The sequence below is a fragment of the Mugil cephalus genome, chromosome 1, assembly GCF_022458985.1.
Source record: "Mugil cephalus isolate CIBA_MC_2020 chromosome 1, CIBA_Mcephalus_1.1, whole genome shotgun sequence".
NCBI classification, from domain to species: domain Eukaryota; kingdom Metazoa; phylum Chordata; class Actinopteri; order Mugiliformes; family Mugilidae; genus Mugil; species Mugil cephalus.
This window is the reverse complement of record NC_061770.1, coordinates 8,221,053-8,362,378: the sequence shown is the minus strand read 5'-3', so window position 1 is coordinate 8,362,378 and position 141,326 is coordinate 8,221,053. Positions and strand designations below refer to the sequence as shown.

Genomic DNA, 141,326 nt, shown 5'->3' with positions numbered 1-141,326 from the left:
CCCCCGCTGTAAAGGTAAGTTGTCTCTGATGTGTTTCCTGTGTAAAAACACCTATAATTACCTGCGTAATGGAAGAAAGCACCCTTCATCATCTGATCATTCCTCAACAAGATAAATATGGTGGTCAAGGCATTTAGAGACAAATGCTATCCTCTTGGTGACAAGGGTTTTGAGTGGTGTATTTATCATGGTTTGAAGTGGTGTCTGAGCCGAACCAAAGTACTGATTATTCAGAGTGAAGAGGAGCTGCCAGCCCATTACCTCCCAGAAAATAACAATGTGAACACCCGCCTGCCCGGCCTTTCCCAATGTAGTCTGTCAGAGCTTGTCAGCTGCAGCACCATTCATTCAATCTCAACAAGCGCCGTGCTGCAGGATTCATTCCTCGCCCTGCTCTATCTCTCCCTCCTTTCAGCCCCACTCTCCCTTACGCTGCCTCGCATTACCTCCCAGTGTCTTGCAGGTTCACTCCTCCCCTTCAGTCCCACCCCTCCCGCTCACTTCCTCCCATTCTGCGAGCCTCCGCTGCCCCACCCCTCCACCCTACTTGGTCCTGATGAGCCATTGTGAGATTCAAGCAGATGGATGGGGAACAAAGGGGTGAGAGGGGGGCCCCCTCTGCCTGTCCCCCTTGTATCACTGCCAACCAGGCTCTGGGTAATCTTCTCAAGCTTTCACGGCAAAGCAATGAATAACCTCAGCCTCCACTCTGAGACCCAGGCTTCGCCGCAGCCTCCCCCCTCTTATCTCACCCTCTGCAGACTCGCCAGGGCCGGCTGCTCCCCGGATAGCATCTCTCACCCTCGCTTTCTACTCACTGTCTCTGCCCTCCACACCCAATCAGGTTTTTTTTGTTTCTAGGGGCGTGTTACAAGGCCCAGAGATTAATTGGGGCTGTGGCTGGATGACATCTGGTCTCAGCTTCATAAAAGTGTGGGTCCTTGAGGTCTGCCGGGTTTATAATGAAGTGTATATAAGTTAATTTTCCCATCAACAGAGCGTTAATCAGAGCTTCTTCAATGGCCATTTCAACGCTTATTCGGGGATAGTTCAGAAAACTATTCGGTAAATTTGATTATCACAACTTGCTAATGGAACAGAAAAAGAGCTGCTGGGGTAAGTTGTGCTTTCAATAAAAATATTTCAATCAAACCGGTTAAAATATCCTGTCGCATCTCTTCTTGGACTTTAAAATATTTGACTGGAGATGCTGAATCGCCGTCCTGCTTCTATGATAAGACCAGAAGTGACAATAACATGATAAACTGACATCGTTTTTACCTGTGTGCCACAAAGCTTCATCGTTGTCCCAAAACTACAACAACACATCAGTAAGCTGCACTGTTGCACTGAAGTCCCTTCATGAAAAGACACACTGTTGTTTCTCAAGCTTCAGTCCCACATACACTGTCCTAAACACACACAATTTATTCGAATCAATTTAAAACCAAACGTGCCAAATTGGTACGACATTATTAAATAAATGAAAATGAACAGAGGGCCGACAAAGTGCTGCAGTGTTTAGCGCTGATACCACTGACGTCCTGGGTTTGAATAGGTGGAGTTTGCATGTTGTCTCTGTGACTGCATGGGTCCTCTCCAAGTACTCCCACCATCCAAAGACATGCTTGTTAGGTCACACCTAGGCCAAAGGTGTGAGTGTGAGTGTGAATGGTTGTTTGTCTCTGTGTTAGCCCTGCGATAGACTGGAGACCAGTGTACCCCACCTCTCGCCTGATGACAGCTGGGACAGGCTCCAGAAACCCCGTGACCCTCCAGAGGACAAGTGGTGATAGAAGATGAGAATGAGAGAATGAGAAAATGAACAGACTGATAAATTTGGTAAAGTATTGGAAGCTGTTGCAGTTAATTTTTCATTGAAATCGTCAATGAAAACCACTACATCAGAGTTGGGAGTTCAATAGGTTAATTTAGCCAAGACCAACTACAGTATATTACAATAGTCTGTCAATAAATATCCTATATTCACCTGTTGTAAATGTGTTGGTTTGTGGCAGATTTGAACTTTACTGTATTAAACGGATTGGTGTGAATAAAGTTGCCACCTGGATTTAACAAAGCAAATAGGCACAAGCCTCCTATTGGATAATTACTTTATCTTTCTGCTGGCAAGTTATTTAACCCCAATGACCAGTTTCTCATTTCTTAAACCACCATGTCCACGGACACTGGTCGTGGAAAAGATGTTGGCCAATGGATTTTGTTCTTGCCTGACGGTACAGGTATATTTCAAGATGAGAATGCCAGGATTTATGGGGCTCAAATAATGAAAGGGTGGTTCAGGGAGCATGAGATATCATTTTCATACATGGATTGGCCACCACAGAGTCCAGACCTGAACCTCACTGAGATCTTTGGGATAATCTGGAGAAGGTTTTGTTCAGTGGTCAGACTCTTCCATCATCAATACAAGATCTTAGAGAAAAATTGGACGGAAATAAATCTGGTGACACTCCAGAAGTTTCTTATTAAAACAATGCCACAGTAAATGCTGCTGTAATCAAAGCTAATGGTGGTCCAATGAAACATTGGTCAGGCAGTGTATTTCGTCCATTTATGTCTAGTTACATTTAATGGACAATATTTCTTCAACTACATTGAAATCATCAGACACCAAATAAAAAGATCCCATTACACATACCTAGATGTGTTTACAAAAACACGGAAATATGACACATTTTCCCTAACTTTGACAACACATTCAGCCGAGGAACAAGATGACTAAGATGGACCTATGTTTTCACAGCTCATTATTTAATACCTCCATGTTTCCGTCTCTCCTAGAATCTCGTCACATCAGCTGATTTTTAGCCCACATGGGAAAATCAGAAGCAGAAAGAATATATTTATTCCAACCATAGAAAATGTATTGGATCAAGTGTTACATGGTTAATATGAGGTAATATTTTAATATCAGAACATTTACACCACTCCTCTATAATGTTAAATCCTCCTAATTGAAGGTATTACATGGTGCATTTCTCTTTAGATTATCAGTGGAATATTCCTGTGGATGTAAATGCAGCAATTGAGGGCAGGTGAAGCAACAGAAAGCAAACTATGAATAATGGAGAACCGTACATAAAACGACATCCTATAAAATGACCATGAAGTTAAATCAACACTTCCTGTTGACAGCGACGACAAAAACTGAACAGCGAAACCTTCATGAAGGTAGAACTGATTACAGATTTCTTCTCACATTCATATTCCTTAAAATAATGAATTATAATAATGGTTTCCTTATGTAATTATATCACAGCACCTCTGAGTAGATCATTAGACCTGAGCGGAGAAGCTCTTCAGTCACTAATAAGAGCTTCAAGCTTGTGCTCTCGCACTAAAAAACAATCCACCTGTTCTGCTTTACAGGAACAACTCAACCACTCCACAGCTTCCTTGCACGGCCCTGTTAAAATATTGAGCATGTACTTAAGTGCTATTTGGCCAAGTGTCATTTAGGCTGAGGGGCCCTCCATCCACAAAAGATGTCTTGAAGTGACTGGATCAGAGCTGGAAGTGAACCACAGAGGAATACACAGGTGTTGAATTATTTACTCGCAATGAAATATTCATACTTTTGTCCCACAAACTACTAACTACAACTATGAAGCAGGGGTGCAGTCACTGCCAGAGCCAAAGCTATGTTTTTTATGTGACATGTGTTTCACAAATAAACAGTTTAAGATCATTAAACGTGAATTTACTATAAACTGTTAACATGAATGGAACAAGTTTTTATTGTGTTTCTGCTAAACATGTAAACTTAATGTGACATTTATTAATATAAAATGACTTTCATTCATCTCATTAAATAAAAAAGTGTTACGTGGTAAAAAACAACTTACTGTAGTATTTTATGAAGCATGGTACATCATACCACCCACACAGTTTAATTTATGTCTAAACACAATATCTGTTACAGCCTGAGTTGCATCTATTGTGCATTTATTTCACTATAAAAATACGATGCGACTGACTCTGGGCACAGAGGTGATATCAGCTGAGGGCAAATTGTCTGTAAATCCTCCATTTTGCTCCTTAAACTGTGATGACATTCTCTGATTAAATTATGGCTGTATTGACTTTCGGAGACCATTTGCCTAAATCTACAAGATTAGCCCACGATTAATGTGGGACACTTAATCCTTTAGTCAAATTGAACCGTTCAAAAAGACTGTAGCAGGAGAAGGCTTTCACCTTCCGTCTGTCTGCAGCACCTGCCTTCATGTATAACAGGGTCACGGAGTGGAAAGACAGCCTGTTACTACAAATAACCACACCAGACGCGTTTGCATCTATTGTCCTTTCAGAAATGCCACATAGTGCAGGGGTATCACTTTCATACAGATGAAATCCTGACATCTTACAGTACCAGCCTGTCAGAGACCTTTATGTGATGTGGAAGGCCGAGTACACTCAGAGCACTCAAGGCTTAGCATACGGGAGGGAAAACAAGATCAACTGTTGGGAAATTTATGGATGCAACAAGAAAGTGAGTCAGTTCAAATACTGGAAGTGGAGGTCTTTATGGAGGTCCTGATCCAGCGCACAAGTCACACCGTGTCCAGGTTGTACTCAGTCTAAATGGGTTGTGTAGTGTGTTGTTTTACTGCCACAATTCTTCCCTCTGTGTGTTTTCACGCACGCCTGATGGGACAGGTACGCTTCTACTTCTACTAATCAATCTAGTCATCTACACCAGTGGCGTTTTATTTGATGCCCGTGACTCAAGTGATTGTATGTTTAGACTGAGTGCTCCCAGATGTAAGTAACCTACAACTCCATACTGTGCTTGAGCGGCTCCTGTGTGACACAGATGGTGCACCGGTGCTGCTGCCGCCGCCGCTCGGCTAACGTGTGTTCACGCTGCGCCTTCTGCGTGGCTTAATACCGGGATGGATCAGAGGAAACGTGACGATCGCGCAGTTAGTTACGGTGGGATGTAAGGCTGGTGTAGGAGAATATAGGAACAAAGTCCTCTTTGAAAACGTGAATCATTTGTGGAATTAGTATTAGTATTGGTCCTGTCTCAGCATTATCTGGCACACATGTAATATGTATGTAGCACACATTCATGCTCCAGATTTCATCTTTAGGCTGGACTTCCTGTTTCATGTCTAAATAACAACAAACCCTAAATTCCTACTGTTTTTTCACATCTTAATTTTGATGCAACACTAACAAATGTCTGTGTTTTTGATTCCAGTCTTCATTTTGAGATGGATACATATTAGGAAGGTCTTGCAGTATTTCTTTTTTCTTATTATAAAAGTTACAGTGTCAGGATTTGCTCGTTTCTGAGCTTCAGCGACCAGAATCCATCGCACATGTTTTCAGCTCCTCACATTTAGATTACGGAGAGGTCACCAAGCAGGATGCAATTCACACTGAGTAAAATATGGCAGGTGGACCAGAAACAAGAGGTTATACTGATCTTTAAATGACTTTACAATCTACAAGTTACAGAAGCAATTTTAAATGTTTTACTCTTTACCTTCAAAGGTCTTTAAGTGCTGCTCTACGAAACAACCTAACTTTGTTCTTAGTTATATTAAATTCACCGTCACACTAGTTTGGGAAGTTTGTTTGAATTTATAATCAGGTTTATAATGTTTGCATACGATACTAAAGGCGTCACGTTTACTGTTACACTGTTTCTTATTTGGCTTTTTCATTAAATGAAATCTCTGGTTTTGACTAAGCGCAGCACAAATATTAGTTTATCTTGTTGCATTATAAAAGTAAAGCTGTTCCACTATGCTCTCCTGCGAGACAACGTACCACCACAACACTGAGGTAACCGTGTTAGATTAACAAATCTGCTAGAAATGCTTTTCTTTTATAAATATGTCATGAAATAGTTCAACATAGGCTTTTCACAGGCGAGCTATTTTTGTTACAGTCCGCGGTACCTGTCAGACGAGAGCATATTCATGTGTCACATAAAGAGAGCTACCATCTGAGGTTTATGGATATTTATGAAAGACAATGAAGAACACAGAACAGCAGCCTTATTTAGACAAAAAGGGTTTGCTGGGACATCAGGCATCATCGCGTGACACTTTAGTCACAGACTGAGCAGTTGTTTATAGACAATTCCTTTGTAGTTTCAGGAGCTCATTCCGCTGTTGATCATATTCTCTTCTATCTGTGTTCAGAGGCTGACCTGTTGTGCAGAGATGTGCATATTTACTCTATTCATAGGCTGCACACTGCACACATGCTACAGGCACATATTCATTACTAAGTAGCCTGTGGCGACTGTCATGTGCAGACAATGGTGGAAGACAAAAACAGTGTATGTGCCGCACAGGGAATCTTCCACACTTGTAGCCACGCCGCGGAGATAGCACACCCAAATAGCAGTGTTTTAATCAGATTCACATAATCTTGTGAGAGTCGTATGTGAAATCACAGATAAGCCTCCTTATGTTGCTCAGATATTACTGCAAATGAGCATGTCTGAGAAATGTAACACCTTGCACAGACTCTTGCATTTTAATTTCTGTGGCATCTGTGACCGGTCCGTCATGTCCCTAACCCCCTCGGGGGACCCCCAACCTATCTGCAGCAGACCCCCAAAACCCCAGAGGAAGAAAAGGGGGGGGGGGGCAGGGACACATTTGATTGATGATGGTGTGAATTAAACAGAAAGAGATGGAGAGAATCCTTTTATCAGGCCAGAAACACGAGTGGATTAAAATGTAGTTGTACAAGCCCTCTGTATAATGCAGCAGCCTGGCCGCGTATCATGAGGCAGCAGAAGCCCAGATGAGAGCCGCTTGTTATTATTGCTATCGCACCGACGCGAAACTTTGCTCAAACACGCAGAACGGGCCGAAAATGATTTCTCATGCAGTTAGTCAAAAGATTCATTTAAATATTATGAAAACCAATCATTCATTCTATTCAATTACAGAACTTCACCTAAACATGATGAGATTTGCTATTGCTGTTGTAAAAACCTATTTACAATAAATAAACGTCTTCATTGGATAAAGAAAAGGTCATGAAAAGAACCTCCTGATATTCTCAAACTTAATCTCAATAATTACGAATCTGCATCTTAATTTGCAATGAAAAATAATTGTTATTTGCATAAAAACAGGTTGAACAGATTTTTCACCTGTTTCTTTACACTTCTTTCAGTTTCTGGCTGTAGAAAAGCAAAGTCTCTGTATTTATTGAAAGCATATATTAAAGTCTCTTCGTAGAACAATAATTGTGGTTGTGTTTCAATAAAAGACAGACACATTTTATAATCTCTGAGGATCTTTTTTTTTTTTTGTCTACAACAGCGTTATGAGCTTCACGTCATGTGATCAGCGGGCAAAGGCAGAAGCCCTTGACTGTCCTTAAACAGCATCATTGAGTCAAGTCCTCCATGACCACGTCTGAGGCTTTAATGGACCTGCAGCATGTCTCCGTCTGTGCCCGAACCCACTGCTGCTCTGCTGATGTTTTGTGCCACTGCATAATTTATTGCCCTCTTTGCAGGCCTCTTCTTGCACATCCACTTCTCGTGGTGCAGGTGAGAGTTCAGCTGTTTGGTTTAACACATCACTGAGAAAGGTCTCAGACCTGGCTCCACAGCAGCAGACCCCACATGTGACAAATGCAATTAGAGGGAAATATGCAATTACCGCAATCCCCACTCTTTCATGCGGCCAGACAAGGGCAATTTGTCAATGAGGCCCCCAGTGGTATCTCCCGGGCCTGGATAGGGACCTGCAGGTACTATTGTCCCTGCCTGTTTCACAAGAGTTGGCCTGTGGTGTTGGATGTGCGGAAGCCCCTGGGAGGCCTGGCAGAGGAAGATGTATGACCACAGAAAAGATATAGTGTTCAATAATCAAAAACAAACCCCTTGTATTTGGCCATTTCTGGGCACTTTTTTCTTCCTGTAGACCAGAGAGGCCTGCGTTTAATAACTACTGGCTGCAGGAATGTATCAGACAGTCAGAAAATATTACTGAGCTATTGAACTGATAAAACCATTTCTTTTGGCTTCTGGATTTGATTCAAATTGTATTTCATTCTATATGACCTATATTTATTAGCCTATGGTGCTGAGCAATTAAAGGGCCAGCTGGCTAAGAGGCAACACACAGAGGCTACGGCGACAACACCGACACCAACACATAGAGACTGTTGGCGTAACTGACATGAACCTCACCGTAACCGTAACCACGCAGAGCGCAAGAGCTGTGATTGGTCCGCTTGGCAGTAGGATGTTTTTGCTTCAGTATTTCTGGCTTCGTCTCCATTGCCGCAATTTTCGAACTGTTTGTCTTAGAAGAAGTAGAAACAAAAATTAACCCGACCGGCAAAAGAAGACACAGCATCGACTAGTGTTGGTGTTGTCACAGAGAGAGCCAGACTGATGAGTGGACAAGTGTAAATGGCTCGCACTGGTGCTGGCTATGTGTGTAGCTTTTTTGGTTAAGCCATTTAGCCATTCTTGCTACTCATCAAGCTTGGAGAGCTTATTTGATTAATAACAGGGACATACGTTCACACATTTTAAGCCTTGTCCACATATAAAACGATTAGCTCATTGCCCGATATTTTGTTGGTCGCCAGTGGACGGTCCAGGTTCTAGGTGAGTTAAAAGTTTACCAAACATGAACTCGACATGACGGATGACGATAGGAATGACTTTGCAAACAGATGGACTGTGAATGCTGGTGTGACACAGACTTAAGGTCAGAACAGGACAGGGCGACCTGCCTGATACATTTTTATTTTGCTTTCAAGAAACTGTCGTCACCTCAAACTGATATTAATGAAGAGGGCGGTTTGATGTCTATATGCGGCTACAGACGGAAACATTTGTCTGAAGTACTCAGCACTGAAGTGGATGACCTGCTGCATGCCTTTGTCCCCTCTTTGAATGGACATGATAGATAGAACTGGAGCAATAGAGGCGAAGACCATGACAATTTGAGCACTGACCTGGTTTTCAGTGTAGTCATCATAAAACACAGAGCCAGCATCCTGGGGACATGTAATAACATCAGGCCTTTGGTGTAATTCACTATCTCAGTGTGTGGCAATATAGCAAAACCCATTACATTTGCCTTGTAATTTGCTGTCGCCCCGACGAGGGATTCAGGTGACTGCGACCCCCGTTAATGGAGTTCCAGCGATAAGGACAGGTCTGTTTATTAGCCACATGCGGTCAAGCGTGGCAGGAACAGCTGAGCGTAGGCAGGTGTCAGGCCCTGCGAGGGCTCAGGCACCGCTGGCAGGCCTCGGCGCTCATTTCACGCACGTTATCGCCGCGCTAGCTAGGTTGAAAAAGGAGGTCGCTGGGTGCACAACAATATAACTGCTGAGTGATGAGGTTTCCTCCGAGTCACACTCGTGTGTGTACGACTCCTGGCAATTTGGTTTGTTTGTGGAAATCAATGAGTCATCTGCAGTTTTGTTTCTAGTGAAGCTGGAGGAGGAGCGTTTTAAATGAAACATCAGGATTTGTTTTTTTTTTTTTTTTGTAAAAGAGTCACTGGAATACACCGAGTTATCGACGCTCTCGCACGATGCCAAAATGTAGAAGATGATAAGTGAGGATTTCACCAGGACACAAAAACAAAAAGATCGCACATTAAAAGGTTATCTCTTCCAGAATGCGTGCTTGCAGACATTTACAGGGCCTTGAGGAGAAAATGAACTTCAAATTAAAATGTCTATTTGATGCATTATCCTAATAGGGACGGATGGGAAAAGAGAACTCTATGGTGCTCTCATCCTTCAGCCTGAGGGGACAGACTTGGAGAGTTGTCATTACCAACTTAGCCCATCACGATGAGCCTGTTGGGAGGTGGATTCACAGAGATTGTCTGCTGTTTTGACAGGTGTCTGTGCTGGTTAATTTATCAGGCAATTATGGAATAAATGGAGCTATCTGTACATGGGAACCATGATTGATCCGGTTGGAAATTACACAATAAAGTAATTTCTTTTCAGCGCTAGATTTTCAGTATTGGAAAGAAAACCATCTGGCTGTTGGTCAGAATAAATAAACGATATAAAGAATTCACCTTGTTTTTTGTTTATGTCCAAGACTGTCTGACCTCTTATACTTAACACAAAGAATTACAGCAAAAAGAAAACACAAATATTGTCTCAATTAATTGAATAATTAATAAAAACGATATTGAACATCTCGTACATTAGAATACATTCCAGTTGCACTGCAATCAAAGATATTATCACATTAGGTAACTAAATCCTTACTTTCATGCAAATATTTATTTAAAAAATTAATCATTAATATCCTTTCCTTCAACTACTTGTTTGATTCACTAATAATTCCAGCTCTAGACATAAGAGAAGCTTCACGTTCAAATGGTTTCTGCACTTTACAGTCTGCGCATTACAGCCGTTATCGATGAGCCAGACAGCAGACGGGCAGGCAGCCTTTATGTAGCCTATATAAAGTGTGACCCAGGAGCCAGGGCTTTCTGTAAGTGTGCCAACATGGACGTGCTTCCAGCAATAGTCATGTTTCTGCCAGCTGCATCATCTGTGCCTGCACAAAAGCATGCCCTTTGAAAAGCGCTCGACACACACAAAAGCAGTGATGCGTGGCGCACATGCCTCAGTGTGCAAACGTGCATGCTCACATTACTCTTTACGCAACTCCAAATGCCTGATAAAACTGACTGTGGAAATAATAAAGTGTATAAAAATCACAAGCAGGAGAATATATTTTTTTTCTGGGTATTGTTTTTCCTCCTGGTGAACCTCGTCCTTATTTACATTCGTCTAAATCTTGCACAAATATTCAACAAGAATCAAAATGCTGAGGCTGGATTAAAGCGATCTGATGTGAAATCTAAATAGGAGGCAGAAGATCAAAGCAGAAGCAACAGAACTCCTCTGTCCTCTAGCAAAAGCATCACTATGAGTCATACCAAGTGCACACATCACTGTAGAGACACTCAATTATGATTCAAATCTCCATAACGGGGCAATAAAGCCATTTGTCATGTGACCATCTGCAGCGCATCTCCTCTGATTCTGCCTGAATGTAGTTAGCCCCTGTGAAAGCGCAAAGAGTGGAACGTGTGGATTTATTAGTGGCGGGCTCAAGCTGTAATCACCGCAGAATCAGCGCTGTGCCGATAGATTAATTTCATTTTCTGTGAATTCTGTGGCCTCTGAGAATCTCGGAAACAGAACCGTGCCCCGCAGCCGTCTTTGTTTTACTTTTTCTCCCCTCCAGATTTAAAACAACGTGTGAAGGGAGAGAGCAACACCAGTTTAGTCCCAGCACCGTAATTATCGCCCGCTTTCGTCTCCCAGGGATGTTCGCGGACAAGGGCCTCATAACAGGTGACAGAATGCCTGCCAGCCGCCCCCAGTTCCCCGCCCCCACCCCAGAATGGTGACTATTATAAACCAAAAACGTATGCTCTCAATATATATGCAAATGATGCTTGGTCCCAAGGTGAAGTTCGCAGAGCAGCAACGCCGCTTGCCTCTGTTTTGCTCATTTGCAAAAATGTTGAGAGTAACAAAGACCACAGGAAATTGAAAAATTGTTACTAAGTATTAGAAAAAGCAATCATTTTCCCCAGGCAGCCTAATCCTGTGGAAATTGATCTCACCTCTCTCCCTGACACGCACAAGCAGGAGAAACACATGAGAGGAAAATGCATGTCTCAGTGTTGCCTGGTGGAAAATTTGTTTGGTTGCAGATTTCTTTTCCTGTTTTTTTTTTTTTTTTGTATTGTTTTTTTATAGGGCTGCACTACACAGTGGAGTCAGGAAACTGCAAACAGGTGAAGTGAATCTTCAAAAGGAAAATCAGTACCTGGTGGTAACTGCTCACCAGACTCGCTGCTGCTGTTCACAATACAGTAATCTTTGTGCAGGGTCTGCTCCATCCATGCTGCTTGCATGCAAATCTGTCCATTTGTTGTCTAATTTTAAACAGGCTGATACCATCTCGCTAATGCATTTGCTCTTCCTTTGCGTGGAAGTACAAATTGGAAACGACAGTCTATTACCCACTGCTCTGACCTTCGTGATGGAACATAATGCGAAAAGACCTACAACGCCTTTATTTGAGCGAGGGAGGGAGGGCGAGGACACTGTGGTGATTAATTAACCCAATTAATTTAGACTAAGATTATCTGAACAATTATTTCTCGATAAATCAGAGCAAGGTGCGATGATGACTATTGTAGTTGAGGTTTAATTACAGCATTAGAAAATGAAAGTGCTTTGCTAGGAACACACACTTGAAGGCTTCGTGGAACGTCTCAGGACGTGGATGAAATTACTAGAGCTTGTGATACAACAAACAAAACAAAAACAAATAAACCAGTAAGCAATAAAACCACCACAAAGAAGGAATCATCCTCCACAGCAAACATGCTCCTAGTTAAAGGAGCGGCTGCAATCAACCAAAGAAAATCTGGGTCAACTGAAGACGTACCATCTCTTCCACCAATTGATTGTTCACAAAGAAAAGAAATCTGCATGTTATCTGTAGATTAACGAAATTGGCTGCAGTGAACTGAGTGCACTTTACTTGGTAACGTCATTAGCCAACTAAATTATAGATAATCATTAAAGCTGGTATTTGCAGTATATTAAATTACTTCATCTTATTTTTTTTTACTGAAATGGTTAAAGATTTAGAGCCAACCATTATTCACCTGTGATATTTCTTTAATGTTTATGCTCAAAGTCTCAGTGTTAAACATAATGGAGAATTACATTAATGTGCGATCAGCAAACTATTGTGAGTTTACACTCAACCTTTTGTACAGTTCAGTTCAGTCTATAAAAGTGTTTTATATTCATGGATCCAATTTTATTTTTTGTGACACAGAGGACAACTGTGAAAGTAGCGAATTACAAATCCTCATATAATCGCATCGTAAATGACTTATTTTAACCCAACCCATCATCTTTGCTGTTTTTGTTGTCTAAACCAAGCAGTGAGTCAAAGAAAGCAGTGACACAGAACAAAAGAAAGTTAAACGGAAACTTATGGATGTATAAATCCCCCAGAGGATTCAAATCTCTGTCTTCTGATTGATTATTCCTTTCCAACGTGTATATGTGGACGTTTGTTGATCTTTCCAACCACCGGTTGATGTGCACAAATCAACTGATGGACGTGTGCAACGACACTCGGCCACCTTTCAAATATGTGGTGGTCTCGTAAAGATTAACTTCATATCCATGGACACTCATTAACTGATTCAATTTTGCCGTGAGACAGTACTGAAGTGAACAAAACGCAGCCACACCAACATTTTTTCACAAGCCGACGTTAAATCCAACCCAGCTACTATTCAAAGGCTGTTCATGTAGACCTTTTATCTTTAGGTGATTTCTTCACACTATTGGTCAGACAGGAACATATTGTCCAGTCAACTGAGATCAACATGGACAAATACGTTTAGATACAGGTAAGAAGCAAAACACCACTTGAATGTCCGGTATGAACCTTTATAGCTGCCTATAAAGACTGGAACAAAGGGGAGGCAGCTCTAGTCCGTCAAAGTTTCGTGAAACAAACCGCTCTTCTTTAATAATATCAACCTAAGGATTGGTGACACTCAAGTAAAAACAACCTCCAGTTCTGAACAAAACCAGGACATATATTAATGTAAGCTTTGTGTTGGCAAGAAAACTCACCACGTAAGACAACTTTAGACTAGACTTTGGACACACCTTCAGGTCGTAATTTGTGTTCAGATATGAGGTGTGTGTTCATACAAATTTTTTTCCCTTAAATGTTTAAACGAAGGTTTAAAACTATAACACATATTTTAGTCTGACTTTTATTTTTTACCATTGTAAAAAAGAAGAAGAAGAAGCTGACACATTTGTTCTCACTGGCTAACAATGGAGCTCCTCACTGAGCACGATAGTGGGCCGCTGGTAGAGATTTCACATGGTTTATAGCTCCCACTTTCACTGGGATTATTTATTGAACTGCCAGCGTGGCCTCTGCTCTGCACAGCCACCCAATGCCTGTGTGTCCCACAGTATGTTAGAGGAATTTATGCCACATGAACAGCGCACTGAGCTCGAGTTTAAGTGTTATTAAGAAGCATCACTCATGCATAGGATACTATTTACAGTAATACATTCACACATGCTGCGGCTTCCTATGACGCCTCTTGAAGGAAAAATGATGATAGATTGTGTGCAGGGTGTGAGGCTATAAGAGAGCAGCGAGGAGACAGAGAGGGAACTAGGTTTCAAGTATTCCACAGGCTAAATGAAGAACAAACATGCACCATACAAGACACTGAAGGAGAAAAGATTATCATCTGGAGATGAAAGGCAGTGAGAGAGGGAGGGAGGGAGAGAGAGATTCATTCACTGCCACACAGCTGTCTTATTTGCAAGGTGTTGAGAAACCACTTTTTTTTTTTTTTCCTCCAAGAGGATGAAAAGATTCTTCTGAAGCCAAAAGGGTCTGCTATCATTTTTGGGCAGCTTGAGCGGTAGAGATGTTATTAGCATAAATTATCTCCCCCACCAAAGAGATAGGAACATGCTAGCTCCTTTCTGCTTTTCACACTTAATTGCCCTATTTACTGAACAGTTGCCCACGGACAACAAACGCGCACACGCTCCAAGATGCATAGAGGACAACAGGCACACACAAGCCAAATAGGGCATGAGTGATACACTGAACTATGTGCCAAACAGCATTAGATACAGCGTGACTGGGGAGGTAGTTAAGGTCCATTCAGACTTTATGTTAGACTAAATCCACAGCATATTCTTAGATACTGGTCCCATGACCTTCTTCACTGGGCACTTCTGTGTGAAACGTGCGCATCATCATCATCAGCTGCCACAAAATAATGAAGAATAAAAAATTTTAATGTGATAAATACTTGTTGCATCTAAACTGAACCTATGTCCTTTTTTAAACGGTTTCCCCTTATAAAGAGCAAAACAGTGTCCTACTGTGGCAGCTTAAAAAAAGCCTCTCTGAAGTGACCCAGTAAGCAAAAGTGAGGTGAATTATAGATGGCTGCGCTTAATGGACTCTTAGCTTCTCTTCACATAGCCCGACAAGCTCAGAGTGTTTTTATATCAGCAGAGCCTAGAACAAGACATTTACGTTACAGGTTTTGTGGATGTGCATCCAAGTAAATGTCATATTTTCCGTCCAGTAATTCTTTAAGTGGTGTGTGAATTAGCCAAAAGTTAAATGATTAAACAGACCTCACGTGTCTGTAAATAGAGAGAATAAACTGATTTGTAGATGGGGTAATTGTCGGCAGCGTCCCTTGTGGAACAGCGTGAAGGAACAAATCAAGTAGACTGACTTCATTCATTTGGCCAGGTCATCTCCACAGCCCTGGAGGGCCATACAGGATGTTAATGAGGCTGATTGTATCACAGCCTCCCCCCCATCTGACCAGAGCAGAGCCCCCATCAGGCGCAGCGAAATAAAAACCATTCCTCCAGCCTGAGGGGGACAGTCACTATGGTAACGTCCCGAGGCAGTGACCACATGTCAGTGGGAGTCTGGAGGCCATAAGTGGACCGGAGCGCCGACATTAGGAGGAGGAGGAGGAGGAGGTGGAGGATGAAACAATTGGCAAGAAGTTTCCAGCTGCTGGATACAAGTAGTAACCCCGGAGATGCTCTCAGTCACAACATGTTTCTTCTTCTTTGTTCGTCACCGTTCGCCTCTAACATGTCGCTGACTTGTTGCACTCGCACTCTGATTTATTAGTAACATTCACACGTGATGAAATGAATTAATGCCATGGAGACAGAATCACCCTGAGCACAGAATATTTAATGTGGTGTTAGTGTAATCATGCTGGTTGATGCTGCTTCCAGTTACAGGTGGTTTCCTCCATCATGACGCAGTTTCCAGCCTGAGTTAAGGCAAATTTAACATGTCAGACATCTCATGGTTTCAGCTATTATGCCTAATGTTTTTCCCCCTGGTGCATTTTTTGGCCATGTACTATATTTCCAATATCTGGCTGAATTTCTCTGGAAAGTAGACAAAGCGGGAGGCAATAGATTCATCCATTAGTGATAAAAATAATCTTGGCCTTGGCTAAATTCTCCTGAGTCCTACTATCACAACCAAAATATTTTCTTGAACTCCCAAGAATAATTGTGTCATGTTTGGACTTGAAAGAGGTAAACCAGCTGTGCTCCACTGCACCTTACGAAGAGCAGAATAATGAGAGCTTCTGGCAGAGGTACGCCGCAGTTCAAGAGGAGACAGACTGCAGGGTTTGAGGAGCTGCTGGAAAGGTCAATACGAGCCAAGGAAGGTTCATTGTTCATTTAACCTCACCGCCCGGTGGAATAAAATCTGAAGAATAATTCAGCAGCTACACAGATTTTTTTTCTTTCTTATGAATGAACGAGGGTCTTTGAAACAACCCAAACCTATCAATACAAGAGGAAAAGTAATTATTTAAGAGCCTTTCTCCAGGAAATAACTCAAAACAGCTCCCTGTTTTAGATCCTTCCCCTGACCTTCCTCGTCCTTGCCTCTGCTCCATGAGCTTGGCTCGGTGACAGCGACGTCAACTTCTCCTGTAATGTACAATCACACATGTGAGATAAATCCTGACCGCGCTGATTTAACACCGTCCCCTCGGCCGCGGCCGAGCTGCAGGGTCACTGTTGGCGGCGAGCGTGATTTAGAGTGACCCGGACGAGAGGGCAAGCCTAAATGTCGGAGTAAATCTACGATACCTTTAACCACATTCTAGTGCAATTTTAGGAGCCTGATCAATATGAGAAATACAAAGTGTATTAAATAAGAATAAAGATTCAATTTGTTTATTGTTAAATGCACAGAAAAAACAGCAGTTTAGACCAAGTATCCCTCACTAACAACACTAAATAAATAAATTATTATTTTTTACATTTCTCTTTGGGGAAATGTTCGAATTAGCTGTAAATATCCCTGATGTAATCACATAACAGCATGACTACGTGTTGCATTCAAAAGAAATGTAGGATGTTGAGTAAAAAAATAAAACAAAATAATCAAGCTGCCAGTAAATTAACTACAGATCATCCTGAGTCCACTGATTAATCGAATGTGTTCTCTGATTACAGCTTCAAAATTCAAAGATTTGCTTTATTTGAATAGAAATATTTTAGAGTTTTGAATTATTCCATCTTAAATACTGTGTTTTGTGACATTCACAGTTTTTTTTTTTTTTTTAACAGCCATTAAGTGATTGCATAGGATTGGATGCTAATTAATCACACAAGCAAAGTGTTTCCTGTTGATAGCGAATCAAACAGGTGCATGATTTCTGTTTCACATTCACACTTGGGTCTCTTTTAGAAACGAGGTTTGATTTCTCTGTGTAGGTAAATATGTCTAATGAAAGCTGGAATGAAAACTAATGTATAATGCAGCATGAAAATCACAGAGTGAGCTAATGAATTCACACGAATGCAAAGCAAACCGAAGATAGGTGGCCAATTTAGTGAGCATGGATCTAATTCTGGATTTCACCCTAATCAAAAAAGATGTAATTAATTAATCAGATAATTCGCTGCCACGCATGGCAGGACACACATCTGTGCAGCGGTAATGGGGAGGGAGAGAGACAGGCTGAGCCGTGCAGCACTGGTACTTCCCTGTAGCCGGCTCGTCAACAGTGTAGGAATCCAGTGAGAAAAAAAAAAAAAAAAAAAAAAAAAAAAAGAAGGGTCCCAGACGCTGCGATAACCTCTCCTGTACTGTTTGTGTGCTCTTAGCATGTGAGTACAGTGCGGTGGGTCGAAGGGAAGGAGGGATCTGAGGCTGTTTGAGGTAACGGAGATGACATGAAGGAGGAAGCACCCGTACAAGACAAACATAAACTGTGCCACTTCATCTGAAAACAATGGGGGACAGGACACTGAGTGTGCTCTCATCCACATCTCCATTGTCTGCCCTCCTCTTTTACTCCTCCTCCGAGCATGGAGCATAAGCGGGGTGAAAGGGGGGAGGGGGAGGAGGAGGAGGAGGAGGAAGGGGAGGAGGGGGAGCAGCAGTGGGGGCAGTGGGGGTCTGGCTGTGTTCTTTCTCCTCTGTCTGTGTGCGAATGCACAGACGGTTCAGTAGTAATTTGATGTGTGTCCCCGGGGACATTTGATGGATTAAAGCTAAGCAGCTCCATTTCGCAGCACCACCTGATCTTCCACTGCCTGTGCCCCATATAAAGGCTGGCGTGATTGCTGATCTCAGCTAGTCTGACAGTCTCTCTCTCTCTCTCTCTCTCCCTCCTCTCTCTGTCTGTCTCCATCTCTTCTCTTCCTCACTGGTCCCTTAAGCCTGCTGCATCACAGGAGCTATCCAGTGCTGAACAGGATCGCTTTTATTTTTTATTTTTTTATTTTTCTGGGGGAAGCTGGGGGAGCCAGAGAGTATCACACAGCATTGCCGTCAGCCTTGTTCTCCACTGGTTTCCATGTTCTTTCTTATCTTATGTTTTTGGCCGCTGTCTCCATATTAACCACAAGGATTACCGTCAAGCCAGCTCTGCTTGTGTGCTTCCTCAGAGGGTCTTTTATTTTCGCTCATGCGTTTTTCTGAGCTCTGTGTTTTTATCCATTGAAACATGCCCCGCTCATTTTTGGTGAAGAAGATCAAGCTTGATGATTTCTCTTCGTCCAATGTGGCCACCTCCAACCATCATCACCACCTGGACGACTCGTTCACTTTTGCACGCTCCATCACAGACTCGGTGACCAGCCTTGGGGTTCGTCTCAGTGAGAATGGTGAGTTAACATGCCTCCAGTCTGAGCCGCTCCAGTTAAAGATGTGCCCGTAAACAGCTCCGGAGCTGATTTCAGCATGCCTGACATTTCCGCACTTAGCACAGATGGTATCCTCCTTTGTTTTGTTGTTTTTTTTTCTTTTTTCTGTTTTTTGTTTTTTCTGCTGGGAGAGATTTTCCTTTTGAGTCGGTCAATAACATGCGTGTAGTATGTAAATTAATGGGAGAAGTGACACGCAGCCTGCTGATTTTTTTGCACCAGTATCCTAAATAATCCTCTCCAGCGGCACCCCACCCCCATTACAGTGCTCCCAGACTTTTGTTTTTTTGACTTCAGTGAAGGGCAGGCACAATTCAGGTCACAGCCGCGGATTAGTTTATGTAAATAGGGAACAAAACGTGTGTCTAATCAGGAGAAGCTCCAGTTACGTATTTGTACGACTGCTGCTGCAGCAGTGTGGCGGATGCGCGCACACAGGCGATATCTGGTCATCATGTGGACTAAAAAATTCATGAATATGAGAGATGAGTATCGGATGATACATTTGTCCTTAGCCGTTATTGTCCTTGAGTTCCCATCACGGTCCGATCCTCCCTTGCCCCCCTCTTCCCATCCAAATGGAGCATGCACAGTCTCCCCACCCCCATCGCTCCACTACATCTTTCTCTTCCTTCCGGGCATTTGAAAACTAGCAGGGGTTAGAGTTTCAGCCGTGCAGGCCTATCGCCGCCACAAGAGACCTCAACACACTGTACAGTAGAGCCAGGAGGGAGGTGGGGAGCTGGGCTGAAGGGGTAGTGATGGGAAGGAGAAAAAGGAGACAAAAATGCTTGGGGCAGCAATGAGACTGATCACGTGACTGAGGTTGTACAGTAAACACGAAGAAAGGCACATAGCTGCACTGTGGTCAACACACCGACCGGCCTCGCTAAGCTCCAGTCGGAGCGGAGAGGCGACCTTCACTTTCACGGTGTGCTTTAAGCTCGTCGCTTCCATTTTGTGGCCACGTTTAGGGGGCCATATGTGAGTCTTTGTTGTGATTTCTTAGGATGTTTTCACAGAGAGAGAGAGGCGTCACAGGGCTCAGCTAAATGCTGTGATGATACCCACCTGTTATCCAACCATGTCAGTACCAGGGTGAAATTTAAAGGGACTGAGATTTGAGGATTTAAAAAAAAATGTGCTGTTTGTGCCAAAAGAGACTGAACGGTCTTGCAAAACTAAAAATAACTAACTGGGTTTAACGCTAAGGAATTATGACAATAAAATGATATATTTAGGAAACAGCTTGGACTGAAAGTCTTTCAGCTCCCGTGCTTCAGGATTTCATATAACCATTTAAGAACCCATCTGGATAATTTCTGTCACTCTCTATTGTTCTTGAATCTATTGTTCAACACCGTGAAAAATAAGCATTATAATAAAAGCAAGCGAAGAACAATAAAGCTCTACTCCGGTGTCGACAAAAAGCTGTTTAATTTGAACAAAAGAATTATATTTCCGTGCCGAGTAAAGAAAAAGGGTAAAATAAATGAATTCACAGCGTGGCTGAAACACCTAACATCAGCACTTCTGCCGTGCCAGCAGATTTTCCTTTCCCCCCATTGTGGAGACATTTGACTTGAGTGTCTGTCGAACAACAAAGAGGGGTGGCTGAGAGGGTCCATTAATTACATGCTTGCTTTGCATTACAGAAATGAGCCTATGAGCTGTAAAGGCTGATACAGCGCGGGTCCTAAATGATGAGCTGCGTGTCTGACCTTGGGTAACTGAAACATAGTAAACACCTGTGCAGCATAGTACGTTTTGTTGATTAAAAAAAAAAAAAAAAATCTAAAAAATAAAGAGCATGTTGTTGTCGTACATGGTGCAAAGACCACTCAGCTCAAATCACAACAGTTTATAGAGCGGCTGTAAAACAGGTGGGTTGTTGAAGCAGCAGAATTTGTGCATTTAACTCTAGGAATTCAATCTAATATTAAGCCTTTTTTTAAAATAATTTTAAAATGAATGTTTTTTTTTTTTTTTTTTGTCTCTCTTGGACAAACGGCGTCTGTTTGAAACGGTCCTGCAGTGCAGCATAATAATGTGTGCCTAGGCCTGGTGTTTCCCTGTCCCCAGGTGTCATGGTCCTGTCTTTGACAAAGTGGGTATGTGATCTGAAACCCTCTGGAATAGAGACGATGTAGTAAGAGAGCACTTGAGCTGATTTCTTAATGGCTTGTTTCTTGAAGGTACTTCAGCGTGCTCGCTGGTGTAGACAGGTGACCCTCTTCACAAACAATGTGCATGATGCCATGTCTCACACTGTCAGTGCTCCAGCACGCCGTGCTCAATAAACTATTATTATGTGTCGCAGATACTTGATCTGTTCCTCGCGTTATTTCTATCTTCTCCAGCACTCGACGGTTCCAACAGCTGCACTATTTTACAGATGATAGCCTATTGATCAGTTCAAAACTTTGAATTTCATTAAAAGGCAGTCAATACCTAATTTCCACTGCTTGCTGCACAGTGCTTAGGAATGGCTTTTTTTTCTTCCTGCAGTTGTGCACTATCTGTCTGAGGAAAAGGAATTTCTCTACATTTTATATTTACACTCACATGTTTAACTACAGAATATCAGCCCTGGAGGTGAAAATGCATTTAGTATGTATCCAGCTCTTGAGATTCACAGCACAGGAATATATCAAGTTCTATTTGGATGCATTTAGCTGCCAGCAAGCCTTTTAGCTCCACTGGCACCGAGCAGCTTCGGTGGGAAACGGAAGACATGAAAGATGCCAACAAAAATATATCTCTCTGAAATCATGCTCTATACAGTTGGAGACATTTAAATCACTTATGGCTCTTTGTGCTTTGCTGCATTATGTTTAAAGCTACTTGAAGATGTAGAATAAAAATCCTACAGGATGTAAGCAGCAATGTAAGTAGTTAACGTGCCAAAATATGCAATACTTTGCAGCAAAAAAAAGGAAGAAAGGAAGAAAGAAAGAAAGAAAGAAAGAAAAAATATCACGTGTTAAAATATTCCATTCTGGGGAATTTAGAGATGAGACTTGGTTCTATGTGTTTGGCTTTATATGTGATGGGAATCAGAAAAAAAAAAAAAGATGTATTTAAGAGGACCTTCAATGTTCATCTTCCTGCATAGGAGCAACTTCTTTGATGAGCTATTATCCATCGCTCATTCTCAGCCTAAAATTGCAACCCTCCTAAATGCAGCTAAGCACGTCAAGTTTCCCTGCATCACTGAACTATTGTTTGTGCAACCTGTGAGTTCTGGAAAAACGCAATTAGCTCTGTGCTGACACTCGCCATTTTACAAAGGGCAATCATCCAACGTTATAATCATGTAATCACCAGCATGTCACTGTGTCCTTATCCATCACAACCCCTGGCCAACTGTGTCTGCGTGTGTCTCTTACCCAGGATACATCCAGGATTACATCACACCATCTGTATACCAGGGGGAGAAGAAGATGGAGCACAAGCTGGCTTCACCGGTGTCAGACCCCCTGTACACCCAGGTGAGCGGCGGAGAGGAGTACTGTGACCCCGACCTGAAGCACCCCGACAGCCCCCAGTCTGGCATGACAGCCAGCGGCTTCTACAGTGGTGAATCGGAGGCCCTGGCCGAGGGTTACACCATGGATGCCTTCTTCATCTCTGACGGGCGCTCGAGGCGGAAGGGGGACGGCGAGAGTCGCGGAGAAGGCTCGAGGAGCAGCAGTGCCAACGGCGGGGCGCAGGAGAGAGGAGTCGGCACGGCTCGCCACACCTGCAACGAGTGCGGCAAGACGTACGCCACCTCCTCCAACCTCAGCAGACACAAGCAGACGCACCGCAGCCTGGACAGCAAGATGGCCCGCAAGTGTCCCACCTGTGCTAAAGTGTACGTGTCCATGCCGGCGTTGGCCATGCACATCCTCACCCATGACCTCAAGCACAAGTGCGATGTGTGCAGCAAGGCCTTCAGCCGGCCGTGGCTGCTTCAAGGTCACATGCGCTCACACACGGGGGAGAAGCCCTTTGCCTGCGCCCATTGTGGCAAAGCCTTTGCTGACCGTTCAAACCTCCGCGCCCACATGCAAACACACTCTGCCTTCAAGCACTACAGATGCAAGCGCTGCAATAAGACCTTCGCTCTCAAGTCCTACCTGAACAAGCACTATGAGTCAGCTTGCTTCAAGGGCTCTGCAGACGAAGACGACTCTGGATCAGAAGACTAACCACAAGGAAGAAGCAAAATTTTGAACCCCTGTTGTAGGTTCACAACCAATAACCCTGCTCACTCTACCCTCCATGCCTTTTTTCTTCCCTTTTTTTAGAAAGCAATATTTTCACTGAGATTACGTGAAGAAACTCTAATGATTATGGCAAAGACAATTTCAAAAGATGCTGGATTTTTTCCCTGCACAGTAGCTAATCGTCCACAGAAACATACAATCAAACAACCTTCCCCCAAATAGAGACTGTAGATGATAGTTGTACACAATTCAGCAACATGTGCTCGCACGGATGTGGGAACATGTGAACGCATATGAACACACAGACACGCTTGCACATATACACACACACACACACACACACACACACACTCACACACAAACACGCTCATGTACACACATACACAATTATATATGAGGCCTGGCATGTGAATTTTTATCAATGACTATAATGATATTGATATCAATAGTAATAATATTTAGATTCCTGATATTTTATAGGAAATAGTAATGAGAAAATGAAAAAAAAACATAAAAAAGGACTAACAGTGTTCTTTTGTTTTTTTAGAGACAAAATGACCTCTTGTATTTTTATGCTGCTTTTTATTTGCTAAGAATTGAATTCTTTTGCAACTGCCAACATGAACTTTTTATGAAAATGTGAACTATGACAGTATTTGCAAAAAAAGGGAGATCATTTTCAAAAGGTAAAAAGACAACCCCCTTTTTTCCACACCAATGTTTCAATTCAACGGATGTTATTTTTCTATTTGATTTTTCTAAATTTATTTTTTTGTGCTTCTTATCCCTTGTTGATGGAACGCATCTTTGTAACTGTGGGTAAACTCATTTAAATAAGCTATACAAGATCATAGGTCATCCAATTCAAACCTGCAAGAGCAGTGATTTTTAAAACGCTGGCCTGTTGAACAGGTTATCACACTCTCCGTCTGATCAAATTCATAGTCTCACCCTGACGTGTACGGACTCGGACAAAAACACTGAGAGCCACACCAAATGATCTATCGTTATAAGTGCCATGCGCGGTCGTCTATAGCAATGAAAACTCTCGTTGTTCTTCCTCCACCATGGTGGCTTGCATAAACTCTGCTGCCTTTATGGTGCATCGTCCAGTCTTAATGAGCAATCTTCACCCAGTGTTTGAGGTGCTCCCCTCCCCTCCCCCCCCGCCCGGCGCCAGTGTTACCTCAGGGTGAAGGAATGGACTCAACACACCCTCAGTTACAAAGTGACAGTCAGATTATTCTGTTCGTCTGTTTTATACGTCGCTAAAAGCTCCGCCCACGGTTTTAGATGCATACCATCTATTTATCATGTAAATACTTTATTTATCTACCTATTTATTTATTTATTGGTTGATTTACCTTATTTTGTGTATTTATTGAAGACTCGCTTATTTATCATGTATTTATTTATTGTTTATAATTTAAAAAATGAACATCCATTGACCTTGTAAGATGCTGCTGATCTTCAAAGAAAATGTTTATATGCATGAAAACTGTAGAGAGTCCACGGGACTTAGTTTTTTAAAGAGGAACAATGTACAGTACCAGTGCTAGAACGACTTCCAACGAATGAATGCAGAATTATTATTATTATTATTTTCTTTTTTTTCGTGGCAATAACTTTAATGACACAGCAATTGACATGTATAACAATCACAGCTGTCTTGTTTGCAGTCGACTTAGGGCAATAAAAAGAAACAATGAAAACAAAATGCTAAAAAAAAAAAAGAAAATCTTCATCTTGCTGTTTATCTAAAGTCTGCAGCCTCCGTGTGACCTAAGAGTTTGGGCCCTTTTTTGTCTTTAAATCTCAGGCAATGAATAGCTCTCAGAGATGGCTGAGGTGGGCAAAGATGTCGGCCATAAAACCCTTAAAGTAACAGAGTGGAATAATAGGTGTGATGTGGTTACACCAAGCTTGTTAGGGTGCGAAAGCAATAACGATGGTGATGAGTTAACAACGAGCCCAAAACTGCTTAAGTGCTAATTTAACCAGGTAAGGAGATATCTAGTGGTGGCCGAAAAATCTCATTTAACTCCCATTTTCCACTGCTACCGAACGTGTGTGCGCAGTTTAAACATCTCTCTGAGACGCCTGTGTGTCATAACCAGCACCAACGGGAGTGACCCTGACGTGGCCCCGCATTGGCGGAGAAAGTTTCCGAGGCTGCTGTGATAAAACAACGCGGCGTAACGCAACTCCCACATAATTCGTCCCTCCCCTCCCCACCAGCCGTCCTCATCCTGTCCCAACTGCCTCTAAACAGACGCAGCGAGGATGAGATGTGCTGAAGTGGGATTGGCGGAGGGTGGCGGAGTGTGGGAGGATAACAGGTGTTTGCAGACAGACTGCAGATAGGGAGCGTAATTGAGTCGGTGAGCGACCTCCAAGGGGAAGGTCAGGCACCAGCAGGCAAATGCACTGTCAGCTATTTGCATATTCCAAATGGACGACGCGATCGCAGTAATGCTGAGCTCAAACTAAAAAACAAAACAAAAAACAAAATACAAAACAACAAATCAAAAAGAAAAAAAAAACACAAAACAGGAGGAGAAAGGCGAGTAAAGAGGAGCTTCTGCTCTGTTCATCCATCCTCCCCTCCCCGTCTCCATCATCCTGTCAATGGCCGCCTAAGTGCTACAGCTGAATCACTGCATGATAGCATCCAAACCACCTGTCTCCTGATTAACTTGCAGAACACGACGCTGTATGATCAAACTAATGCAGGAATCATTGCGTCCAGCAGATTTCCTTTTTCTGCACCTTTTATGTTTTACTGTGGGAGCCGGATTTAATGTATCTTCAGAACCCGGGGAATGTGTTTTAATAAGCCAGATAAAAGCACTGAGATCATTAAAAACATCAATTGGAAAATGTACTGTATCTGTAGGCTCGCAGCGAAAACTGGCAGTGTTACAAACCTCAGAGAAAACACTAATTGCAGACAGAAAGGAGGCACAATTTGATCCCAAACGACTGGATTTAGACGTAGGGAAACATTGTTCCTCTTTGATAATTTTGTAAATATACTTGTAAATATATCACAGCAATAATATGACAATGCATGTAGACATTTAATTGCTCTTTTTTCTATTCATGTTGTCTTTTTTTATGAAAAAGAGAAGACAAATACAGGTACCAATTGCAGTCTGGGTGGCCACGCGAATCAGGGAGTGTCTTGATTAAAAAGCTATCTGTTGTAAGTCACAAACAAAACCTTCAAACTCTGTGTATTCTCAAAGATTTGATCATGTTATGTATGATTTTTTTTTCGGGTTTCTTTTTGTTCTTGTTTTCTTTTATTTATGTGCCCGGCTTGGCTGCGCAATGAAAAAGTGCCAAAAAGTATGATTTCCATGACAAAAGCCTTCAACATATGGTTGGCTGCTTGAAACCTTCCATATGGTCCTCAAAGAAAAAAAACACTGATTAAGATTTTCCACTTTCTTTCTCATTCTCTCTCTCTTCCTCTCTCTCTCTCTCTCTCTCTCTCTCTCTGTTCCAGCTGAGTATGAAGAAACTTAAGCCATGATTGCTGAGGGGTGTTTTGATTTATCTTGTTCTGCTACAATTAATAATGATGACAACAATAGCAATGATAACGTTAATAAAAACAATAGCACAAGGAACCTGCAAGCGCTCTCGTATTTCTTTTAATATCCATTTTTATAAAAGGTAAAATGTCTATTTAATATATTTTCTTGATTATTTTTAATTACTGGAACACGCGCGCACGCCCTGCAAATGTTCAACGGCACGCTTAGAAAAGTCTGGTATCTGTTTGGAGTAGCCCTTAGTCAACATTAACACTGTGTGTAATTATAGCTCCCATCAGCTGCAGTCCTCTCTGTCAATGTTTGGGGGATTTTATGAGCTTTACTGTCAATTTACTAACTTTTAATATCGCCCCAGTGAGGTGCAGAAATGCCAGTAGTATCCTTTGTTTTTCGCAGCACACACGGCGACAGCGAGAACGGTCAGAGGACCCGACAGAACCGACGCAGCTTTGAATAAGAGTTCCTGAGTTGCAGGCGTTATCAAAAGAAGAGGCATCTGTTCCACCACTATTAAGCCCTTCCTGGTCATTAAATTTTAATGGAACATTGATTTTATGCTGGAAGTACTCTTCCTGAGTGACTCAAAAGCCAGAGAAAAATATGGAACAAAATAAAAATGAATCATGACAGCGGACAGGGATTATTATTCTGGGGCTTTTCTTGATTGGTTTCCAGGGAATATACAACACTTGAATTCAATCGCTTGTGTCCTTCAGTGTCCTCCAGCAGCACAGCGGCAGTATAATGAGACAGCAGGCAGAGCCGAGCGGAGACTCAGAAACAAGACACTCCTCTCTTCAGCGTGCAGTGATTGCCCTTGCTGTTGCTTCTAGGCTAGTTTTGCTGCTAAAGCTATGAAATAAATTGTCATATCAGCTTTCACGTGTTGAGCCAAATGGCACAGTGTCGATTCGTTGGAACCGAACGACAGTTCGCGGTGCTGCAGATCAAGATGTGTCACGCTGCACATCAGCATTCAGGCGCAGTGCTCACTCAAACTTTACCCCAGCAGCTGTTGTCCCTTATCAGATTTTATGATGAAAGTAAATAACTGATTTCATTACATGGCAATGGACTGTAAAATGGGGACCCGTGGAATCCAATTACATCACCCGTGGGTGTGCTGTGTGTGTAACAACAGTGAGCGATCAGCACTGGGAGGCAGGTAGGGCGGCTGTGGCCCTGCATACATATCCCTCCGACACTCCACACAGCGCGGCACGCTGCCAGCGCCGCCCACTGCCACTCGCACTCTCACCATGTCAGGTAAATTATTAAAAACCGCCTGCGAAACGAACGCGCTACACTCTCTCTTCAAAGACATTGACCTGAGAACGCAGTCGTCTTCTGAGTGACTGGCTGAGAGAAAAGATAACTGCCTCCTGATGGGGTTACCGCAAGGTTAGCGCAGAAACACAAAGCAGCAGATACAGATATTAAAGATTACAGGTGGGGGGAGGACACACTGTGCTTTGGATAATCTGTTGATTAATCAATTATCCGGGCAACTAAATTCAGATTTACATGTGAGTATTTTATTTTAATTCTCTGACTTCTTCTATTTGCTGTTTGTCTTGACTACTATGACAATAGGAACATTTTCATTTTTAAATCAATCACTTTGCTGGATAACAATAAATAAATAATTATGTTCTCAGATTTTGGTCTGTTACTGTATGGCTGCTCAAACAAATGATCTTCTGGGGTTTTTGTAAAGCTGCCAATCCACAGTCAACAGCCCAACGTAAAAATGGGTCTGATTCCAGCTTGACTTATACAACATGTGATGGTAGACTGATTATTTCATCAGACAGAACATTTGAACACATCACCATTTAGACATAATAAATAATAATAATAATAATAATAATAATAATAATCTGCAGAGGACTTGATGAAGATAAAGCCACTTGCTTGGTTTAGCCTAAGGATGTTTATTCAGATTATAATTTGCTATTTATTCTTTTTATTATCTCTACGGCAGGGTGAGTCGATAAATAGTATTGAGTTGGAACAAAGTCAATAAACAATTAATCACTTCAAGGGTTTTGAAACATTAATTGAACAAAACAAGACAAATGAAAATATCGGCTTAAGCTCCCTTTATATAGATCTGAAATGTATTGATTCGACGAGGACCAAAAAGATAGAAGACGATTTGAAACAACAGTTTAAAGGGGGTAAATGTTTAAACAGATGCTACTGTGGAATTCAAAACCACTCGTGGAAAAGCCTCTCTGTTGCAGCTGGTGTATTTCTGTTGTTAACAGGTGACCCTGCAAACAACAAGTCATTTTTGTAATTAGATAAACCATCAATGCTAAATTCAGGTTCTCCTCAACTGGTGCCGGCCTTCGTTTTGACCCTTGTCATACATCTGGCGCCATCTGTTGGCTGATCACCAACTGTCAGCATGAACAATTCAACAACAATAAACAGGCTACGACTGCTCAACCAGATAAAGCAGCTCTCTAAATGAAAACTCACAACCAGAACGACCAACAGAGAGCCAGCCTACACGCATACTGACCAATGTCACACAACGAGAGGTTAGGTTAGTGCTGTAAACCCATTTGGACCAACCAGCTGGAACTGCCCCTTTAAGAGCTAACAGTTTGTCTTTTTACATTCTGCATCACAGGAGAGATGCTCATTAAAAGCGCCTCCATTCCTCACTGTTTCATCAAGTGAGACTGCCAAGCTCTTTAACTCAGTGTTCTTGATGTTTGTGCTGTTTGTGTAAAACCCATCTGTTTCCTCGTCTCTCTCTTGGCAGAGGGTCCACCTCATCCGTATGCTTCTCTTTTTGAAGTCATGTCAAAATCGCATTTTTATGCATCTTAGATATCCAACTTGTCATCAGCACTCAGGCAAAAGTCGAGGAGGGCACTCCTTAAATAGCTCCTTTTCCTTTCATATACAGCGCACGCACAAACAAGGATGGAAAAGGAACTGGAGATATTAACATTAACCTGCTACTTTTTTGTTCAGCTAACAAAACTGATATACAAGTATATTTTTCAGCCTCTTTGGATGCAAGGATTTTATGTTTTCATTCGTTTTTTTCATTAGGCACACCAGTGAAAACGAGTGTAGTCTGCTAACAACAGTCCTGCACTAAATCCTCCTTCGTGACGGTTATAATGTTTAGTTCATGTTGCAACAGAAATGCGGTGATTCAACTGTGTGACCACTTTGGAGGATGTAGTTTATGGTGTTATGAAGCTGGATTGAATTAAACATAAAATTGTTTCTGTTATATGAGATTAAAAAAAATAAAAATAGAAACAATTCAGTAGTACTACAAACCACATGAAAACACAGTTGAATCAAAAGCTCTCCCAGTTATTTTAAACAAATGATGAATACCATAAACCTACACAACGCTAACATTTAGTGCAAGTCTGTCGTATTAGAATCCATCTGTTTTCATTAGTGCACCTGATCAACTGGCCAAGTAAGAGTATATTTGGGTTTTGGACTGTAGCTTGGATAAAACAGCACAAGTTTTTCTTAAAAAAAAGACAACCAAAAATAGTCCACTGATTAATTGCAAACAAAAAAACTATCAGTTGCCGCCCTAATTATTTGTTTTACGTAATCTCAACAACCGCGGTGTGACTTTCTCTGTTGATATTTAATCTTGAGCAGCTAAAGATGGAGATTCTGTTTTTGGTGTAAGGTTAATGAACTGAACTAAGTGTAGATGGAAATAAAGACCGCGGCTTAATCCACATCTATATAACCTCTCTCCACAGCACCGCTTGTTCTCTCTCCGGATGAGATTTGGAGAGCAAATTTATTTCAAGGCAAGGGAGATCATTAAACGAGAAATCTCATTCTGAGCAGCTGTACCAGAAGGAGGGAGCGTAGAAAATAATTTCATAGATTTAGGCCGCCAGAGCCATCGGTGAATAATCAACATCACTGAACAAATCAGTCACACGTTCAGCCACAAACGCAGCGACATCCGTTTCTAAACAGCGTCGCAGTTTCACACACACTCATCCACCACAAAGCCACAGTCTGAAAAAAAGAAAAAAAAATCGGAATAATTGTCACTTTAAAAGCATGTCGATGTGTAAAAGAATAAAGGAGGAAGCATAAATAAATATAGCTCACTTCCCTGTCGGAAAGCTGGCAGGTAATATTCTACAGCTGCTCTAAGTGTGACAATCCCACAGGGAATAAAATCTAATATTAACAGCAAATCATTATGTGGGAACTGTTCTTCCGTGACCTGCCGCTGTACCTGTGTGACTAACTCAATCTGAGTAATTGAGATATGTTAGCAAATACAATACAGTCGTGCTGTGACAGCAGAGGGTCACGCAGAGTGTAGTGGGACTCCGAACGCACCTCGGCACCGGAGACAATTTGCATGTCTATATGTGCTGACTGACAGGGTCTTGATGTGACGCTGGCTTGTTCTGGTGTGTGATGAAGTGGTTTTTGATTGACGGCAAAGTAGCAACTTGACTACAGCATAATGTACTTTTTTTTTTTTTTTACTTCACTGTAGTTATTCATACAGAAACACTCAGTCATGCAGCCAGCTGTATGATCCATGTCAGCATATTATAGTCGAGAGTTTTTCACGATTCTCATGTCAGCTAAATTTAAAAGAAACAAAGTTGGTTTTCCAAGCTAAGCTGTTTTGGGAATTGGGACATTATACACGTATTGTTCCTTTTACTGCGCTGTGACAAAAAATAATGATTGCATTCACTTCAGAACCTAAATTATAGGACACATTTTATTCAGCTTTATTGTAAAATGGTATATATTATACCAATTCCGCTGTTAATGATTACATACTATATATAAACCTGCTTCATGTTGTAACTGATTCCCCCGTGACCAATTAATCAACATAAAAAGGCGCTGCCATTGCAGTTCAAAGAATTTGTAATAATTCAATATAATGGCCTTCCTTTCCTGTCCAAGAAATCATTTTTAATTGTCTCATTAGAAGATGCTGTAGGAGTGGGCTGGAGAGAGAAAAAAAAAAAAACAAAACAAAAAAAACAATAGTTCTGTTTCCGCTCCACTGCTGAAGATCTTTGAAGCTTTCCACTTACCTGTGCAAAGCTGCGAGCCCAGACGTCCTTTTGTTTGTAACCACAGCAACCTGCCGAGGGCTTTGAAATCCCTGCAAAAAATAGAATATCACAAAGTAGTGCCCTTTGAAGGAGGAAGCCTATATCATGCAGCAGTCGACGACACAAAACACTGACCTCATTAAAAACTATTGTCACCAAAGGATTCTTGGCTCGTAGCGCTTCTTTTTAACTGCATGACTAATTGCTGGATGTGAATTTTGATGAGAAAGAGTTTGGCCCTGAATTGTGTTTAGTGTGTAGTTTAGCAGCACATGGACGAGCAATCAAACACTCAACAGGCCTGTTTACACGCTAAAAATCAAAACGGTTAACCCTAATCTTCAGTTTAAAAAAAAAAAAAAAAAACACACCTTAAAAATGTTTTATCAGCTTGTTACACTCAGAACTACTTTAGAACATGACTTTGACGACTTGTTTCAGAAGTCTGCAGAAGAAAATAACACATTTTGGGGGGAGTTTCAGAAAACCCTGCTGGTTGAAGCACACAAGGTTTTTACATAATTAACATCTCCAGTCAGTATTTATGAACACAAAACATAACTACATAGGATTGTATACTGTGTTTTTTTTGCTCGTTTTGTTAGGATTATTTTTTTATTTTTGTCTAGACGTGTGATAATTACTTGAGATTTTTCTAGATTCTACTTAGAAATGTGAACATTAATGTTACTAACGTTCATATAATCAAAATAAAGAATGAGGTGCTGGATAATGAGAGGGTCAAAAGCATCAGCCCCTTTTAAGTTCACTGAGCACAGTTGATACGCGTTGAGAAATTAGCAATCAGCTGACTAGCACAGAGCAGGGAGAAAACATACAGTGAGCCTGAGAGGCGAAATAGAGAACAATGAGGAGCTGTTCTGAAGTGATAAAAGTTGCAAAGGAGGGAGTCACGCAGCTGCAGGGGTCAGGCAGAGGATGAGCGTGACAGAAAGATGTGAGGCCTCGGTCAGGGAGGAACAGGTAGGACGGACTTCCTCTTTCTTCTTCCTCTTTATTTCTAGGGCGCTGTCCCAGGGGATTGGAGGACCAAAGTGTCCAGGGGTCGGGACCGACACGTCCACCAACTAAGGGAGAGTTAAGGCTAAACCATGACTCCTCCCCACCTGTAGCCAACCAATCATATCAATTTTGTTGAAACTAATATGATGATGTGAAACTACTGAAAATCAGACTTTTCTGGGACGTTGGCCAAGACTAACTGAACAGATAAGGTACATATTTAAATAAATAGCTTAAATTGACAGCACAAAATCGTTTTTTCCGGAAGAATTAAGAAACACTAAATGGGCATTAATTAGTTGGAAGAAATGAATAAAACATATAAAGAGGGAGAAATTGTTAATTCTGCAACTACAGTTTCACTTCAAAGTCCAGAATAAGCCAGTCTAGGTGGCTGACATTGGATTTTAGTGACCCCAAACATAAAATGTAATGGCAAAACAGTGGCAGTACAAGAGGGAAAGCTCTGATGAACCAGTAAACATGACTTACCCAGCAGCACCTAACAAACTATGTCAGCTACAGGCCTGGAAACAATGGGAAGCATTTGGTAGCTAAAGCACCATATGTCCTGGGAGGTGATAAGAGACCAAAAGCAAAGTGAATATAAGACTTACATTCATTAAGTGGTCACAAACACAACTGCATATTCACGCAAGTTAAGTTGCTCCGTCCGTATCTGCTGAGTGTGGGACTTGCTAACAAATTCAAATTAAATTTGATGACACTGTAGTGTGTAAACTCTGGTGAATGGCTTACTCATTAGCTGGATAATTTACAGCAGCTTTGTAAACACTGCGCTGTCCTTTATCTCTCACTGTAACAGCAAATGCGAGTAAATGAACACTAACAAAACAAATTAATTGAGGAACAACAACAGGCTTTTTTAATCGCTCCAACAGACCCGAGGGGGTAGTGCGCATGTGTGATTGACAGCGAGGCTGACCAATCACAACCTTCCCCGGAGACGCTACGTGCTCGGCGGTGATGTAACTCCAGGAAGTAAAGAAATACTCTGATCTGCACTTGTAAATGTTTCGGTTGTGGCACGGCACCAAAACGCAGGGGAAGCTGGTGTTTTTGTCCAGCAGAAACGCATCGACAATGTCCACAGACGGTAAAAACAGCAGCGACATCAGGTCGATTCACTCGGACGCTGTGGAGGAGGTTCATCAGGTCCCGCTGCAGGTCATCATCAGGCCGTTTCCCCCCGAGCTGGACGAGCTGAAAGTCCAGAGTCTGATGGACACAATAAAGGTAATATTACTATTGTTTAGCAGTATCTGTATTTACTTATACAATGAAACATTAACCTGCAACATGGCCTCGTTCGCTCACAAACATTACATCCACACGGGTTTGTGACTAAAGGTGAGTAAAGCAGCCCAAAATAATACTTTGTCAACTTAAATCAAATACTAAAGTGGATTAAACAGTTTTGCAAAGTCTCTAAAAGTGTTTAGTTATCTGCCACCTCATAAAACGACAATTCTACATGTCAGAGGAAAATATTAGTATTTTATTACTGCATGAGATCATTTACGCATTAATGATACAAACAACAGGACTCTAGTAAAACATGGATACTTTTATTCGTTAAATCATAGATTAAACATACTTTGCTGCCAAACTTTAATGTGAAATGCTGTTTCAACATAAACTGAAAAGTCTTAGCGAGTGTGGTTCAGAAAAGTAGAATAGTATTTCTCAAATCTGGATTCATTTTCATGCGTTTTAAACCCAGTGCTATCAATAGATCCTGCACTTCTACGAGCTCTAACATTGCAGCAATAATTCAATGATTAATGTGCATAATATTTTTAAAAAGAGCATGTTTTGCCTTTCACTTTTGCTGTAATTTCATTCTTTGCAGCAATGTAAAGACAATACAAAGACAGTATACTCTCCCATTAACGTGTGTTGCTTCCTTTTCTCCCTTAGACATTTTTGTAACACTTGCATCATTTCTGCTTCACAGCTCTTGTATGTATTAATTGACAGTCTGTCTTTCCCTATAGGAATCAGCAGACATCAGCGTCGTTCCCCCCATTGATGTGCTCTGGATCAAAGGTAGAGAGGGGGGAAATTACTACTACTCGTTCGGAGGCTGTCACAGGTTTGCTGCGTATCAGAGGCTGAACATGCCAACCATTCCAGCCAAGATCATCAGATCAAACATCTCAGACCTTAGCACTTACCTGGGGGCTTCGACACCTGATCTGCGGTGATACTTTTTTTTTTTTTGGTGTGTTTTTATTTACTTATTTTATTTCATTTCTCTTTCAGTCTTTTGGTTTTTAGAGATTTGGCACGGGGTGGATCACACACATGCAGTTGTGACAGCCGGTGACTGCAGAGCTAAGAATTTACCAGCAGGGGGAAATGTAACTCTTTAGTGGAGCACATGTCATATGTGACTTGAAGCCACTTAAATGTAAGGGTGTTTTGGTTAGATATTTTACCAAGTTGAAATTATTTAAATTATATTTTTCTTCATGCACATTATCTATTAGTGCAATACAAGAGCTCAAATGTAGGCAAAAAGAAAAGAACAAGGGCATTGCACAGTGACGAAAAGTCAGGATTTAGTGACACTACACCACAGATGGCTTAAGATTTCATCAAAGTAGGAAAAGCACAGATTGTTTATTATGCACAATGCCAGGGGGCTGCAACTGAAGCAGATTAACAGAATTCAGCTATTGTTAATTTTACCCCTTCTACAGTGGCACTTGAAATAGACCTGTTGTAAACACATGTGGCTCCTCTTGAAGCGGATTCCTCCCACTGAGTACTGACAAAGATTTAAATACACGTTGTCTTTTTTGAAGCTATTTTCGTCCAAAATTATATCAGACGGTCCCTCTAGTGAGTCTCTTTTTTTGGATTGAGTTTTAATTTTGGCAATCAAAGACACGGGCCTGCTTCGTGTTGCAGTAGCTGAGTAGTAGAAGGAACTGAAGGTGTTTTATGGGCAACATTTTTATTTTTTTTTATTATTATTATCGCAGAAAAAAAACTTCAGATATTTATCAGACCTTGCTCAAATATCAGTGTCACACAATCCCAGCATCTTTCAGTGATATCCACCCACTCTGTTCATGCACAGTCAACTTTGATTGGGATGTTTCTGACAGCACAAGGCAGCGAGCTAATAGACAGGAGCCTATACACCAGATGGTTTGTCGAAGGAGTCAGGTGTTATGAAAACATCATCCTGACAAAATGCAAGATGTTGTGGAGTCTTGCTGAGTCTGCCTGTCGCCACTCTTTATTTCTCCTCATCCCTCCTGTAACCTTCCCCATTTTGACAAAGAAGGACTGCGATGCACCTTCATCGTACTGGTCAGCTCATAATATGAAAACCACAGTGACATCAGATATAATCCAAATAACCTGATTACTCCTCAGACCATGGTCCACGCTGCATTTAAGAGTTATAGTAAATAACACAAATAATCTTCAGTTGACATAATGGCCTGCTTGTTGTTATTGTTGCTGACCTTGAGTCTGGCCCGGCTTACTAAATCATATCAGACAGCAGATCCCTTGCGTCTGTCTTGGAGGAAGGAACTGTAGTTTTGCAGAATAATATAGGCGACCTGTACATTGAGACAAGGCCTTTCCGACATCAGCACTTTCACAATGCAAGCTCGGAGCTGCTTGACGTTGTCCCTTTGTGGCCATCGAGGAAATGAAGGGAGACCCGGGGCAGGTTTTACCGTCCGGCCCCTGAACGACTCTAAATTTCTCCCCTGAATTGTCGCGTGTGAGAAGATTTCCTGTAGCTCGCTCACTGTCTGGAAGTAACCATATCCTCAAAGGGGTTTTGACACGCAATACCGACATGAAAAAATACATTGCACCTGTTGCTGCAGGGAGCGGTTTCCATGGGTGGTTCTGCGCGCTTTATCTTTGAGGATTTAAAGAGATCAAGGGGGATTTGAGGGCTACGACAAGGAACTGTTCCAGGCCACTTTTTTTCACGAATGAATTGGTTTTCTTATTTACATACGTATTTGTGAATAGTGGCGGATGATGTTAATTGCCAATTCTTCACGCGTGGGTTTGAGGAGGGCCTTGTTTGTGTGGCCTACTTGGGTTTCAACCAATTTCCTGTTTCCTGACTTGATCATCTGTCATTGTTCAGAGTGATGTATGTACACAATGAGAGATTTGCTAATACTGTTTGTGCCTGAAGAAACTTTTACTGTTGGAAATGTTGCACAGTAATAAACAAAAATTATGGGAGTACAGCAGCCTGCAGACTCTCTCTCACAAACGAATTGGTCAGTGATGACTTCTAGAAAATAACCTGTGATTTAAAGCTTTTATGAGATTTTGTGGTGTTTTTTGTTTGTTTCTTTCTTTGTTTTTTGTGTCTTTTGTATAGGTTCTCGCTTGCATCATCAGCACAAAAATGATGCTACCAAAATAAATATCAGTCGAAAACCAAACGCATGATTTTAAAGAGTCTTTCTTGTAACTGCTGCAACAAACAATGATTTGACTAATGATGATTTAAAATAAACATGATTGATATTTAAATAAGTGGCTACATCCGAACGGTTTTTCATTCTATTTTGAGACAAGCTATTGCACTGAATGTTTATTCTCATAAGATCAGGAGCTAAGAGACATAGTGCATCTTGAAAGTAAAGTGACTTAAAATGATTTTCAAGCACTGATTAAATAAAAGACACGGATGATTTGATCTAAAACGCTGTAATCACTTGTGTCAAATGGGTTTTATTCCATCTGCTTTTGATACGGCTGTCAGGCAACAATTAGTCATCTTGGATCTTCTTCATGATTTACAAAAGAACAACTAACCAATATATCTTTAATGACATTACTTATCAGAACCGCCCACGTCCACTCCTACATCATGCCTGTAGTGCAGCACACTAACAGATTTGATTACTGAACTCTAGAGACTACTTGTTTAAGCTTCCTTTTGAGTGCTTTGTTTGCCATGTTTCTCTATCTGTTTGCACGTATCTCATGTATAAGGTAATCAATCTTGACATAGAAAGTTCCCCCAGTGGCCTAATTAAACGTCTGAGACTTTACAACGTTGATTCCGACTCTCCTTCAGAGTCCTCCTGCTTTTAAAGTAAAGCTGAAAAATGATCTCTGGTTAGCCAGCTCACCCATTTGTTCCACTTGGGGAGGCATTGCAGCCAAATCCTCTGGAAAGAGTTTGGGTTTAGGTGTTTCGAGTCGCTGAGGACTTCTCACAGCTTCCTATCCGGAATTCCCTCAGACTACTGGTGGCTGAAGGCGTGTAATTTGTCCCAGATTTGCAGTGCTGTATCCACCCTCTGACCTCACCGCACAAACACATTGTGCGTAACCCATCTTCTCTGTGTCGCTCTGTGAAAGTATACTTGTGGTATAACAGAAATAGGTTGTGTGTCGCAGAGACTTTGAACTTGTCATACGCTTCTGTCGGCTTAAACACCCACAAAGAGACCTGCAGATTTCGATAACGGATATTCCCTGAGAGTTTTCTCTGTAAGACACCTCACTCATTAAAAGGCCTTATCTTGAGTTAACTAGCATGTGCTTCAAAAAAGCTTTTTCCTCCAACATCTTTTGATTTCAGATGGAGGTAAATCTTCACTGTTTCTGCCGTGACTGTACGTTTGACAGTGTCCTTGCAACTGTGGGTAAGATATAGTGTGAAACTAAACTTCTAATAGAGGTTTTATTCCCCAGAAATACATTCTGTCTTGTCCAGCATTGAATAGCCCTTCTCAATAGTGGTGCACCTGTGCCTTTCTTGCTGTGATCAAAATGTTTGCCGTTAAAAAAAAAGGAAAAAAAAAAGACATTCATAATGTAGAAGCTTTAAAGTGTGTCTCCTTTATGTGTCAAGTATAAATAGCGTTCGGGAACAACAAATACTGGTGATGAGTGATATTTTTGACTTTCAAAAGGTGCCAAAACAGAAAAGTCTGGGAACTGCTGACCTGGATACCTAGGTGGGTGCTGCAGCTTCGAGCAGATGCGTATGCAGTCTTGATATGACTAAGCAGTGGTGCAATTTAAGTTTGGAAAAGTTCTTTTAGTCAAATGCAAACTAGTGGTTGAGGTTTCATCAGATACAATTCAGAAGGTTATGTGGAAACTAATTTAATCATTTACATTGCTTACATGTTTTCTTTTCATGCAGTAGTCCCTGCAACTTTTCATGGGTCCAGCTTCTACAATAGATAAAAGTAATGACCGAATTAATTCATGATGAATAAATGAACTGGTTCCTATGTTAAACTTTTACAATTAACTCCTACTTTCAGTACACTCATCTTTGATACTTTAAGTATATTTTCCTGATTATAATTACAGTCTGTTGCCAAGTATTTTGCAGAGCTTTAACCACAAAGCTTGTAACAAAGTATTTCTTAGTGTTGTATTATTACTTTTACTTTTACTTACCACCTCGTGATTTATGTCCTGAACACATTTAGTTGATAAAATCTGACTATAGACAGTTCCTAAACATTTCAGGTAAAATATGTTGTGTTTAAGTTTGTTTTGGGATTTATTAAATCTTTACTTCAAGACAAACTCCAAGAAAATAAATGAATAAATAGAATCTGAAACATAATTTAACTTTTTTTAAACTAAGCAGCTGGACACTAGTAAACTGCTCAGACCATGTGCTGTATTTGTTGGACACTGTTTTCAGATTCAGTTTCAAAGTGATCATTTAGCAGCAGGACAGCGTGTATGGGATCAACTCAAAATAAACAGCGCAGCCCAGGTTGATTATAATATAGGGAAATGTCACACTGTGCAAGAAGTTTGAGCTCGCTGACGTGTTTTTAATAGCTTTTGGACAACGATGGAGCTCTGCTGTACGTCTCAGAGGAATAAACTATATCTGTGACCGCGACACTTGTCAGTTTCATCTATTCATTTTTGTTTTTCAGCAGAGGACTTGTTGACAGGGAAAAAAATGTCCTTTAAAGGGATGTAAAGGGAGGCATTAACAAGCTCAGCAGACGACACTTGGAGAGTGGGGCAGAGCAGGTGAGATTCACCCCCACTCTCGGCTTCACACGTTTCCACAGTCAGTGACTACAACACAGACAGTAAAACTGTGACTGGTCGACCATTCCTCATATAGAGTTGAGGGAAAGCAGGAACCTCCACAGTACTGTAGCACAGCTACTCCTGGGTGAGACTATGTTACATTTTGCATAATCTTCCAATAGTTTTATTAATCAGGGAACGACATTTGAACTTCTGAATACGCTCCTGGATCTTTTTTCGCCGACTGTTCAATAGTAGGACAGAGCAGTAACGTCTTAATAAAACAGAGCTTCTGCAGTTTCTGCTTCTGACAGCAACAGAACACAAAGCACAGGTCGAGGTGACATTAGATGAAAGACAATAGTTTTGCAGATTCTATGCGACTAATGTGATATCTCCTTGGTGAGACCAGGTAGACATGAAAACCTGCAGCAAGGTTGACACTTTGACCCGACCAAACCTGGAAATAGCAAAAGAGCAGCAACACAAATCAAACGCAACCATGTTGCATTTTAATCCTAGTGGTTCTGAGCTGTTGTTTCATTGAATGTGTGCTTCTCTGTGACCGTGTAATACTGGTGACGTGCCGGGTTTCAACAACAGATACAGCTTTAGAGTTGGACTTTATCGTCATTCTGTTATTCAACAAGTGTCCGCAGAAATAAATTAAGCTGAATTGACTCAGCACAGTATTAAAATATGCAGTGACTGGCTGTGTATAAGAGTATCGTATATAACTGGAAATGGTCCATTTCAGTTCACCCTCAGGGGGCTAAAGTGTGTATGCCTAATGTCCAAAATTTGCTGAGAATTTATCACAAGATAATCACAGTTCTTGGTGCCAATAATGTCTGTGCCAAGTTACGCGCTTTGAGCCAATACTTTCAGTAAATGTTGAAGGGGTAGGGGAACATTTTAAGTACTAGAATTATTTGAACTGCTGGGGTCCATGGAGTCATTTCAGTATTAACGATGGGAAGCATGAATAGCTTTGCAAGCCTTTGCAAGCCAGAATTTTTTGGCGGTCAGTCTATTAGTTACCAAAACATTTCACTAAAAGACAAACATGTCTGCCTCTGTGATAGAGTATTAGTATATAAAAACCCATCAAAGTCAGTGGAATTCATCCTCCGAGGGCCGCGAATTTATGTGGGGAATGCTGTGGTAATCCCTCGTCGTAAAGTGATGGACTCGTATCAACAGAGTAGCAAGACGCGCACCAGATAACTTCCTCTCTGTGGCTCAGGCAGAGCTTCTGTTCTCTGGGATCTCTGGGGCACAACAACATGGACCTCAGTGGGTGGCAAAACCAACACGCTGTGGCTTCATCGCTACGGATAAGCAGATCTGCTTCTTCCGTACGAGCACTTAGAGCACGTCACACTTCCTTGAAGTAGGAGAGTTGTTCTAAGTAATTTCAACTTCTGTCTTTGGTGTGAAATCTCTCTCTCTCTCACACACACACACTTTGAGCACATAATAAATTCCCTGCAATACTCCATGGTGAACGTAGATAACCATTTGGCTGGGCGTGAGATTTGACAGTTAATTTGCTGACCTTTAATGTGTCATTACTGGACCATCAGATATCACAACTCATTAAAATCAGGTTATGTATCTTTCGTAGCTCATAATATTTTCAGTTAATTTGGATTAAGTGTGATGTCTGTAGGGACTACCTCATTTCAGTAAACTATTTCTCCTGTTTTCCGTTGGTGTCCTCTGTAAGACCTCGGTGTTCTTCCAGCAGACAGTTTGGGTGTCTGATGTCGGACTGTTGATGCAGCTGAGGCAAACTGAAACGACTGAATGTGCTGCCGGCTAGCGTCTGCTGATGTGGCTTTGAGGGACTAAATCATCCATTTGCCACCGCTTTGTTTTTTTAAACTCCAGGCGGCCAGCAAATAAATCCTTGTCATTCCAGCATCATCTGTTCATTGTTTATTTACTCACACTTAACTTTCTCCTGCTGCCTGACCTCTGATCCCCAGTATGAGCCAGGAGCAGCTTTTAATACGGGGTTTGACACACAACAGTTTGTTGCTTTGCCGTGCTGATACATAGTTAATGCATGTTCCTGAATAATATATAAAACATATAATATAACTTTTCACATTTGAGAGTTTGAAAGTCAAACAATTTAGATTTACATAGGATGCACATTTATGTTTAGATGGCTGGGAAGAAGCTGAAGTTCTGTGTGCGTTAATTCACCTTTTGTCTGTATTTGCGGTTTTGCGGTTTACCCGCCAACAAAAACAGAACTCAGTAGGTGGCAAAACCATAAACATGTCACACTGAGGCCATATAGTAAACTGTAAAATGACTGAAAAGCAAACTTCAGTCGCTGGATGCATTTAAAGAAGTCTATAATCAATATGTAAATTCTGGAAATGTATCATGACCCAGAAACATCCGTTGAAGTAGCTAAAACTAAATGTGATGTCACTTACAGATTAACATCTGAACAACAATATGCGGTGTTTGATACTGCAGTACACTGTTATATCTACTACTTGTTATTGTGGTAGTTTTTATAGTTTACTGCAGTAATGCTATTAGGCTACTTAGTGCTATTCCCTGTATTTCAAATACATTATTATATTGTGCTAAATAATGACAACAAAATGATCAGATAAAAAAAACGCACAATACATTTCTGGTCGTCACATTATGCTGTTCCATTAATCACTCTATTTTTTAATTGCAAAACTATCAGTGACGTGTTTTCTGAGATTAACATATTTCTGGTGGGTTTGCACATGGAGTCAGTTCACTTGAGGGGCCACTGTCTCTGGATCTGCTAGCAGCTCCTCCCATCCAGCTATAAGAGCACAGCTGACCAGGTACTGCGGGTCCATCCTTAACTACTGGCCAAGGCACACTGACTTATGAAAGATCGGACGGCCTTATTAAAACTCGCCTTTTAGCATGTGGTTAATTGTCGCCGACTTTGTGCCATGTTGAGATGTAGAACCAGTTCCTGAGATTGTTTTTGGACTCATTCCACAGCGGATCTGGAGCCGGGCGCTGCTAACTTTTAAAGATGACTTTTGCCATGCTGCGGCCTGTGGCGACGCACTTGATCTACTCGGACTTCACTGCCACATCGGAGGACGACGAGAACCGCAGCGAAAGCGACGGCAGCTCGGAGCAAAGTTACTGTGGCTCCGGCGAAAAACGAAGACGGATTTCGCGCAAACTGGACGGAGAGCCCACGGTGGTCATTAAACAGAGGAGCGCGGCTAATGCCAGGGAGAGAGGCCGAACCCAGAGCGTCAACACCGCGTTCACGGCGCTCCGGACCCTCATACCCACCGAGCCGGTGGACAGAAAGCTCTCCAAGATAGAAACTCTAAGGCTGGCGTCCAGCTATATCTCCCATCTGGCCAATGTGCTTCTCACTGGAGACAGCAGCGTTGACGGACAGCCGTGCCTCGGCGCGGTTCATGCGCAAGGAGAGAGCGGGGCGAAGCAGCCGCGGACCATCTGCACGTTCTGCTTGAGCAACCAGAGAAAAGGGGTAAATGCTTTTTTTTTCCTTATTTTTTTTATATCTCCATGGTCAAGGGTGAAAAGTTAATTATTAAGTCAAACTTAAGTCAAATTTCTATGTAGCTATACATATATTATTCCATCCCGGTTCCAGTGTTAAAAATACTTTTACGCACGGAATATCGTGTCTCACTCATGGCTCTGCATATGAGGCTACTTCTGTAAGACCACCACTATTCACTGTGAAAATCAAGTGTGTGACAGACAACTCCTGCATGAGGAAAATAATTGAAATTAATAGCTGAAACTAAATGGTGAACAGTTGATTTGTTTCAACTTCTTCATTTCCCCACAGAAAAAAAATAAAATAAAATACTTATGGCGCAGATAAATAATGTTCAACATATGACTGAGACGTTTCTTTCTTTCCAGATAAAGGATGGAAAAGACTGTCTGAAAATGCGAGCGCTGGCTCCGCTGCGAATGAGACGTTGATTGAAGACCAGTGAATGAAAAGCAACCTGAAAATCCTCAAAGACTTTCTCAGGGAAGAGTCAAAGCTGGTTTTGCAGTTCGCGCGCGCACACTTCTCTCTCTGTCAACCACACACACACACACACACATACACGCACGCACACACACATGCACACATGCTGGATCAAATGATGGAACCGAAGAAGAGACTATTTATACTTGACTGAGAAATTTAAGCATAAGCCTTTCAAAGATGCAGTGCATTTGCTTGAAACTTATGTGTTTTTGTGCATTGTCTTTGGCATTAAAAGTTTAAATAAAATCTATTTTATCAAAAATAAAAGCAATTTTGATGTCTTATTAATTATTTCTTGCTCACTGAACAAAAACATGGCTGTGAGGTCGACTAAATTAATTTAACTATGTCAGTAAATATTTTAGTTGATGGCCATGGTGATGCAGAAAAACAGAAAAATATATATTCTCATGACCAACAATCTTTTATGGCTTTTATTTATGCATCAAGCTGTTTTGAGAATGACTAGACACAAACATTGGTCCTTCTCACAAATTTCGTGGCGTTTAAATGTTGTTTTTGCGGAAAAAAATCTCTTTCTCACACACATTTCCATTGTTTGCCGTGACTTTATTTACAAAGCCTGCAGAACTAAAGGCTTGGGGTTTCTGGTGTCATAGACTGGTGTATTTTTCCCAAATCTCACGATTGGTGTTTTTTTGAAGTCTGTTATCGATTAGTCACGGCAAATAGTAGCCCACACTCTGTTAGGAGCCCCCAACACAGCTGTCGGTGTGTCAGAGGAATAAATCACTACTGTGGGCCCAGCGGACAGGAGAGAGATGGGGAGAGAGGTCAGGGGTCACAGTGGCGCTCTGAAGCTTGTTGACGTGTAATCATGCCAAATGACGCACATATAACCCTTGGGCGGATCCTCGAGATAACCTTTTTGTCGTTTCTTATTAGTTGTTAAGTTGTCAGCAGCAGTTAAGGATCCACTTTGAATTTGATACTTAGACTCTTAGTGGTGTCACAATCATCATGAGAGATCATTTTAGTTTTATAATAGCAATCAGCTGCAAAACTTTGTTAATGTTCATGTGTGTTCAGTTAAGTTTTATCTCCCTCACAGATCTTTTCAGGCAACTTTCAATGGAAAATACTGCATGTCGGAACTGCTGAGAAATCAGGCCGCTAACCAAAAAGCAGCCCAGTCTCTGTGGGCCTCTTTGCGTCTCCTCCGGTCTGTAAAAGCCACTCTGCTGAACGCTCCAAAAGGCAGATTGCAGCTCAGATGCACAGACAGCTGAGCCCGAGTTCCTGTCTGGCATCGCTTTGAATAAGACTGCAGACCCGGTCCTAAAAATGACAGAGCGTGGCTCCCCAGTGACACGGTGGGCTGTATGGAAAGTGAATTTTAAGGCAGTTAAAGGTGCGTGCTGGGGGTCTGAGCTCCCCTCATCCTCCTTCCCCCACCTGGCCTGTCAGGTTAAGTCGAATTTGTCCTCCATGGTCGAGGACCGGGCCTCCTCAAATGGCTCCCAGAGGCTCCCCCCGGCAGGAAGATGTCACGTAGGCAGAGGAAGAGAAAACAACGAGCAGCCGACCTCTCTGAGGAACTCTCTGTGCGGTGAGCCTTGGGTCATCGCCAGTCTTGACATCATCCGGCACTTGGACCCAGATGTACAGCTCTCTAGTGGTACTTTTCGGAGCGAGTGAACCGAAAACCGAGCTCTGAACAAAATCAGAAGATTATTTTAAGATGACAGGTAACAAATTGATGCCAGAGACCATCAAAAGGGGGGAAAGCAAAGCCAACAGATAAGGTCAGTGTGGATCTGTTTAACATGTCTGACAAGCGAGGGTCCAAAGGATCCACCTGGGAGCCAAAGCACAGGTTTACCACTTCACTTTGGTAAGTTTTTCCTCTTCCTCGGATGTTTAATCCCTGCAGAGGTTTCATGCAGGCAGAATTTCAGCGGAGATGAAATGAAGCTAGACGGCAGTTCCTGTTCCACCTCATGTCGGTTTGTGACCTGAGATGAAAAATTACTTTTGCAGTCAGAGCTGCTGTTGTTTTGTAAATTTTTGAATCGTGAAAAAAAAAGAACAGAACATTGCTTGTTTTGTCATTTGTTAGAAGGAGGTTTTGTACAAACTCTCGTGTAACGTTAGAAACAAACAATGTTTCACTAGAAAAATATAATGACACAAACATTATGGACACAGTAAGTGGAAGTTCATTATATTATTGATACATGAGAAGACAATTTTTGGACCCACTTATAGATCCAACTCTCTTTTTTATAATGGTTTTTATTTTCATGCTTATTGAAGTTACTCCAGTGCTGTTTTTGAATCACTTGCATCCAGTAATAGTTAAGTGTGTGGGGTGTACCGTATATTACAGGAATACATTCTCATTTCACTTTAATATTTTATGTACAATATTCAATTGGAAAATAAATATTGTGTGTGTGAAACGTGTTGTTGTTTTGTTGTCTTTTTTGTTTATTTTTAGACTAATGCAGCTTAGTTTTTCTTGCCTCTGCCTTCGGAGAGAGGCACTGATGAACAAAATAGAAGAAACGGCCACGTTCAGTGACAGTTATGTGGTCCAAACACACAGAGGAGAGGAAGCAGTCACACTTAGGAAGCACACTTTAATGAATCCTGTTGAGCAGTGGCTCTTTGCGCACAGCTTCACAGATGAAGCACAAATCACTGCTCAGACAGCTCAAACGTGTTCCTGTCCTTGTCTCAACAACAGACGAGAAAGAAAAAAGTTAAAATAGATGATCCAGAAACAGGAAGGATGTGAAGCGTTTTTTCAGCATCATCTGGGAGCGCAGTCTCGATTCCCAAGTGGGTGCTTATCTTCAGCATTTTGCAGCCGTGCCAGAGAGCTGTTGTTAGAAACAAACCTGCACATGTTAATATTTTAATAGCTTTCGCTCTCACAGAGTCCATTTCAGCGTGTTTCAAACGCTCGCCGGTCGGGGAGACGGCCCCTCGCTCCACCTGCGTGTCAAGGATATTAATGGTTCTTGGTCACTTTGTGGCTCGAGGCTCGGATACCTCGCTTCCGATTTTACTGAATATGACCACTTTTCAAAAAGGGGGAGGAGGAGGAGGTCTGTCTGCCCGGCCGTCAGCTGAGCGCCAGTTGTGGAGAAAAGCCCCCGTGAAGCGCTGGTTCTGTCTCCTCAAACATTCAAGAACAATTGTTTTCGTGTGCCAGAGAGTTTGGCAAGGCCTTCAGACAGAGGGAGGAGGATGATGGAGGGCTGTAGATTCAATAGAAAGAGTGGGTGGGGGACTTGCTAAGAGGAAATCCCAGAGAAGAAATCAGGGAACAATACGGCTCCTCGTAACGCCGCTCTGTTCTGTTGTGGGCTCGGACAATCAGCCCCCAGCAGTCAGCAGCCTGCCAAAGCACAGAGGCAGAGGTGAGAATCCAGCAATGCGGACTTAAAGGTTTTTTTTTTTTTTTTTGGCTTCCTTAAATAAACAATTGAACAGGCAGTATGATGCAGCTCTGTGGCCTTAATTCTCACACAAAGACAGGAATCGTTTCAGCTAGTCACAGACGTATACAGCAGGACAAAACAAAGACATTATCCAGATCAAAATGGAGGAAGAGATTTTGCTCTGCCTGAACATGAAAGTGCTCATCCTCCTCGGCACATGCATCTGCTAATTACAGTGTTGCTGTATGGAAGTTTGAAATTTGTCTCTTTGTGTGTGTGTGTCCATTTATAGGCAGAATAAATGGGCTGTAGCACACAAAAGACTTGAACGTTTCCTCTTTCAGCTCACTCCTGTTGCTCCTGTTGTTCCTTTTTTGGAATTTCTTTCAGCGAAAATTTCATGGCAAACTTGAATTTTACTGTATAACAAAATAAGTGCACCAAAGTGACCAAATCCCCATCATGCGCGGTTATACTTGGGATTAATTGAAGCAAACGTTAGCATATTTGAACTCTAGCTTTCCAGGCATGCTTGGAACCAACATTATTAACATGCAAGACATGCATGCATGCATCACAGTTGTGTTGCACAAGACAACGCAAGGAAAGAATGGGAAGTTGAATCCTTCACCTCCACACCGCTTCCGGTCTAAAACAAGGTTTAAGCTTCTGCTTCACATCTACACTGTGAGTCCATAACCTGTACTGTAGCTTGCTGTGCACCTCCCTCAGAAATGTAACTACACTTCACTGCCGACGCAGACCGCAGCAGCTGTGATTGTTCCAAAATACATTTTCTCATCGTCGTGTCTCAGCGGCCAGACAAGCACAGAAAATCCACCCCCCTCTGCCTCCTGCAAATCATCTACTCAGACATCTTCCTCCTTCTCTTTGTTGCAGTGATTTCAGTCAAGGTAACTGTGAGCAGAGTTTATTAAGTCAGGAGACATTCAGTTCCTGTCACCACTGTTTCTGGACACAATAGTGTAGACCCTGCTTAGATCGGTTGCAGAAGTTTAAACCAAGCCAGAAGTGGGTGTGAAAGTTGGGGATTGTTGGACTGTCTTTAGACACAGATCCCTGCACATCAGAAGAACTTAATTATGGATCAGTCCAGCTAAGGAAGCTTCAACGATCCTCTAGTCTGACTGTAGATACTCAGAAACTCCATAAAACAAAAGCAAGTCATAAACTCACACAGAATTCAAAAAGGATGAGCTAAAAGTTGTCATGAAGCATTTCATAGGTACGGCCAAGAAATTAGCCAGCTGTGTCTATCACCGTCTTTCAGTTAACAAGAAGAGATTAAATATTAATAATGTGGAAAAAAATACAAATAGTGTATTGTACATATTCATCACGGAATCTGTCCAGTCATTTTCACTGCACTCATGCATAGAAATATGTGATTCGTGAATCATCCGAGCACCGAGACTCGTGCACATCAGCCCTCTTCGTCAGAAATGTTTAGCCGACAAATCACACAGAGAACGTTCATGACACATGACCCATCCTCTCTTGGAGGAATTTGACATCCTCCCTCGGGTCAGAGACACGTTTCCAAGATTTCAAACACCATTTATTTTCTTCCATGTCCATCTCCTTTTTGTTGTGCAATTTTCCTTACATTACTTTTTATTGCTTTCTGGTCTGTGACATGTCTTCAATTGTCTCATTGTGCTTTTATTATGTTTATACTTTTGCTTCCTTGCTGCAAAAATAATTTCCTCTGGTGGGACAATAAAGATATTTTATGAACTCAACTGAACAACAGAGGATTTAATTGGTTTTGGTTAAAGTGTATTTAAGCAACCATAAAAAATGTAGAGCAAATTAAAAAATAGCCTTTTGTATCTCATAATATCATCTGTCCACCTGGACAACACGAGACACCAGCGCTGTTACGGTTCATCAAAGGGCTATATATCTGTCAAACCCCAGTAAACATGCATGTCCTTCATGGGAAAGTCTCGGCGTACAGGACCTGTGGGAGAGATGGCGGAACCATTGGGATGTTTCATTTCAGCAAACAGAGCAAACAGTCAGAGGATTTCCTCAATCAGAGGTGAAAGAGTGTGCAGTGAACAACCTCGCTGACAGAAACATGGAGACCGGCGCTAGCAGCTGGCCGCTGCTAACAACCTCTGGGATTTGCTGTGGCGTGCAACACCCTTTAACTGCAGCACTGACACAGAATCAAACACATGCATGCATACATCACACGTGCACTCGCTCACATTTACACCAACAATTAAACCTTCAGAGAATCACAGCTTTGATGCCCTAGCCTGAGCAATTTTTAGCCCTGACCTTTATGGCTACACCATTTCCTTATGACACATAGTTTGTAAAAACTTTAAAACTCCCTTAGGCTTGCACAAGAATATCAGCACATCTGCACCTGAGATACACAGTATTTCATAAAGCGCAGAGCATGGTGTTTTTGTATTTGCTAATTATTTCTCATGCTGAGATCACACATCTAAGCCCTAACAGCTGCAGTCACTGGTGTCCGATAGGAAGTAGCCAACAAAATGTTCATTTGCGCCGACGCTCTGTGGTAAGAAATCAGAAAATGTCTATTTCCCTGCTCTCACTGTGCCAGCTGCTGCTGAATGAGGTATTGTTTAATGCAGATGGTGCAATCCCAAAGACCTCACTCTTCCCTTTTCCATAAAGTCCGGTTGCTATTAATAACCATATATCGACCTCCTTTGTCAACAAGAGCGACACATACAAATAATATGCTCAAAGGTAGACAATGGGGAGTTCCCTACGATAGAAACAACAGGATGAGCCCGACTCATTACAGTGTGTGTGTAGGTGTGTGTGCAGGGGTGATTGATGTGAGTCTGCTGTACGTTAAACAGTCAAACTCTGGAGAGAACATTTCCCAAAATAACACTGTTATTATCTTCAAAAGGTACAATAAAGTCACTTTACTCAAGCACACTTCCTCATGCCATCTTTTATTCTATCCTGTGCTTAAATAATCCCTGTTACTACTTGCTGTGACCTTCTTTAAAGTATTTTACTCTGTGTTCCTTAAATTATATAAATAGTACTGACAGCTATCCAGTCCCGTCTGTTGACTTTTTGTATTATTGTGAGCAGCTGTGGTTCAGATGGAAGATCAGGTCACACTCAGGTCAATGACAGTGAACCCCAGATGTTCTTAGATGTTGGAAGAGGATCATGTCTACTACTTTGCTGCCTTCATGTCTAAACAAGAGTCAAATTATAAAACTTGTTGTTGGTCTCTCTTTGTTTACTTTCCTCTTAGTCGGTAATTTCCTTTCACAGTGTGCTCTGCTGAATCCACATCCACCACCTCTTCTGTCACAGTGTGCTGTGACACTCTCTGGAGTAGACTTTTATAGGTAGCGTAATGCATCGTGTGGCTTTGGAACCATGGCTGGTTTTTCTACTGGGCAGTCGGTGACGCACCACTAAAGGGAGCAGAAAAACAGTTGCTTTCCACCACATAAAACCGCAATGGAGACCTGCCGTTACTGTCACTGTCACAGACACTTTTTTCCGCTGCTTCTGAGAACAGTCCAATCAGCATCAAGCTGGCCTGTCCCATTTACTGATATTTATATACAGCTGCAAATTGTCTGCAAAATTCTCATACCTATTTAAGGTAAGGAAAGTTTTGATTTAACAGCAGACGCTGCAGCGTAATGTGGTGGTGTTCAAAGAGGGCTTACACTAACCTACTTTCGTCATACACCGATCAGCCACAAAAGTAAAACCACTAACGGGTGAGGTTAATAGCATTGTCCATCTTGTGACAATACTGTCACAAGATGGATGTATGGATGAATGTTCCTCTAGAAACTTTTGAACCTGTCGTTGATGTGGATGTTACTTAGACATGTAGCAATGACACTCTCCGATGGCAGCAGCCTGACACACACACACACAGAATGCTTTAGGAACTACTAAAGTATCTGTGGATGATAGGACCCAAAGACCCCCATTAGCAACATCCCGTTTCCAGACACCACAGGATGCCCTCAGAAGACCCATGTCTATTCTCTGATGAGTCGCAACTGTTCTGGAGACGCAAGCGAGACCTACACAATATTAGGAAGGTGGTCATAATGTTATGTCTGATCAGCGTGCATAAAGTGTTATCTAACTGTTATGATCAAGGGCTTCCTGTCAGGAACGTGTCTGATTTCAATGAGAGGATAACTGGTCGTTTTGCTGCTTTGAAAAAGAGACGTGCAAAGTTCCAAAACATAAACAGTGAGTTATGTGATTGCACATATGCATGCAGTTGGTTGTAAGTTGTTGCTCGTGCTACTGTTACTCGAGTTTAATTTGGAACAGTTCGTTTTCAACCCTGAATTAAAAAAGTTTTTGTTAAGTCCAACTCTTAAACCACTGGACGTCAGCATAAAACCATATTCAGTGGTCTTCAGGAATAGTGCAGGGCAAGTGAACTGAGATTCATTTGTAAAACTTTACACATCATAGAACTGTTTGTTGACTGTATGAATATGAACTACAATAAAACAACAACTGTTTTGTTACTACATCAAATCACCATGAGGTGGCATATGTGCACTCTGGTTAACTCTTGTACCACAGACGCACCTCTTTTACAGGAAACTGATTCCTTTTTACGATGAAGTGACAGGAAAGCAGAACCTTTGCAGCTTACTCTAGTACCACATGAAGTGTTAAAGATGTCCCAACCAGTATTGTTCATCAAGGTGAGACCAGAATGTTAATTTGTCTTTACAATTCAAGCTTGTTAATATTTGTTGATCTTTCCAGCCATCCAAATACTCTCTGAACATGACTGGTTGAATATTTCAGCTGCTCTTGGTGGTTCATGTAGCCCATCTTCAAGAAATCCATGACTGCAATGGAAATGCCACACTCTGGTGTCCAGGCGTCAAGAGTGACCACATGGATTTTCTGTCACTGGCATGGTACAAGGTCAGTAACCCACCTCAGACTTTCAGACCAGTGACAAGTTCAAAAATGAAGCGTCTCAGAACCACTTAGGTTCCGAGATGTTGGTGGATTTCCTCATATGAACTGTTTGCTTCAGGTTCTTCCACAACATTTCTATTGGATTAGACTTTGACTTGGCTGCTCCTTAACATTCATTTTATTCTCCTTTAACCATTCTTTTGTACAGTACCTTGTGTTCTTGGGCTCGTTGTCTTGAGACTCAGTTTCTCTAAAGATCCGTCTCACGGGCATATGTCCTGACGCTGTCGTTTAGAATTCACTGGTATAATTCAGAATTCATTGGTCCATCAATGATTTCAAGCTGCCGTGGCCACAGCAATACAGACTCAAACGAGGACATTACCACCTCGTTTCATGGACAGGATGAGATTGTGATGTTTGAATGCAGTGTAGTCTCCAGACATGAGACACACATTTAAACCAAATAGTTCTACATTGTTCTCCTCTATCCACAGAACATGTTCCCAATAGTTAGTTTTGGTTTTGTCCTCGCCAAACACCATGGTCGTTCACAGTGTTCTCCTGTTGATGGACCAATGTGAAAGAGGCATTTGGCTGCTTAGAACTTTAACCCTAAACCTTAGTAGACTCTACTTTCTCAGGAAGCTCGGGTCCTTCACTCAGTGCGTTTACATGCAGAGCTTAATTAAGCTATGCTCAAAATTCGACTTTCTCACTACAGTTCTTGTCCCAGTTTACATGCAGCGCAAGAAAATCGAATAACTGTTCTCCTCTTCCACACTAGGCGGTGATACGTGTCTTTTGAGCGGGTTAATACCATGTTAATATGGCCCGATTTCCAGGTGACCTATTACGTGATATAACCAATGTTAGGCAAGTTACTTTTAAAAAGTAATTAGTTATAGTTACTAGTTACTTCTCCCGAAAAGTAACTGAGTAAGTAACTGAATTACTCCACTATAAAAGTAACTAGTTACTAGGGAAAGTAACTATTGCGTTACTCTTCCTTTTTTTTAAGTTGTTTTATGTTTAATAATTAGAATTTTTTCTTAGCAGGTTTGCATAGAGTAGCATGCACAGACATGCTTACACAGAACTTTTAATATTTATTGTACTTCAGACCCCAACTGGTAGATGTGTACCGCTTTAACATCGGCAAAAGTTCCGGGTCAGACCTCCAGCTGTGAGAGCTGCGTGCCTGTTTTTTCCTAACCTCATACGTCATCGCGTACATTGCAGATAAAGTTGCAGTTTGTTGATGACCTGAAGACTGAACCGGTCAAACCTCTGCTCTTTCAAAAGGCTGCTGATATTAGAATAAATCACTGTGTCCTCTACACAGCCCGATATCTGCTGCAAAATCCCCCCTTTTCTCAGATGCAGAGTGCTGCCATGATCGTTAAAGTCAGCCATGTCAGGCCGTCGAGTCAGAATGTAACAGGCAAATATGAGTCAGAGAGAAAAACCCGGGTCGACCCGGTCCAACCAGTGACGGATCGCAGTTTTTCTTCCACGTTCAGCAATGCTGCCGCTTACATCTGGGTGTGGGTGCGGGTGTGATTTGTGTATAAACTGAACACTGTCTGTGATTGGCTAATCGTGAAAACCTATTGCACTTTAGACAATCATTATCACCTGTGCGGCTGTTTCGCCCCTCCCTCCTCGCGGCTCCCGTAGGTGAGAACCAGGTAACGCGCCTTATTTAATTTTCAGTAACGAAAATGGCGTTATAAAGATGGAAATAGTAATTAGTTAGATTATCCCGTTACTGAAAAAAGTAACGCCGTTACTCCCATCACTGGATATAACAAAAAAGAGTCATTCATGCGGCAGACCGGTATTTTAAACAACAACCAGATGGATAATAGTACGTTTTTTAATCTTATACGTAATGTTCGCGCTACTTCTGATGCAGGTAAGATCCGCGCTATCCCTCAGACGGCTCCGTTTCTCGTCTTCTTCTTCTACGATTGGCTTTCTCGGGTCACGCGCCAGCGCAGCGGTGGTGGAGCATGCGCACACGCATTATCCGATGAAAACTCCGATTCCAATCGCATTATCCGGGTGTCTCAATCGGACAATGAGAACTCCAATTTTACATACACTTAAGTTCTCCTGTTATAGTCCGATTAAGGCAATAATTCGTTTTTTTCAAGTGCATGTAAACGCACTGAGTGTTCTCCTGTTGATGGACCAATGTGAAAGAGGAACTTTAACCCTAACCCTTAGTAGACTCTACTTTCTCAGGAAGCTCGGGTCCTTCAATGTGTGTAGCAAGTGCCCGTTCTTTGCCTTGGTTTGTTGGGGGAGTAGTACTAGCAAAAAAGACATCCGTACGAACAACAAACTGATCTGGAAGCATGGACATGTGATTGGTAGAGAGTTGGAGTCATTTGTCTCAGTGAGGGACAGGAGGACACTGGATAAATTGCTCTCCATTATGGACGGTCCATCCCATCCACTTTAGAGGGTCAGGGAAGCTCATACTCCAGATTCAGCTCCCGTAGTTCCCGTAGTGAACGCTACAGAATGTCTTTTTTTCCTTATTTTATCCAGCTGTACAACAGCTCATCTTTTTGCAACAATTAAGCTACTTTGATCATCAGAAAGCTCCTAGTCTGTGCCATCATATATTTCCACAAACGTGCGTTGTCAAGATCAGACTGTGACAGGCTGATTAAACGAGACAGGACACTGGACACCACCCGACGCTCATTAAGTAGATCAGAAACACTTAAGAGGTGGCCTCTAATTTGGCCTTGAAATTAACTTGTAATCTCAGAGCACATACTTTTGCAACTCATTGTTAAATTTCTGAACAGACAAACATTAAAACATAACATTTCTCCTTCATTTGTTTGATTGGGTTCTCTTTGTCTACTGTCAGGACTTTTGTGAAAATGCGCACAGTACAGTATATATACTGTATATGTTCCTGAGATATAACAATGGATATCTGTTGTTACTTTGAACAGCACATTGACCAGAAAAAACATGGCATCATCAGGATAAGTAAAGGAGACAAGACCCCGCAGATCTACGAATTCCATCGGCCGGCCTATTTTGGAAAGAGACACAGTCTGCTGCTAACCAGTGTGAAACCTGAAGATTCAGGCAAATACGAGTGTGCCATCCATGCAAATGTGGGGCAGAAAAACGATTTTCAGTTTGTCAATCTAGTGATTCGTGGTAAGCATTGAATATTATATCCCAGTGTTTTCTATTTCTAAATTAGGAATTTCTTATTCAGTTGTAACATGTTGATGGTTGCATGTGTAGCAGATTATTTCCCTCTATATTTGACAGCTACAGGATCAAGTTCATATGAACACATCTGAAACGTGACAAAACGTGAAAAAAAAAAAAAATAATGACAAAAAGAATTGTTTTACAGCCAGTTAAGTTTCCACATACAAACATAAAATAATGTGCTAAACAGGAAAATCCAAGTGCCTTGGTTGCAAATTGGCCAAATACTCATTATAATCTGTATTTATTCAGATAGTTCGATAAAGTAGTGTTAAGCTGACAAATCAAATTCATGACCCAAACATGACCCTCAACCCTCACAACATGTTTTTTTGTCACATCAGAAATCAGACACCTCAATTTTCAAGCATGAATAACACTTTCCACTGACATTCAAACTTTTTCCATTTACATTTGACAAAACATTTCAGACCTGAAAGTCTCATCTTCTACAACCACCCGTCCTCTCTAGGGTCGCGGAGGCTGCTGGGGCCTATCCCAGCTGACCTGAAAACCTTCCTAACCTGATTTTAAAGAACTCCTGAAGCATTTCTGTATTGAAGATTTTATTTCGCATACTAATCTTATTTTGCTTTTGCTTTATATTTTCTATAAATGCAGAGTGCTCGACCCAGGCTGTGCCGACAACAGCAACTGAGCTGACAGTTACAGCAAATATGTTGAACTCAACTCCCTCCAGCCTGCCCTGTAACCAAGTAGCCCAGGACCTGCCAGTCGTGTGGAGCATCCTTGGCTATGTGGCAGTGGCCTTGGCCAAAATCGTTTTACCTCTTATCAGCCTTAAGGTAAATATACTGTATTATTTATCTGCACTCAGTATAGGGATTTGTCATACAGCCGAGTCAGATGTATTTATTGTTAGAACACAGGATCAGTATTCTTTATGGGTAAGTAAAATGTGACAAAACAAAGGAGATCAAAATAAAAGGGGGCCATTATAAATGATCAGGTACTCAAATTCAATCCATAATTCTTTCATACACTTCTGAGTAACAGGAAGTTCAATGAATGTGGTTACTGGTCAAAATTATCCATTAATTGGTTTGATTGTTTTGATAAGGGAAGGGAACAGCGGAAAATTAGTTTCTCTAAAATAATTCCTCAGTTCTTCCTATAATAATCACTCTGGTCACGGTTTAGCTTTAAAACTGATAAAATGACAATTTCACATAAAAACAAAAATAATTTTTTACTACCACTTTCATAAACCAGCTCAATCCACTCTGCTTTACCTGAGTGGAATAGTAAGTTTCAGCTAATGTCTCAGCAATGACTACAGTCATGTGTGGTTAAAACAAGGATCTGTTAAGAAAAAAAAACAAAACCCACAGTACTCTACCTACTCACACAGTAGGAAGATACAATTAGATAAAAGTTGGGGGATGTAAGCAACAATAAGCAGCTAAATATCAGAAGAGCAGCCAAAAAGCAGATCTAAAGCAACATGACTCCAGAGGAATGGTACTGTGGCTTTGTGACGGCTGAATGTGTAAAAGATGGCCAAAAACAATTGGTTATCACTGCTTTCCAGAAGCTGATGTCAGTGGTGACTCAGGCCAAAGAAAGCTTAGAACAGGAAGTAAGACAAAGTCAGCTCAAAACAAATCTGAGCACAGTCAACATTTAAGACAGCCTAAGAGGACATTTACAAGATTATATAACTATTTTAACCGAGCAAGAGGACTGTTGTAACGTTTGAGTGATCATCGTGACTATTCACAGCGTACACACACACACACAAACTCATACCACTCATATAAATAATAAAGTGCCACAGGAGTGCATTCCATTCAAGGAGAAACACATTATCAGAGGTCTTGCTGAATAACTTTGGTTTAGTCACCACATTAATTTGTGTGAAAACAGTTCAGATGTTTAGAGAGAACCTTGTTTTCTTCACATTGGGATGTTTTTTCTCTATCTGTGGGATCTGTAGCTGCAGCAGACTGTTGTTGAGTAGGTAGTGAAGAGATTGAAGTAAAGTCACTCCTACTCTACTATTTCCTCCACTTTGAGGGGTTTTCTACCTAAAGTAAATACCATGAAGTGGGTGGGCTTCACTTCCTCTTAAGGCGAGGCACTGTAGGTGAATAGGGTAAAAATTTAAACTAATAGATATCACCATGAAACTTCTACAGTTGATTACTTGCATATATGCAATATTTTTTTGCATTGCAAGTTTTCTGTTAATTTATGTTTAACTTTAGATGTGTTCTGTCCCTCTGCAATAATTCAGGTTATTCATATCAGGTCTTCGAGACGATGGCGGAATAGCAGGCTTCTGCACAACTTCTGAACGGCCGTTTGTAAATATGTACATTATATAAATCTGCAACTATTATCAACTCTATTTTTAAATTTGCTAAGAAGCATTTGTGTACTGTTTCCTCTTGCTTTTGTTCAGTTCTTTAAAATGTGCAGAACTTTCCCACCTGTGGCTGGTAAAACAGAGCAGTAGGAAGAGAGATGAGTGTGGCTGCAGTTTCTGGAAAGGAACAAAAACCACAGCTCTGCTCACTCCTTTTGTAAACAGCATCTGTAGCAGCATGTAACTGTTGAACATACATACATACATACAACTTAATTAACTAATGCTGCTTTACCTTAAACTGAACGTCATAGGACTGCGTACTGGAATGCATTTATGTACACTGGTGTAATTAAAGAACTGACAAGTGAGTGTAGGATGATAATGTTCCACTGTTTTTTACTGTGCTGTTTATAAATGTGAAACATATAATACATGTTATGTAATAAAATCATTTAATTTAGTTTAAGACATCAAAAAAAATAAAAATAAAACCATTCTGAAAAATTGTTTGTGAACTTACTTGTGGGGACATTAGTTTAACAACATTTTCCAACTCCAGATTTTCTTTGATGGGGCATCTTGAGTTTTGGAGTAAAAACCTGTCTAAAAAGGGGACGCATTCAGAAAGTCAAATTTTGAGCATAGCTCTGTAAACGTAGTAGGCGACCGCCTGTGTTCCCTTTCAATTGAAGCTGAGAAAGAATTCAGAAGTTGGAGAAAAAATTATTTTTATTGCAGAAAAATGGCCAAAGTGTTCTCCTATTGGTTTATAAAGCTGGACAGAGGGAATACATGGCTGGGGCCTTTTGTACAAATGGATTACAGATCTCACAAAAGGCCCGGCGTCTCCCTCTGGGAGCAGCTCAATACAACCACTGTAAATAAATGGGAACAGAACTCCATCTGCTGGCAAATCCTCAGACAACATCCCACACATCAAGATTAACTCTACAGACCAGAAAGCAATGTTTTGTAGCGTATTCATGCTGCTAGTAGCCATTTTTATTTATATTTCTACTTATCTTATCGTACTTTATTTATCTGTTTTAGTCACTGTTTACTAGTATCTACACTGTATCTAATGGTGTCTATATTATAGTTACTTAGTATCTATATATTATAGTTACTAGGGGTAACAATCGAGAAACCTGAGTGCAAAGTTTTGTTCAATCTCATGCTTCTGTATGGTTGTGAATGACATATAAAAATCCTTGAATCCTAACTAAAGGTCGAAAATATGTATAACAATGGAGTGGATTTGATTTTGACGTTGGTGGGGACACAGAAGTTCTCCAAGGCAGCACTCCTGAGAGTTTATTTTTTTTTTGTTTTTGTCTTTTTACATTTACATACATTATTTTACTTCACGTAGAGCTGTTTAATTAAGCAAATGATCATAGTCAGAAGAAAATCAGTAATCGACATGTTTCTGCAACATTATGGGTTAAAACAACTGATGAAAGACAAGGAGACAATTACTGCCGTCTTCGGTGATATTCAGTTATTGCCTGAGCAAAAAAAAAAAAAAAAAAAAAAAAAAAGGTTTTCACTTTCACACAGTTATCACGTGCAATTTATTCCCCCAAATTTGTAGGGAAAATACAACAAAGATTCTAGATGCTCGTGAGTTTTTCACACAAACATGAAAATAATAAGTAAAATTGCCTTTTATTCAGTATGTGTACTGATGAACATGTACGGTAATATAACCTTGAAGTAACTTACACTTCAAAAGATCTTCTTTCTTTGACATGCTTTAAACACGGACAAACACAGACGCGACAACGCACTGTCGCCTCCTGTTCAACTAGCATTAATAGCGTTACAGCAGATGGAGTGACAGCGGGGACGGCCAATCACATGTTAGCAGGAAACCGGGAGAACCAATCGGAGAGCGACGTTTTGGTTAGAGGCGGGGCTTCTAGCAGAGACCGGCTGTTAACCCTTGGTGTGCCGCCATAATTATCTAAACACTACGGACAGCGGTTGTGCTCACCCACTAGTGTCTAGATATTGGTAGAGACGTGTGCCTGGCCTCACTACCCAGCTCTACGATCCCGCTTGACCAGTTTGATAAAGAAAAGTGTGACTGAAGTGTGACTGATAAGGAGATCACAAGGTTGACCACAGACTGGAGGGGTGCACTCCTGTTCTTCACACTCCCTCCTGATTGCCATTGTGCCACAGCTCACAGTTGTCTACATTAACACATCTCCTCTGCTACACCTCACCCCCTCTCCCTCACCACTGCTGTGCAGCAGGAATCATCTGAACAGTTCAAAGGTTTAATCTTCAGTTAAAATCTGATTTTAATTTTCAATTTGACAAAACAATGAATTGATGCAGTGATATTTAACGTAACAGCATGTGAAGAACAAACTGGAGAGATTTTTGACCAGGTAGAAAATAAAAACCAGTTGAGTCTACCAATCAGTCCAGATGCGCGATGACCTTTGTGGCTCTCTGCACTGGACAAAGACTTTAGTAAAAGGAGACGTTACCTTTGACCTATAAAAAGGATTTTCTAGACTAACTGTTAAGAGGCTTGATAGATGGATAGAGATGAGGAATTGAGCAGGCGGATGGCTTATGAGAGGGAAGGTTTCCTGTAGCATTCTTTGAGACAACGGAGTTGTCTTGAAAAGTTTCCTGTCTGCAGCCAATGAAGGATTTATAGTAAAAGAAAAGACGAGAGAGCGCCAAGCTTCAGGAGTCTCTGTGTCTCTGTGTCAAAGACACAGCATCGTTTGGTTTTGAGACTGCTGCAAGAACAAAGGCCTCAGAGACCAGCTGTGTGGTGATATTTCTAATGTAGGTGGGCGCCTGACCACAAAGAGATTAGAAAGGGTGTCTCATAAGTGTGTTGAACTGGTTGGGAGGCTGAACGAATTATCACACGCGGTGTTTGGGGGCACATTAGCAGACGCATTTGATACAACTCGTAAATAATAATTCATCCTGGAGTGTTTGATGAAGATGGCCAAGAATTGAACTGTACAATATAAGCTTGAGTAAAGCTTGATTGAACCTTATGACACAATATTTCCCATAGGTTAAAGAGATGTGTAACAGAATATCAGCTACCTAGCTAGCAGTGTCAACCAGCGTCGGACACGAAAATCTCGCTGAGGCGTGGTTTTCACTGTTACCGGGTTGTAGAACGTTGGAACTTGGTTCCTGGCTTCTTCAACTTCTGCCTTGCTAAATCAACAGCGAGCAAGCCCATCATAAGAAGAGTACAAAATCTCAGTTCTCATAATTCAGACACAAATAGAACTCTCTTGGGTCGAAGGAAGCCAAGTCAGCGCAAGGGTCAGGAAACATCTGGGGATGTGGTACAAAGTGTGCCTGTAGAGGCTCATTATGGACCCGCCGGACCTTAATTCACTTTTTAAGATCAGTGAGGAGGGTTAAGGATTATTACTATTATTATTATTATTAAGAAACACCTGACAGCATTTCCGCAAGCTTTGGTGTAACTCTAGCATGTACATAGAGCATGAACCCAGATGACTGCGAAGATGCGGTGGTGGTGCATTGTTCCACTGCGTAAGGAAAGACCAGGATTGCAGGCAGAATGAAAGTAAGTTAGAGAAGTCAAGTATGCAATGGCAGAAAGTCCAAAGACAATCTGGAACAAAGTGAATGGGGAAACACTGGTACAGTTACGTCGAGGACTAACTGGAAGTAGACAAGAGGGTCAGGAATGACAAGACACTGACAGGAGTTTTTAGGTCACTAAACAAAGGCTTTTATTACAGTCAGTGTTAAACCCGAGGAATGACAAGGAAAGGTCAGTTAATAATACCTCTTATCTCCTAGCCTTTAACAATCCACAACTTTCAACAAGCGTGCCACTTTTCAACCCATCCCGACCTTAAAAACCTTGCATTGTCCTTAGAGGTTTAATGAATGGAGGATCTTCAAAGGCTCAAAACAACAACTGTCCTCCAATACTGGAAAGAGCGCGTGTGTGTGAAGGGTCCAAGGTTTTATTATTCCTCACATCCGATCCCTCATCCAGTATCTGGCTTTAGATGGCAGCATTGTGAAGAAGTCACAAAATACTGACTTCACATTTCAGCCCAGCATGATCTTCGCACTGGGAGACCTGAACATCAGCTTTAAATTCTGTCCTGAAACAAACTCTGCACAGCACCCAACGACTGGCTGTTTTGAATTAAGATGTTGTGCAAGAACTCTAGCAACTGTGACTAATACAGTTTACTGCACTTATTTTTTTTCCATTTCTCACTTAAGATATAACAGCAACAACAAGCTCCTTAACTGCACAGTAAGCAGTATCTTTTCTTTTTTTTTCATCTTTCACATTCAGTGTATTTTTTGAATGTTTTGTACTGTACTTATTTGTACTGAAATTGTTTCATAAATGCATTAACTGTAAGATTCAGTGTGCCTTTATTTTAGGTGCCTGCATTTTCTCCATCCAGTTATCTAAATAAATAAAAAAAAACAAAAAAACAAATCCAATGATGGATTACATCAGCGCTCAGTATGTGGAAGATGTACACAACATCACTGCTGTTACTCTGCCTTGTCGCCAAAACTATCAGAGGAAATAGGCCAGAAACCAAAGGACACAAGACTTCAAAAAAACCTCATGTGTCTGTTTGTGACACCTCTATAAAGGAAAAACCCCCACTGCAATGGAAAGTTAAACTCTATCTGACTCGGTTCAAGCGGTATAAATCAACCACAGAACTTTTGATACAGAACATTTGGGAAACTGAATAATCCAGTCATATTTGTAGTCAAACACTGAGCTTCACTACGATGCCTTCACTGACAATGGTCAACCGCTATAAACTAAAGTAAATATTAACTTCCCCAAAGTTTATGCTTGACAGATTGCTTAAAGGATAATTCCAGTTTATTTGGATGTGAAGTATTTTCTCACTAATGTGAGTGACCTGAGTCATGCTACATTTGCACTCTCCATCTCTGTTGCGGAATTCGGGTGGAAATGGAAAAGGGCACAAAAATGTTCACACTCTGCCCCCGAATAACTCCCTGCAGCATGGAGCATCAAAATAAAGGGTGAATAGGTCAGCGGGCAAGAATCCACAGATGGATGTCCCTATTCAGTACAGTAGGTACAAGCATGGAGCATGGAGCAGGTCATGGTCCAGTGTTTAACGCTCATGTTAAACAGCTACAGGGCTACGAATCAACCTTTTTACTGACACAGGAAAAGTCTTGTCTCCGGCAACCAATCAATATTTGCACAAGATGTTAAAAGAAAGTGGAGTGTATGAGTTTTCAACAAGCTATTTGGTCCCTTTTAAAATGGTTTGATAAATTAGGTTGGAAGCTATTTATTTTGCCTGTGTCAAATTGCCCAGTAACGAATTAAAACTGAATAATCAATTGTTCATAATATCAAATGATCAGATTAATGAGATCATCAGCAAAGGCTGCTTTTGCTTCTGCAGTTTATATAAACCCTGAATAACTGTTGCAACACTTATCATCAGATTTAGACATGTTTTCCCACCGGCAAACGTTTTTATTTCATCAGGAATATTATTATAGTATAATAGTATCACCACAACATGGAAACAAATATACGCCCCTCTCGATTTATTATGCTGACTTTTTTCACAGTTATCTGGCAACGAAACACTCACGTGTGCTACATCAGAATCCGCATCAGCATGCACTTGCTCAGTGTTTTGTTTAATTTGTCGGTCACTCACAGTCAATCCAGGATATTTTGTGTAGCAGGCTGCCAGTGTGTGTGTGTGTGTGTGTGTGTGTGTGTGTATGTGTGTGTGTGTGTGTCATCTTGCATATGTCATTTCCAGCCCTCTTCCTTTTGGATATGCTTCACTCTTCTCGTGTAGGTGGGAGAGACCTTGTGGTTGGAAACCTGACAATAAATTGACTGTCCTCCCTCTTATCACTGCCACAGGAGGAGTTAACCTGTAGCAAAGCGTGGAGTTAATCTTCTCTGTACTCGGCCACCGGCTTCAAAGTGCTGCCCCGCAGGTTCCTCTCCACCAGTCCGGAGCTAATTTCCCTCTAACGGTGCAACACTTCACTCCAGGAATGAAAATATCAGTTCTGTCCAAGAAGCTGTGGTGCGTCCACAAACAGCTTGTCCTCGTGCTCACTCCACTTGTGTTTCTGCCTTTACTTTTTACTCTGCCAGAGAAGGTGAGTAAACACATGCTTCACTGTTTTCTATTCATAGTAAAGTAGTTTTCTTTTTTTGTTTTTTTTTTGTTTTACAGTCTTTTACGTCATGTCCGCTATAAAACAAGAGCACAAACAAGACTGATTCTCAAATTGTCTGTCCCAGCTCTTATTTGCCAATTTTTAATTTTTTTCTAGCAAAGATTGTAGCAAAAATGCCAAACACCCTGACAGCATCTTCTCAAGTGAGATGATTTTCTGACTATATAAGTCACATGTTACTGTAAATTGAAAACATTTGAGGACATCATCCTTCTGTGGACATTTCAAAGGCTGGACAATGAATTTATTAGTTTCAGCAGACTCGGTAACACCAATATTATCATTTTATTATGTTTACGTTAAGATATTTCTTAAAGTGGTAAATGTATTACGTGTTTTATTCATTTTATACAGATGGAAATTAAAGCAACGTATCTTTCACGTACAGTTGTGCTATTTTGTATTTCAGTAACATAATGCATCGCCTGGGATTGCTTTCTTTTTTTCTTGTGAAATCTTCTTTTTGAAGCATTAACGACCGCATGTCCCTCACCTTTTAGGAGGGAAGATGTCTTTACGTGGTCTTGCTGATGGCTGTATTCTGGTGTACAGAGGCTCTTCCTCTGGCTGTCACTGCAATGCTTCCAGTCTGCCTCTTCCCAACACTGGGAATCCTTCCAGCCAAAAAGATCTGTCCTCAGTACTTCATCGAGACCAACTTTCTGTTCCTCAGTGGCCTTGTTATGGCATCATCTATTGAGGAGTGGGGCCTGCATCGCAGGATCGCCCTGAAGGTCCTCAGTATTGTCGGAGTAAAACCGGCATGGTGAGAAGACGCCTTTATTGGAAGGGCTGTGGAATGGGGCTCTATTGTTTTCTAAAAACACATAAATAACTACATCAACAAATGTAGGGTTCCTTAAATTCCCATACTACGCTTTAGGAAATCGTACGGTAAAAGAATCTGAACATCTAAAGTGAACAGTGCTTCATATCTCCAAGAGTTTCTATGGGCTTGGGGCGGATTTGAGATTGTGCATTGAATTGTTTTCACAGGCTGATACTGGGAATGATGCTGACCACGTCCTTCCTGTCCATGTGGCTCAGCAACACCGCCACGACGGCCATGATGCTCCCTATTGCAAATGCCATCCTGGAGAGCCTGTTTGGTGACCTGGAGACGCTCAAACAGAAGTGCAAGTCTCCTGAGGATCGTGAGAGCTCTGTAATAAATGGTACTGTGCTTTATTGACATTCACCCGGAAACTCACATCTCCATCTGGAACACTGCCTGCACAGCACATTAACACAATATGCTTAGTATATTAACACATATCAAGCCACTGTTTGGGTTAAAGTTGTTCAAATTTACTGTTGCTGCTTTTTACCTGCTGTACTTCACCTACATGGCACCGAACAACAGAGACAATCAGCAACAAGCTTGTAAACAAAGTAGAGCATTTATCTACTCAAGAGCTAAATATTTCCCCAAGAAGATTTTAGTAGTAAATACATATCATCCTCAAGTGGACAGAAACGCAAGTCTCGCAAGCATCTCCTTATCTGCTGAAAGGTTAAACTGCATCAGGCGATAACATCCCAATGTTGCGTTCACAGTTTGTTTTGCAAAGACTCCGTAAAAGTTTCTTCAATTTATTGCCCCTTTAAAAAAGATGGTTGTTCAGTTGTTGTAACCTTGTCTTCACGAGCCTTCAATATGTAAGCTAATATGTGAACTTTGTGCAGTTATTCCAAAACACTGAGTTCTTGCATAAAAAGTTAGTCAATCTTGAAGAAGTAATTGATTGATGGTGCTGTACTGACTTTGAGTCATATATTAAATGTATCAAAAGTGCAGCGTCATGAAAGAGATGAAATTCAGAATATCACTCATGCTTAGAAGAAGATTATAGTTTACTACTTTCCTTGCTGCTGGTGAACCTAACACAAACTCTACCTCCATGTCTTTCAGGCCAGTCTCCTGTAAAGCTGCATTCACTGCCCTCAGTGCCATCAGAAAAACAAATACTGGCAATAGATGGGTAAGGACAACACAGATATGGTAATGTCTTTCAGCTATTGTACCATTCTTACAATTGCCTGGTGAATATGTGCTGTAGCCAGGAGACAGGAGAGCTGGGAGTGACATCCATTTTCAGATGTACCAACTCTTTCTTAAAACATTCAAAAGGCCGGATGCTGTGGAGCAGACTGACCTGCGGACAGATGAGGAGATCCGGTCAGAATCAGAGTATGAGCTGAGAGTGTGGAAAGGATTCTTGATCTGCATTCCCTATTCAGCCAGTATCGGAGGAACCGCCACGTTGACAGGAACGGCGCCCAACCTCATCCTGATTGGACAGTTGAAAAGGTAAGTTTTTATTTTGCGGTCAGGGATCTAATCCTTCTGCAGGAAAGAAAACCTGTCTCTGACAGCAAACTTTTTGTCCTTCACAGCTACTTTCCAGACTGCGATCTCGTCAACTTTGGCTCTTGGTTTGCATTTGCTTTCCCGCTCATGCTTATGTTCCTGGTTTTGGGATGGCTATGGATTTCATTTTTCTACGGGGTATTGAACACAAGGTGATGAGGTGTTTGCGTCTATGCTAAATTAATATTTCATTTGATTTAGTTTAGTTTAAAGCCTGAGTAAATGACCATTTCCTGTTAACACACTTTCCAAACCCTTTTTGTTTTACTCAGATTGTGTCTTAGGAAACATGACCGAAGAGCCAAGGCTGAGGCCAAAGCCCAAGCTCTAATAGAGGAAGATTACAGAAAACTAGGGCCTATAAAGTGAGGACTCGTGTATGTCTTCAAATGTCATGCAATAGACACTGAATGAGTGTATTTCTGTGACAGAGCTTTTTATTCACTTCTGCTCTGCGTGCTTCATTTCAGTTTTGCAGAGGGATCCATCTCTTTCTTTTTTGTGTTGTTTGCCATTCTCCTCTTCACGAGAGATCCCAAATTTGTCACTGGCTGGTCTGTGCTTTTTAAGAAGGGGTAAGTAAGGCTCGCTTCTTTCTTACAATACATTTAACACCTCAGTAATGACATGTAAACGTTGTTAATCCTCTCCTGGTCTTGTTGTCCCTGCAGGTACGTCTCAGACGCGGTCACTGGTGTCATCATTGTGTCCATATTGTTCTTCTTCCCTTCTCAGAAACCTTCTCTTAGATGGTGGCTCGACCCTAAAGGTCAGTGACTACGTATCGTTTATCTAATTTCAGCAAGTTTGAGCAACACTAAATTTAAAACAAGTGGTGTTACTTCAAGTTGATATCCATGCCCAGATGTTTCTTAAAGATTCATGAACTCTTTGTCTCTAGAACAGTTATTGCAAAATACAGAAAGCACTCAGAGGAATGTTAATAATGTAGATTAGAGAGTCTGAGTAAATTTCCCGTCTAGAAGTGAGACTGTAGTTTCTCTGTTTCTGAGATTAGAGTAATCTCCCAAAGCTATGTTTGTCACACTTTGGGGTTTTTGTTTATGTGAGTGTAGACTTGTATTTTGCATTATTCATGTTGTGGCGACAAGGATCTGTTTAACGTGTCATTGAGATATCACAAGTTAGTGTAAAGACTTAGTTTAAAATTTAAATGGTTTGACAAGCAGTAGTTTGGGTTCTGGCCATAGTAGGACTCCAGAAAATCCTCTGTGAGCGTGAGCTTGGCAACAAACTTCAAGCACGTGTTTTGTATGTACTGAAGACATGAGGCATGTGTGCATGGGATTGTGTATTATTATAATGTTCAGCTGGTCAAATAAACCACTGGACGCCAGCAAAAGAAGAAGAAAAAAAAGAAAACATATCATGGGGTTGATTTGTTCCTCTCTATGTGGGTCAGACTTTTAGAACAGAAGAGAACAGAATCTGACTTCATTGTCAGCTCGCTGAAATATGAAAGGACTGAAGCATAAAAGCATAATGTCTCAGCTTTTTGAATTTAAAATGTGGATTTCAGTCATAGTAAAAGACCAAAGCCCAGTTATAGTGTCTCTGTTGTTGTGGTGAATGCTTTGAGGGGGCTGCCGATATAGATAAATTGCAAATGTAAAGTAAATCATATATCGTTTATGCTAATGAGGAGCATATGAGCAATCATTTTAAAAGAAAACATTGCACACAAATCAAAAACATTTTCTAACGTCACTGACTCAGGTTTATCATATCAAAGGTCTGAAGTATATATATATATATATTTAATATTATTGAATTAAATGTTCAGATTTTCTGAATTCTTAGTTGTTTTTGGGGCATTTTTCCTCAGGTTCAAACACTCCTTATGTCCCTCTGCTGTCCTGGAAAAAAGCCCAGGAGTCTGTTCCCTGGAACATCATCCTTCTGCTTGGAGGCGGCTTCGCTATGGCTAAAGCTTGTGAGGTAAAGATGTGGCACAAGTGAAAAGTGTATATATATAAAATTCATCACCTTTGTCATTAAACGATGAACGTAATTAAATCACACTGTTCGAATGGTGTAAACTAAGCTAACCACCTTCTGCTGGTTATATTTTATAAAGTATGTTATACAAAAAAACAAGAAATTCATTTGTGATTTAGTCTCCTTGTTTCCCTCCATTTGTGACTGTAAGTTGCGAGAGCTGTCCAATAAAAAATGTCTCAGTGCTGCTGTGCTTTGTTTGGTTCTGTTCTCTTCTCTGGTTTATTATGTTGTGTTTTGATCTTTGCCCCTTAACCTCGATCTTGTGGAATTTGACAGGAGTCTGGACTTGCTGTCTGGATCGGAGGCCACCTACAGCCGTTGGCCGAGGTCCCACCTGCTGCAGCTGTGATGTTGATCACAGCTTTCCTGGCCTGCTTCACTGAGTTTGCCAGCAACACTGCCACGATTATCATATTTTTGCCTGTGATTGCTGAACTGGTAAGATCAGTCTTCAGCCGGTAGACGTACATTTACTCAGCTAAGCTGCGTGCTTGTTACTAAATTACCGCACCTGAATTGTATAAAGGTACACAACTAAATTAAAGGGAGGTCGATATCACAAACTTAGACTAATTAATGTGCATAATTTAAGTGTCAATGCTTATCCCATCAATTAACAGTGTAATCATGTTGTCATAGAAACAATCAAACCTGGCCACTGTGTTACCGGATGAAGCAGTGAAACTCATAAACTGGACAGTGACAAGGTTATTGCTGATCTTAGGGGACTTAGTTGTCATGTTACAACATTGCCACAAATGTCCTCATGTTTGCAGCCTGTTTGACATTAACTGCTGTTTTTGGCAATCATTGTCGGTGCCTTTTGTACTTTGAAATGTTTCCTATGTCCCAAAATACCCACTTGGAGAATAGTTTACATGATGTATAGGAGGTTTAGTGAATGTTGATTATTAATCTCTGGTGTACGGAGACATGCACATACTATATGTCTGTTTTTGTTTTCCCAAGCTGTCATTATTAGCAATGCTTCAGATTTATTCTTACCAATGTCATCACTTGATATCAGCGGTCCTTTCTTTTTTTTTCCTGTCACAGCTATAATAGGTTTCTGAGTAAAAAAAAACCCCAACAACTATTGGACTGATTGTTCTGGAGCAAATCCCCCTCTCAGGATGAATAATTGAAAAGTGTGGTGATCATCTTATGCCATCATTCATCTTAAGATCAGGAAACTCATTAGTTTCCCATCAGACTCAGCTGTGCTTTGTTTTGTCCTCCGTAAACTGTTCGTATGTTATGTCCAGTTAACATCAGCATGTTAGCGCTGTTACTGTGAGAATGCTAGCATGCTGGTCCTACCCTTCGAAAAATGTAATAAAGGTTAAAATGTAAATAACAAAAATAGTAAACCACAAAAAAAACCTTGGCTCATATAATATTGCCTAAGATAGAGAGATAGAAGCCAAGGACCCCAAACTGATGGAGAGATTAAGTAGTGACCTATTATATGTGTTCTATGTTAAACTCAGCCTATTGCTGTTTATAAATATACATTATTATTATCATTTTGCATTTAATACTAAGCTATCCTTTATCCCTTTGCTGAAATATGTTGGATGCATGTGTTAATCAATTTTGGGGGGAAAATTTGCTGCTGAACAACGTTGGTGCTGCTCAGATGTTTTATCTCTCGCCTACACTATAAAGTAAAAGGTTGACCGTAAGACTGCAACAGAGGCCATGCGTGTTGAGATGTCAAATGACCTGGGTGTTGCGTGTGTCTCTGCAGGCTCTTCGTGTCTCAGTGAATCCTCTGTACTTCATGATACCTGCCACAGTAGGATGCTCATATGCCTTCATGCTGCCAGTCTCCACGCCGCCCAACTCCATCGCCTTCACGTCAGGACATCTCATGGTCAAAGACATGGTAAGATCTTTAAACAGACTCTTGGCTCCAAAACACATTAATGTATAACCAGTTAACATCTGTCCCTCTTGTTTCAGGTGAAAACTGGCATCGTCATGAACATCCTGGGTGTCCTCTCAGTCTCTCTGGCCATGAACACTTGGGGCGTCGCCATGTTTAACTTGAACGCTTACCCAGAATGGGCTCATCCAATCAATCAGACTGCTCTTACTGGCGTTCACTTATCAGTCCAGTCGCACAATGTCACGGTCTGACCACACGCTCAATGTTACTATGAACTAAGTACGTATGACACTGTATAAAAATTTTAACATTGAACAGGGACAAATGTCTCTATGTAGATATCTACTTTTTCACCTAATGCCGGAAAACTCAAAGTCAAGATCTCATACTGTGAACGCTGGAAATGTTTTGCTATTTGCCTTTTCAAAACTGGACCAGCATTTCAACTCAGCAACAGCAGCGGCTTTGAGCTCTGTGAAGTTCCTTATAAGGCTGTGGTCAGAGTCTCTGGTGTTTGTATTGTTTCTGCTAGGCTGACCTCTACTGGAAGAATGATAAATACGTTTGTGAATAAGTCTCTTGAAGATTAGTTGAAATAGCTAAGAAATCACGTTAGTATTATATGGCACATCGCTAAAGCCATGACTCGTGAACAATATTTTGAGTCTTGAACATTATTGTGTAAATCATGACTAATGAATGTACATTTTGTTACATGTTGTGATCTTCGTACTGCTGCTACAAACTATTTAATTAATTTGTATTATGATGATTTAGCTGCACGTTGTTGTGTATTTGCCATTCTTATCAGAGTATTGGCAACAACTGAATAATCTTTAATAACAAACTGTAATATTGATTCCTTCTGATAATCAGCTATACTGCTGCAGGTGAACACATGTTAACACATTTAAGCTCCGGCAAATGCAAAGAGAGTGTATGGTTGTAAATTCCCTACAGTGTTTGCTAGGCGTCGTAAACTGTCCAAGCTTGCATTGGCCTGACAGCAATGGCTAACTCATGCAGGGCTGTGGTGGTTACTAAGTGTAAGCCTGGTCGCTGTAAACAGTCCGCAGTGTTTATATGCAACTATAAAATGCTCAACCAAAATAGAGCAAAACAAGATGTACTTGTGGGGAAACGACCTTTGCTGACACAGATTTGAGTGAAAGCTGATTTGTGCTGGTCTGGGCTTTTTCAGAATCAGCCAGATTAAAATTATTTTCATATTTATTTGTTAATCACGTGAAACTGATTGTTTGTATTTTGTATTGACAATAAACTGAAACCATGAATCTATACTAAACCACACTTTCTCACTATTGCCACAAAAGTGTCAGTGTTTCATTTGAGCTTGAAGCTGCGGTGCTAAGAAATTAGTTAAACACACTGAAAGCGAAAGAGGTTACAAAACTTCATCTTAAATGTGTTAAATGTGTGTGTTAAATGTGTCTTTGCGAAAACGGAAAGATGTGCAGCCGTTAAATTAATCTGGTTCTGTTGAAGTCTGGAATTCAAAGGAACTGTATCATATATAGGCCCATGCACTATTTTGCACATAGCATTTCTCCTCTTTTGCATTTTTTTCATATATTGTGATCTATGTTATATACATGCTATATGCAACTCTGACCTCATCTCATCTCCCGTACCGCTTAATCCTGTGGGGGTTCCTGGAGCCTATCCCAGCTGGCATTGGGCGAGAGGCGGGGAACACCCTGGACAAGTCACCAACCTAGACATACAACCATTCACACTTACATGCAATTTATCAGAAATGATAAACGAAAATGTCTTTGGAGGTGGGAGGAAGCCGAAGTACCTGGAGAGAACCCACATGAATACAGGGAGAACATGCAAACTCCATCCAGAAAGGCCCAAGCTGGATTTGAACCTGGGCCTTTTCCAGAGAGGCAGCAGCACTAACCACTGAGCCACTGTGTCGCCCACAATTTTGATCTGTAATATAAAAAAAACTAACTGCTAACAGCTAAACTTACTATAAAGTAATTGTTGACTCTTTCCATTTTATCAGTCTTGAATCATGTATCATGAACCTCTATCAAGTACTAAAGTGTATAATGTACGTATTCTAATATGAATTTACCTGCTTGTTTATGATTCTCTCTTCTCATCAACTTCTCTTTTCTCTCTTGTTTTCTGTCTTTCTACTAGGCCAGCCTCCAGCATTTGGGTCACCACCCTCATGAACTGTTCGTTGTTTCTTCCTGTTGATTTCTTTTTCCCTTGTCACTGTTACATTGTGGCTTCCTGTGGGGGTTTCAGGCACGAGGGTCTGTCAAGCGTCTTGAGATCATTTTGACTGTCACTGGAGCAATGTAACAGATACATACAGTTCCCATGAATAGATGGACAGCAGAACGTATTTGAGTATATTTTTAATTTGAGTGTTTCAATTTGTTTTAAAAATAAAATTGTAATTGCTGCCAAAGGTGAATCAAAAAAGTATTGAGCAAAGGCTTTGAATACTTGTATATAATGTATATGGTGGTGTTGTCAGAGTAAATAAACATTGGCTGTCATCAAGGCCAACTCTCAGTTAATCTGTAACTGTATGCTGCTAGTAGGGTTGCTGTAGCAACGGAAAGCTGGAAACAAAACTCCAGGTGACGCGATAAACATTTACCAAGACATATTTATTCATTTATTTATTTACTTATTTTATTCAATTCTGTCCTCATAAAACAATAAGTTAAAGATTAAAGAATACATTTGGCGAAAAGACGTGTTTACTTCAACAATATTTAAAAAGATTTAGAGGTGTGAAATGCTAAAAACAGACATGTCATAGACAATCCTAATCATTTTGAAATTACACTTTGGTTAGTGTGACCTATGCCACGTTGAGTCTGTGACTATGCCATGACTCCCCATACATGGAGAAGAGCTGCTTTTTCATTTCTCACGTGGGAACTTGTCGCGAGCCATAAAAACCATCATGACGGTGACTGTCCCACAGTTCCCCTTTTTACCTTCACAGTCCATCAGCCCTTCCCAAGACTTTTTCACAAACCCATGATTTCTTAGAGAGAATGAAGTCGATGACAGAAAATGTTTTTTTCTCATTCAGGTAAGAAATATTATCTTTTTTATTTTTTATGTCATTTTTTATAATTATTATTATTATTATTGGTGGTCTAAGGACTTCCTGACACTTCGTCATTCTATACCATCTAAAGCCTTATGTTAATTTTATATAACAATTTTTACTTTTGAAAGTGTGATTTCTACCTTACTTTTGGCACTTTGGACTACACCTTTGTTCTTTTACAAAGGAAAAAGAGTGAGCAATATCTGAACAAGAGCGTAGAGCGTCTTCTTTGTTACAGAAACTTTCCAAAAATAGCTCCAGTACAACATCATCACTCCCCCTAAAGCCACAACTTGTTATTTTAGTTAAGCAATATTTAAATAAATTTTAAATAAGTTTAGCAATATTTTGAGTATGGATTAAACCAGATGTAATAGCTGCCATTTATTCACGTTTAAAGGCGCTGCTGTTTTTTAAACTCTGGACTGATGACAACTAACTGCTACCCATTACATGCGGTGTTTATTATAAGTATGTAATAAAAGGATGTAACGATGTTGATGGAATAAAAGCCTCTCAGTTTTTCTGTTGCCTCACATTTTGAAACATTTCCATATTTGCTTTCTTGCTGGGATTTAGATGTGAAAATTAAGTTCAGTATGAAAGAGGGGACAGGATGTGATTACTTTAGCCACGTTCCAGTCAAGAGTGGTGTGAAGTGCATCAATCTTTGTAAATAATAATGAAATAATAATAAAAGGAATAGGAGCACTTCTGGAATGATCTTAACATGTTGCATATTTTCTCCTCATGAACAGGACAAGATCTTGGAGACAGGCCATAAAACCTCTCCTGCTTTATCTATGGGATGTTTACTCTGCACCGACTCTTGCGGGCAGAGACGTGCTCACTCTGCTCCCCCTCTGTTTCACACTTTCCGTCGTTACTGGCGGCCTGCTTCACCACTGGCTGTCTAACACTCTGAGATACGACCACGAAGCGTCCGTTCAGGTGACCTGCATTTACAGTGTCTCCATGTTTCTGGCCTCCTTCCTGTGCCACCCCCTGCGCTGCGTGCTGACAATGATTCTGCCCACAGTCTGCACCGAGCAGGGACGCAAACTCCTCATCTCAGCGTCTGTGATGATTCTGATGCTGAACGTCATCCCTAACATCACAGTGAACGTGGGGGCGGTGGCACGCATTCTGAAGTGCACCGCCGAGGGTTTTACGAAGACGCTGCTAAACTCAACAGAACCCTTGAACACAGTTAAGCAAGAGCTTGTCCAGGAAGTCATCAAAGTGAAGAGAGAGGATTTGAGCATTGTCACCAACTTACGGACTTTAGATCATTTCACACGTGTTGATGTGTCAGAGGTCAAGTGCAGGTTTATTCATCTAATCGGACAGATTGAAGGCAACTTCTCACACGCTGCGAACCTGCTGAAAGAATATAAACTTCTCTCAAACCGGATTCTTGCAGCCATTTTGGTTGCATTACTGGTTCTTGAATCTGCGCGCTACCTAAAATCTTACCTGACATCAGTTCAGTTTGATAATGATTACGTCTCCAAAGAGCTCCTGCAAAAAACACCTCATGCCGGTAATAGAAGACAGACTAAAAATACAATAAATCTCAGAAGCTGTAAAATAAGAAGCCAGGAATGTGCCTCTTGTTTCATATCCCTGGTTGTGGTGACGTTATATTATATTGCTATATCTTTAATAGTAGCCTTGGATCATGTTGTGTATCACATAGTTCAGATGATTATGCCGTGGGTGCTGGATTTTCCACCTACGTCTGCCAGCATAAGTGTCAGTTATAAGGTAAGACGGCACACTGATGTTTCACCTCAGCACTCCCAGATCCTCTGTTCTGCAGTTTTTTACTTGATCTCTCTTTTTGGGTATTCATGCATTCGCTCTTGTTTTCAGGTTCAGTGGTTCCCCCCCGCCTTTTGTATTATTCCACAGTCGTGCATTACGAGGGAGCTGACAAACTTCCGCAGGGATTACAAGTGGAACTTCAGCCCCGAGCCGTCACTCTGTGATGTGACAACTTCATCTCCGAACCTGGGAGTCACACTCCTGCTGGGATGCCTCTGGCTGATGAGCTACTTTCTGGTGTTCCTCGAGGTTTATGCCAGGCGGCTGCGCAGGAAAATCTCAGCATCATTTTTCAGAGAGCAGGAGGAAAGGAGAGTGGCTTTCTTGATGAAGAAAATGGAAGGGAGGCAGAGTAAAACGGGAGAGAAAGGGACCGTTACTGTTGAGGTTAGGGGTTTGGAGTGAAATGTTACTACAAGGGTTGGATGGACTGTCATGAAGTTTGGATCACATGAATAAGGATGAGCTGTAATGATGTCCCGTTATTTTCAGTGTCATCATCGGGTTAAAATGTAATGAATGCGTTTAATATTGTGATTATTATGATATTCGGATTATCTTACCTTGTCTTTAAATGTGAACTACTCAGTCACTGCAGATACAGACTTTAAATTAAAATGCACTTAATTAGAACAAAAATATAAAGACACAAAATATTAAGATACCTGCAAACCCAGTGATGTTCTCATTCACTTTTGTTCTTTGTGTTTAATGCTACTCAGAAAATGTAAATTAAGACGGTGGCCAACGTAAACATTCTTTGTCTTCTACTGTGCTGACTTTAGCTCCTCTGTCTCAAAGTACCTCCTCCTAGTTGTTTTTTACGTTATTAATCAAACATCCTGTGTATGACTCAACACCAACGGCGCGTTTGCTTCTGCAGATATAAGACCACTTGCTGCTTTCCTTGTAGGTGCTAACTTGTGGTTTTTAAATGCAATAACACATTTGCTGAGCTCGCTGAACCACAGGACTGCTAACGCTCTTGTTTTTCATACAAAAGTTCACAGATGTCTAAATGTGTACAGTATTTTTCTGTACAGTATGCAGAGTGGTTGTTTCCTTTTTGTCTTGATTACATCACAGCTCCACTAGGTGCCACTATGGTGCTGTGGATAAATACAAACAAAGCACTAAATAGCACTAGATTTGATCCTACAGTTTTTGGAATATTATAATGGCCTAGATTGACTTCAATAGATTAAATAAATCTGTTTCTTTCACACATCCAATCATTCTCCAACCTATTTTAATCAGCGTGCCCTCACTTCATCGTGTCCTTTGCATATCAGTAGGCTCCTGCTTATAATTCCCTTGAGGCTGATGGGGGTTTATTTTAAGACTTCATCCCAGAATAATAAAAGAACTGTTCGTTATCATCTATTTTTACACATAACTTTTTATCCACTTCATGAGTCAAAATTCGGCAACCAGTGTAAAGACAATGCACTGTTGTTGAACTGTAAATTATTCATATGCTGTCTATTGCAATGAATTTTCACATGTGTTACATGCTGTGTGTGTGTGACAGCTCTGAAACCACCTCTGGGTTTGTTCTTGCTGGAAATTCACTGGAATACAAGACAAGTTAAAATTTTTATGGCTGCGGCTTCCCATCCCATTAAATAGAAAATATTCTACATATGATTTATGTTGTTATTTAAAAAAAATAAATAAATAGTCTGACATATTCGGTACTTTTGACAACCTGACATTTGAGGCGACAAATAAAACACAAAGATATAAATGTATGAGTGTGTGCTGCTAAAGATAAGCAGACTAATATGGTTGTTCAGGCACAGCATAGGACGGACGACGTCTCAGCATTCAGCAGTTCAATCAGACCTGAACGAGAGCACTTCTACAAACCTGTTATATATTCATTATAGGCATCCTGCAGACTTCTTCATTTCATCGACACTCTTCTATGAAAATGCAAGAATCTGCCATGCATTCGTATTCTCCCTCACTGTCTTCTCCACAGATAAAGTGTTAAAAGGATTTTTTTCACCTGCTTTCAAGTCTGATTTTGTGGATGATTGGTTTTAATATAATTTCTTCTGCTATTAGGAGCACAAGACTTTAACAGTACCAGCATCTACGATACAGCCCAACTGCCAGGAGCTGCAATCCAAACTGTGCCTCATGGGAATAGCAAGAATGTTAATCTTAGGATGTCTGCTCCTGTTTTTTCTTTCAGGAGAAAAGACACTTTCTAATTCTACACTCTTTGAAAAAAAAAGAAAGGAGAATCCAGGGCTGTAAATTTGCTTTTTCACACAATGGTTAGTCAAATAATGTCAGCAAAAAAGTAATAATAATAATAATAATTAGTGGCATTTCAGTTCAGTGGCCAGTCCCTGTAGTGAACGACACGTTGAATTGCAGGCTACCACCTCTGTTCTTACTGTAATTACAGGGTTTATGTCATGTCCACGTCGGTTGACATGACATTCTGGGCTTGGATGAGTGTGAGGTGTAATTGATTTTTAAACTGGTGAGCGTACAAGGCGGTGTGGATGTAATGTTGAGTGGTGCGAAGGGGAGAGAGGGAGGGCTGCACTGGGACAATAGAGAGGGAGAGGGAGAGAGGCAGATGTGGACAACTACAACGACTCTGGAGGAGGACTGAGCAGTCATCTGTGTCTCTTGGTTGAGTGTACCTGAGCGCTGTGACCAGATCAGAGTGAGAGCTGCTTTTTGCAAATTATGGTAAGCTGCGTTTATTTTTCCTATTTTCTCATGATATTATTTCCTGGATCCAAATAAATTGTAAATGTTCTTTAAGTTAATTTCTGCTTCATTTAATGGACTGAATAGAAATTGTGGGGTTTGTGTGTGACACTGCGGCTCAGAAACTTGGATGATACGTTTCTTTTAGCTGAAGGTTAATCGAATCGAGTAGGCTTTTACTTTTAATTTCCCCTAAATTAACCTCCCCTTTTGCAATTTTTTTAAAGTAATCAAGTTGCAAATTATTATTCATTTTTTTGTCTGATAGTTTTTTTTTCACTGTTTCAGGACATAGATTTTTTATAACAAGACTTATTAAATAATGTGTTGGTCCATATTCAGACTGAACTTCATGTTTTTATGTACTGTGGCACAGCAATTCCTGTAGCAACAGAATCATGGTGATTGTATTAAAAATACAAAAAAAGTCTGTGCAGGAGCCAAATTTTTTAATTTTTTCCTTTCTTGTGGGTGTTGTGCACGTTTGTGCCAGTAGGTGACAGTATCTTTAGACCTCTGGTTCGCTGTCTATATAATCAGGTGGGTTCATCGCCAATATGCACACACTGGGGAAACCATATTAGTTTTTGATCGTGCCAAGGAGTGTAATGTGTAGTGTGTTAAATAAATCAGCGTAAGAAAGTCTTTGGACAATTTTGCTGTTTTTATGTGTTGGTGTACTTACATCTGCACTTATAGCCAGGACGTGTACAAGCCCTTGATACCAGTATGCACGGATAGTGACAAAAGAAGCCACTATATTCGGTATAGAGGAGGTTTGGGCTGATGGATGGGTCAACATAATACTGAGCTTGAACACAGGAGCATTTCATGTTTCACTCAACGCGTTTCGTTTGTTTGTTTGTTTTTTTCAATTTACCTTATAAGCTTTAACAAGATGCTTATTTTAACCCTGGTGTTTAGGATTATAATAATCAGCCTGCCTCTGTCTATACCTGAATTTTCATAATTTCTAATGTTTGTTTTGTTTCTGTCTTGAGGATTCTCATTTTGCTTTCTGAAGATTAACTGAATTGCGGCAGCTGGACTCGTACAGGATGGAAAACAACACCACCATCTTTCAGGACGTCACTCAGATTGTAAATCTGACAGAAATGCCTCTGAACCCTCTGGAAGAACAAGTCATAACAATATTTTTGACCATGCTCATTTGTGGCGTTGGGATTGCTGGGAATATCATGGTGGTGCTGGTTGTGCTGCGCACTAAACACATGGTGACCCCGACCAACTGCTACCTCGTCAGCTTGGCCGTCGCAGACCTCATTGTGCTCATGGCTGCTGGCCTGCCTAATATCTCTGACGTTGTAGCTTTCTGGATATACGGCTACACAGGTTGCTTGTGTATCACTTACCTTCAGTACCTGGGCATTAACGTGTCGTCTTGCTCCATCACCGCGTTCACCATTGAGCGATACATCGCTATTTGTCACTCCATAAAAGCACAGTTCATATGCACTGTTTCCCGGGCCAAGAGGATCATAGCTGGAGTCTGGATGTTCACCTCACTCTACTGCACCATGTGGTTCTTTTTGGTGGACACAGACGAGACTGTCTACGCCAACGGGGTGGTGGTCACCTGTGGCTACCGTGTCTCCAGGAGCCTCTACATGCCGATTTATTTCCTGGACTTCACTTTGTTTTACGTCATCCCCCTCATCGTGGCCACTGTGCTGTACGGGCTTATTGCGAGGATTTTGTTCATGAGCCCTCTGCCGTCGCACCTCAACGACCGAGCAGGAGGAGGGTCCGTTCATCAGGGTTACAGCAACAGCACCAACAAGACCAACAAGAGTGCAGTGTCTGCCAGGAAACAGGTAGCAGAAAAAATAGACTTTGTGTACTGATATTTGTACTAATCTTTGAATGTGAAGAAAAATACGAATCTTGTGTGCACTTGGATTTATAATTTATAATCAGAAATGTCTCTGCAGATTTCATTGTCTAATAATTTACAAGGAAATTTTTAGCAGTCATGATCCCCAGAGGAACAAACCAACCAAACATCCTTTATTCAAATTCCCCAAATTCCTTTATTCAACATTTTGATTCGTCCACAACTTTGGTTTAAGTTACTGTTCCTTGTTTCTTTGCTCATCTGTCTCACTCTCTGCCCCACCAGATCACAAAGATGCTGGCGGTGGTGGTCATCCTCTTTGCCCTGCTCTGGATGCCTTACCGAACCCTGGTGGTGGTCAACTCCTTCATCGACCCCCCTTACCACAACACCTGGTTCCTGCTCTTCTGCCGGATGTGCATCTACACCAACAGTGCGATCAACCCCATCATTTACAACCTGATGTCCCAGAAGTTCCGCGTAGCTTTCAAGAAGCTCTGCAAGTGTAGCTGGCGGCACAAGGAGGCGGAGTACAATGTGCCCATGTATTACAGCGTGATGAAGAACGTATCCCACGAGAGCAACGAGCCGGTCACAGAGCAGGAGGATGTCAGCGGACAAACCGCCAACAGGTTTAACGTAAGAGATGATGAAGCAAGGGCACTCAGCATTTCTTAATGAATGCTTTTAAGATGTTTATTACTGCATGAGAAAATATTTATCAGCATGTTTGCTCTTTAAGCTTTTTGTTGTTTCCACCTATTTAAAAAGTCCTTATTGAAATCTTTGGAAATTGTGTGGAAATAGCTGTGTAACAGGTTTTATGTGTGGTTTTGTGTTTGTGGCTGCCTCAGTATAGTAACTATGTTGTAAATACAGTGTTTTGTGTCAGCTTCAACCTACTAAGTGGGTTTTGTAGTTTTATTTGAAATGGATTTGGAAGTTTTGTACTCACCATTTCTGTGCACAACGTAAGAACCACTGAAACATTTTCTGTGATGCATGTGTTACGGAAGCTTCCGCTGCATAGGTTTAATTTCAACGCAAGGCAATGTCCAGACTTTATGTTAATTCGTTTTGTCAAGGGCCAGTTCTGTTTAACATACCCCCGGCATTATATTGTATGTCTGTGTCTCTTGAAGTGCACTTGGTCTTTTCATGTGCTCAGACTGGAGTGTCCTGTACACTCCGATGTGCTACACGTTTCAACACAGCACTGATGACAAACGTGACACAGTGTCCAATGTTTTCCTGTTTTTGCCGTAAATTTATTCCATAAAAAGCACCGACAACAGCTAGCCAGCTGGCTGAGGTCATATTGTCTTTCTTGTCAAACATTTTGGATATTTAATCAAAAGGTTTCTCAAGATTAGTCACATAAGGGTTGAGTTAAGCTCCATATGTGAACTAAGCTAAGTGTCACACAATAAGAATGATTAACCAAAATACAGTATAAATCACATCAAATACCTCATTTGGACTTATTTCATCACATTTTGGACAGAAATGTGTTCCTCCCAGCCGACAACTTTGGAAATTCGGATTTTTTCCTTGTGAGTGACATCTGTGGTCAATGGGTTTTGGATGGATTCCCGAGAGAATTGGTCGACATTCATGCTCCTCTAGGAATGAACTCTAATAACTTGATCCCTTATCTTTTCATCTTCACAGCTGCTAGCATGGCTGTAATTTTTTATTTTATTTATTTACTGTTAGGCATCATGGTGGTAAATGTCGCTCAGCATGGCTTGAATGTGAAACATCGGCTTGGCTAGCTATCTCATTACCTTAAGGCTTTACACAGAGACGGTCCATCTCAACAGGTGTTTTTGTACATTACCTGATTAGGTCTCATTTCTGGGCCTAATAGCCCCATTACTCTCCTGTTAGATTTCCACCAAAGGGTCATTTAGACCTTTATTGTTATGAGTAAGTACATTTTGGTGACATTATGTGATTCCCAGAATAGGTCCACCCAATTTAAACCTGACTAGAGGTTTAATTGTGCAGAATAACTGAAATCACCTGTGTGGGTGAGCACAGCCTCTGAGTGTCTGAGTAGCAAGAATGTTTTTCTTCATATACCAACTACCTCCTCTGTTACTCCTTGACTTTGTCTCTGGATTAACATGAGCTACTAACAACAAAACCAATCCCCGAGTCCATCCACTGAAATTGCTGTTGGTTTCGGAGGAGCCCGCGTGTTAGACAAGGTTTTATCATTAGATTTTCCGTGTGAGAGGCAGGGGGTAATGACCGTAGAAGCTCTGAAAGCAAACACATCAGCTGATTCAAATCTGATTCAAAACACCTGCCAAGCAAGAGACAGAAAATGAAATTGTAATTTTTGCCACAAGATATGTGCATGAAGTCTGACAGCAAGCGCATCATTGAAAAAATATTGTGATGCTAATTGTCGTCAACAAGTTTGAGTCCCCCTCATCTTAGGGCTGTCGTCTTGTGCTGTCAGTCCCTTCACTGCATGTCTCTGCTTCTCAACATATCCAGGTCCCTGGCTGTCAACTTGCTGTAAACTTCGAAGAAAATGCTAGTATGAAGACTGTGTATAAAACGCTTTTATAATCAGTTTGATATGTTTATCTATTGTGTACTTAATTGTGATATTTTGTAAAGAAGCTTGTGGTTTTCTGTTTTTTTTTCTGGCATCAATAAATCCCTTTATTTCCATTTAGGATTGCCTAAATGTGTACATTCTTTTCTTATCTAAGGCAGTTCTGTGGTAAACAGAAATAAGTATGGACAATATGTGTTCCCTTCAGAAAATAGAAATTTAATATGGAAGTATTGAAGTATGCTGATGTGAAACTGTGAATGTAACGCGCTCCCTGAATACCACGTGGATCACGTCAAGGACACACTTAACCTGATTTGCTTTAAAAGCCTTTATGTTCCTGCTAAAAAAACATCCTCAAGACTACATTTAAGACTGGGTCAATATGGATAAATTACCCAGAGATAGAGTTTTATGATGAATAAATGTTACACAGATATGACAGGAAGGTGACACAGTCGCTCTCCTGCAGGAACTAATTCAGCCCCAAGTGTGAAAACAGATCAATAATCATGTTTTAAGGGCAATTTTGGTTTTATTTTGTTGTATGGCAAATCACACAGTGCCTGTAAACTGATCAGGCGTAACATTATGACCACCTTCTTAATATTGTGTAGGTCTCCAAAACAGTTGTGCTGCCATCAAGGAGTGTCAATGCCATGTCTTGTCTAGGTGGGTGCTACATGTCTCAGTAACATCCACATGAATACCAGGTCCAAACATTTCCCAGCAGATCACTTGATTGTCACAAGATGCTCAATGTTATTACCTTCTCCTGTCAGTGGTCATAATGTTGTGGCTTATTGGTGTATCTGTAACTGATGGCCTGTTGATGTTTTCTGACAATTATTGGTAAGTGATTCATTTGTTGTTCCCACAAAATTTAGCAGAAAATTTGCTTGAATCTTGGAAAAGATATAAGTCCCATTTAGTCTCCAGGCTACAATTCCAACACTTTCCTCTGCTTCTTGCCTCAAATACAGTAGAAACGATCCAACCAAACTGAAGACGTGAGTCAAAGTGTGCCGTTTCACTGCCATCTGCAGAAATATACAGTGACTTCCTTTAACACAACAACTTTGACACATCATGGCAGGTTACCACACTTTGTCTTGTTGTTTGACAACGTGCACTTCTTGGTAATGGTACTTCTTAAGTGGATTTTGTCAGCTCGAAAGATTTATCATGTAAACAATAATTAGCAAGGTGATGACTGAAAGCAGAAGCCTTCATAACAATAAAGACAAGTAAACAGTTCAGAGAAACAGTCAATGATATTCTACTGGTTATTTTCTTTCCAGGAGGAGTTGGTGCAGACAGTTTATGTGGTTCATTGGCTGGTGAATGAAGCATTTTTAGAAATGTTTCTCATTGATTTTGTATCAAAGCTTCTGACTTACAAATGTCGATAAAAAAAATAAACTTAAGAAACCTCATCAGTTACATAAACAACTAATTCACACCGATTTAAATGGCAATGATGTGCATCTCATTAGAAAAATTTCAAATTTACAAAAAGGGGGAATACTTTTAGAGCTGAACTTCTTAACTACATTTCTGCAGCCCCTGTGCTTCAATGCACTTTATTAAAATAAAAAGAAAGATGTTCAGAAGAAAAACAACAAAATTAAATTATAATTGGTTTTGTGATTGTGAAGAAAAAAAGCTCACATGACCTAAAAAAAAAGAAAAAACAAACCCCAAAACAAACGCAGTACTGATGTTAAACATGTTAAAAGAGCAGCCCATTACCCAGCCTGGAACCAAACCAGTGGTGTTGACCTTCCTGCAGGCTCCACAGCACAGCCACTGTTCTCTACTGGATGAACTCATGAAGAGCTGGAGAGATGAATTTGAACTGGAAGTTAATGTCCTGCCAAGTCTGCTAGGGGAAGCATGATATGGCTGACAAGAATATGAATCAGCTAGCCGTTAGCAGCTGTTTACTTCGCGGCATAATATAAATGAAATTATGTTGCCGTTTTCATCTGTCACATTGGCCCAAAACATATTTTGAGATACTGCAAACATGGCTAAATGGGTGTTACCTAAACACAAAACAAAGAGTCTTTATCACTACTAGGCAGTTTCCTTGGTACGCTGTATTAACCACAATGCATGTGCCTTTAAATGAGGTCACATTTGCTTTGTTTCACAGCACATGTCTATGTAAGTGCTCTCCTGTCTAATCTCAGCCTCTAAAGTGGGAGGAGGTAAAGTGTGAATTTACAAACCGTGACATGTTTGCTGTCAGGTATGATGAGGGTGGGTGGTGGGTTAATATAATAGTATAATTTAGTTACATAGAATTTTCCTAGTCATAATTAATTGGTCCATCAATTATGTCAAGCAGTCCTGCCCCAGATGAAAAGAAAACAGGGGCAAACGAGGACATTATCACCCCCATGTTTTACGAACAGGATAAGGCTCTGACCTGGATGATACCTGAATCTCATTACATTGACTGGAAACATTTCTAAACAGATGGACTCTAATTTCACCTGGAAATTTACTAGTAATCCTGGAGCTGCACTTAGTTTTGCAACTCACAGATGTGTGATATTGGCTAATTTTCCTGAATAAACTAATATTAAAACACAATGAGAGTGAGGGGTAAGATGTTGAACTTAGATCTAACGCTAATGCAAATCTGTCTCTTACATTAAGCAGCTTATAAACTCATTCATCCCAGTTCATCGACGGTGAGATGGTTTCTCCACATTTAAGACACTATTAGACTCACACACCTTAATACATTATGGTTACACAATAAACCAAGAACCATCATGAATCTGAAGCTAGGACGTCACCACTGAGCAAGACTCTAATGACCTGATAGATTCTGCACAGATGTGAAGAGTGCGTTCACAATTTGTTACGGTCATGACAAAAACATTTGGGGTCACTCAGAGTAAAAAAGTTCAGAGGCTCTTGTTACTGAGATGTTAATTTTACGTTGTAACTGGTGTAATTAAACAATAGTGCAGTAGTAATTGCACATTAATTAAGTACTTTTTTTTTTTTTTACTACATTAAAAAATGAAAATAATAGTTTATTTGCAGGTGTGACGTAGATCAGCAGTTTTCAAAGTGCGAGGTGTGCCTCCCCTGGGGGGCGCCAGAGGGCTACAGGGGAGGCATGGCTTGAAAAAATATAAACCTGGAAGAAGATCTGGTTAGCTAACTACAGTGATTTTAGTAGGGAAATTCAAATGAAAGTGAGAGAGGACACAGAGTCTGGGGCGAGCGGAGGACAGAGGAGGTCTGACCCTGATTATTTAATGTTTGGCTTTTCATGTATTGGTCCCGATGATGGATGCTCAGCTTCTAAGAGCTATGCTCGAAATTCGACTTTCTGAATACAGTCCTTGTCCCAGTTTACATGCAGCAGAGAAAATTGAATAACTGATGGGAACATGTCCTCCTCCTCCACAATACTTTTTCAGCAGGTTAATAAGGCGCACTTTCCAGTTGACCTATTACGTCATATAATCAACAACTCATACTACTACTATAAATCTACGATCAACAACTGGAGTGCAGCAGATCGGCATTTCAAACAACAAGATGGTTAGTGGTACAGCTTTTTTAATCTCATATATAATGTGCGCGCTACTTATGGTGTAGTTAAGATGTGCGCTATCCCTCAGGATAGGATAAGGAGAACTCTGATAGTAGTTGGAGTAACGCATTTAAGTGGACTTTGATTGGAGTTGTCCAGTTATAGTCGGATTAAGGCAATAATTCTTTTTTTTTTCACATGTAAACATATTGAGTGTTATTTGCAAAAAGGTGCTAATTAACGACAGTAGACAACCATGTAAATTTCACCATCATATTGAAACTAAAGCACCAAAGTTTATTGTATAGAGTATGTACTGCATATATTTATTGTTTAAAATATAATTGTATTATTTAACGTTTTTAACTTAACACAAAGAAAAATGCGAACTGTTTTTGTTTTATTGATATTTTGATAGCAGGTGAACAGAAGTAAGCCGCAGCGCAGATGCCAAAGGGAATCAGTCCCTGGGCCTCTAGATGTCAGGTGGTACTGGTGTCCATCGAGACGACGGTATGAGCTCAAATCCTGACCTGGTCACAGGTGTCGTCCTGCTCCACTGGTCTGTTTCAAGCGGATACCAGCAGAGGAAAAGATAAACCCACAAACAGGCAGTCAGGAACAGGAAGTGTCGCCACACCTCTTCCACTGCTCGCTGACTAGCAGCAACTAGTGGAGGAGAAGGTGTCCCCAGATGTAAGAAACCAACCCCTCCGCTGCTCTGTGACTCGCAGCAATCAGTGGAGGGGAAGAGGAGGGGAAGTGGGTGAGCTTTGAGCAACAGTGCAAAATACAACATATGGAATAAGGTAAGACAAGAGAAACTATATAACAGCAAATATGCTAATGTACCAAAATATTTACAGATGACGATGAAGAAACACCAGTATTGTGGGGCCGTGTGTAGGATAGTTGAAAGTTCTGCGAACAACTCTGTGATGGTGTCAGGTTCCTCTGATTGTCTCTTCAGCTGCTTTTTAAAAGAAGACCAGAGAAGTGTTGGAGCAGTGTAATGTTTTGTGGAGGTCCTTGAAAATGGCCTTGTCCATGTTCTTCAACTTGTTCAAGCTGATATTAAAAACCTTTCCGCTGGACCTCATCCCAGATTTTGGTGAACATCCGCTGGCGGATGGCATCAGGGAATCTATAGCACAGGTCATCTTGGACTTTTTAAGGCCCTGTGAAATCAGGTCCTTTGTAACACTGCTCACAAATATTTCTTCCTTTGCTCTCGATCCTGTTCAGGTTTGTCGTCAAATGCAAAGGTGGACACTGAAGCTGTGTCCAGAGGCACAAAGGCTTCCACAGGGGTGACCTCTGTAACGTCGGGCGTCTGTGTTGGTGCAAGAGGTGACGCTTTGAGAGGCGGCTCTGTGAAAAATCTCTTAATCCTGCCTGTTACAGACACTTTGCGGTCTGGAGCAGGTCTCTCATCCAAACCCTCTGCGACATCACTTTTGATAGACTCCACTCTTTGAATGGAGGTGCCCTGCAGCGGCTGATGTTTGCACATCAGTCTCTTCTTCTCGGTGCACTCTTGCAGCATTTTAATGGTGCAATCAACCATTTCGTCTGGTGTTAGGAGAGCAGTGGTGTACTGTCTATATGGATTTGTAGGGTAAATACGAACAAAGTACATGGAGGTGAAACACGCTGCTGCCGCTTCTTTGACCATGACGCTCCTCAAGGAGTCCAAGCTCTCACGGCAGACCTCAACTGGTAGTGTGTCTATCTACAGTGACTATAAAATCAATAATTAAACAAACAAAAACAGACTGAAAACAGATTTCCACAACATACCGTGAATTAATTTAAAATATGCAATGTGAATCAGAAACACTATATAACATAGTATACTTTATTTTAACATTTAGAATAAATAATGTGATGAGTAACATCGAGGATGATAGACAGCAGCCAGAATTATACGTTTTATTTCCTTTAGATAGAAGGATGAGCTGTTCTTTTGCAAGAGTGAATAATTTACCTGTCAAGAGCTCGTCTATTCAGTATCGACACAAATAGGGCAGCCGGACTATTTTGTGTTGTTTCAGGGGACCCATTACACTGCACTGAGGAGGCTGTTTATTCTGTCTCACCATTGAACATCCCGTGTTTGAATGAAATGGAGCTCCTACAGAACTCAGAAAGCAGACTTAATTACGGCATGAAGCAGGGAGGTGGGGTATGAGTTTTAACACATGTGACAGGCTATTCCAGCACTTTGAAAGGAAGTGTTTTGCTCTTAGAACAAGTGAAAATTTTCCAAAAGAGCCATCTGAAGTGGGGAAAAACACTATTCAAAACAAATCTAAATGTAAAAAAGACACAAAAAATCTTCTTCATAGAGCTAAGTCTGGCAGATGAATCAGGAGCCATGTGTGAACCTGAGCCAAGAAAACAAATGTCCCATTTGCAAAGTTTCCTTGTAATCAGCACAGCACAGTCTGTGAATATTTGCTGCATAATTGTTCAGCTATGTTTGATTAAACAAAGTCATTGTTTTTCTCCAGGGGAATATTTTCTCATCTAAAAAGTACAATTTAGATATTCAATCATGGTTACGAAAGCCCTGTTCATAATGATATCAAATAATGAAGTTCTGAAGAAACGGAAAATACAATATGTGAACACCTGCAAGAAACATGTACTTTCCTCAATCATTTATTAAAATATTTTTTTCTTGGCAGACATTTTGACTTGGGAGAACCCAGGTCTATTAACAACAGCAATCCACCTAAAGGAGGTCTTGCTTTTGTGCGTGCTGGTTCACAGTCATGGCTTGCAGGCACATTTAACCTTTCCCTACTGTGACAGGTCAAATGTCCGCTGAGAAATGGATGCCAAACACAAAACATATTTGCATTTAATATAGATACATCTACTTTAGGTTTTAATAACACTCAAGTGAGAGATAATAGTACACTGTCTGGTGAAAAAAAGTTACCACTTGGATTTAACTAAGCAAATAGGAACAAGCCTTCTATTGAATAATTACTGCATGGGTGATTGTCTTTCAGCAGGCAACAAGTTATTTAACCCCAACTGATGCAATGAGTAGTTTCTCATTTCTTAAACAACCGTGTACAACGACACATCTTATGGTCATGGAAAAGTGTTAGTGACAAGGGCTGATTGGCGATGATTCGACAAGGGTCAAATCATTGGTATGCATCAAGTGGAGAAAATATTCTTGATTCTTGATTCAAGCAGCAACTACTAAAATCAGGTTAAGAACTGTCCAAGGCATTATTAAAAACTGGAAGGATAGCGGGGAACCAACATCACGGTAAGAAGAGAAGCTCAAGTGAGAGAGATCAAGTGATGAACCCTGATGACATAATCCAAGATGACAGTGTCAGGATTCACGGGGCTCAAATTGATAAAGAGTGGTTCAGGGAGGATGAGACATCATTTTCCCACATGGATTGGCCATTAAACATGGACCGATTGCCTGATTCATTTATTGAAGTACTGGTGTTGTATCTGTTTGCCACCAGGACTCTGATTCCATTTCAGTCATTACCTTTGTTGATCATATTGAAAATAAACAAGGTAAATACCGGAAAAAATCACTCACCAGAGAAATTGTCCTTTCAACACTAGACAAGCTCCTGTGCTGGTCCCTGTGAAAACATTTCATCTTATCAGACACTGTTGTGCGTGTTGTTGACTGAAAGTGAAGTGTTCAGTAATGTGTTATGGACATTGTTATGTGATTATGTTGATTTTGTCCTTGTCTGACCTTATCATTTTAAAAACACTGTCTGGGACTTGCACGATACAAAATTACACTTTGCCCCCTTTTCCATATTAATATTACAAACTAAACTCTCTGTGAGAGAGTACACTGTATGCTGTCTGCATGTATCTGAAATAATTTAACATAAATTTCACCGTTTTTACTATTATTTTAGTGTTTATTTATTCATGACAACGGTTGAACTATACAACACAGTGTATTTTATCCTTCCTACATATTGCACTATATTCACAACCTGCCCGCCTGTCCAAAGGATCCTCAAAAGCTGGACATCATGCTGATAAATCCAAAGAAATTCAGGAGCAAATGAGAAAGAAAGTAACTGAGATCTATGAGTCTGGAAAAGCTTATAAGAAAAGCTTTAGGACTCCAGTGACCCACAGAGAGAGAGACATTATCCACAAATGGTGAAAACATGCAACAGTGGTGAACTGTCAAAGGAGTGGCCGACCAACCAAACTTACCCCAAGAGCTCAGAGATCCAAGAGGTCACAAAAGACCCCACAACAACATCCAAAGACCTGCAGGCCTCACTTGACTCAGTTAAGGTCAGTGTCCATGACTCCACCATAAGAAAGAGATTGCGCTAAATGGCCTGAATTCAAGACCAAAACCACAGCTGAGCAAAAAGAAAATGAAGGTTCATCTTAGTTTTGCCAGAAAACCTCTTAATGACCCTCAAGACTTTTGGGAAAATACTCTGTGGACTGTCGAGACAAAAGTTGAACTTTTTGGAAGGTGTGTCTCATTACATCTCCCTCTTCTCTTACATCTGTTCTTGAAAAAACATCATACCAGCAGTACAATCTGGTGGTGGTAGTGTGATGGTCTGGGGCTCTTTTGCTGCTTCAGGACCTGGAAGACTTTCTGTGATAAACAGAACCATGATTTCTGCTGTCTAAATCTTGAGGGAGAATGTCTGGCCATGTGTTCATGACCTCAAGCATAGTGAAATCTAAACTGACAGAACTGACACATTTATTCTTAGATTTAGTTTAACTTCATTTCTTAAACCACTGACCGTATTTATAGATGGGTGGATCTTCCCTAACGTTTTCTTAAAAGTGGTTCTTCAAGATACGTTTTGAAGCTGAGTGTGTGGTGACTCTGGAGGATGCCATCTTGAAAGTGCTTGACTCCCCTGAACTCCTAGCTTATACAGAACCAGTGGTCCCTATGCAGACTGCTAGCAACCTGTGGGGTCACTCATTTGTCACTGAACGCAGCACCACATTCTTATGTATCCACAACTATAAGCAATTATATAATTTAAACAGGTGAGTTACATAAAAACTTTTACTCCAGGACTTGTGTCTCAAGTATTTCAGTGATAGTTGCACTAATGTCCATGAGTACAATAGATGCTAATGACTATTTCTACATACTTTTAATGGTGCCAGTTCCCTTTATTATGTTCAATGTGTTTTGTCTGTTACTCTGCAGCCTCTCCAGGTAGCCCTCTGGGAGGAATCACATTTTTCCTCCCTCTTCTATAACAAACACACTGACCCCATGGAAACATTATATTCCTGTTTACAGCCCCCAGATCTCCCATATTATAAGCACTGCCTCAGACTGAACCAGGGCCAAGAATAACAAGAACTACAAAATCTGTTGATATGAGGTTGAAATGATAACAATGAGTGTAAGGTTTACAGTGTTGCTCCACACTCATTTTAATCAGAATTTTGTCATATGACAAACTGTTTGAATAAAGTATGAACACACTGCGAAGTGAAGTGAAGCCTGACTGCTGTGTCCATGTGTGTATGAAAAGAAAATCCTCCTTTTATTACAGCAAATTTATCGATGGTGGGCATCTTAAACCCCTCAGTGTGTTGAATTTAAGATTTATGGTTTAATCCTCTTCATCAAACAACAACACAGACTCAGATCCGAAAGGGAAGCATCCTAACCTTTATACAGTTTGTAAATCTACACTGAAACGATATTTTATTCTTTTATTCTGAACCTCGCAGAATCAGGATGTCATTAGCATCAGAGATCTCATTCAGGCAGGAGGTTAAGGGGAGGTTGCTATGAGACGGCCTGAGCTTCAGTCCTGCTCTATAGATTAATGTGATGGTGGATAAGATATGTGCAGCTGTATACTCTATGTTCACAGGGGCTGGTTGAGTCTTTGTGTTTTGCTTGTTCAACCCCACCTTGAAGTCTGCCCTTATAGATAGTATAGTAGTGTTGTAGAGGATATGTGAAATGTGCTTTCATCCTCACTCTGTCTATTTATCTTTCAAGAGTTTTTAACCTCTTTGTATTGAGGCCTATTTTTCTGCCTCCTGTGCAAAAATAACATATAATAATAAATGTGTTATGTCTTCACAACTCTAAGGGCTGTATGAATAATTTTTGTCACCTCTGACACAAATGCGAGTGAGTCAGAATTGAAGTGTCAGAATAAAGATATATGTTACTGTGTCGGAGAAAAAATACCCGGAATATAAATTTCTGTTCTCGCCTAAAAAAAACACATTATTTAGAGTAAAAACCACCCCTGATATGTGGGTTAGTAGCCCAGTTCAAATTTGAATTAGTAATGTAAAAGCAGATGGTAAAAAGGTGAAGCTGAACAATTTCAGAGATGTTCTAGTCCATTTATGTCCAGGCGGAATCACAAATTATGCCTTTTTGTCACATTTTGGCACCATATGTGCCATTTGACCTTTCTCAAGTACCAGCCTGAAAAACTAATTTATTTTCACTGACATATATCACTAAATACAAATAGCAGTTGTTAAATAAAAGTTTGGACTCATTCACGCAGACCGTGTGTAAAAGAACGACTTCGGTGAAACTCAAAGGAGAATATCTCCTTGAACCGACTGGTCTGTTTTAATGATTGACACCTCTATCGACCAATCAAGTTTGTAGCTTTGTAAGATCAATATGTTTTTTTTGTTTGTTTTTTTGCCTGAGATGTAACATTTCCAAGTTATTAAAAATATCAAGTGCTCAGAAAAAAGATGACCCTGAATACAAAGTTAATTTGTTAAAATGTGTTGAGATTTTCACAAAACTCTTGGATTGTGTTTAATGCACATAACGTGAGTATGTTACTGCTGCATAATGTGAAACACAGGGACATGAGAGCACTCCTTCAATAAAAATTTCTGAAGGCAATACATTAATAATCTTCAGACACAGTGGTCATGTATGCCGCATTAAGTAGAAGTCTGCCTGTCCATATCACGAACGGATTGTGTCTGATAGTGTCATCACATGCGCGAAAAATCTGTGCATTTAATTATAGAACATGTTCATGAACCTAATTTTAATCTAAAACGTCTAATGAATGTCAGTGTTCTTACAGGACTGACTAAATGAAAATCTGTGTCATATTAAAAAGTGTGAACGCTGAGAATAACTCAGACTTTTCTACTCATAAATTATTCATAAACATATTCAGGTTAATGTAACAGTTGAATCTTATTTCAGGACATTTTCAAGCCTAAGGCACTCAGCAACAACATCACTAGGTACACACACTGTAGCTGCTTCATGACAGCTTTTTTTTTTTTTTTTTTATCTGACCATCATCTGTCACTGTGACTGTACTGTTGCTTAACAGTTGCTTGTGTATTTTAATTAACTGAATCAATAAAACCTCCCTTTAATGGATCTCCAAAGATGAAAAACACAGTCCATTTGGAAATGTGAAATAATCCTAATCAATACTCTCTGCCCTGCAATCACGTACGTCATAAAGACACACTTGTCTGATTCTCATGAATTGATTAACCCTATGTTTTAAAATGTCAGGAAGCAACCAGACCATAAAAGCGCTGTTATAAATGCATTCTATATATGTCCCTGGAGGACAAGTGCTCCTTTACTGTACTTTTACCCCTTCAGTATTTATTATTTTGTGATTTCCAGAGTAGAGTTGTACTTCTACAGTGAACTAGCCTGTCCATGGTCTATATTCAGGAGAAGTCATTTTCCTTTTGCTGATACTTTCCCTTCTAAAATGAGTTCTTTGGAGAAAAATTCTGCCTTTGGTTGAGTTTGTTCGTTAAATGTGTTGCCAAGAAGCTCTTTGTGTATTTTACACTGCCTTCAGATGGAAATCATGATCTGATATTTACGACATGAAAAAAATGTTTGGTGGTCAAATGAAGCTATACGTTTAGCATGCTAACGAGTGGGTAACTGAATATGGGACCTGCAAAGGCCACATGTGGGAATATCAGCATAAAAACAGTGGCTGTATGGCATTAATATAAAATAAAGTCAACTTTCCAGTCAATTGGTCATAAAAGTTTAATTTTGGATCTGATAACAGTGCAAGATTAAAATGTAAAGTGTTAATAATTCATCAGTTGGGGAGACACACATCTGGACTGCATTTTCTCGACTAGCTTCATCAATTGGGGATACACTTCACCTGAAAAGTCAAAGGAGTCATAAGTATCTGTACAAAATATGAGAATAATTCTGGAAACATTTCATCCTGGACCAATGTAGAAGACAGACCCACCAGCTGATTTAAATGGCTAAAAATAAATTAAATATTCACCTTTTCTCACTTTTGTCAGTTTTTACCTTGATGGCTCAACTTTTAAAAAGCCTACCATCCTTTGATCCACTGAGCAGACAATAGAAAGACATATTTGACTGATGAAAGCACTACAGGCAGGTACTGTCTTTATTACTCTTATCAAAAGAGGATCTTAATTCTGCCAGACAGTTCCATTTCAATGGCTATGTAAACCTCAATGCAGCTCAGTATCCCTGCAGATCTATGACTATTACTGCTGTCATTATTAATCTGCTCCTTCCCCCTTGAGATTTGATGTGTTTGTGTCATAACTTTGCTGCTGACAAGATGCGAGGTCTGCTGTGTGGCTCAGCAGAACACATATTTATATCTGCGTGGTGCCTATAAATAAGACTTTTATTTAACAGCCTCAAATATTACCACGCTGTAAACTGTCTGCACCATATCCCTTTTGATTGAGTGTTAACTTACAGCTTAATCCTACTGTAGATGCATGAGCTCAAATCGAGACAGCCTGTGGAGGGAAAATTTAAAAGTTAAACAATTTGAAATTATCTTGGCATTAAGGAAGCATTGTGTCATGTTGCCTTGATTTTGATGCTTCTTTTACCACAGGAGAGAAAATTAAAATTGGTAATTCAAAGCAGGAGCAATTGCTACCAAACTCACACAAACTATTTACTTTATGTGCAAATGTGAACAGCAGCATTGTGATTTCTTGTTGAAAATGACATTAGAAGATTGATACCACTCTCATTTCTGTACAGTGCAGATGAAGCTGGCACCAGGAGAGCTAGCTTAGCTTAGCACAAAGACTAGAAACAAGAGTGAATAGTTAGCCTAGTTTTGTAAAAAGATCAACAGACGGATCTGCCTGCAACACCTCTGAAACTCAGGAATTAAAATGTGCTAGTTGTTCAAAGCTTAAGCAAACATTTAAAATTGCAATTTTCACTGAGCGGTAATATGACTATTGCACACAAGCAACAAATCACTTATTTACCACATGTAAAATATTTATATTTTCATATTACATGAATTCTATTATAATATTTTCTTTTTAATGTATAAGACATTTTCTACTTCTGTTACTTCTTGATTATTCTTAATCTTAAATCAAGTTCTATTACTGTGATCAGAAGAGCACAGTCACACAACGTTTTGTTTGTGTTTATATGTGCCATGTGCATTAGCCTGATAAGCTAATACAATATAGGGCTGTGTTTGTGGCTTAGCATCTGTCATTTTCAACCACTTAAGCCACTTGTCCAGAACCTGAACCAACAACAGCCTCACATATAGGCTCAAAATAAGTTATGAAACAACAGCTGTGTTATTTGCTCATATCAGCGATGTCACTTAGACCCTAAAACTGAGTTTTAACCTTCAAAACAGACAAAAAGTAAGGACAGGCCAAAATGTCCTCACTTTACACAAAAGTCCTCAATCTGATGGTATAAAACTTAAACTGGTCCTCGGATAGATAGCTGTACACACACACACACACACACACTATGATAGATTCCTTGTATAAGCTATCTAATAAGAAAGGAATTAAATTAGGTTGTGTATGAAGCTCCCTGGGGTCGGGGTCCAAACTAATATCTTTGTTTTCCAAAGTTGCCATAATGAAAAGTCACTCGGAGAGACAAAAACCTCTGAGCTGATAACAGGCGAGTCTCCGGCAGGGTCATGGGTAGTGAGAGTTGAACTCTCAGCTGGCTCGGCCTTGGACTTGGCAGCAGCCTCTTACTGACGCTGGGGGCAGATGGTCTCTCTCTCAGAGTCAGGCGTCAGCTGTTTACAAGCACAGATGAGGGACTTAGTGCGTTGGACGCTGAGTCTCACCCACAGCTCTCAGAGGGAAACACAGACACATAAACTCCTGACTCTGTTGGTTTTACTGGAATTGACCGAAAACTACGGATGACGACGCTCTCATAAAGTTCACGTTTACTCCATGAAGCTATGCTTCATTCAAGGTAGGCCACAAAAGTACTCTCTATTATTTCATGTTTCTTGAAATTAACAATATAAAAGAAATGATTTCTGGAAGTTTTTCATCTGTCATAGTCATCTTTTATTTATCACGTCGCAGATATTTAGCTGTTAAAAAGTGTTATTGTGTTTTACACTCACCTCGACAAAAGGACAGGGAGCTGACAGGAGGATCGGTCACCTGCTAAAGCTCCTCTAATTCCATTTGCTGATCGTGAGATCTGCCTCAACAGCTTACAATGCCTTTACAGTAACACACTCTGAAGCTAGACAGTGCAATTAGACAACGGTCTAAGCACGATTCATTTCTTTATGCTATTAAAGAAACGGTCAATCTAAGATTTACAGTTTCCCAGAGCTGGGGAAAAAACACTAGGAAGTGCATTACTTTTTATGGTACTTGTTTTTTACTTGAATGTGTGTATTGTCTTCATGACAATTCGGAAGTAAACACTGGACCATTTACTCCACTATATTTATTTAATAACTTAAGTTATCATTTGCAGATTCAGTTTATTCATTGGAAAATATAATAAACAAACGATTATGTTTGACCAGAGATTCACAAAATTTCCCACCAGCTTTACAAGCTCTAACATTAAAGCAACTAATCATTTATAATAATCCAGTTACGCAGAATTAGGTTACTTACTACTTATACGTACATAATATGTGAGAGCGTCTGTTCTAATATATAGAATATGTTGCACTATTGTTGTGCTATTTATTTTTGTTATTTTGGTGCAGTAAACTGTTACTATTGAGCACCTGACCATATGGTCAGAACAATACGTCTGAATGACGATGGCCCAGAGTCACCGGGTCATTTCCTCATCTGCATCCTGTTCTTGAACAAAGGAGAAACCTGGAGGGGATCCTCAGTTTCCTTCTCTGGTTCCTGAACAGGGAAACGCAAATTTGAAAGAGCCATATCCTCTATCCCCGTGTTCACTTTAATAACAACTAATGTGTCATTTTAATGCATGATGACAGCTGAAGTTGAACTGAAGTAATATCTTGTTTCCCTGGATGGTCGAGACCTGATGATGATTATTGAGGTTAGCAGCCAGAGGAGCATATAAACTTGAGCAGTTTGCTATGGAGGCTGAAATCTATTGTTTCTTTTTGCAGGTGCACAACAGGAAACATTTTAGTACATGTTCTCAGTTCAGGATCTTCCTCTTTCCCTGAATGCCACATGCAGGACTTTCCAGTTCCACCCCTTCCATAAGCAAAGCAGATCTGCATCCAAACCAGCTGCACAGCAACAGAACTAATAATCCTCCAAGATGGCAGTCTCTCCACTGAACGCTACTGAGGAGCCAGGAGCTGGCTTAACCGAAGTGGGAATATGCACTCTGGAGATTAACATGAAGTATGAAGTCATCCCAACTATTGTCTGCTCTGTCTGCCTTTCATTCGGCCTCATCTACTGCTTTTTTGGTATGTATTCACAATGACGACAGAATACTTAGAGAAACTATTCCGACATCTACCTGCCCACGCTGTTTTTTAAATGTCTCATTATCTCACCTGATGGCTTAAAGCCCTTCTGGCAGGTGTCTGCAGGCTGCCAGGGGTTTAGGGTGGATAAGCCCAAAGCTGGAGGAGGCAGATGGGAAGTCCTGTGTCCGAATTTGACAGGGGCAGCATATATGAAGTGCCACCTGTTGCACTGAATGACACCTCACTGATGTCACAGTGGTGACAACTCCTGAGGGTTCAGGCTCCAGTGAATAACTTCAATGTGGAGTTACGGTTTTATGGTGCGCACAAAATGAATGAGTAATCACAGTATAAAAAGGCACTATTGTTCCAGTCTGTGTTTTCACTGACAAAATATGTGGAGACAAATTCAGTGAACACAAACTGTGAGTGTGTATGCGTGATTAGGAGAGCTTTGTCCTGTGGACTTGCTCCCTAAAACATGTGACTTTGTGCAAACACACATGTTGCCAAGGTCTGCGTCCCCAGTAACTCTCAGAGATGGTGTGTTAGCGTCGCTTGTGCAGCGTTAAAACAATGTAAATAACAAAAAAAAAATTAAAGAAAAACAGCAGGTTCAGTGGTGTCGGAGAAGGTTGTGTTGTTGTTTAACTGGGGGTTTCTGAGGTTAGCCATCGTGCCATGCTACATAAAATTACACAACACGCGTGGGCTTGTATCGGGATAGCCAGCTGCAGTGGTGAGACGCTTGTCTAACATAAAAAGATCAACACTAAATGACAAAAAAGATTCAGTATTAAAATGCAGATTATAATTATTCACCCAGGGAGAATTAACACAGACAGCTTTATAACATCACATAAAGGGAAATAAACCATAAAATTACTTTGCCTGCTTTTGTCTAAACTTATACATGCACATCTCAGATCTCAGCACCCTGATATGACAAATATTAATGGAAGACCATGGTGGCTGCAGTTTCTCATGTATAACATACAGTACATTTCACAGACCTGATCCATCGGCATCCAATCAGCTCTTATTGTTGTGTATTGGTTTCAGTGATGTAGTCAGGGTATGTAACTGTAACTCTGTGTGGGAGTTTCCACATGTAAACCTCAGAGATGTGCTAGAAATGTGCAGGTTGTGTTTTAGCTCTTTTTTCTCTTCTGACCAGAACACAGATGTCTCCTTTATTGTCAGCTCTCTGCCTCTTCAGCAGTAGCTGTTAAATATGCTGAATAGTGTGTTTGAAATGGCTTCCGACAAGGGATGTCATGATTACTCGATTTTACAATTAATTGCGATATAAAGCGCTACAATTAATCGATTGTAATATTTCGGGCAACTTAAACGGAACAAAAACAAAATTGTGCGACACCCACACAGTGTTTCCGCTATGTGAAGATTTGAAGATTTGACTGATGTGTGGGTTTGGTTGTTGAGAAATTGGCACTGATGTTAAAAATAAGGGGAAATTCAGACACATGAAATGCTTGAAAAACAATAAAAGCTTTTATACTTAGAAGTAAAAATGATGTCATTTTCATTCTTTGATCTATACATTAAACCTATGTTATATGGACGCTGATTGGCAGATTTTTAACTTTGTTTCAATTCCTCTTTCCAGGATACCGCTGCTTCAAGATGGTCATGTTTTTCTCAGGTTTCATGTTTGGCTCAGTAGCCGTTCTCTTGCTGTACCACAAGGAGCCTGTGTTGAACGTCCAGCTGGGGATGGAGACGAAGGCAGGCATCAGCCTGGGCGTGGGCGTGCTGTGTGGACTGATGACCATGCTAGTGTCCACTATGGGACTCCTCCTCAGCGGCCTGCAACTGGGGAGCCTGCTCTCCCTCTTCATCCTGGTGGTTATTGGACAGTTTCACAGCCTTACTCCCGTGTGGGTGCCTTTCAGTGTAGTCCTGTCTGCCAGCGTCACTGCTGCTGTTTTGACAGTTCTGTGGCAGAAACTGTTCAGCATCATTTACACGTCTGTGTTCGGAGCGACCACCGTGATGCTGTGCATGGACTACCTGATGGGGGCGTTTGTTCTGCCAGGTCAGGTCTATTACACACTTCGTCAAGATGCCCCTCGACCTCTCTGCTGGTTCAACTGGGCAATCACTGGGGTCTTCCCTGCTTTGAGTCTCATTGGTGTTCTGGTGCAGTGGTTCTTTATTTCCAAAGGAGTTTCACACACAGAAGGTGAGTTCATCTCAAGCTGCTCACTGATGCATTCAAGCTCAGTCTGCTTTCGTGTTAAATATGCGACCAGAACTCCCCTGTGATACTGCACATTCATCCTTTTACATGATCTACTCTTTGGGTGTTCCCCAGCTCCACAAAAAAACCAGAAGAAATATGTCAAGAAGCACAATTACAGAGAGTGCAGAAGAAGGCCGCAACCACACCGTCGGCGCAGGCCTCCACCCTTGAAGCGCTACGCTGGGGACGTCCTGGCTCCGGTCAGTGTCTTTAAAATCATCCACGAGATTTTCAGTCAGCTTTTATTTCTGCAAAAGCAAATACCAAGACCGACAATTTATTTTTTGATCGCAGAAGAAATCGTGTGTGATTTATTTCCGTGCAGTAGAGGACGAGTGCAGTAACAGTGTGTCTTTGTCCTGTTCTCCTTTCAGAGTTATCTGCAGAGCCTTCAGGAGCGCCAGATGGGAACAGGCTCCTCCACCAGCAGCCTCAGCACTATCACACATACTCTTATTGACTTTGACTTTGAGACTGGCTCCATGGTGCCTCTGACAACTGCCTCCCGTCTTTACAGCCTGAACGAACACAGTGTCAAGGGACTGTAAAACCGCACGTACTGGAGAAATCGTTTACATCAGGCAGATAATTCAGTATTCCTTTTGAATACTTCACTTTCACAGAAGCAGTTCAGCCACATAGACCTCTGCTGTGAATCCTCTTTACCGACTCGCTGCGATAATCATCAGTAATATGAGAAGGTTGGAGATCATCCTCTGAATGATGACGAGACAACTGAATGCTACATCCGCAGTCTTTACACCCATTTGAGCCGTTCACCTCCGAGACACTTTATGCCTCATAGACGAGCTGGGACAAACAGACATGACAGACATGACAAACTTTTACTCTACAAGTGCGTTTGCGTCATCCAGGAAACTGTCCATGTCACTGGATCTAAAATGTGTCTAGACATGTTTGAAATTAAAGTATTACTTTTGTAAAAAAATAAAATAAATAATAATACATTCATACCAGCACGAGCAATAACATTAAGGTTGTAAATAAAACATGTATGATTCTGAAAAGCAAACCAATAAAACATGATTTGAAGAAAACAGTTCAGCTTGATTCTCAGTTATTTTTATTGTATGTTCATGTTCATCGAGGTCAGGCTGCGTCGTCATTATGGGAAATCGTTTTAGAGAACTTCAGAGTGTGTTAATATTAGCCACTTTTAGCCACTGGTCAAACCAGAGGGGGAACCTCCGTCTGTGGGTGAAAAAAATCGCTTCAGGTGTCAAAATCTGTTGTTTAAACTGCTTAAATGGCCGACTCCAAAAGGAAGTCAACTCCTAGACTGACAGGATAAAATGTCCAACTATACAGCAGAAATAAGCACCTTTGCAACCTGGTAAAGAAGCGGTTTCCCCTTTACTGTACTGTTATACTGTCCTGTATAACTCATTTGTTACATCAAGCTAGCATAACAGCTGCGTGGCTAGAGTGGCTGACAGGTGGGCGTTCGTACAGATTGTTACCTGTCTGCGTTGGCGTCACACACCTGCCTTAGCTCCTCTCATGACCACCTCCTTGCCCATTTTCAAATTGGCTGGAATCAAGCGCTGCCAAGCTGCTGACGGCCGGAGGCACTACGCTCTTAAACCAAATGAATCCTCTGGGTCACGTCGAGGAGGGATTGTACATCTTTAGGTGACGTCAAAGATCATAAATAACTATGCGTCAGGAAAACCATCTTTTCATTTGCAACAAGTGCATGTGTGATTTTACTGTTTTATTTTCCAAAAACTTGTCTGCATTTAAGAACCAAACATTCTTTAAAATTTACATCCGCATTACTTCAACCTGAATACTGTATTTCCCATATTAATGTGGCTCCTTATAAATCGTATAAAATGGGGCAAAAAGTAGAAGCTCCCAGTAGCTATCAAAACAAACATATTTTTATTGGAACAGTTCAGATTTAGACCAAAAGTTTACACTAAATAAGCTGCATTACACATCTAATCCTGTCTCCCTGCATTTGGTGAGTCACTCTGCAAGCTCACATGTGTGGCTTGACAATCAGCTAAAGATCCTTTGTGCGCACAGGTGTTTTAACCTACTTTGGCCGATTAAGACACCAGATAGAAGTAGCGTGGGCGTCCCAGAAATCCTTGTACAGTAACAGCAATATTTAGCTTTATTAGAGATCTTGATATGAAAATACCTGTGTATTAGTTTGACCAGACTACCAGTTCACATCTGTTGCCCCTAGCCAGATGTTAAAATGTCTGGAAACATTTTTAATACAATCCATATACGTCAGACACCGTAATAAATATGCACACAGTAATACAGTACACGTCCACCAATACACCCTGCCACGGTGTAGCGCACGTTACATACAGTACACACATGTTAAATAACACATAAACCGACAGGGTTAGTAAACTAGTTATTGTGAGGTTTCAATGATTAATGATATGTAGCAAAAACTGTCTTTTCTTAGCAACGATGCAGTGTCCTGCATTAGCCTGAGTGGTGGATGTTAATGAGTAGTAGGAGCAGTAATAGATATTATTCTGTGAGCAAATGCATTTACATATATTTCATCAAGTCTTTTCCGGACCGAGAGTTTATTAAGATTTGGGAAAGTTTTAAGAGTATGTTTGAAAAAAGTGTATGTAAAAGATGTGAGCTCTCCTGTCTTGAACATATACAGTGTGAAAGTGAAAGCAGATAATTCTGACAGGAATAATAATAATAATAATTATAATAAAACACGCTGTAAGCTTCTCTCAGTGACATTAAGCTGATCACTGGAGACAAGGTTTGTGTTGGCCTCTGGTGGCTCAGTCGTCACACTGCATCCAGCGAGAGGCCGTTCTGAGAGGGTAACCCTTCTCCACGGCCTGGCGGTGCTTATTCACACGCCAGTACTGGGATCCTTTAAATATGTAGATGAGGCCGTTAGTCCACGTTACTGCAGCATCGATGTTGCTGGGTATCCCTCGGAAGAGCTGCCCAACGGATTTTGGATATGACTTGAAGTCTGTCGGACCGATTTCATCCCACTGCCAGTATCCAGAGCCCTAAAATAAAAAGGAGATTATTTATAGAAACTGGATATTCAGCGAACAAAATATAATAAAGCATACGTGGTTTTTTTTTCTCACTTTGAAAAAGATCAGCTTTTTGTTCTTATTGAAGTAAATTGCTGAGTCGATGTTTGAGGGGATGTTGGACAAGCGTCTGGGGAAGCCGTGGTCCAGTTTGAAGTTTGTGTATCTCCATAATTTGTCGTCTGTGAAAGAACGTGAGCAGAGCAAAGACAATATTCTGGAGACACGGCAATACGCGCCAAACAATGTGGACGCTTGTAATGAAACTTTCCCAGCTATGTTTATTGTACCCCTGTGAGACATTATGAAACTATGAAATGAATCCACCTTTCAGAAAGTAGGACTTGCCAGTCCGCTGAGAGTGAACAGCTGCATTGAGGCTCCCTGGCAGCTCCTTCCAGAGTGAGGAAATCAGGACGGGAGTGTTGCGGCCAGAGCTGAGCACTGTCCACACGTACTGCCCACTGAAAATATATGTCTTCTGCGAAGGGCCTGAAGGGACAGCATGCAGGATAATGAAATATCTGCGAAATATCTATGAAATGGCTTCAGGCGGGCTATGTTTTCTTCAAGAGCCTTCAGAGCCTCTATACCCAGCATAACTGCATCCAGAGAGGCCTTGCAAGGATCAGGAATAACTCCTTTTGGCATTGGCTGCCCTGGACTTGTGGATGAAGGAGTCTTCTCTGGCTTTCCTGGAGAAGGACATATTATTTATGCAATGTGCAACAATAAAAAAAAATATCATAGTCTGGTGTAATAACATTATTCTGCTCATACCGTATAAAGCCTGGATCCCTTGGATGTCATCTGGATGTAGCTTGAAGTCAGAGCGGTATCCGTTATATAAAGGTCCCATCAGCGCGCTGTAGTACTGTGAGTGGCCCAGGCCGAGAGCATGGCCAATCTCATGAGCAGCAACAATCCTCAGGTTGGAGCCCTGTTTCTTCCCTTCTGTCCACAGTTCATCCTCGTCAAAGTGCACAATTCCAGACTCAGGGGCGTCAGCGTGGGCTAAAACGTGACCTGAAGATGAGGGACAAACCCTAATTAAACACTAGAACGTCTAATTCACACCTAAACGCTTCAACACAAAACCTCGGAGATTAAACCTTTCACAGTTTCTTTAAGACATTCAAGGAGGACCACATTTTGCTCCTACCTTGCCCGTCAAAGGGCACGGGACACGTCTTATCTTTTTTGTGAAAGGAGATTTTAATGTCTGCTTTCCCTTGCTGCAGCTCCTTGAACCTCAAAGGCGACACGTCGCTCCAGTACTTAAAAGCAGTCTGGATTGCCGTGCGTGTCTTTCCCAGGCCCAGGTCAGGAGTGTAGTTGTGGAGGCGGTAGGTCAGCGTCTTCTTACGCCAGAAACCTGTTCAGTTATAAATTAAGTTAATGTGACACACATAGTTGCACATTGCATGTCTCTCGTGGATGCAGTTACCCACCCATGACTCGATACTTGAGAGATCTGTTGTTGAAGGAATCTTCTAGACCACAGCGAGGTTTATTCATCATCGCCAGCGTGGCTGAATCCAGTTCACCGGATACCTGCAGGTTAGTGACTCTCTGAAAGATTCTGTTAATCAAAAAGAGAAGATTACAACATTTAATCAACTTGCAAAGTCTGGGTAATGAACAAGGATGGTGAAAACGGATGAGACAGGTTTACCTCAGGGCTTCCACTATTTGCTCAGCTGTGTGGTTTTGGCCTTTGCTGTCCAGTGGGATGTGCAGGTAGCCATACTTCCTTAGATAGGCCTGAAGGAAGAGCGGCCATTTGTAATAGATAGAAGGAGGGTGAATTTATTAAATTCAAGGGAGAATGAGGAACATCATGTCATCAAAATACTTTCTTCTTTCTCTGTCTTATCTTAAAGACCTTGAACTCCACATACATATGTCATGTTGTGCACAGTTTGGAGAAAGGGTACAATAAAACAGAAAATAAAATATAATTAACTAAAGTGTAGTTCCTAGATGTTTGATAATAAAGTCTTCAGTCTTCAGGCTCCTTTCCTGTGGAGTCAGATGTTAGTTTGAGGGAAAGACATCGTCTCTACATTTTAGGCCTAAAACTTTCCTTTTAGATCCTACTATAGGTCTATGCCGCTGAGACACTTCTCTCCGTTGTTCATTTCAAACTGCATGCATTCCTACACTGCATCTCTTTCTCTGTGTCCCGTCCTGATTGTCTTTTCCTCCTCACTGACTGTGTCCCGTCCAGACCTGGACGGCACCAGTCCTACAAAACTGTATTCATCTCCATATTTTTCACCTGCAGTACAAACACCTGTCACCACTGACGTCGTGCTCTTGCTTATCTTTATAACAACCCACTGAGCTGTTCTATATATCGATTGCTGGCTCTGTCCATTCCATCCGCTGGCCATCCTGCATCCATCATGTGATTATGCTTTTAGGTGAATGCTTCTTGAGTTTTATTTGCTTGCTAATAATTCCTTCTCTTCTGTGCCGCCTCCCTACCCTTTTCTCTCTCACACCTGGCTAAAATCAATACAGAGATGAAGCAAGGTTGATCAGTGACACAGGTAACATCACAATAATTTGTTGCCCGTCAGCCAAAGTCATGGTTAGTGTTGCCTACAGTCGCGTCCATCAATCAACTCAAAAGAGTTCCCGTGGATCAAATTTCAAAAGCTTCCACGTATCTTGTACATATTTTGAACCCGCAGACCTACAGTATGCTCTTACATTAATATTAATAAACTACATCTCCAGCTGCTGTTTGTTTCACATTTGCTTACCACAGCTTCTGCGAGGTCGCTGCTGCTCGGGGCAATAGATGAAGCTGTTGTCAGCAGAACAAGAAGCACCATTAACTCCAGTCTATATTCCATTTTCCGGTGTGTGTCTTAGTCCATTACTAGAGGAGTAAAAAACTTTAACAGATAATCAAGTTTTGTGTCTTTCTAAGCATCTCTGCATCCATCCTCTGTGCGTATTAGCTCTCCTGTATCAGTGCTGATGCTGTCGTCTCTCTCCGTTCAGGCGTTCAGTTTTTATACCACCAAGTAGTGTCTGCTCAGGTCCTGCCTCGAAACCACATGATAAACCTTCGCAAGGAATGTGAGGTGTGGACTGTAAAAGCCAACACATATTTCCGACGCTCACTGTGTGATCACGCCTCCTGACACCATCATTTAGAGTCAATTGTCTTGAAATGTGTAAGAATAAACTCCAAGCAATGTTGTTTGTGTCTGAGGAGGAAGCAAATAAATTAAGAATCAGGTCCGTTAAAAATGTCTCCGTACCCACCCACCAGCTGTAAAAGGTGCCGTCTGATGGCCGGTTTTGTCATTTCGATGGGGATAAACAGCACAGTCTTGATATTTGCTGAACTCCCTGTCAGAATTATTCCCCAGATGTGAGGCAGATGTGCCAGAATTTTGCGCCTTATTCCACAAAATCGGAGCATTCTTTGTTTCATGGTTACCACTCTGTGAAGAAAACAACTTACCACACTTCCTCCACGAGACAACAGCTAATTATATTGTTCTCAGCGCGGGAGCCCATTCAAGGACAAACAATGACGCCCCTTAGTAACCATCGCTACAAATCGTCTCTGGACGGAGACAGGGGACGCCTCCCTGCGCTGCAAATTCATCGTCGAAGAAGATAAAAGGCTCTTAAAAGCTGAGATGACAAAGAGACTCAGCTCAAGTACAATCTCTGCTTTCTCAACAGTAGGGGGGCGTTTTTTCTCTGTTGTCTCATAACTAAGGGTAGTTTTTGTCAATTTAACTGATTGATTACTGATTGCGTCTCAATAATGTAATGTAAAAATGTAAGAAGCTTGAGCGTGGGGGTAGATTTACAGCATTATCCCGCAATGCATTACACAATGAGCACGGAGGTGGCTGGAATTAAAATTAAACTATATCACATATATTGTGATCTGAACAAGCCCTGCAAAGACGACATCAGCAAATAATGCATCAGTCATGTTAGTGATGGTTTTGCATGTATTTAAAATAGTAATTAGCAGGAAAAAAAAACTGCAAAAAAGAAACACAAAAGAGAGTACACAGTTTTGTGTTTAAGGAGACACACCACTAATTATACACATTGAGTTCAAACAGGCGTTCTGAGAGGAGGCTGTCTTATTCTCTATAAAAAATTTTTTTAAAAACTCTAAAGGTGTCTTTATTGTTGTTTTGTGTTTTTTTTTTCTTAACTTCTTTAATCCTATAAGAAAAGAAAAGAAGTTACTGTCATAATCATAATTTACCATCTCATAAAAAAAATAAAAAAATAAGTGTGGGAAAATGTACAAGAAACTAACGGAGCGGGAACATGAGTGGTTCAGAACTCGCCTGAGAAAGGTCAGACTTTTAATTTCTCTGCAGTTATCCCAGTAATTCACTGATAACGTGTTGTTACGTCACAAAATCAACTTTATTTTGCAAAACATAAAGAAACACAAAAGTGAAAAGAAAGACACAGAGCTGATGTTGTAGCTCATGGTGCAGCTCACTGTTTTTATTGCAACATTAGAATTCATGGATCTGTTCACGTAAGACTGGTGTTTAAGATGCTACATAAAAAGTTGAGCAGAGAGACATCGTGACATGATGCAGTAAGTCGTCATTAGAAGATCTACTCGGTTATGTGCATTATGTGCTTCTGTATCCCAAATTTATTAAAGCACAAGATTTAATTGCTGGGCTGCCCCTTAAGAAACAGTGGAGAATAACTCATCTCCACACCAATATACACCTGACTTTTGTAGTTTTAATATTTTACCTGAAAACTGAAACTGAACAAATATCCTAAAAAGGGTGAGTTTGTAGGGGGGGACTATTTTCAGCTGCGAATTAATCCAACAATCCATATTTTGAGCAGCTCCAGCAGCAACATGGTTTATGTCATTGTGTATGTTTGATTTCCTAAATAAACTACGGTGCTGGTGTTGATGGTTACAGTAAAGGGACGTTTCAACAATGTGGCTCATTTGTGTGGTTTTAATATTTTCTTGAACATCCATGGAGCTCTACGGCACAGAAAAATAAACCCAGGCTTCAGCTACACAGGTAAAACTTAGTATCAGGTCATTGTTGTTGTTGTTGTTTTTTTTTAATGGTATTTGTTGACATATGGAAAATACAGAATACGGACTTATCTCTATATCTACTAAGCCTATAAATGTTTCTGAAAATATATTTGTGTTTGTAACAATTAATTTCCAAAGTAATGTTCCAGTCCATCCACTCTACGGAGCCAGTTTTACTAAAAAGCAACATGAGATAAACACTTTATACAGCATTTATTTCATAACGTAATGACTGTGCAGACTCAACATTAGTTTTTTTTTTATTATAGTGTAAGTGATTTCCTGATGATCTGAAAGGTACAAAATGGAAAGAACAGACATGCACAAGTCACAATGGTCTGTTTAAAAATAGCTGGGCTGGCCAATGCGAGTGTATGAGCAGGAGTCACATCGTCGTTCAGAAAACGGTCTAGTGGAGCCCGGGTGTCCTGTCGTTCTCCGCTTTACTGATGCTGGGACTGTGTTTGCTTCTGAAGTTCATAATGAGTATCAAATAGGTAGAATGTGTTTAGTGGAAGCCATGATCACAAAGCTGCAAAGGTCCCTTCCTGTGCTGTCTGTAGTTTGTAAGTTCAGTCTGTCACTCATCGGCTTCTTTATTGCTTCAAGAATCGCGCTCCAGCTGCTCTAACTCCTCCTGTAAGGCCTTTGCCCGACCCAGCTTCTCCAGCTGATCCTTTGTTGGCTGCTTTATTTCCCCTGAGTCCACTTTTTGCTGCAGCTCCTCGACTTGCCGCAGCTTCTTTTTCAGGTTTTTAATCTTCTTGGCCTTTTCGGCTGCTGCTTCTGACGAGTCCTTGGAACACGAGACAGAAGCCGGCGCCGCCGTCTTGTTTGCCGAGTCACCGCCCTCTGAAACAGACACATTCTCCATGGCATCGCTCACCAACTCCACGTCTGCATCTTCATCCTGGTGCTGCTGCTGTTTTCGTTTTTCTTTGCGCTTCATGTTGCGCTTGGCGGACTTCGAGAGACCGGCTTGCTCGCTTTCCCCACATCCAGGGATCTTCTGCTGCTGCTGCTGCTGCTGCGGCGGAGCTGCCTCAGATGGGTTCAGGCCGGGCGGCAGGTCGGGTTTGCTCTTGAAAAACTTCACAAACTTGTTTTCATACCTAAAACGACAAAAAATGTAATTGACAAACACGCCACTTTGCTCCCTAGTCATTTCTAACCAATAACAGGCCATTCTAATACCTCTGGTCATCTATACATCACAATTAGATTATGTTTATGGCTGTAGGGAGACAAGAAGTGCACTTACACAGGGACTTCTTCCTGAGGGACATAACCATCCTTCACCCGCCTCGGCTTCCTCCATGTTCCATCAGGTCGCTGCGTGGCAGCAATGTATTTTCCTGGAGACCGACAAACAGAACACAGTTATGAAACACACACAGACTCTGTGCAAAACAGACTGGAAATGTGGAGGCAACATTGTCATATTGAAATCAAAAACTGGCATCATCACTTTAAGTGTACAGATAAACATTTAAAACAACGCTCAAAATTATATTTGGTTCTTTATTTTGAATGTTCTGCAGCTAAACTTCATGCTAAGAAAGAAAAATCACTACTTGCTTTTTTTCCCATTACCTGGTATTTAATAATAGTTTAAGTACAGTAATATGTGCGTCTGCTGTAGCTTTTAACTAGATTAAAATATAGATTTAATAAATAACAATGTGAAACAACTGACACTGTAAAACCGACCAGTTGTCACTGGGCAGCTTCAAACTTTGCAAACCACCAGATGTCACTGTGCAACACTGAGTCTCAACAGGAAAACCAATGCATCAACCACAATAATCCCAACAGGTCATCGGGCCACTGTATATAATATATTGTATGTGTAATTTTTGGATCAATACGATGCTGTAAATGTAAATGTTTAGTCAGTAACTGTGTGAGGTCTTCAATGCTTTATTTAGCTACAAGAATGTCATAGCGCAGGTTAATGTGAGAATAAAACACTTGAGGTACCTTGATTTGTCAGGTATTAAATTTGACAGATTTCCTATAAAGAGATATTCGCGTTTATGTTTTCGTTTTTTTCCACCTATAAACTGTTGAATCTCCTTTCCCGGTTTAATGGTTTAATTTACTGCATATGTTAAACTTATTTGCTTAACTTTTTTTTTTTTTTTTTTTTTAAATTGTTCTGGCTTCTTGCTGATGAATGATGTTTAGTACAGTCACCAATCCCAGTCGGTTTTTGATATCTGATTAATGAATGTAATTGGATTACATTACGTTTGTTATTCTGATGTTCATCCTTATTGTACATTAAAAATATTTAGATTTTACCACTGAGAATTTTGTTTAAAATAACATTTAATTAAAAAAAATCGACAGATTAGTCAAAAATAAAAATAATCTTTACTTGCATCTATACTGTGAATAAATGTTCTGACATTTTACATCTCCGGGAGCCGTTTTCCGTCACAACATTAGCACAATGTGGCAAAGCTAGCAGCTAAAGTAGCATCAGACTGCTAATGAGACAACTTAAAGATATAATGTGGCAAACTGGAACTCTGATAACCTAAAAGTTACAGTGTGGATGTGCTCTTGGTAGCGATATGGTATAAACACTGTAGTATTTTCACTGATAACTAATATAGTGCGATAGCAACAAGCTAACTAGCTGCTATTAGCATTAGCTAGCTGCTAAATAAAACCTTTGAATGAACAGCGTGGTAAACGCGTCTTCACTGACCATCGCTGCCACAGATATGTATTTATGTCTACGATCACTGCTACAGGAGGAGAACACGGGCAGTGCCTCGGCTGTAGTTGATGTGTTTAATGTTTTATTTCCAGCCATGAGTCTCGATCCTTACCGGATTCATCTGTTACATAGGGGGTTGCCATTTTGGTGTAATGCTGCTCCGCTCCGCTCCCCTCACTCGGTCAGTAGCGGTGTACCCCAAACGTCCCCTTTTCCCACACACAGAAGCACTGAACTGCTACAGTTTCTTCCACATTTGCTTTAAAGTTGTTCTTTCACTCGAGGTGAGAACTGTCATGGCAGCGTGGACGGCTACTTAAGACGGTGACGGCGGGAGGGAGACCGGGCGGTGCAAGGTAGCAAACCGAGTGAACCCTTTTTTTTCGACTTCGGAAATGACGACGTGGACCGTGGGTTGCCAGGTTTGGATGGTTAACTGGTTTAACAACAGGGACGATTTAAAATCACCGAGTAAAGTAAATTAAGGCCAACAAACCAATTCAAACTATAAAGTGTATCAAAATGAAAGTGTCTATTATATTATTAGATAATTATTAATGCGTAGGCCAGCACCGCGTGATTATTTGGTTGCAGTCGCTGCACTCATTGTCCAAAGTGACAATGGCCTCTAATAAAAACATTTACATTAAGTTCATTCTTTTGTGACAGTAAATTCATTAAATTTGGATAGTGGTGCACAATACACTTTATTTATGAAATTAATATAGTAAATGGTTTCAGTAGTGTTTTGATCTAGTGCCAATTTTAACTGCTCCATGTGGGACTGGCCATTTCAGTCTATTAAAATGTTATGTTCTATAAACATAAACATTGTACAAAATATTAATCTGGGAAATAACTTGAAGCTGTTGCACAAATGTAATTTATTAAACAATACAATATTGGTTTCCTTTTCCAGGTACTCAAAGCACACAAATCATCCAAGGTTGTAAAGACACCAGCTCACTCCAAAACTTGTGGGTTTATTCAGATAAATATCACTTGAACATTTTTGTAGATTTGTATGCGTTGTTTTTATACTTTCTGTGGGATAAATTAAAGAATTGTCTTATCTTACCTTATGTATAGACTTGTATTTTTATTTGGTGAGACACACATTGAAACACATTGAAAAAAAAAGTGGAGATAAAACAATAGTTACATATAATATATCATTAGCCTACTTGCATGCTCAGAAAACAATAAAAAACACAATTTTTAGAAGCACTTTGGTATTTTTATTGATATTGCAACAGTTAGTCAAACAGAGACGCAGGCAGTTATGGTATCAGGCTAACAACCTGTGGTTTATATAATCATTCGTCTTCATCTACCACAACTGTGACGACATTCAAGTAAACCACCAAAATAAACAGATCGTGTAAAAAGAAGGAAGCAGACATTATTTCTGTGCACTGTAGTTGTCGATGGTTGCATACATGAGTGTTACACATAGATTTTGTGAAATGAGCAAACAAGAAATAATGGAATAATAGGAATATTCAGTCACGATAATAATAGTTAACAGATTGTATTATAATATTATATAATTATTTATTTCTTCAAACTTTTAGCTCAAGGTCTGATGTAATAAGTAAGTTCTAAGAGTAGACAAGGAAAATGTATTGAGATTAGATAGTAAAGAGACTTTCTTAAAGTTTCTATTTCTGATCACAGAGGGACATACAGGTGAGGTTAATGGTTGACGCAGCTACTCAAATGAGCAGAGAGTCCTTTATGTTACGGTTGATTATTTCCTCAGCGTCATCTCACATTTACAATCCGGGTTGAGACTAATTTAAATAGGGGTTGTCCTCGTCCAACCTGGCAACCCTGCGGGAGCCTGTGGAGGAAAATATTGCCCAGAGTCAGTCAGTCAGGAGCAGACTACTCGGCATTAAAGACGGCTGTCTGGCGGTAGGAGGTGCGGTAACCCGTTTCCAGAAGCTACTGTTCACTCTGCTGCCAAGTACGTATTTAATCCTTTGTTTAACCATTGTGCACCGTTTTATCCGAGTAAATCACACACGGCTTTTAATGTGCGCTCATCTATTTAGCGGCAGAGCTGAGTATCCGTCCGTAGATGATAGCTAACACATCCCTGGCCAATAAAAGCTGCGCTGAGGTCAGACGAGGAGGCTGCGTTCACCGGTCCCCCCCCAGAAATAAGGCGTTTTTGCACTTTTGTGCAGCGTTAAGTGTTTGTTCGTGTTGCGTTGCGACTTCGGAGCCACAGGCGAATGGACGAGGCCACTGGAGCGGAGCTAAGCTAATCATGTAAGGCTAGGTAATGCTAGCAGGCTAGTGGGGACCGACCGGACTCCGAAATGAAAGGTCCGGACCACGGACTCTTATTGTGCAAGGATCGTTGTAGATAGAAGTTGGCGTACGTGTTAGATAAGCTGTTTCATAACCGGTAGGTGTCACGCTGTAGCGGTGTTTGGTCTGTCTGATGGTCAGTGCTTGGCTCCTTTTCACAGGAGAAGAGGTTCATTTTTTTTTTTTTTTTTTTTTTTTTTCTGGGATTGAAAGGAAGCCCTTTTGGTCTGGAGGTGTTGCTCAGCCGTCCCAGAGGCCAGTGTGTGTCCTGCAGCAAGCCAAGAGACCCGGACTTTGATTTAGGATACATTACAGGATGCTAGCTAAGCTGCAGCAGGAGTTGACAGAGATCTGATTAGCCGGCTGATCTCGACACTTCCTGCTTTAATTAGACATATCTGGGTGTCTGGTGTTTAATTAGCCCCTTCTGCCAGGAGACTCGTTTATTTCAATGACGTGATTAGAAAATGTGAGCCTTCACAGAAGCCGGTGGCATCTTAGACTGTCCATCCTGCTCATGTTTTCACACACATCCATCTTCCCTTAAGATGTGACTAAGCAAACTTTCCATTTGCGCTCCGACTTTTCTTCATCCCTCGACGCAAGTGCACCTGGCCGCCCCTGAAGATCCCAGCACCATCCCTCTTGATAAACACAGTGCATCCTAGTTGTGTGCGTGAATGGCTGGCTGCGGGTGACACTTGTTGATCGTGCTTGTGACGTCCGTGAAGGTGTGGTGGAACCAGGACTGTGGCATGCCAAGTCCTAATCAGGAGGGTGTGGGTTTGAACAGCGTTTTTTAAAGTTTCCCTTTCAAGAGAAACAAGAGCAGAAAGAGAAACCTAAAGCAGGGAACAGCTGGCCCGTAAAACATGGTTACTGGAGGTCATCCGGTTGGAGCGTTTATTTCTAAGGCCAGAATAAACGTGATTCAGTCAAACGTGGATGTGGCACTCGGCGAGAGCATGTGGACAGTATTGATTGTCTACAACGTATTATGTAGCTTTTTGCACTACAGCTTAAAGAAACCTCTTATCAGACGCCTGATAATTTTATCAACACTAACAAAATCAAGATAAAAATAAATTCAGACACGGTCCTGGCATCCTCAAGTAACTGTGTGCAGCACCAGTACAACCTAAAAGGTCGGAGCTAGTTTTTGATCATGCTTAAAACATATATCGGGTTTTTTTTTTTTTTTATCACACGCAGTAATCATTGGCTCATTCAAAAGGCCCAGACCGCGACGGCTTCGTGTAAGTTCTCCGTTCACATCATTATCACCCACCACTCCTGCAGAGAGCTGAGAAAAAGGAAATACCCTTCAAAGATGTGTTGCTGTCTGTGGCCCTGCTAACTTTTTCCTTCCCAACATAAATGCAGCGATTCTGCCAAGGACAATATTAACTGCAGATTTTTTCGAGAATGCACAGCCAGACAGACAATAATTTATTGAAATCTGTTTTTCATTCATATTTTATAGCCAGCGGAAATGGATTTCATTTGATTTGCGTTCATTTTTATGTTTTTTTTTTTTTTCTTAATGCAGCGATTTTGTGCATATACTGCATGACCACAGTTCACTTTTTATGTAGTTTTTTTTTTTTCTTTTCCTGAATCATAGATTCTGGCTGTTTTCGTCACCAACTTTCTGCCTTTCTTTCTCCCACAGATTTGGATCAACTTGCTGAAGAAAAAAAAGAAAAAAGGAAGAAACCTGAATCTTTGACTAAATGGTGAAGTCCTGGATCTGATACTCCTTCTTCCAAACCTCCTGCCAGTTGATTAGCCTTGTTGGCATCGTGTCCAGTGAGAACAACTCAAACCGAGAGTTAAAGCATTTGGAGCCTTCTTTTGAACACCGGTTTAAATACGTCTGAAGTGTTACATCGCAGCGTTTCTCTGGAGACTCCTGTGTGACAACATGGCGAAGAAAAACAGCCAAAGGGGTATGTGATTCATAAAACCTTTACCAATAAGCTGACAAAATATTATTGTCTTTTTATTGTTATGAGTAGGTTGTAGCTGTAAATTATGTAACTAGTAAATATGTGCATTACTGTGGAGTTATCCAGAAATGACCAACACTTACGGTGAATTTGATCTATACATATTTACTATGACTTTAACCTACTTTCATGCAGAAGGAAAACAACTTTTACCCGTGCTCAGCAGTTTTTTTTTTTCTTGTCTTTAAATGGCCATAGATTATCTTTGGACTTTACTCTTCACAGTCAGCTGTATACTTTGTTTATCATTTAAAAGAAATGTTCATTGACCTTTCTCTAACTGTGACTCAGCTGTTTCTTGAAAAATTTATCCTGCCTCCGATGAGAGGATCCTGAAGGCTTTCATTGGTTATTAGTCATTTAAACCAGACGCAAATTCCAGGAGGTTCTCCTTAAATGCCTTAAAAACACAACCTTCCCCCTCCACAGCACACTCTGATGAAGCCGTCTTCATCTTCACATGTTGCGCACATGTCTATGGAACAAATCTATTACAGAATTATCAGACGGCTTGAATACTCTTTGATTTGTTCGTCATGTAGATGAACGCGGCTACACACGCGTTGGCTTTCGCAAAAAGCAAATCAGGCATTGTAATGGGAATAAGAATCGAAGCCAGCTATAATTTTTTTTCCAGGAAACCTCTGTGAAGATGTCCGGCGGTGGGTTTGTTTTGCAAATGACGTGGTTTGCAAATTCAATTCAGTGCCTGAACAGACAATGGAGTTTAGTTTTCGCTATGTTTTCCCAGATACGTCTGGGGTGGTGTTTGACACTCGGTCAAAAATGGTCATGTCCCAGGGAGGAACGGCTGAGAGGATGAAGGAGAAGGTAAGAAGATTTCACGCTGTGCACCGCTGCGTTTTCTAGTGACGCGATACACCTGGAGCTACTTATCACAAATTTTTTTTTTTTTTTGGTCATCTCTGGCTTCGGATCTGCTCCTAAAACGTGGACAGGGCTAAGCTTTGACATTCAGTTTCATTAAGCTTGAGTCAGCACGGGAGTTTCCTGGAGACGCTGCCTTTTGGCAACAGTTAAATACGAGAAAGCAACTTGTCTGAGCGGGAGCAACAGTTACTGCTTCAGCAGTTTGGAGCTAACCCGTGAACCTTGACGCCTTCCCTTTCTTAATCAGAGTTATTTTATTAGTTTCCTGACATGTTTTACATATCTTTAAATGTATTATGATGATATGTCATGACTGGGACTCACTGTGTTACTAAAGCTGTTTAATCTATGTAATCTATCATGGAGCAGTTTAAGGAAAATAGGACAGCGCACAGTTTCACTGCTGTGTTTTTAGTGGCTGGTTCATTGCATTTTGACTTCTACTAATAAGTTTTGTGAGGTCGCTTTAACAGAGCCACTGAATTAAATGATAACCAATGCTACAACGTGGCAAGTCTTCCTATAAAAACAACGATGGCTGCCAAAGGTCATAAAACCGTTTCAGTTTTATTTTTGAAATTGTACACACACTTGCTACTTCCTACTGAAAGCAAATGCATTTTATTTTAACAGACCGATACTGAATCTAAGTTTCATGAGGGTATTCGGCATTAGTTTAAAATAACTGAGACAGATGTTGACTTAACCGTGTTTTCATTTTGATGCTGTGATTTGTACGACTATTGAACTGAACTGTATTGTGCGCGTTTCTTTTATTTCGACAACTCCATTTTATTCAGTGGGCTGGGCTAAATAACAAAACACTTTTCAGTTTCATTCATTCCAGTCTAGCAGCACCACAAACTGCATCCTCTCAAATGATTATGCAGTTGGATTACTGCCTTTCTTATGCTGTGTCAACATAAACTGAACATAAACAGATGAGGTGTAGTGCAACACTTTCGTATTAGAAAGCGTATGTTCTTATTTAGATTAAAGCCGCTAATTTCTCTATTTTGTACGAATGACAACAAGAATTGAACACTGTGTCCTGAAGCTGGCTGCTGTTAAAATCTGGTCAGTGTGAGTTTTCTGTGAACGTTGAATCGACTTGGGTGTTATTTGTCCTGTTTTTCCCCTTCACAGATCAGTGCTGTCAGAGCAGTTGTCCCCAACAAAAGCAACAATGAGATCGTGCTGGTGCTGCAGCATTTTGAGAACTGCGTTGACAAGGCCGTGCAGGCTTTCTTAGAAGGTATGAGGATGTCTGTGTTTAAACAAGCTGAGAAAGTGAGTTCACGAGCATTACTTGCGAAGAAGAATACTTGCATTTCCTATGTAGTGGACCATATATCTCTTCCTGAATTGTTTGCCACTATTATTCCACGTAATTTGTTGATTGGTTAGTGAGATATAACTTCTCCTGGCATGCCACCCACCTGCCTTTGTCGCTAACCTTGAGAGCACCTCTTTTCATTATGCATGCCATACGTTGCTTGTGTTGAGGTTGAGCGTCATTTGCATGCCTTCAGCTTTGCAGGTTTAATTATAGAACAGGAAGGTTGTCCTCGTACGTCAGAGGCTGTTTTGTTCCTCATTTAGCGGTATCTAAACAACCTCCGGGCGCTCAGATATTGAGATGATATTACAAGGTTTGGAATCTGCCCTTTGTTACTGAGCACCTTGATCGTCATCGTGTGTGTTTTACACCTTTAGGCAGCGCAGTTGAGATCCTGAAGGAGTGGAATGTCACCGGCAAAAAGAAGGTAAGACCCTGAAAGACTAGATTTGAAGTGGCTCTTTATTGATTTGGCATATTTATGTCTCTCTGAGATGTGAAATATTTGAAGCTGCTTTGTGTTTTAAGTGCCCTCCACGGATGTTGAACTGTGGTTGTAAACAGTGCCAAAACCTTTTATCTTGACTTGGTGTAAATGAAAGCCTCCCTTTGTGCACTGAATCGATCCATGACACTGACTGGTTAGGATAGAGCTGATAACAAAGGAGTCTGACACTGATCTCCTCATGTTCAGCCCAAGAAGAAAAAGAAGCCCAAGCCTCAGCCAGAGGCCTCAGCCGAGCCCGTGCCACCTGAGGTCACGTCACGTGAGGAGGGCAAAGATGAGATGAACGGCTTTCATGCCAACGGATCAGTAATGGATGGAGAGTCGTTGGATTCGCTGAGTGAGCAGTTGGACTCTGCTTCCCTGGATGCAGCCGAGCTGGACTCTGAACCCGCTACATCCGAAACCACCGGTAAATGAGGCTCTTCAGCAAAAATGTGTTGAATAAAATTTGATTTTTTTTTTTTTTTTTTTTTTATCTCATGAAGAAGTTGATTTGTCGCGTCGCACAGTATGTACAAGTTAAAGGTTGTTCTGACAGCCTGTCACATATTTACCCTTATAAGCACTGGCCTCGTAAAAATGTGTAACACTTTAAAAGTGCTAAAATAGTGTGATTGTCAAAGTACACATTAAAAAAAGAATCCCGAATAGATTAATGTGAAATGTTCACACTGTGAAGTTTGCTGCTAAACGGCTTTTTGACTGTTCTGGCTTGTCCAAAGTTGCTTTTGAAACTAGTAATTTGTCTCGTCACAGGTGCAGAAGCAGAAAGTCAAGGTAGCGCTCCAAGTCCCGCCTCCCAGCAGGGAGGGAGGAATCACCATGGTCCCAGAGGCAACAAGCCCCGACATAGGCCAGGCTCAAATATTCATCCCCACTCTTCCTCGTTTGCACCCACAAGCGACGACCAAGGTCCAGGAGGCGTGAAGAAGATGGGTGAGGCAGCTTTAGCTTTCAAGTTATATCGTCCTCTATGTAGTTCACAGTCAGTACTTTACATGCACGTGAAAAACAAAAACAAATTATTGCCTTAATCCGACTCTAACTGGACAACTCAAAGCACATATAAACACGCAACTCTCCTTATCCGATTAGGACACCATGATAGTACAATAGGAAATCAATTTTCCCCGGCATGTATATGCTCAGTCAGCATTAAACTAGACAACTTGAGTGCGCATGCTCCACAACCACTGCGCTGGCGTATGGCGTAAAAAAAGCAACTTGGTAGAAGCTCCCAGAAATGTGGATTTTTGGTTAAATGATGAGACGCTCACGTTAAACCTGCTGAAGGAGCTGAACATTTTAAAATACATGAATGACTCCAGCTTTTTATTATATGACCTAATAGGTCAACTGGTCAACGCATATCGCCACCTAGTGTGGAGGAGGAGAACATGTTCCCGTCGGTGTGATTTTCTCTGTTGCATGTAAACTGGGACAAGGTCAGAAAGTCCAGAGTTTAGCGTAGCTCGATGAAGCTGTGTATGTAAACGCAATGGTTAAGAATTCAGCATTGAGAGTAAATGTGTAGTAGCACTGCTTCAGTGACTTAGTTCCTATGGTCACGAAACGCTGCAGAATAAAAACACCCGACTTAAGTCCCCTTTAATGCCGCCTCCTCAGCTCCAAACATCGACCGCTCTGTGAAGGACCTGCAGAGATGCACTGCCTCACTGACCCGCTACAGGATGGTGGTCAAGGAGGAGATGGACTCATCCATCAAGAGGATGAAGCAGACATTTTCTGAGCTCCAAAGCTGGTATGTACGTTTACTTTAAGTAGCTGTGACTGTAGCTAAACCTTGTTTCCATTCAAAGTGTAATCAAATTTGTGGGTTAGAATGAATTCTTCTATGAAAATAGTTTTTGCCGTTGCTACAGTGGTAAACTGAAAGGTACAGGAAATGAAACGGGATGCTGGATCAACCCGTGAGTGTCCTGGACACACAGGGCTGCAAGATATATACACCGATCAGCCACAACATTAAAACCACTGACATTAGAAGTGAATAGCATTGACCATCTTGTGACAATACAATGTTCTGCTGGGAAACTTAGACATGTAACATCCACCTAGACCAGACCGGGAACCCCCCCACCCCCCCACCCTGTAGCAAAGATGACTCCTTGCTGGCCACCTGTCAAAAAAACAAAAAAAAAACAAAACATGAAAAGCAGCAAAATACGTTGACCTGGCCTCCAAATCCATCAAGTATCAGTGCACTGGAACAAGCCTGATTCACCACCGCTCGCCCCATGGGACCCAAAGGCCCCCCCCCCCAACAACATTGTGTTGCCATCACACACAGGAAGATGGTCATAATGTTATGCCTGATGGGTGTAGCTCTGCTGACGCATAGCGCAAGTTAAAAGCAGAAGTAAATAAGTAGGTAGCTGAGAAGTTGCTAAAGTCTGCACTCAACTCAATAGTCACATGTTGACTGTGGCCAATCGATGTGACTGAAAACTAGTTTTAAACTAGATTCCTTTTTAGTCGGGCATCAGTCTTATTTGACTAATCAATATTGTGCTGCTATCCCACTATTCATGCTGAGAAAAGGCAAACAGGAATGAATAAAAGGGACTAGGTTTAATCTCTCACTTCCTGGAATAATGTAGTTGTTGCACTATTATTGCACTTTTATAAGCTCCACTGTAACATCAGTGAGTCAAAGGGCATTTGTCTTAACCTTTGTCCTTCTTGGTGAGACAGCTTTGCAGAATAGGAAATGGACTCTTTCATACATTCAAACTGTAGTCACTTTTATGGCGCCCTATTAATTATTATTAGATGATTTAGGGCTTTTTACAGATGTTTTTCCTGAAACTGACTAACTGATACAGGAGTTCATATATAACTGTAGATATAATTGCAGTAATTTCTCTATTGTAGTAATAATAATAATAATAAGACACTTCAGATGCTATAAGTTTATGTCCTTATCATCTATAGAGGGTTAAACATCATTAGGAGTTAATAATAACTGGCCTTTAAAAGTATCAGTATCAAGTATTGGATATTATTTGCTCTAATTTCTCATACAGAGAAACATATTCTGTTATTATTCTGAAAGGCTGAAACGTGACGCCTCGGTTTTGCTGTGTATCTGTGTAGCTCCACTGCTCCTGGTCTTTTCTTTTGGATAAAGGACATGTCGGTTCAGTTCAACACCTACAACGTTCAATACATTTCGAGATGTTCACCTTTAAGCAGCTAAAACAAAAGTACATTCTCACTTATTGCAGAATATGGACCAAAATAAATGGAGAAATGAGAGAAAAACTGAATTTCTATTATAAAAATCAATGAAAAGACATCAGCTTAAATACAGAAGCGTAACTGTATAATAATTAGATCTTCCAGTGGAAGAGATGGATATTAATCGACTTTTAGTATCTGATTAATCCTTAACCATGCGGTAAAGAGTATTTAATAAAACACACTGGGTTTGTCCTGGGTGGAGCCCAACTCATGTCGTGATTGCCAAACATAATGATAATAAAGATAATAAATGTGTGTCTACTGTTCAGAGGTGTTATAATGCTGCACCAGACGCAGAGAAAACCCCTGAGTATAAAGGGATCCCTGGTGAGCAGCTTGTCATCCCACCATGGTAAAGGAAGAAGTGTTTATCAGCTCAGGGGTGTAAACAGAGACACTCATGTCACAGCCCAACATTACTTTTACCAAATAACATCATTACAAATGATCATGTCTGTAGTATAGCAGATGCATTTGCTCCCTCACAATCTTTCATTGTAATACCAGAATTTGATCCATAGCAAAAAAAAAAAAAAAAAAAAAACATAAATAAAATAATTTTTCACTGCATTACTTAAAGTGATCACCAGGAGTCCATTAGCTCAGGTAGAGGGTCTTTATGATCCTTATGAATCTGTACAAAGTGGCGAGTGTATTTGAAATTAATTCAAAAGCGTCGTCTAATTGAATGTAATTCGCGTCTGTACTGTAAGTAAAAATAGACTGTGGTCTGGTTACATCATATAAGATGAATTAAAGCTATTAGCATACTACAGCTGATAGACAACAGCTGGCACGCTGCCAAACATTCTGGGTGGAGCATGAAGTACATGAATGTAAATTACTTCTTATTGAACAACTAGACTTCCTGTTACACTACTAGAGCCCAGTGAGCGAACAAGTTTGATGTTCTCCACGAGTCGGAAATTGCTATCACTGTGGTGACAGTGTAAACAAACAAACTTCAGGAGTATACGTGATTTTTTTTACATTTATTTTTGAGTTGATCTCATATCTACTATGAGGTGTTTTGATTAAGGTGACAGTCGATTGGAGCGTCTGACATGTGACGGCTCGTGTCATGCTGAAAGCAGGCTCTGAGTGTCCAAAAGTAGAGCGAGCGGTGACTTCAAGAAGAGCTAGTTCCATCCATACACTAGCAGTTTATTTTGTTTGTTCTATCTCGATCACTTGGTGTGGGAAACGTACGCCTAGTTACTGGGGATGTAACGATGCACCGCAAAAAACGATACAAATGTGAGATGAAAAATGAATCGCAATGCCTTTTTGAAACAGCAGAGGGCGTAAAATATTTTTGAGTCAGTTGATTGACATCACACGTTACTACGTGTTCGACATCGTACGTCACTGTCAGGTATTCAGACGCAACGAGAACTGCTGATCTTCCTTAAAAAAACATGTAAATCCCAAACTAGTAACACGTGCAAGGCTTAGTTTGTTTATTTGAAGAGATTCTGTATTATTCATTTAGTTATTTTGATGTGGTTTGTGTTTTAAAGTTCCATTATTTATTTTTTGTTATTAAGATGAACTATAATCTCAGTTGCATTTTTAAGAGGACATATGTGTTGTATTGCAGTTTACGCTACCTCAGAGAAATAAAAATGATTCTCTTTAATTTGTCAGAGAGAAAGTAGAATTTGTAGTTTTTATATATCTAAATATTTTTAAATATGCGTTCATTACATAGTGTTTTGAAGTTACATCCCACCTCAGAATTGTGTTTTCTTGTCTGAAATTTGTCTGTGACCTGATTCTGTTGTGGGAAAATCGCATCGCTAAGCCGGTATTGTGAGTTGAGTGTATCGTTACATCCCTCCGAGTCATCGGTGAATTCCCAAATATTTTTTCTTCCTTTTCTTTTTGTCTAAGTAGCTGTTAATAATTAAACTGTGCTTGTAATGATAATTGAGAATATTGTTCTAACTGTTTTGCATCATCATCCACTGTCGATGCTGTATTCAACGTTGTGAATCAGCCTTTTTGCTTAACGTTATTGGTATTTCTGTGTGATTTCAGTGCAGTGTCGGCAGGCAGCACAATATTTCTTATCTCGGAGTGAGTCGACTAAAATCAACCCCCTCCTCTCTCTCTCTCTCTCTCTCTCTCTCTTTTTTTTCTCCCCCCTAGTTTAATGGACAGAGAAGTGACTCTACTGGGAGAAATGGACAAAGTGAAAGCTGAGTCCAGTAAGTACTTTGTTTTCCAGCATGTATACTGAACCCTTGCCACATTTTGCCCTGGAGCTGCTGGTATTCTCCTCATAATATGATCACCTGACTCAGGGCCCTGAAGAATCTGACCCAAATCACTTCCGGAGGTAGTAAGAAAGGCTGTTGTGGAACAGCAAGTCCCAGTTTCTTGGTACTGCAGTGGTGCCCTTGGGGTCCCTGTATACCTAGAGCATACCAGAGAGTGTGTGTGTGTGTGTGTGTGTAACATGACAGAGCAAGACTGCATATTTGTACAAGTAGGCCATTCTCTCTTATTCTCTATTCCTCTCAGTGTAGAGTGTTGTGTGTTCCGGGCCTCCAAAAAGTGAATAGTGTCAGGTGTCAAGGGAGACTCAATGCTGTCTTTGTGCAAGGTGCGTGGTGAATTGAGAGGAAAGCAAAGAAACTCGAGTGCTTCTTCGACATTACAAAAAGCCAGGTTTCCTCGAAACGTACCTTCCTCGGAGCTCCTTCATCCTCTACATGTGTGTTTGCCCCCGTAAAGGAAGCACTAAACTGAAAACTGAAACTGAGAATCTGGATTTCTCATTTGTGTATTTAAACAAAAACTAATTTTTTTAGAAGACTCCACGACGCGATTAGCCTCATCCGTCCTGGCTGTGGGTCTGTAGACAGGAGACAGAGTGTGGGCCTGTTAAAAGGAAGGAAAAAATGTCTTCTTCCACCCTGTTGACTGGAGGGTCTGTGCTCGACCGCCTTAAAACCGGCTGATCGGCGGCTTCGCGGACGTGGAGCGTGGCGGCGCTCACACTGAGAGAGTCTCATCAGAAATGCCAAGTCAAATTTTTGCAGCAGATCCAAAGGAAATTATTAAACACCACAGCTCCCATGAGAATTTGCCCGTTGTGTGATGAAGACAAGGCGTACCTTATCTTATCTTATCTGGTTTGGAAATTAAATCTGCTCATGTCGATCTGTTCGGACAGAGGTGGTTACGGAAGGAATTGTTATTCTGATTGTGAGCGTCAATGTAAACACAGTAGTTATCATGTTGGGAAACTGTTTCATGAACCAAAGTTAATCTCTGAGCTGTAAATATTTGCTTCAGTCTCAACGGAGAATGAATTTAGCTGTTGGTATAAATCTTTTCTCTCACTTGTAGAAGACAAACGTGAAAATACTTGGTTAGGTGATAAATGACTCCTTCATTAACTAGACATCACCTCTGAGGATACACTTGCTGAAATGGGTTTCACGTGTGTTAAACGTCACGTCTGTGCCGCTGTCTTTCAGTGATGAATCTCGACGCCCGGCAGAAGAAAGCGGAGGAGCTCAGGCGGCTGACGGACCAGTCTGCATCCATGTCAGAGGAGCAGCTGAGCGAACTACGTGCAGACATCAAGGTGCCTACACAGAACCACCGCGGTCTGACCTCATTTTGCCGTCTCTCCATTAGCTCGTCTGACTTCATTTTTTGTCACTGACTAAATGGGAGAGAAGGCTGATTTGTACAGCTGCCTTTTACAAGCTGAAGTAAAACCAGGCTGAAACATGCTGGTTGATGGCTGTAAGCGGTAAACTCTTTTTCTTTGCTTTTTTTTTTCTTTTGCAGCACTTTGTGAGTGAGCGTAAATACGACGAGGACCTTGGGAAAGCTGTGAGGTTCACGTTTGATATTGAACCGCTGAAGACGAGCATCTCTGGTTTTGGATCAGGTGCAGCTTCCTCTTCTTATCTTGATTTTTGTTGCACACTTTCAGTTCAGTGTTCAAGGCTCCTTAATATACTCAAGGTACTGAGGAGGAAAATCAATGTGTGGAAGAGCAGAAATATTACCTGGGTGCAGCCTTACATCAGAGCTTTGACGACATTGCTTATCTTTATTGATAGACATCAGAGCAGGAATGTGTCGAGTTGGCTGCGGCTGGGACACTCTAACAAGCTTTTATATCTAAAAACCATTCAAGTGGTGATAAATGTGGACAAGTTAAACACTCTGCGTCTGTGTTTGGTTAGCGTGTGGTTACTGAGCTAACACCCTGCTCCGTGAGAGAGGCCGTTCTGTTCCTAATTTAACGCTCTGCTCCTCGTACAGTTTACCACCCGCGCACAGGCTACTCAAATCGTTCCCGCTGTAGCTCCACGTCTTCCTCCGTCGCCAGTCCGAGCTTGGTGGATCCCCCTCCCCCCACCCAGACCCAACCCCCTCCCAGCGAAAACCGACCTCCGCCAAACAAACAGGTAAGCTCAGGCCGTGAAGCGTCTTCGTCAGGTCACGTTGGCTTTGTCCCGGTAACCGACTCTCCGTCCTCTCGGTCAGATTTTCCAAGGGAACAGGCGTACCTTCCAGGGGCAGGGCTACCACTCGGGCGGCCAGCGGTACAACGGGAGCTCCTACAACGAGAGGAACGCCGGCCGCGCTAACCACCGCTACCAGGGCGACGGCGGCCCGTCCTCGCACCACTCCAACAGCTCCAGGGGTCCCTCCCACTCCTCCACGTCCTCCCACAACCAAGACCGACCTTCTCACAACGGGCTGCCCCAAAGGCCTCCAAGAACGCACTGCCCTTGACAGTGGAAGTCACCCGCTCAACCAAACCCATCTACTAACCCCCGCACTTCCCTTTTCTCCCCCGTGCCCTACTCTGCCCCACACGCCCACCCCCCCCCCACTCCCCCATATTAACTCCTTTCAATGAAGAATAGAATACAAGTTTACATATTTCCTTCAGTCGAGCTGTAGTGCCGCCTCTCTACATCAATCCATTCATCCTTAAGACTTGAAAAGCTCTTACTGTTCTGTAACCGCTCTTCCTTTTCTCCCCTCTTTGGTTAAGGCTTCTATCTTTAGGCCCCTTTGAGAGATTCCTCTGCTACGCTATTGTCAGTCTCTGTTATTCGTTTTTGCAGTTCAGCAGTCTGCCAGAGACTGACATGATTACCTGCAACAATCTGTGCACTATTGAAGTTGAACTCTTAGTACTTTTTCTATTTTTGCTGTGGCTTTGTCAAATCTCTGATTCCATCTTTTTTTTTTTCTTTCTTCCCCCTCCTCCCTCCCTCGCCTCGTCTCCCAGAACCATTTCAATGCCTTCACTGTGGAAAGCGTAGTTCTAGCATTAACAGGGATCTGTCATCAGAGGAGTAAACATGCAATCAACACTACAGACTGTCGTTAATCTTTTCAAAGTATAAATGAGACATATCAAACTAATCCAGAGCTTTTCATGTGGCTGCTACAAACCGTAGGGAACTTGTTAACGCTAGGACTTAGGTGTGTTTGAGTGAAACTCTGTGGACACAGAGTCGGTCCTCTTGAAGGAGTAGTTGTGTGTCTTTAAATACACTCATTCCCTTTTTTTTTTAGCCAATTAAATGAGTGCAGTGACACCGCTGTGTACTGTCCGTACACCAAGTATAACCCCAGAGCCAGCAGCTAGTTAGCTTAGCACAGTGACAGGAAAGGGGGAGAAACGGCGCCGTGACTCATGCTAATGTGACGCGCTGTGCATCTAAAGCTCCGCAAGTATCTCCTTCTATCTTGCGTGTTTCTTTTTGTGCGGAAAACAAAGTATAGAAACATTTTCCTCTGGGGTTACGTGCGAGGCAAAGATGATGTTGGCGTCCTTCTCCCGGTTTCCAGCCTTGAAGCTAAGCTAAGTGGCTGCAGTCTGCAGCTTCATGTTTACCACGGACACGAGAGCGGTGTCAGTCTTCTCATTTAACGCTGCAACAAAGTGAATAAGTGCATTTATCAAAATGTCAAACTATTCCTTTTCAATATTGCCTAAGGCAGTGACGTGTCGCCCTCCCACTAGCCAGTGAGGTTATCATGTGTGATGTTGTTCTTGGCTTGCTGTCCATTATTTTCTAACTAAGAGAGGGCTCATAACCTTTTGTAGAATGACGTTAAATGATATGTTGAAACTCTCGGCAAAGGAAACTTTGTTGCGCACATGCTGTTTCATAGTTCTGAACATTTATTCAGCTGGACTTTCTTCCACACCGTTTTGCTCTTTGTGTTTTTTCTTGTTATCTGCACACAAATGACATGTTAATGTCGTGCTTGCCTTTAGTCACAGACTTCACATTTGCCTTTCTAGAAACATGGATGTCTGCTTCATAATCATGACAGCTTTCTGAACAGATGGTACTCGTAGAGCAGACTTATAAATACATACGTGAAAACAAGGTGCAAGATCCATTCTTCCCCTTTTTCTATTGCCACTCTTTCCACCGTTAGAAGTAAAATTGATCAAACTAATGAATGCACTGGAGGGTTGTTGTATTCACAGGTTTTTTTTCTTCTTCTTTTTTTTCTATGGCTGCAAGGCTGTTGTTGGCTTTAAATTTCATCCAGTCCAGTCTGTGAACAAAACACTGATTCTTCAACACGGCCTGTTTCTGTTTTGAGCCGTTTTCCTCACATTGGGCTCTAATTAAGGGACAGGGACCCCTGGTGATTCTTCTTGTACTTATGTACATAAGCGGAGCTGCGAGGCTGTTGTGGAAAAAAGCGGTTGTTACATTATTGCTGCATCTTCTTCATGATGTGTCGTCTTCCTTCGAGCAGACTCTTGAAAAAGGAATTTAAGTGTTTTCTTTCCTCAGTTTTTGGGCTTTCTGATCAATTATTATTATTTGAGATTTAAAAAAATAATAGTTAAATTAGTGAATATTGTGGAGAACATATTGTACACTTGTTTGCAGTCTTTGGTAAATATGCGACTTAAACGAATATGGTGTCGTTCTGAGATATGCTTGATGTGAGAGAGTATGTGAAGACGTTGTGAACAGCCAGTTAGCTTAGTTTGACATGAAGACTGGACCCAGGTAGCCATGTTTAATGGCAGTGGGAGATGTTCCTGTGTGGGGTCCCATGGGGGTAAAAAAAAAAAAAAAGCATCCTCAAGGGATTCACAAGGGACTCATAACTCAGCTGGAGCAGTTTACTTTCTAACAATCAAATCTTTGAAAACAAAACGTGATATAAAGCTCTAAATTTTTTCCAGAGTGACAGAAGTTTGCTCATTGCTGCACGTTGTGACCAGTGGGAGAAAAACTTAACGCTTATAATAACTAGAGCGTTGTTACAGCGAGTGTTTTCTGTCCAACATCTTTCTGTGGGTCTGTCCCCAACATGACTTAAAAAAAAAAAAAAACACATCTGTTTCTTGTCCAAACAAAATAACTAGCAGCTATGAGCTCATTAATACCACATGAAATTTTCCTCGGTGACTACATACAAGGCAGTGAAGTCAACCAATTCATACGTTGGTCACGAACAGTAACTTAAACTCCCCGCTGGTTGCCTAGCAACAGCCCTACACCAACGAGTGGTCCTGTATGTAGCTGCTGATGAAACTGCAAGATGTTTCTCTGGTTTTTATGTGAAACAAAGATTGAGTGTTTCGTTTGCGAGCTCATGCTAAACTTAGCTAACCAGCTGTTCACACAGGGAATGAATCCTGTCCGAGGTCACAAACCGCTGATAAAGCAGCGTGTGTTTTGTGTTTGTAGAGGCAGTAAAATGACTATGATATCAGAAGGATCTTCAGACTGAAGTGTCCGTCTCCCTTTAAACATTTTTGTTTTACATTTCGAACTGTAGGGATTATTAGATTGTCACCAAAGAAATAATCTCGTCCCGTTTGAAGTTGCTGCCTTTTTTTTTTCTTTCCCTCGGCCTGTAAAGAATTCCAAAGGGGATGAATCCAACAAGTCACCTTCTCTTCTTCTTTTCACCCTACTTTATTTCCAGTTCCTTACTGTATATACATATATGTAGCTATATAATTTTGTGCTCGCATGGGGCATTTTGTATGTGATATTCATATTAGGCATAATGGAGGTTAAAGCATCTAGTTCATTCATTCTTCCGGTAGACCTTGTGTCCTCCTTCTCAAAACCTTTCTGAGACAACTGTAAACTCAAGTGCCTTTTCTTGTCTCCCACCGATTTATCTGCATCCCCTCCACCAGAGTATGGACCAAAGACATCAGCCGTCCCTGACTGCCCAGCCCTCTCTTACTTCCCCCTCACTGAATGGCACACTTTTCATTTACTACAAATAAACTGTTTGCAATACTGACCGTGCACGTTTGGATTTGTTTGCAAGTTGAACTCGTGTGTAACGAAGAGAGGGCCATTCGTCACACTACATGTGAGCACACGGTCTGCAGTTAACTCTCTACACGCTACAGGTCACTGGTCCTTTTATTATGCTAAGAAAATGTCTAAAATAATGAAAAGCTTGTTTTGAAGTTGTCTGCAAGTGAATAAATGGATGAAAAGACGACAAACCAGAATCATTCAAACAAAGCCAGAAACGTCCAGCAGAGGGCGCCGCTATACTTAAAAACAAACGAACAAAATGGAGATGTGGTGAAAACTTGTTCGTTGAGAATATTTTGAGGTTATGAATGAGTTTCACGTGAAGTACCAACATATGAGCATTAAAAGTACAGAAAAATTATCATTTATCCTGACGCAACATTTTATAATGACAGGTTGAGCCACTTTTAAATACTGTGTAGTTTATACCAGTGACTTGACTTAACCTAGGCTTCATCGCCCTCCACACGGTCACAAGACGAGTGTAAGTGGGTGTGATTTAATAAAGACACATTTCTCTAATCATTGCCATTCATCTGACTTCTCAAAATAAAATGTTTAGCACTGAAATGTGTCTAACGACATCTGAGCTCAACCAGATATTTATCTTTTTTTTTTTTTTTGATCCGTGTTCAAAGGCCAAACATCCACTCGTTTAAATATCTGCTCTGATAATGTTGTGATCAGGAAATAAAGATAATTACAATAACCTGACAAATGCACGAAACGGATCACACATTCTCAGATATAATCGCTTTAAATGGCCACTTTAGAACGACCATCAGGTTTATCTAGACAGAAGCTTGGGAACATCCGCATGCGGTTGTTACCCGAAATCGAACAATACTACAAATTTCCCAAGTCAAATTAAATTCATTGTTTGATTTGATGAGTGAAGATTCTCGTGTATTCATGTAAATTATATTTCCTACTTCCTGGTATCAAACACTAAAGTATCTTATAGCACCATGACATGTTCAGTTATTTATTTACAGGCACCACGCTACAAGCTGCACTTTTTTTATTTTTAAAAATAAAACATGAAATACAAATACAAACCCTTGTGAAATCGAAAGTGTACATTTGGCCACGTTTGAAACTGTTCGGTCACTGATTCGGTAATGAAAGCCGGACTGTACAGACCTCCATTCACACTGTACACAATGCAAATATAAATGCAAACAAGTATAAAATGTGTCACAAACTGAACTGAGAACTGAAAAAAATCTATGAAGGTCACGGTGCAGCTCACAGTCCCATCACAGAGGGAAACACAGCAGCACCTGTGGGCAGGAGGAGAGCGCATTCAGTCCACACAGACAAACCATTTCCCACGAGGCCCTTCCTACTAAACTCATCATGACATGTTACTTTTCACATCAGCCTACGTCTAATTCACTGTTATGTCGTACTTTTTGGGCTACCTTGACCATCTCCTGTGTCCGAATCCGGGACTTTCCAGTCCAGCTGCCGGCCTTTTTCGTAGAGTCCCTTCAGGACCTTCCTTACTTCGTCGTTCCCACCTCCACGGCTCAGCTCCAGGTACTTCCTGTACAACTGCAGGGCAGTGCGTGCATCCTCTATGCTGTCGTGGGTTTCCCCCTGGATATTGAGATCTGCGGGCACAATGACAGGACAATCAGGAATGACGAGTCATTCTTGCAGCATTTCAATGCCACAGCTTCCGCGCAACAACACAGTTGTGCTGAAATAATGAGACATTTCAGAAATGTTTTTTGATCACGTCTTGAGCCCATTTCACACGGGACTAGTTTTACCAGGGGATCACCGTTAATTTGAGATGATCACGGAGGACGTCTGTACGATTCTGTACGATTCGTCCGCGTCCGTGATTTGTAAAGTAAAAATTACACCGCAAATTACCTGCCATAATTTTGGGGCCTTTTAGGTCCTCTGATAAAACTAATCCAGAGAGAATTCACATCTCTGGGATTTAGGGGTGAACTTTTACTTTTTTGAGACTTTTTTTTAATTTGCAGCTTTTTTTTCCTGCATCTTGCCCCTTAAAAAATAAGAGCTACAATTCAAAGTTTGGATAAACGTTACAGCACAAAGTCATAACAACAGATCGTAAATTTGAGTAAAAAAAGGTTTGTTTATCACGTGTGAATGAACCACATAGAAACATAGGAGTAGAAGGGTAATATTTGAATCCCAGGACGTCCCAGGTAAAACTTTAGGCAGATTTATTCAAATGTGTCCTTATTTGTTTATCTTTTTTTTTTTTTAAGTAATTAAGCTTGAAATGTGTCCCTGAATGACCCAGCACAAGAGCACAGAAAGTTTTGTTTTAGTTTCAGAGCAAAGAAAGTGAAAAAAAGCACTTTCATGTGACATCATTTTCCCCCTCTGAGAGTCTTTGGGATGTGCAGGAGGAGGCTTTGTTCAGTTGTCAGACTCATCAAAACAAGATCTTAGAGAAAAATGAATGCAACAGTGGATGGAAATAAATCTTGTGACATTGCAAAAGCTTCTTACTGAAACATTACCGCAAGTTTTTTGTTTTTTTTGGCCAGGCAGTGCATTTTCCACACTGGTTGGTTCAGATATTTTTCTATCTACTAAACAGAGGAATGATTCTTCCTCTAGAACAACCATGAGGTAACACTTCTAGTTCAGATTAAAATGTTTCAACGCTTGCTGTGTGGACTGCCACCAAGTTTGTTTGACGCATTCGTACCTGCAGAACTTCTGGCATTACCATCAGCCTGACCTGCAGCGTGTGTGTAGAGTTAATAACTAACTGTTGGTATGTTAACACACTACACCGAGATGGGACACATGGTGAACTCTAAGCTTTTGGCTGTGTTTTTAGGTTTAAATTGCTTTAATGCATGTGAATGAATTTTAGTGTCTAACTATCAGCGGAGTGGTAAATAATTCTATATCATACTTACACACACAATACTGTGATAAAAGTCTGTGAGGCGTCTGATTAGTCTCATTAATTCTACAACAAACCCAAATATAACACTTAATCTGAACTATGAGCTACAAGAAGAAGTTCTGTCTGGGCTGATATCAGACGACTGACCCAAAAATCATAGACAGCTATTTGTAAAGTGTGAAATGTTTGTGAGGTTATAGTAGGAAGTCACAAAACTGAATACATGGAACCTCCTCAGGCAAAGGCTGCACTGAAAGAAGAAAAAGGTTACTTCTGGACACCATCAAGGAGACAAACATTACAGAGGGTTATAGCGTTGGATGACAAGGTCTCAACTTACCTAGAAAGTACCAGGCCAGAAATCTGAGGGAAATCATCCTCTTGCGGGGGAGATGAAACAGGTAGACAGTGTCGATGACTTGATCTTTCAGAACCTTTAAAACAACAAATTTCTTTTACTGCTCAAAAAGAAACTCCGTAGTGAAAGGACCGACTGTGCTTTTGATATGTAACATACCAGCAAATTAATAACACGGAAGTCCTTCTGCAAGCCGTGACCGACAAAGCGAACTCCAGTGTCGATGAGGAAGCGCAGCTTGAGGTAGGTGGACTTCAGGGTGGTCAAATGCTTCGAGGATATTTTGGCGTCCAGGTCTCCTGGTTTGATACCAGAATACTGCGTCAAATAGTCGACCACCTGGGAGAACGAAAAGAGTCGCAAATGAGCAGCAGTTTCACAAGATTAAGACTGAAAATAACTGAGCTTTGATTATTACTGATGAGTGACAAATTTCTCCTGCTAGTTTATGTATCAACGCAACAAACAAATGTTCTGTCATAATAAGCATTAAACATAAAACATAAAACAGCTCACAAATAAAGTACTACTTTGATATCTTTGAATGTATTTTTTTTCCTATGTTGTCATGAGGAAATCTTTCAGTCCTGTCACCTGCTCCTGGGTGGAGATGTAGTCGTCGATGAAGGGAACCCCCTCGTTGGGCCCCTGGCCCCTCACACAGGTGATCCTGGCTACTGACATCTGACTTGGTTTAATGGTCGACTTGGTGCCGTCGCTGCGCAGCTCTGCCTCTTCCTGTTTGTTTAAAAACCCAGAAAAAGAGTAAGCAGACTTCATCATAGATAGAATATAGAAATATATACATATATCATTCAGAAAAGCAGATAACAATTCATTTACACTTCAGATTTCTCATTCATATTTTATTTCTAATAAAAAGGAAACTAATACTCTAATATTATTTCTTTCATACATAATTTAAAATCTATACTAATAAAAGTGAAGTCATCATCTGCTTCAACTGGAAAGCACTTTGGACCCGCTGCTGTTTACTTTAAACGTGATAAAGTGACTGGTCTTGATGTAAAGGAAATGAATAACGACACACACAATCAGCTTTTGGCAGATTTAGTTGAGAAAGTGTCTTAATTAGTTTAATCCAGTTCCACTGTGGGGACACATCCACAGATCACAGACTCCAGGCTTCAGAGCTGCAAATAAGTTCTTTTGGGGTTTTAAACCAGAGTCTGAAGCCGTCTCTCTCTCTCTCTCTATACATGATCAAGATGTTTGACCTTTGAAGCAGTAGAAGTAGTGATGGTTAGAAAAGCTGCTTTGGGACCATTAGGTCCCTGGTTTATATCTTCCTGTGTCCATGGCTTCTCTTTAGAGCTTAATTCACCTTCTGTGATTACTTCAGTGGATTTAAATAAATTGCTTTCAAACTGTGGTCTTTATGAACCAGACTCACCTGATTGAGAGTGACAAACTCAGCGTCGAGCCCCACCAGGTCTCCAGCCTGCGGCATCTCACTGACCATGAGGGGGATGAAGGTGGCGTGACTCTTCCTCTGCTTCCGAGCCAGCGAGGCCTCCGTCAGCAGCACGCTGGCATCTATGGGGTTTTTAACTGACACAAACAGCGAAACATTTAAAACATGGATGACCTGAGTGTTGAGCCACATATTCATTGTTTTATTGTTCTCAGACTCACTGCGGAGGTCATATTTGCTGTGGTAGTTTCTCTTGGCGTAATACAGGATGGCTGGCACCTTCCAGCTCACGTCAAACTGTGCAGCTTCAGCCTTTGGCAAACAAAAAAAGAACAACAATATTTAACGAGCGCAAACACGATGTCTCCGAGCATAAATCAAGCAATAGACTTAACTTTACCTTGTCAATGGGTTCAATTAAGAAATCATTGAAGAGGTACCACTGCTGGTGCGTGACTCCCTGAAACATACATCAAATAAAATGTGAGTTTCAATGTCGCCCTTCAGTCAAACATCAACTGTACCTTGCTTTTAAGAAGTGAGTTTCTGTCAAACAACAGTTTCAGATAAAAGCTTCACTCACCTCTTTTCTCTGATGGTAGGTCTCACCCACTTTGATGTGTGCGACCAGGTTTCCACCAGTGCGAGCGTCCAGGATGTGGGGCACCGTGACCACCAAGTCATAGAGAGAAGCGCCCTCTGCCTCTTCAGCAGCGCTTAACTGGAGACAATGTGATGACTCAGTATTTGCACGTACATCTGACTTTAGTCTAAAAATCTAGTGGAAGCCCTATTCTCCCTCACCTCCTCTCCCTCAGGCCAGCTGCTGATCTCCAGTCCCTGGCCTTTGCTGATGGACATCTTAAGAGTGAGAGGGATCCAGACGTGTCGCAGATCCTCTGCCCGGGTGTTAAAGGTGAAGCCCTCCATACTGCATATGTCCTCCCCACTGCACAAGGCAGACAGTAAGTTTTTTTCATTTATTTTTTACGTTTCACAGTTATTGAAACATAAGTAAAACATAAGTAAAAGAAATGTAGAGACTGTTTTAATGTAATTATTCTTTGATTATTCCAAATGTCTAATTAACAATAAGAACAAGTGACCATGCAACACTATTTTATTTTAGAATAAAAATGATCTTACTCCAAACACCACTCGGTGGGCATGGGTGGGGGTTCTTTGGGTTTTGCAGGTTCCATCGCCTCTTTCTGTTTGGCCTTATTGAAGGCATACTGTGAAAAAAAAAAAAGTAAACACATCATTCACATACTTAAGCTTCACAACTCAGCTTCACGTGCAGATGGATCCAAAACTGTGCCTCTTACCTCGGCCTGAACTTTCCAGAATTCGGCCTCTTTAGCACTGTTCACCTCACAGTTTATGACCAGAACGTCTGGCAGACACCTAATGTTGCGCGTTTGCACCTGCAATATGACACAAAGTCATTACAACTCATCCGGATTAAGAACAAATGCATAATATGCCGATTAAAGCTGTGACTCACTGTGGGCTGGTACTTCTCACAGTTTTCACACCATGCCTGAGTGCTCTGCTCCAGACAGATGCTTCTCTTCAGGATATCACAAAAGTCATACTCCTTCACAGTTTTTTCTGAAGAGTTGAAGAGAAAAGCTCATTAACATTAAGACCACGACACCCAACGGCATGAAGAAGAACCGTAAACTCACCTTGAGAGTTCTGTTCAGGGTAATGCATGGTGAAGAGCAACGTGAGGGATGAGCGCACCGTTTCCTTGCCACAGCGACAGAGACTGCTGTTCTCAACTTCACAACCAAACAGCTTTCCGATTATGGACTCACCAGAGGAGCCCAGAGAACTGCAACAGCATCAAGACAAACAGTGGTTAGATTTCCCCTGAAGGTGCATCTGAAAAGCTTTGCCTGTGGTGAGTTTCCGGGGGCTGCTCAGACCTGCTGCTGGCTCCTCGGTAGGCCTGTGGACCCTCCTGCTCCTGCGTCTCCTGGTGGAGCTGGGTGAGGATGAAACGATTCCAGCTTTGGATTAAGCGACCGAGTCTGGCCTTTCCCGTTTGCTCGTCTGAGTCTGCCAGGATCAGGCCCAGTGCTGAAGCTTCGGGGATGGTACGAAAGGCTCGGAGGAAGTTAGAGGCCTTGAGAGAGGAGACGGACGAGGTTCAATGGGGGCTCCTACGTGGCTACAGCTCAGTGTGGATGAATTTTTAATACCTCTGCATTGCTCAAGGGGTCAGCCTACTTCAGAGGAAAGAAAAGGTTACCTGACATGGATCTCCTCGCGACAAGTCCAACATGTGGAAGAGGAAGCCGAGCTCACAGGCCAAACAGAACTCCTTTTGGCACAGATGATTCTGCACAAGACACCGGATTGGCTCCAGGAAATATAACACCTAACACATCAACATGGAAGAGAAACTTTTAAATAAACACTGTGGCTAAACTAAATATCACAGAAAACACTCTGAGAGTAAAGTTCCTTACCTGGATCATGCAGTTACAGTAGGCATTGGGAATGTGCGGCTCCAGGCCAGCGAATAAGGTTCTGTTGTAATGTTTGAAGTCAAAATCCTCTAGTCCAAGTTTAGAGTATTTAATTGTGACCTGAGACGGCATAAAGAACTCTGTTTTAATCATCAATACTTACTCTCGCACAACGACAGCCAACAAATAATGAGAAAGTAATAATCAATCAATCGTCCACATATGTGAAAACCAGAATATAATTTAGACACGTCCCACCTTTCTGTACTTTTTGGGGACCATGTAGAGATGTGGCTCTTCATCACGTCCTATTGGTGATTCAGGGACCTGGTTGTAATTATCATAATCAAGCTCCACATCTTTAATTTTATATGGCACCTGAAACCAAGACACAAAACAGATTTTAGGGAGACAAAAGTTAGAAATGTGCATGACAAATGTATATGAAGTGGAATATAACACCAATGACCTACATATAATGTGTACATATTTAAAGGTTTAAGGCATTCACAGCCTTATCAAAAATGTTGGGAAGAGAGTCCCATTTGAAGAAGAGCTACTGTATGTTTTTTTGACATGCCTGGTTCCGGGGGCGGGTACGAGGATTAGCTGCGTAACCGATGAAGCCGACAGTTTTCATAGTGCGCAGGATTTCTGGATCCACAGGAGGAGCTCGTCTGTTGACAAGAACCATGATTTTTGATGGAAAACACAGAGGCATTCCTATCATCTTGTCCATAAAATGTGCATTAGGATTAAAGCTGATGTACTCTTTTCAAATTAAGGATATAAATATGAAGTCATTCAAATTATGCAGTTTATCAACATTGCATGCATGCAACATTACATCACTTCCTACAATATGTTTACCAGTGAATAAAAAGAAGAAAAGAGAAGAGGAATTAACTAGTTCCAGATCATGACCAAATCATTTGTTGACATGACGGATGAGATCATACACCTCCATGTAAGGATGGTAATATTACACTATTTCTACTCTTCTCAACAAATCCCATCAGAAGTCAGAACCCGACGATACATTAGTCAGTGTCTCAAATTTTTCCAACTTCCCTCTCCTGTCTCTGCAATTCAGACCCCATCGCTCTGGTGAATGTGGAGAGTGTAATGAAATAGAAACAGAGTATCTGGAACTGATGCCAAATAAGCTACTGAGCCCAAGGTGGACTTCTAGAGGTATTCAGTTACCTGGGGCTGGGTGTAGCCAGTGCAGTGGGCCAGTCTGACAGCAGAGGCTCGGTGCTCGTCAGCGGCATGGGAATGAGAGAAAGGGGCAGTAGGTCATGGTTCCAGTCCAGCTGGGGCAGTGTGTCCACAAGGCAGGGCAGGGCGAACTCTGTTTCCCTAGAGTAGTCGTTGAACGACACTTCTGGTGCGTCAGACCACAGGTGCACGCATCCCCCTGAATCCCCAAAGGCCAGGGCTTGTTTGCTGGACGATACGTCAAAACTCATGAGCAACTGGCCCACTGTGTTGACGTGGAAAATGTCCGCCACATTGGCAAGACCAGTGGGCTCACAGAACTGACACTGACCTAGAAAAAGTAACAGGAGGTGGAGAATTACAGCAGAGCTACATGGATGAGTATTCAGGAAACATTTACAACCCAATGAGTAGTAGTAGTCTTCCAGATCTATACGTTTAATCTTATTATCATAAAAAGATATTAAAATGTGTTACAATTACTGCCCAAACTTTGCTTAAGTGTACAAACTAAGAAAGAACCTAATCTCCCATGTTAATACCTGTCTGTGAGATGATCGCCAGGCGTGACGTGTAGGTAGGAATGAAGCGCAGGAAGAGGGGATCCACGTGCACCTGCAGTGGAGTAACAGCTCGCATCATGCGGAGGTCATACACCATGAGGAAACGGTCGCACGCCAACCCATTCAGCCCTCTACTGGAGAACCCACAGGCAGCCAGGAGGTTTCCATGAACATCGAAGTCTGACAGACTCCCAGAGAAAGCATCAAACTCATGTTCCATCTTGAAGGTGCGCAAGTCCCGAAGGGTTACCTGTTGTTTTAAGAGAGTGAAGGTGAGATTTGTGTAAACCAGATAAACATCAGTTCTGAACTTCCATCATCAAGTCAACATTACCTTCCCAGAGGTGTGGCCACAGAAGAAGAATCGACTGGACTGCCGCATTATAGCCACTCCAGGTACCTCAACAGTGAACTGTGAAGGACATGAGACAGTAAACAGTAAATGATTTGCTGTTAAATATGTGACTCTTGTACGGCCTTGTGACATGTGCGTAGGTAATACAAATGTAATCCCAACGTCTTACTTTTTGAGTTTCTTGAACAGTATTCAAGTCAACTTCAATCACATAGTTCTGTAATCCACCCATGAGCAACGTGTTGTTGTCAGTCATGAGAAGACTGTGCATATCAGCTGCATCCTCCATTCTGGAAAAAAATGACAAATGTAGCTTGTCTGCAATACATAACAGAACAAGGGTATTTGTTCCAGTCAATCCTTTCTAATACTTACGGGTAATCAAACATGACAAGGCCCCCGCGAGTGTGGCATCTGAGGTTGCACTTAGACAGGAACAACACGCCTGTTTCCAGACTCTGAATATGTCGAATGTCATCCGTCGCATGCACTTGGAAGGAAGAATGGCGGCCCATTGTTGGTCCAAAGAAGGAGGTGGCGTGACCCTAAAGGGAATAATTACCGGAATAAGACAGAAGAAACTTGCATGTCGCAGAAACAATCTAAAATCTACATAAAGTCAATGCTCTCACTCTGTGGTTCCCCATCCAAAGCATTTCCTCCTGGAGATCAAAGTGCGTTGCTGTGACTGGGATGCCAACTTCTGAGACTGCGCTGTGTAGCTCAGAAAACATCCCCTCCATCAGGTGCACAGACTCGGGCACCGTCACAGCCAGCGCCTCGGGGTCGAGCTCCACACCCTGCAGTAAGGTGGGGTTGAGGTGGGGGTCCATGGAGGGCTCCAGCCCCGCGTCCAGAGTCCCGTGAAGGCTGGGAGAGTAGTCCCCCATCCCGGCGTCGAGACCGTCAAAGTTCATCATATGTTTAGCTAGACCAACCTGCAGAAAAATGTCAACATCTGTAAATACTGAGCCCATCCAAGATAACGAATATATTTACCTTCTGTTTTGGGTTTGATAACCCAGCCTTAGGTAGGGCCGCATATCCTGAAGCATATTATTTTAATTTTTAGCTTTAACTTGGATAACAATAAGTAGCCCCGAAAGCTAACGTTAGAGCTAACTCCCTTCCCCCAACGTAAACAACCTGTTTGCTTGTTAACAAACAAATAAATGTTAGTGTTCATTATTTAATTGCGAAGATAAGTTAACGTCACCTAACTCATAATAATGTGTCAGCTAACGGTTAGCAGCTGTCAGTGGCTAGCTAAGTTAGCTGACATTAGCAGCGTTAGCCCCCTGTAGCTAAACTGAGCTGCACAACAAGTCAAGTACTACATCCAGATTATCTATAACACCGAAGCACGTAGGCCTTCCCATTTAAACGGATACATGTAAGTGTCTTCACCGACCTATTCTTGAAATGTTTCACCTCACAGGAGTCCATGCTCACTCCATTCACAACAATAACACACTCAGGGAAATCATTTCCGGAGCAAGCGGAGGTGCGTCCAGAGACAGCGCGAAAATTGTGGACTTTTTTTTTTATCAGCCTTTCGTGACACTATAAGGGTTGGTGCTTTCGCCCAGACAGTGCACTATTCTTTTAAAGTTGTAAGTAAGCCTACATATGTGAACTGATTTATTCATTTTATATTAAATTCCGCGTAAACTGGATTTTATCGCGTATATTAATTATGTTTGAACCAAGGCTGATCTCCCAAGTCCATCATGGGCCCTGAAGGCATCATACTAATTTATAAAATTGACAGGATTAGTCAAATGAACCATACTCTGACTGGCACAAAATTGATTACCAAGTGGTTTGATAACGAGTTAAATGACGTTTCAAACTAAAATACCAAACATTTAACTTCCCGACACGTTACGATTTTCTTACATTTTTATTTGTACCCTATTAAAAAAGCTATCTATCTATCTATCTATCTATCTATCTATCTATCTATCTATCTATCTATCTATCTATCTATCTATCTATCTATCTATCTATATATATATATATTCAACATGAAAGTAAAATTAAAATTAAAATCACAAAGGCTTCACAGATTAACCACGTATTAAAATCTTGTTTTACAAATGGTTGTTTCAATTGAGAATGCAATTGTTTTTTTGTTGTTGGTTTGTTTTTTTCTTTAATTAACATTTAATTTATTGATTGACAATATCTTTTATTTATTATTATCTGGCTGCTAGGGCTTAAAAAGTTAAAGGAAAAGGCCATAATCTGTCCCCTGGACCCCTATCAGATAATCAGAACCTGGTCTCGACTGCGCAAAAACTGCATACACTGTTATCATAAATGTACAGGCAGCAATTCAACTCAGCTTTTTGGTTGTAACATTAATGTATTTTTGTTTTTTTGTCCAGCTAGAAGTCTATATTGAAATGATATGAATTTAAGGACTAGTGATAAATATTCCCCCTCTTACCCGCAGCTGAGCGATAAATGTAATGATTTATTTATGATAAGGTGTAAAGAAATTAGTCAGTTACGATCAATCTACAGTCAATCTACAGTATCCACCCACAATAAATAAATAAAT

At 41.1% G+C, this 141,326-nt stretch overlaps 12 protein-coding genes and 1 long non-coding RNA gene across 15 annotated transcripts; 9 read left to right on the top strand and 4 right to left on the bottom strand.

The window, feature by feature from the left end:
• Nucleotides 1–15,801: 15,801 nt before the first annotated feature.
• Nucleotides 15,802–33,454, bottom strand: LOC125013781. The gene is made up of 3 exons (XR_007113404.1): nt 33,327–33,454; nt 31,666–31,736; nt 15,802–15,902 (listed from the first exon to the last, which is right to left on the bottom strand). It is a non-coding gene; the product is annotated as an uncharacterized LOC125013781 (long non-coding RNA).
• Nucleotides 18,150–26,656, top strand: scrt2 (scratch family zinc finger 2). The gene is made up of 2 exons (XM_047594660.1): nt 18,150–18,771; nt 22,204–26,656. Exons 1-2 carry the CDS (start codon nt 18,612–18,614, stop codon nt 23,001–23,003), a joined length of 960 nt encoding a protein of 319 aa, XP_047450616.1. The 5' UTR covers nt 18,150–18,611; the 3' UTR covers nt 23,004–26,656.
• A 140-nt stretch (nt 33,455–33,594) lies between the features above and the next one.
• On the top strand, nt 33,595–37,166 carry srxn1 (sulfiredoxin 1 homolog (S. cerevisiae)). Its single transcript, XM_047594670.1, has 2 exons — nt 33,595–33,966; nt 34,728–37,166. Exons 1-2 carry the CDS (start codon nt 33,742–33,744, stop codon nt 34,935–34,937), a joined length of 435 nt encoding a protein of 144 aa, XP_047450626.1. The 5' UTR covers nt 33,595–33,741; the 3' UTR covers nt 34,938–37,166.
• A 5,403-nt stretch (nt 37,167–42,569) lies between these two features.
• On the top strand, nt 42,570–44,062 carry tcf15 (transcription factor 15). The gene is made up of 2 exons (XM_047600095.1): nt 42,570–43,273; nt 43,678–44,062. The coding sequence occupies exons 1-2, from the start codon at nt 42,797–42,799 to the stop codon at nt 43,738–43,740; spliced, it is 540 nt and encodes a 179-aa protein (XP_047456051.1). The 5' UTR covers nt 42,570–42,796; the 3' UTR covers nt 43,741–44,062.
• Nucleotides 44,063–51,792: 7,730 nt separating this feature from the next.
• LOC125018422 lies at nt 51,793–58,222 on the top strand. Its single transcript, XM_047602288.1, has 5 exons — nt 51,793–51,929; nt 52,036–52,158; nt 55,134–55,347; nt 56,029–56,213; nt 57,665–58,222. Exons 1-5 carry the CDS (start codon nt 51,903–51,905, stop codon nt 57,722–57,724), a joined length of 609 nt encoding a protein of 202 aa, XP_047458244.1. The 5' UTR covers nt 51,793–51,902; the 3' UTR covers nt 57,725–58,222.
• Nucleotides 58,223–63,252: 5,030 nt separating this feature from the next.
• Nucleotides 63,253–71,580, top strand: slc13a3 (solute carrier family 13 member 3). The gene is made up of 13 exons (XM_047572823.1): nt 63,253–63,916; nt 64,498–64,763; nt 64,994–65,172; nt 65,910–65,979; nt 66,129–66,308; nt 66,395–66,520; nt 66,641–66,733; nt 66,839–66,943; nt 67,040–67,137; nt 68,215–68,327; nt 68,667–68,828; nt 70,141–70,278; nt 70,356–71,580. Exons 1-13 carry the CDS (start codon nt 63,809–63,811, stop codon nt 70,530–70,532), a joined length of 1,815 nt encoding a protein of 604 aa, XP_047428779.1. The 5' UTR covers nt 63,253–63,808; the 3' UTR covers nt 70,533–71,580.
• A 2,563-nt stretch (nt 71,581–74,143) lies between these two features.
• LOC125017521 (osteoclast stimulatory transmembrane protein) lies at nt 74,144–76,300 on the top strand. Its single transcript, XM_047600808.1, has 2 exons — nt 74,144–75,160; nt 75,269–76,300. The coding sequence occupies exons 1-2, from the start codon at nt 74,144–74,146 to the stop codon at nt 75,623–75,625; spliced, it is 1,374 nt and encodes a 457-aa protein (XP_047456764.1). The 3' UTR covers nt 75,626–76,300.
• A 1,520-nt stretch (nt 76,301–77,820) lies between these two features.
• On the top strand, nt 77,821–82,500 carry LOC125018127 (thyrotropin-releasing hormone receptor). The gene is made up of 3 exons (XM_047601805.1): nt 77,821–77,932; nt 78,955–79,788; nt 80,094–82,500. Exons 2-3 carry the CDS (start codon nt 79,012–79,014, stop codon nt 80,484–80,486), a joined length of 1,170 nt encoding a protein of 389 aa, XP_047457761.1. The 5' UTR covers nt 77,821–77,932; nt 78,955–79,011; the 3' UTR covers nt 80,487–82,500.
• Nucleotides 82,501–95,996: 13,496 nt separating this feature from the next.
• LOC125016924 (transmembrane protein 198-like) lies at nt 95,997–100,984 on the top strand. 2 transcript variants are annotated; one of them, XM_047599815.1, is made up of 5 exons: nt 95,997–96,203; nt 97,424–97,662; nt 99,296–99,871; nt 100,004–100,131; nt 100,306–100,984. In XM_047599815.1, the coding sequence occupies exons 2-5, from the start codon at nt 97,509–97,511 to the stop codon at nt 100,477–100,479; spliced, it is 1,032 nt and encodes a 343-aa protein (XP_047455771.1). In that variant the 5' UTR covers nt 95,997–96,203; nt 97,424–97,508; the 3' UTR covers nt 100,480–100,984. The 2 variants fall into 2 exon arrangements, with proteins under 2 accessions (XP_047455771.1, XP_047455688.1); XM_047599732.1 differs by having other exon boundaries at nt 97,351–97,662.
• Nucleotides 100,985–101,819: 835 nt separating this feature from the next.
• On the bottom strand, nt 101,820–106,193 carry LOC125016841 (matrix metalloproteinase-19-like). The gene is made up of 9 exons (XM_047599616.1): nt 105,768–106,193; nt 104,672–104,760; nt 104,448–104,578; nt 104,159–104,371; nt 103,777–104,022; nt 103,590–103,691; nt 103,324–103,488; nt 103,051–103,178; nt 101,820–102,966 (listed from the first exon to the last, which is right to left on the bottom strand). The coding sequence occupies exons 1-9, from the start codon at nt 105,858–105,860 to the stop codon at nt 102,727–102,729; spliced, it is 1,407 nt and encodes a 468-aa protein (XP_047455572.1). The 5' UTR covers nt 105,861–106,193; the 3' UTR covers nt 101,820–102,726.
• A 1,206-nt stretch (nt 106,194–107,399) lies between these two features.
• On the bottom strand, nt 107,400–111,173 carry pym1 (PYM homolog 1, exon junction complex associated factor). The gene is made up of 3 exons (XM_047609741.1): nt 110,914–111,173; nt 109,335–109,428; nt 107,400–109,185 (listed from the first exon to the last, which is right to left on the bottom strand). The coding sequence occupies exons 1-3, from the start codon at nt 110,942–110,944 to the stop codon at nt 108,678–108,680; spliced, it is 633 nt and encodes a 210-aa protein (XP_047465697.1). The 5' UTR covers nt 110,945–111,173; the 3' UTR covers nt 107,400–108,677.
• A 1,459-nt stretch (nt 111,174–112,632) lies between these two features.
• On the top strand, nt 112,633–129,413 carry spats2 (spermatogenesis associated serine rich 2). Its single transcript, XM_047583017.1, has 13 exons — nt 112,633–112,770; nt 114,793–115,069; nt 115,881–115,960; nt 117,167–117,275; nt 117,737–117,786; nt 118,054–118,276; nt 118,624–118,803; nt 119,494–119,629; nt 123,283–123,341; nt 124,620–124,729; nt 124,939–125,041; nt 125,422–125,567; nt 125,647–129,413. The coding sequence occupies exons 2-13, from the start codon at nt 115,045–115,047 to the stop codon at nt 125,896–125,898; spliced, it is 1,473 nt and encodes a 490-aa protein (XP_047438973.1). The 5' UTR covers nt 112,633–112,770; nt 114,793–115,044; the 3' UTR covers nt 125,899–129,413.
• Nucleotides 129,414–130,446: 1,033 nt separating this feature from the next.
• Nucleotides 130,447–140,289, bottom strand: pan2 (poly(A) specific ribonuclease subunit PAN2). Of its 2 annotated transcripts, none has more exons than XM_047582995.1 (26): nt 140,172–140,289; nt 139,393–139,698; nt 139,136–139,305; nt 138,930–139,050; nt 138,740–138,817; nt 138,385–138,655; nt 137,828–138,173; nt 137,202–137,298; nt 136,880–136,999; nt 136,622–136,741; nt 136,402–136,530; nt 136,076–136,275; nt 135,833–135,981; nt 135,649–135,755; nt 135,470–135,568; nt 135,288–135,376; nt 134,946–135,090; nt 134,725–134,862; nt 134,542–134,601; nt 134,363–134,453; nt 134,121–134,278; nt 133,301–133,444; nt 132,866–133,045; nt 132,689–132,782; nt 130,853–131,056; nt 130,447–130,723 (listed from the first exon to the last, which is right to left on the bottom strand). In XM_047582995.1, exons 2-26 carry the CDS (start codon nt 139,678–139,680, stop codon nt 130,689–130,691), a joined length of 3,633 nt encoding a protein of 1,210 aa, XP_047438951.1. In that variant the 5' UTR covers nt 139,681–139,698; nt 140,172–140,289; the 3' UTR covers nt 130,447–130,688. The 2 variants fall into 2 exon arrangements, with proteins under 2 accessions (XP_047438951.1, XP_047438960.1); XM_047583004.1 differs by having other exon boundaries at nt 130,865–131,056.
• Nucleotides 140,290–141,326: the final 1,037 nt, after the last annotated feature.

Coding starts and splice junctions, on each gene's coding strand:
- scrt2 (XM_047594660.1), top strand. CDS start 18,612: ATGCCCCGCTCATTTTTGGTGAAGAAGATCAAGCTTGATGATTTCTCT. Junction 18,772..22,203: donor GGTTCGTCTCAGTGAGAATG/GTGAGTTAACAT, acceptor TCTCTTACCCAG/GATACATCCAGGATTACATC.
- srxn1 (XM_047594670.1), top strand. CDS start 33,742: ATGTTTCGGTTGTGGCACGGCACCAAAACGCAGGGGAAGCTGGTGTTT. Junction 33,967..34,727: donor GTCTGATGGACACAATAAAG/GTAATATTACTA, acceptor CTTTCCCTATAG/GAATCAGCAGACATCAGCGT.
- tcf15 (XM_047600095.1), top strand. CDS start 42,797: ATGACTTTTGCCATGCTGCGGCCTGTGGCGACGCACTTGATCTACTCG. Junction 43,274..43,677: donor TGAGCAACCAGAGAAAAGGG/GTAAATGCTTTT, acceptor CTTTCTTTCCAG/ATAAAGGATGGAAAAGACTG.
- LOC125018422 (XM_047602288.1), top strand. CDS start 51,903: ATGTCCCAACCAGTATTGTTCATCAAG. Junction 51,930..52,035: donor AACCAGTATTGTTCATCAAG/GTGAGACCAGAA, acceptor TGAATATTTCAG/CTGCTCTTGGTGGTTCATGT. Junction 55,348..56,028: donor TGTCAATCTAGTGATTCGTG/GTAAGCATTGAA, acceptor CTATAAATGCAG/AGTGCTCGACCCAGGCTGTG.
- slc13a3 (XM_047572823.1), top strand. CDS start 63,809: ATGAAAATATCAGTTCTGTCCAAGAAGCTGTGGTGCGTCCACAAACAG. Junction 66,734..66,838: donor AGAAAACTAGGGCCTATAAA/GTGAGGACTCGT, acceptor GCTTCATTTCAG/TTTTGCAGAGGGATCCATCT. Junction 67,138..68,214: donor ATGGTGGCTCGACCCTAAAG/GTCAGTGACTAC, acceptor ATTTTTCCTCAG/GTTCAAACACTCCTTATGTC.
- LOC125017521 (XM_047600808.1), top strand. CDS start 74,144: ATGAACAGGACAAGATCTTGGAGACAGGCCATAAAACCTCTCCTGCTT. Junction 75,161..75,268: donor GCATAAGTGTCAGTTATAAG/GTAAGACGGCAC, acceptor TCTTGTTTTCAG/GTTCAGTGGTTCCCCCCCGC.
- LOC125018127 (XM_047601805.1), top strand. CDS start 79,012: ATGGAAAACAACACCACCATCTTTCAGGACGTCACTCAGATTGTAAAT. Junction 79,789..80,093: donor CAGTGTCTGCCAGGAAACAG/GTAGCAGAAAAA, acceptor CTGCCCCACCAG/ATCACAAAGATGCTGGCGGT.
- LOC125016924 (XM_047599815.1), top strand. CDS start 97,509: ATGGCAGTCTCTCCACTGAACGCTACTGAGGAGCCAGGAGCTGGCTTA. Junction 97,663..99,295: donor CCTCATCTACTGCTTTTTTG/GTATGTATTCAC, acceptor TCCTCTTTCCAG/GATACCGCTGCTTCAAGATG. Junction 99,872..100,003: donor AGGAGTTTCACACACAGAAG/GTGAGTTCATCT, acceptor GGTGTTCCCCAG/CTCCACAAAAAAACCAGAAG.
- LOC125016841 (XM_047599616.1), bottom strand. CDS start 105,860: ATGGAATATAGACTGGAGTTAATGGTGCTTCTTGTTCTGCTGACAACA. Junction 104,579..104,671: donor CAAATAGTGGAAGCCCTGAG/GTAAACCTGTCT, acceptor TTTGATTAACAG/AATCTTTCAGAGAGTCACTA. Junction 103,489..103,589: donor TCTGGATGCAGTTATGCTGG/GTATAGAGGCTC, acceptor CTGTCCCTTCAG/GCCCTTCGCAGAAGACATAT.
- pym1 (XM_047609741.1), bottom strand. CDS start 110,944: ATGGCAACCCCCTATGTAACAGATGAATCCG. Junction 109,429..110,913: donor CTATGTAACAGATGAATCCG/GTAAGGATCGAG, acceptor GTCGGTCTCCAG/GAAAATACATTGCTGCCACG. Junction 109,186..109,334: donor CCTCAGGAAGAAGTCCCTGT/GTAAGTGCACTT, acceptor TTGTCGTTTTAG/GTATGAAAACAAGTTTGTGA.
- spats2 (XM_047583017.1), top strand. CDS start 115,045: ATGGCGAAGAAAAACAGCCAAAGGG. Junction 117,787..118,053: donor ATGTCACCGGCAAAAAGAAG/GTAAGACCCTGA, acceptor CCTCATGTTCAG/CCCAAGAAGAAAAAGAAGCC. Junction 123,342..124,619: donor CAAAGTGAAAGCTGAGTCCA/GTAAGTACTTTG, acceptor GCTGTCTTTCAG/TGATGAATCTCGACGCCCGG.
- pan2 (XM_047582995.1), bottom strand. CDS start 139,680: ATGATGAACTTTGACGGTCTCGACGCCGGGATGGGGGACTACTCTCCC. Junction 133,046..133,300: donor ACATCTCCACCCAGGAGCAG/GTGACAGGACTG, acceptor TCGTTCTCCCAG/GTGGTCGACTATTTGACGCA. Junction 131,057..132,688: donor TCTGGCCTGGTACTTTCTAG/GTAAGTTGAGAC, acceptor TTGTGCCCGCAG/ATCTCAATATCCAGGGGGAA.